At 39.1% G+C, this 135275-nt stretch overlaps 1 protein-coding gene across 1 annotated transcript; it reads right to left on the reverse strand.

Moving 5' to 3' along the window:
• Nucleotides 1-16531: 16531 nt before the first annotated feature.
• On the reverse strand, nt 16532-116080 carry mlphb (melanophilin b). Its single transcript, XM_062067191.1, has 15 exons — nt 115968-116080; nt 96214-96435; nt 67322-67461; nt 52640-52681; nt 50160-50218; nt 42805-42888; nt 41364-42242; nt 34577-34640; nt 34194-34426; nt 31093-31170; nt 30796-31029; nt 28693-28842; nt 28534-28602; nt 27325-27367; nt 16532-17008 (listed from the first exon to the last, which is right to left on the reverse strand). Exons 1-15 carry the CDS (start codon nt 116078-116080, stop codon nt 16959-16961), a joined length of 2460 nt encoding a protein of 819 aa, XP_061923175.1. The 3' UTR covers nt 16532-16958.
• Nucleotides 116081-135275: the final 19195 nt, after the last annotated feature.

Raw genomic sequence — 135275 nt, forward strand, 5'->3', positions numbered from 1 at the left:
TATGTATGTGTATGTATAAAGTATATATTATATATATATACATATATATATATATACATATTTATATATATATATATATATATATATATATATATATATATATATATATATATATATATATATATATATATATATATATATATATATATATATATAAAAACCTGCTTTCTAGGCAACAGTTTGAGACAGTAATCCATGCCTTTATTACATCTCGGCTGGATTACTGTAACGCTTTATATTTTGGAATTAGTCAGTCCTCCCTCTCACGTCTGCAGCTGGTCCAAAATGCAGCTGCCCGACTTTTAACAAACACAAGAAAAAGAGAGCACATTACTCCTGTTTTAGCCTCCCTCCACTGGCTGCCTGTGTCTTTTAGAGTCCATTTTAAAATTATCTTACTTGTTTTTAAATCCTTACATGGTCTTGCCCCACCTTACCTCTCTGAGCTGCTCCACCTCTATGCCCCCACCCGGTCCCTCAGGTCAGCTGATCAGCTGATCCTGGAGGTACCCAAATCCAAGCGTAAGCTCAGGGGGGACAGAGCCTTCTCTGTTGCGGGCCCAAAACTCTGGAATGATCTTCCACTTCATGTGAGACAGGCCCCTTCTTTGGCTATTTTTAAGACCCTTCTTAAAACCCATTTTTATTCACTGGCTTTTAACCCAGCATGAGACTTTAAACTGTTTTTAACTTTTAACTTTTTTAACTGCTTTTTATCTAACAAAATTGTTCTTAGGGTAATTTTGTATTTGCTTTTTTAATGTGTATTTTACTTCTGTTTTAAATTTTATTTTTTAGTCTGTCCTTTGCCTTTATTTCTTTGTGGTGTACAGCCCTTTGTTTTTCAACTGTGGTTGTTTTTAAAGGGCTTTATAAATAAAGTTGGTATGGTATGGTATGGTATATATATATATATATATATATATATATATACATTTATACAAGTGCACTTGCTTACAATTTAGCAATATGATTTTAACATTTACAATACAGCAACAAGACAGGCAATATTTACAATATATTAATACTATACTAATTAAGGTTTTATAATATAGAAATATATTTATAATATATCCATCCATCCATCTTCTTCCGCTTATCCGAGGTCGGGTCGTGGGGGCAGCAGCCTAAGCAGGGACGCCCAGACTTCCCTCTCCCCAGCTACTTCGTCTCTTCCCGGGGGATCCAGAGGCGTTCCCAGGCCAGCCGGGAGACATAGTCTTCCCAACGTGTCCTGGGTCTTCTCCGTGGTCTCCTACCGGTCGGACGTGTCCTAAACACCTCCTTAGGGAGGCGTTCGGGTGGCATGCTGACCAGATGCCCGAACCACCTCATCTGGCTCCTCTCGATGTGGAGGAGCAGCGGCTTTACTTTGAGCTCCTCCCGGATGGCAGAGCTTCTCACCCTATCTCTAGGGGAGAGCCCCGCCACCCAGCGGAGGAAACTAATTTTGACCGCTTGTACCCGTGATCTTGTCCTTTCGGTCATAACCCAAAGCTCATGACCATAAGTGAGGATGGGAACGTAGATCAGCTCCTTCTTTACCACAACGGATCGATACAGCGTCCGCATTACTGAAGACGCCGCACCGATCCGCCTGTCGATCTCACAATCCACTCTTCCCTCACTCGTGAACAAGACTCTGAGGTATTTGAACTCCTCCACTTGGGGCAGGGTCTCCTCCCCAACCTGGAGATGGCACTCCACCCTTTTCCGGGCGAAAATCATGGACTCGGATTTGGAAGTGCTGATCCTCATCCCAGTCGTTTCACACTCGGCTGCGAACCGATCCAGTAAGAGCTGAAGATCCTGGCCAGATGAAACCAACAGGACCACATAATTTGCAAAAAGCAGAGACCTAATCCTGCAGCCACCAAACCGGATCCCCTCAACGCCCTGACTGCGCCTAGAAATTCTGTCCATAAAAGTTATGAACAGAATCGGTGACAAAGGGCAGCACTGGCGGAGTCCAACCCTCACTGGAAACGTGTTGATTGATTGATTGATTGAGACTTTTATTAGTAGGTTGCACAGTGAAGTACATATTCCGTACAATTGACCACTAAATGGTAACACCCGAATAAGTTTTTCAACTTGTTTAAGTCGGGGTCCACTTAAATTGATTCATGATACAGATATATACTATCATATATACTATCATCATAATACAGTCATCACACAAGATAATCACATTGAATTATTTACATTATTTACAATCAGGGGTGTGGAGGGAGGGGGGGGGGGGGATATGGACATCAAGTAGTGGACATAGAGAGAGAGAGAGAGAGAGAGAGAGAGAGAGAGAGAGAGAGAGAGAGAGATCAGAAGGCATAAGAAAAAGAAAAAGTATCTGCATTTGATTGTTTACATTTGATTATTAGCAATCCAGGGAGGGTGTTAGTTTAGGGTTGTAACTGCCTGGAGGTGAACTTTTATTGCGGTTTTGAAGGAGGATAGAGATGCCCTTTCTTTTATACCTGTTGGGAGCGCATTCCACATTGATGTGGCATAGAAAGAAAATGAGTTAAGACCTTTGTTAGTTCGGAATCTGGGTTTAACGTGGTTAGTGGAGCACCCCCTGGTGTTGTGGATATGGCGGTCATTTACGTTAAGGAAGTAGTTTGACATGTACTTCGGTATCAGGGAGGTGTAGCGGATTTTATAGACTAGGCTCAGTGCAAGTTGTTTAACTCTGTCCTCCACCTTGAGCCAGCCCACTTTAGAGAAGTGGGTAGGAGTGAGGTGGGATCTGGGGTGGAGGTCTAGAAGTAACCTGACTAGCTTGTTCTGAGATGTTTGGAGTTTAGATTTGAGGGTTTTGGAGGTGCTAGGGTACCAGGAGGTGCATGCGTAATCGAAAAAGGGTTGAACGAGAGTTCCCGCCAGAATCCTCAAGGTGCTTTTGTTGACCAGAGAGGAAATTCTGTAGAGAAATCTCGTTCGTTGGTTAACCTTTTTGATTACCTTGGTTGCCATTTTATCACAGGAAAGGTTAGCCTCTAGAATGGAACCTAGGTAGGTGACCTCATCTTTCCTGGTGATGACACTGTCACCTACTTTTATGGTGAAGTCATTGACTCTCTTAAGTTTGATGTGGGACCCAAACAGGATGGATTCTGTTTTACCCAAGTGGATGGATAGCTTGTTGTCAGCGAGCCAGGTGCAAGTTTTACAGAGCTCAGCACTGAGGATTTTCTCCACCTGTGACTTGTCCTTGCCGGATACCAGCAAGGCAGAGTCATCCGCAAACAAAAACAATTCACAGTCGCATGCCGATGACATGTCGTTTATGTATATTAGGAACAGTAAAGGTCCCAATATACTGCCTTGGGGGACTCCACAGCTCCCTCCCCTCCAAGTAAGACTGCATCCAGCTCCAAGAGGTTTTGTTAAATCAGATTGCTCTGAGCTTATCCAACAGTATAGCGTGGTTAACGGTGTCAAAGGCCTTCTGAAGGTCCAGCTTGACCATGCCGCAGTATTTGCCCGCGTCCACCTCATGTTTGATGTGGTCGGTCAGATAGAGAAGGCATGTGTCAGTGGAGTGGTTAGTTCTGAAGCCGGATTGGAATTTGTACATGAGTTTATTAGTGGCAAGGTAACTATCGACCTGTTCATAAACTATTTTCTCCATTACTTTCGAAATGGAGCTGAGAATAGAAACAGGTCGGTAGTTGCCAGGTTCCAATTTGCTTCCTTTTTTAAAGAGGGGAGTTACTCTTGCTATCTTAAAATCTTTTGGTACTTGGCCTTGTGTAATTGATAGGTTTATTATGTGCGTGATGATCGGGGCAATGATGGAGGCAGAGTCCCTGAGGAATCTGGAGGGAATATTATCAAGGCCGGTGGCCTTGTTAGGGTGGAGCGCGCTCAATTTTTTAAACACCTCATCAGCTGTGACCATTTCTAATTTGAAATCATCGTTGGATATGTTATGTCTTGGCGTAAATGAGGACTCAGATGCAGAGGAGTGACAATTGACTCAGACCTTTATTTAAATAATTCCTTGCTATCTCTAGGACAGAGTGATTAAAGAAAGTGGCTACAAAATATATCTAAGATATATTCAAGCACCTATAGGGTATTAGCATAGGACATAAGGCAATAAACAGAAAATCACTCCATAAGGAGGAACAGGCAATAGCCAAAAAGTTCTATGAGTCGAATACACAAAAAAACCAACAATCTATAATAATCTACAAAAAGGAAATTCTCTCATGCTAAAAAGTTGAGACGCTATAAACAGAAAGTATGTATAAAGTATTTGAGAAGCCTGAAAACTAAAAGCGCTCCAGAAGGAGGGGGAAAAAAAGGAAGACAAGGCACTATGAAAATTGATACAAAAAGACTTGACCAAAAAACTTAGCAAAAGAAAATCACTCTCTCAAAGGGAACAAAGGAATCAATAAACAAAGCGAGACAATACTTATCAAACTTGGTTGATGGCTGTGAACAAGGCTGTGGACAAGGCTGGAGGTACGTAGCGAGACGATATACTCTGGCAACAAGACAGGGGAAGACGAGGACTATATACACATGAGGGAGGGTGACACAGGTGGGCACAATCAGGAGAGACATCAGACCAGTGACACAGGAGGAAGGGCAAGTGGCCTGAAACGAGAGGAGGATTAGAATTTTCAAAATAAAACAGGAAATGTGCCAGACAACCCCAAAACAGGACTTCCCTCACCACGGTGTGACAGTACCCCCCCCCCCCCTCTATGGCCGACTCCGGACGGCCCAGACTGTTCGGGGTGGTCTCTGTAGAAGTCCCTGATGAGAGTGGGGTCGACAATGTGGCGGGAAGGAACCCACTGTCTCTCTTCAGGTCCGTATCCTTCCCAATCCACCAGGAATTGTCTGCCCCGACCCCGGTTGCGCACTGCCAACAAGCGTTTAACTTTGTATACTGGTCCACCTTCAATTACTTCGGGTGGTGGAGGGGACGTGGTGGCTGAGACCATGTTGCTTTCTTTGGCTGGTTTGACCTGACTGACGTGGAAGGTGGGATGGACGCGGAGGGATCGGGGCAGACGAAGCCGAACTGCTGCAGGTCCGACGAGCTTGGTAATTGGGAATGGACCTACAAAGCGTGGTGCCAGTTTCCTTGATGTGACCTTGAGATGTAAGTTCTTGGCTGAAAGCCAGACTCTCTGACCGGGTTCGTACGCAGGCGCAGGTCGTCTCTTGCGGTCTGCCGCTCTCTTCATCCGATCTTGTTGTCTGGTCAATACTTGACGGGCGGCTGCCCAAATGCGGCGACAACGTCGGACCATGGCATGGGCGGAGGGGACCGACACTTCTGACTCATTCTCTGGAAAGAGAGGGGGCTGGTACCCTAAGGCACAATGAAAGGGAGAGAGGCCGGTGGCTGATGTAGGCAGCGAATTGTGCGCATACTCTACCCAGACCAGGTGTTTGCTCCATGTGGAGGGGTTCTGGCAGACCAAGCACCGGAGGCCGGTTTCCAGCTGCTGGTTAAGTCGTTCGGTCTGGCCGTTGGCTTCTGGATGATATCCTGATGTCAGGCTGGCCTTGGCTCCAATGAGTCGGCAGAACTCCCCCCAGAACCGTGATACAAACTGTGGTCCCCGGTCTGAAACAATGTCTTTGGGAAATCCATGAACTCGGAATACATTAGTCATCATAGTCTCTGCCGTCTCTTTGGCGGATGGTAATTTAGGCATAGCAATGAATCTGACCATTTTGGAGAATATGTCGACCACGGTGAGGACGGTGGTGTTACCTTGTGAGACCGGGAGGCCTGTAACGAAGTCCATCGAGATGTCTGACCACGGTCTGGAGGGAATGGGGAGCGGCTGGAGAAGTCCCATGCGAGACCTGGAAGACATTTTGTTCCTGGCACAGACCGAACAGGCCTCTACGTACTCCCGGACCTCCGTCTCCATGGCTGGCCACCAGAACCGCCGGGAGATCACAAACATGGTTCTTTTAACTCCCGGATGGCACGAAAACCGCGAGGTGTGAGCCCAATGAATCACCCGGGGACGCAGCTCAGTGGGGACAAACAATCGATTAACAGGACATCCCCTAGGTGGCGGGGCCACACCGTTAGCTTGCTTTACCTCTGTTTCTATTGGCCAAGTTACCGCTCCTACCACACAGTTCAGTGGAAGGATAGTCTCAGGTTGCTTGGCCTCAAGCTCGGGGTCGAATAATCGTGACAAGGCGTCTGGCTTGACGTTGCGGGACCCCGGCCTGTAGGAGAGCGAGAAGGAAAAGCGATTAAAAAAAAGCGCCCACCTGGCCTGGCGAGAGTTGAGTCTCTTAGCCTTCTTTATGTATTCCAGGTTCTTGTGATCGGTCCAGACGATGAACGGGTGTTCGGCCCCCTCGAGCCAATGCCTCCATTCCTCCAAGGCGAGCTTCACCGCCAGCAACTCACGATTGCCGACATCATAGTTTTTTTCAGCTTTGGACAGCCGCCGCGACAGAAAGGCACATGGATGCATCTTGCCGTCCTGTTGAGAACGTTGAGACAGGACCGCTCCCACTCCTTCATTAGAAGCGTCCACCTCCACGACGAACTGGCGCTGCGGGTCCGGAATGGTGAGGATGGGCGCTGAGGTGAAGCGGAGTTTGAGTGTCTGGAAGGCCCTCTCTGCTTCCGGAGACCAGTGGAACCGCACCTGGGGAGAGGTAAGAGCATGGAGAGGAGCAGCTATTGCGCTGAAGCTTCTGACAAACCGCCTGTAAAAGTTAGCAAAACCCAAGAATTGCTGAACCTTCTTGCGGTTGTCAGGTGTAGGCCAAACGGCCACAGCACTAACTTTAGCCGGATCCATCTGCACTCTTCCAGGAGCTACAATGAAGCCCAGGAAGGAGACAGTGTCGGCATGAAAAACACTCTTTTCAGCTTTAACATACAAGTCATTGTCCAAAAGTCTCTTTAAAACCTGGGTTACGTGGACTTGGTGAGTGTCACTGTCAGGAGAATAAATCAATATATCGTCAAGGTAGACGTACACAAAATGGTCCAGGAAGTCTCTTAGAACTTCATTGATCATTGCTTGGAACACGGCGGGGGCATTGGTGAGTCCGAAGGGCATGACCCTGTATTCATAGTGGCCGCTGGGTGTGTTGAATCCAGTCTTCCACTCGTCTCCCTCTTTAATTCGGACCAGATGGTAAGCGTTGCGTAGATCCAGTTTGGTGAATATTTTGGCCTGTTGGAGTTGGTCGAAGACAGAGGACATGAGGGGAAGAGGGTAACGGTTCTTAATAGTAATGTCATTGAGTGGGCTGTAATCAATGCAGGGTCTTAACGACCCGTCTTTCTTCTTCACAAAGAAGAACCCTGCTCCTGCTGGCGATGACGACGGGCGGATCAAGCCAGCTTTCAGTGATGCAGAGATGTATTCATTCATGGCTGCCCTTTCTGGACCAGAGACAGAGTACAGGCGCCCCTTGGGAATAGTGGCCCCGGGCAGTAAATCAATGGCACAGTCGTAGGAACGGTGGGGTGGAAGTGACAGAGCCTTAGTCTTGCTGAAAACTTGTCGTAGGTGGTGGTAACAGGAGGGAACAAAATTCAGGTCCGGAAATTCTGAGTCTGTGGCAGGATTGGCAGAAAAAAGATTAATTTCCTTGACATTTTTCTTTTGGACAGTAGAAAAACTACATTTCTGGGTACATTCCCTTCCCCATACACTGATCTTCCCTGTTTTCCAGTCAACACGAGGGTTATGCTGGTACAGCCATGGATACCCCAAAATTAGCGAATGAGAGGGAGAAATAATCAGGTATGGACAAATTTGTTCCTGATGGCCGTCTATGTTCATTTGGAAAGGTTCACTGATGTGTGTGATGGTGAAAAGCTCCTTACCATTTAGAGAACTGGCCCTAATGGGTTTAGCTAGTGGTTCTGACTTGAGTCCTAGTCTCCTAGCTAAACCCCAGTCCATCAGACTCTCATCTGCCCCAGCGCCTCTAGAATTGTGGTCGTGTGATGAGTTATCGTGATCTTGGTAAGAATACGTGGCATCTGAGGAACAGCCGGAACGTGACTCACCGCCTGGGGTCCCTTGGTTGGACACGAAACGACAAGATGGCCACCCTCTCCACAGTAGAAACATCTTCCCTCCATCAGCCGCTTGCGTCGCTCCTCTGGGGTCAGTCGGGCTCTCCCCAGCTGCATGGGTTCCTCCTCCTGATTTGTGCGTAGGTGAGGAAGTAGCTCCGGAGGTGGGCGCCGAGTCGTCGACCAGCTAGGTGCGAAAGGACGGGTGGTTCTCCCTGCAGCTTCCGATCCTCCTCCTCGCTGTCGTTTGAGCTGGGCTAGTCTGTTGTCCGTCCTGATAGCGAGCGCGATGAGGGCATCTAGGTTATCGGGTAGGTCCAGGGGAATGAGGAGGTCCTGTATGGAAGCTCCGAGCCCCTTAAGAAAAACATCATAGAGCGCCATGTCGTCCCACCCACTTTCAGCTGCCAGCGTGCGGAAGCGGAGGGCGTAGTCGCACACGGAGCCGCTGCCCTGCTTTATGCTGCTTAGCTCTTGTGCCTTTTCTCTGCTGGAGGACACCGGGTCAAAAGTTCTTGTTAGAGCAGCTTGAAAGTCTTTAAATGAGTGGCAGAGTGACGAGTTCCGCCCCCATTCGGCAGAAGCCCACGCCTTGGCTCTATCCGTAAGATGGGAAATCATGAAAGCAATCTTGGAGCGGTCAGTGGGAAATGCATGGGGCATCAGTTCATAATGAATAGCACAGTCAATCAAAAAGGTCTTGCACAAACCGGGAGCGCCAGCGCATGGCGCCGGAGGAGCCAGCTTGCATCCGGCTCTGGGAGGAGGTGAAGACAGGGTGGGAGCAGCGGGTGGCGTGGGGGGCTGGGACGCCGGAATCGGTCGAGCAAACTGCTCAAGTAGTCCTTGTAGCTGGGAGGACAGGTGACCCATGTTTGCTGCCATCGCCGTCTGAAACTCCTCCTGTCGGGCGAGTCGTGATTCCTGGGTGTGCAGGATTTCCGTCAGTTGTTTAGCCTCTGCTGAGTCCATACTGGCCAGAGTATACTGTTATGTCTAGGCGTAAATGAGGACTCAGATGCAGAGGAGTGACAATTGACTCAGACCTTTATTTAAATAATTCCTTGCTATCTCTAGGACAGAGTGATTAAAGAAAGTGGCTACAAAATCTATCTAAGATATATTCAAGCACCTATAGGGTATTAGCATAGGACATAAGGCAATAAACAGAAAATCACTCCATAAGGAGGAACAGGCAATAGCCAAAAAGTTCTATGAGTCGAATACACAAAAAAACCAACAATCTATAATAATCTACAAAAAGGAAATTCTCTCATGCTAAAAAGTTGAGACGCTATAAACAGAAAGTATGTATAAAGTATTTGAGAAGCCTGAAAACTAAAAGCGCTCCAGAAGGAGGGGGAAAAAAAGGAAGACAAGGCACTATGAAAATTGATACAAAAAGACTTGACCAAAAAACTTAGCAAAAGAAAATCACTCTCTCAGAGGGAACAAAGGAATCAATAAACAAAGCGAGACAATACTTATCAAACTTGGTTGATGGCTGTGAACAAGGCTGTGGACAAGGCTGGAGGTACGTAGCGAGACGATATACTCTGGCAACAAGACAGGGGAAGACGAGGACTATATACACATGAGGGAGGGTGACACAGGTGGGCACAATCAGGCAATCAGGAGAGACATCAGACCAGTGACACAGGAGGAAGAGCAAGTGGCCTGAAACGAGAGGAGGATTAGAATTTTCAAAATAAAACAGGAAATGTGCCAGATAACCCCAAAACAGGACTTCCCTCACCACGGTGTGACAGGATACTCCTAGCTTTCTGTAGAAGGCTTTAATATGTTCTACACCAAAGCGACCAGAGTGGTGGGACAGCTTGTTGACAAGAGTTGCGGCTATGCTGGTGAAAAAGGCGTTAAGTCTGCTAGCTACCTCCATTTTGTCTGTAATGAGGGAGTCACCCTCCTTGATGCTGATGTTGGTGAGTCTTGTTTTAAGTTTCTGGCTGCAACCAGGAAGCTGGTTGTTGAGAATTTTCCAGAGCTCACGTGGCTTATTCGTGTTTTCCTCTATTTTGTCGTTAATGTAATTTTTTTTTAAGGATTTAGTCAGGTTGGTTGACTTATTTCTTAATTTATTGCATTGCTTTTTGAGAGTTGAAAGGAGTAATTTGAGGTTGATATTATTGGGTTGTTTATCTACTTCTGTTTTGCATTTTTGGTATTCAGAGTATTTCCTGTCTCTGTCTTTTATGGCAGCTAATAGGTCCGGATTCATCCATGGTTCCGAGCGGGCTTTGATCCTGACTGTTTTCACGGGAGCCATGTCATTTAGTGTCTTTATGAACGCCGTTTTGAAGCGATCCCAAGCGACATCGACCAGGTTGCTCGCCAGCACAGGGGACCAGTCCCACTCATCTAATTTTAAATTGAAATTGTCATTGGAGTATTTTTTGAGGGATCTGGATTGGGCTGTTATGTGGCCATTGGCTTTAGGTTTAGCTATTTTACGGGTGCAGAAGGTTAGATAGTGGTCGCTAAGACCACAGATCATGACCCCACTATTTTTTATTTTAGGCCGGTCTGAAGTGAGAATGAGATCTATGGTTGATTGGGTGGAATCACACACCCTTGTGGGTAGCGCTATTAGCTGGGAAAGACCGTGCAGATTACAAAACTTGCTGAAGGATCTGAAGACAGGCGCATCTTTGCGTTGAATATCTGTGTTCAGATCCCCAGTTATAATTTTCTCCATGTTGTCTGTCCCCGCCAAGCATTCTTCCAAAGCCCCATAGAAATCACTCTGATTAGGGGGTCTATAAACAGTCCCTATTAGTACCGGCTTAGCATTTTTAAATTTGATTTCCGCCCACACAGATTCCAGGTCATTGTGGTTAAGATCAGTGCGAGTTATGTATTTAATATCCTGGTGAATATACATACAAACGCCCCCACCGTGTTTATTCCTATCCTTTCTGATAACCGAAAAGTTTTGTATTTCTATCTCTGAGTCAGAAATACTTTGATCAAATTTGGTTTCAGAGAAACACAAGATTTTTACCTTCGTGTTGAGGAACATTTCTCTGATTTGGTCGAGTTTGGTTCCAGAGAGGCTGTTCACATTAAGGTGGATGATGTGTAGTCCACTGGAACCAAAAAGAGCATCAGAGTCCGCTGTGTTGTGGTACTGACCAGAAAAATTGTTGGTTATTATTGCTGTTGCAGTTGAAGAGCAAGGAGAGAGAGGAGAGAGAGGCATATTGATCGTCCTCCAGGTGAAGGGGGAGGGAGAGAAAGGGGGAGGGGAGGGAGAGGGAGGAGGAGGCCAGGTAGGGTTACTGGGGGATGGGTTGGGTTACCTTTTGGCGGGCTTTTTTGAAGACAAAGAGAAAGAGAATAACGAAAATGTTTGTGTAAAGGCGCCTCTAAATCCTGTGTATGCCGCGTCCTCGGCCGTCCGGGACCGGGGAAAGGTCGCGTGGACCCCCGCCATCTCGTGCAGTTCCCCGCAATCACCGATGTCTGGGTCGCCGTCCACCGCAGCCGCCGCGTCGTTCACCGCCGCTGAGTCGCTGCCTTCTCTGATGACCGGGTCGTCCTCCACCGCCGCCGCCGAGCCTCCGACCGTGTCGATGAACGGGGCAAAGTCCTCCGCCGACCGCTGGAGCACAGGTGAGCTTGAGCTGAGACGAGCCGGTAGGCGAGTTAGCTTCGATGGCATTGCTAGTCTTCACCAGTCGGGACAACATTAACCGTGTTGTTGCAGGTCCAGGGTTGAGTTCAGTGTCTCCTGATAGTAGAAGTAATAGTAGTATTATTGACTTTCTGTCTATCCTTCCAGTCAGGGGCATGTTTCTTCTGCCTCGATGTGCAGACAAGCACGATGCTAACACGTTAGCTCCAAAGCCAAGGTGCTTCGCCGATGTATTGTCGTGGAGATAAAAGTCACTGTGTATGTCCATTTCGCGTTCTCGACTCTCATTTTCAAGAGGGTAGAGTATCCAAAGAGGTTTAAAATATAAATCCGTGATCCACAGTAGAAAAAGGAGGAAGTGTGGGATAATCCGAGCAGTTGTTTGGATTCCCGATCGGGAGCGAAAGAGGGTGCGACCGCTCATCTCGGCGTCTCATCAATTTACTGCCGGCAATGCGGACCAAGCTCTGACACTGATCGTACAAGGCGCGGACAGCCACAATCAGGCAGTCCGATACCCCATACTCTCTGAGCACTCCCCACAGGACTTCCAGAGGGACACGGTCGAATGCCTTCTCCAAGTCCACAAAGCACATGTAGACTGGTTGGGCAAACTCCCATGCACCCTCAAGGACCCTGCCGAGAGTATAGAGCTGGTCCACAGTTCCACGACCAGGACGAAAACCGCACTATTCCTCCTGAACCTGAGGTTTGACTATCTGGCATAGCCTCCTCTCCAGTACACCTGAATAGACCTTACCGGGAAGGCTGAGGAGTGTGATCCCACGATAGTTGGAACACACCCTCCGGTTCCCCTTCTTAAAGATAGGAACCACCACCTTGGTCTGCCAATCCAGAGGTACCGCCCCCGATGTCCACGCAATGTTGCAGAGTCTTGTCAACCAAGACAGCCCCACAGCATCCAGAGCCTCCGGGCGGATCTCATCCACCCCCGGAGCCTTGCCACCGAGGAGCTTTTTAACTACCTCAGCAACCTTAGCCCCAGAAATAGGAGAGCCCACCACAGATTCCCCAGGAACTGCTTCCTCATAGGAAGACATATTGGTGGGATTAAGGAGGTCTTCGAAGTATTCCCTCCACCGATCCACAACATCCGCAGTTGAGGTCAGCAGAACACCACCCTCACCATACACGGTGTTGATAGTGCACTGTTTCCCCTTTCTGAGGCGGCGGATGGTGGTCCAGAATCGCTTCGAAGCCGTCCGGAAGTCGTTTTCCATGGCTTCCCCGAACTCCTCCCATGTCCGAGTTTTTGCCTCCGCGACCACTGAAGCCGCACACCGCTTGGCCTCTCGGTACCTGTCCGCTGCCTCCGGAGTCCTATGAGCCAAAAGAACCCGAGAGGACTCTTTCTTCAGCTTGATGTCATCCCTCACCGCTGGTGTCCACCAGCGGATTCTAGGATTACCGCCACGACAGGCACCAACTACCTTGCGGCCACAGCTCCAATCAGTCGCCTCGACAATAGAGGTGCGGAACATGGTCCACTGGGACTCAATGTCCAGCACCTCCCTCGTGACATTTTTAAAGTTCTTCTGGAGGTGGGAATTGAAACTCTCTCTGACAGGAGACTCTGCTAGACGTTCCCAGCAGACCCTTACCACGCGTTTGGGCCTGAATTTTATAATATAGCAATAAAATATTAACAATACAGAAATATAACAATAGATATTTGCAATCTTGCAATATAAGAATTGATATACATTATAAGCATTATACAAATATAGATATGTGATTGCTGACTTTGACTTTCAAGTGAATGATGCAGAGAAACAAACATGTATTATTGATTTATTTTGGAATATATTTACAGTGAAGCACTAGACACACACGTGCGCACACACTCACGTACATTCACACCTACAAAAAAAAAAAATCACATCAAATTTGTTAATGTACTGCAAATGCAAAAGTGACATATTTAGTAGATATGTGTAAATACATAGTATATTCCATAAAAATGTCAAGCTACCTTTTAAATGTAATTTATTAATAAGTTATACACTATATTGCCAAAAGTATTTGGCCACCCATTTAAATGATCAGAATCAGGTGTCTAATCACTTGGCCCGGCCACAGGTGTATAAAATCAAGCACTTAGGCATGGAGACATTTCCTACAAACATTTGTGAAAGAATGGGCCGCTCTCAGGAGCTCAGTGATTTCCAGGGTGGAACTGTCATAGGATACCACATGTGTAACAAATCCAGTCGTGAAATTTCCTCGCTACTAAATATTCCAAAGTCAACTTTCGGCTTTATTATAAGAAAATGGAAGAGTTTGGGAACAACAGCAACCCAGCCACGAAGTGGTAGGGCACGTAAACTGACAGAGAGGGGTCAGCGGATGCTAAAGTGCATAGTGCAAAGAGGTCGCCGACTGTCAGTTGCTCCAGAGCTCCAAACTTCATGTGACCTTCATGTGGGTTTCCATGGCCGAGCAGCTGTATCTAAGCCATACATCACCAAGTCCAATGCGAAGCGTCGGATGCAGTGGTGTAAAGCATGTTGCCACTGGACTCTAGAGCAGTGGAGAAGCGTTCTCTAGAGTGATGAATCACGCTTTTCCATCTGGCAATCTGATGGACGAGTCTGGGTTTGGAGGTTGCCAGGAGAACGGTACATTTCGGACTGCATTGTGCTGGGTGTGACATTTGGTGGAGGAGCAATTATGGTGTGGGGTTGTTTTTCAGGAGTTGAGCTTGGCCCCTTAGTTCCAGTGAAAGGAACATTGAATGCTCCAGGATACCAAAACATTTTAGACAATTCCATGCTCCCAACCTTGTGGGAACAGTTTGGAGCGGGCCCCTTCCTCTTCCAACCTGACTGTGCACTAGTGCACAAAGCAAAGTCCATAAAGACAAGGATGACAGAGTCTGGTGTGGATGAACTTGACTGGCCTGCACAGAGTCCTGACCTGAATCCGATAGAACACCTTTGGGATGAATTAGAACGGAGACTGAGAGCCAGGCCTTCTCGACCAACATCAGTGTGTGACCTCACCAATGCGCTTTAGGAAGAATGGTCGAAAATACCTATAAACACACTGCAACCTTGTGGACAGCCTTCCCAGAAGAGTTAAAACTGTAATAGCTGCAAAAGGTGGACCGACATCATATTGAACACTATGGTTTAGGAATTGGATAGCACTTCAAGTTCATATGTGAGTCAAGGCAGGTGGCCAAATACTTTTGGCAATATAGTGTATCAATTGTAAATGAATAGACTCTTCTCAAGGGACAGTACTTACAGTGAACATGTATTTCATCTGCAAAAGTTCACGTGATATTGTGTTGTCAGCAAGCAACAATAAACAGTACACATTTCAAAGTAAACATGTACATACAATATAATAGTTACACAGACATTAAAATCAGGTCATACTCAGAATATGTTCCCAATAACATATGACAAAGGTATACTCTCTTATATTCTGTTTCTATTCAGTCTTGTGCAGGTCTACGTTCTTTGGCATCTTTTTGGTCTTTCCCACGCTGATTTAGATGTTACAGGTGTATTTTATATTATACACTTGATCATTTGAGTTAAGGCGTACTTTCTTAAAAGGTGCATGACTCATTTGTGTGTTTAATGAACACAAAAACACTGTGGGGCATCAAATACTATCAAATACAAATGTATTAATAAACTTCTTATTTTTATTTTTACATTCAATTACAATAAAAATATGATGTACTGCTCATATTATTGTGAAGGTAAAATCAGAAGGAATCAAATACTTATTTCCCCAATTTTTATACAGTAAATATAAGTATACATATTGTATTTGTACTGTATACACTGTGTATATACACTACCGTTCAAAAGTTTGGGGTCACATTGAAATGTCCTTATTTTCAATGAAGATAACTTTAAACTAGTCTTAACTTTAAAGAAATACACTCTATACATTGCTAATGTGGTAAATGACTATTCTAGCTGCAAATGTCTGGTTTTTGGTGCAATATCTACATAGGTGTATAGAGGCCCATTTCCAGCAACTATCACTCCAGTGTTCTAATGGTACAATGTGTTTGCTCATTGGCTCAGAAGGCTAATTGATGATTAGAAAACCCTTGTGCAATCATGTTCACACATCTGAAAACAGTTTAGCTCGTTACAGAAGCTACAAAACTGACCTTCCTTTGAGCAGATTGAGTTTCTGGAGCATCACATTTGTGGGGTCAATTAAACGCTCAAAATGGCCAGAAAAAGAGAACTTTCATCTGAAACTCGACAGTCTATTCTTGTTCTTAGAAATGAAGGCTATTCCACAAAATTGTTTGGGTGACCCCAAACTTTTGAACGGTAGTGTATATATATATATATATATATATATATATATATATATATATATATATATATATATATATATATATATATATATATATATATATATATGTATGTGTGTAGGTATACACAGTAATAGTATACATGTTGTACTCCTACTGTATACATATTACTCTGTATACATGCTAGTATACATTATATTCATACTGTACACAGCAAACAGAAGCATATATTGTATTCATACTGTTTGCTGTATATGCTCTATACAAGTTGTACACTGACTAATTTAAAGTGTATCCAAGCTAAATTTGCTTTATTGGATTAACTCTCGAGCGCACACTCGCAGTCAATGCCAGCATCTCCCATGAGCGCACCTTCAGCGAACAAAAAAAGTGTTTTCCATTGTAGATGCCATGTTGGACTGCTTCTAAAATGCCTAGAAAAAGTATTACATGTCTGCTGCTTGTTCGAAAACAGAGCAAAACACCACAGGTGTGGTGAAAGCCGCATAGTACAAGCAAAAAACTCCTTTAAATAAGGCAGTCTGCACCACTTTTTAATTGTACACGCAGTCTTCGTAGATCACTGCAACACGCCCTCTAATAGTACACAAATTGTATTGTCTGCAAACGCTGTTTAGCACGTAGTAGATCTTAGTAGATCAAGCCCATACAAATGTGTTAATATTTAGGATATAGAGTTGAATATGTTCATGTACTGATCAAGAAAGTATAGCTTTGTAATATTCATCTGTGAAATAATTTGACGTAAAAGTTGGTTGTTGCAATGAATAACTACTAACAAGCATTGTTTTGTAGTGATTTGATGCAAATCCAACATGTAAAATAATTATGGATGTATGTCATTGATTTAATGTAGATTCAACAAGTAAACAGTAGTTTTAATGTATGTTTTGATTTATGTACAGTAGATAGTTACAGCGTATGGTGTTTCACATCAAGCTGAGTCTCCTCTTTCCGAGTTTTGTGTCATGATTTCTTCCTGCAAGAAGACAAGAAAAAGGAGAAAAATGAACGTGATGTGAAGGTTAATTATTTTACAGGTACACTGAGGTACAGTATATACAGTCAGTATACAATAGTACAATGCTGGAGTATGCTTATATAATAACTTATGTTGCTTCTAGTTAGTTTGTTGCAAAAAACCCCAGAAAAAATGTAAATGTCCAAACTAATGTCACACATTAATCTCCAGCAATACAGTTATTTGTCCATCCATCCATTTTTTACTGTTTATCTTTTTAGGGGTGGGGGTGGGGCGGCTATCCCAGCTGCACTCGAGCAGAAGACACAGTACACCCTGGACAAGTCACCACCTACTCACAGGGCCAACACATCAATCAATCAACCAAACTTGACAGATTGCCCTTAATCACAAATGTCTCAAAGGGCTGCACAAGCCACAATGACGTCCCACATCAGGGCAAGAAAAAACTCAACCCAATGGAAACAACGAGAAACCTTGGAAGGGACCGCAGATGTGGGGATCCCCCCTCGGGTGACCGGTGCAATGGATGATGAGTGGATACGGTTAACAATGTGAGAGTCCAGTGGGGCCAGCAGGGGATCATGTTGCATGTAGACACGTGCATCAGTCACAGACTGATGCATAAGGAGTTGTCACCCCAGGTCCCGACTTCATGTGAAAGTCCAGTCCATTGGGAGGCTAGCAGGGAATCATGATGTGATAGACTGACATTCATTGAGTCAAATTAGTGTTTCCAATCAACCAAGCATGTCTTTGGAGGTGGGAGAAAGCCACACAGTCACATGGGGAACATGCAAACTCCACACAGAAATCAAACCCAGGACAGTCTTATTGCGAGGTGCGAGCACTAACCACTATTCCACCGTGCTGCCCCAATACAGTATATCTATGGGGGAAACCCCCCCCCCCCAAACATTTCTGAATTATTTTATTATTATTGTATGTACATAACTTTACTCTTACATTTAATGAAACCACTTTATACTGCTGTGTATCAATGTAAAGCCCTTTATACTACTTTACATCATGTTTAAACTACTTCACATTGCTTCAGTTTAAACTACTTCACACAACTTCATATCAATTTAAACTATTTTACATCAATTTAAACCACTTTAACTATTTCAATTACTTCACACTATTTTACTTAGATTTTAACTCCTTTTTTTAAAACTTATTTTACAATTTAAATCTCTTTTCGCAACATTGTGCTTCAGATCTTGTGCCTTCAATGCATCACAGATAGTAAAAATCAAAACAAAACCAAAACAACCCAAACATATTTTACATGTGTTTGGCCTAAATTAAGTTATTTTTATTTTTGTATTATACCGTGCAGTATTTGTCTTATTTTCTAATATTACAGGATATAGTGGCAAATTATGAATATACAGTACAGGCCAAAAGTTGGGACACACCTTCTCATTTCAATGCATTTTCTTTACTTTCATGACATTTACATGGTCACTGAAGGCATCAAAACTATGACACCTGTGAAGTGAAAACCCTTTCAGGTGATTACCTCTTGAAGCTCATCGAGAGAATGCCAAGAGTGTGCGATGCAGTAATCAGAGCAAAGGGTGGCTATTTTGAAGAAACTAGAATATAAAACATGTTTTCAGTTATTTCACCTTTTTTTGTTAAGTACATAACTCCACATGTGGTCATTCATAGTTTTGATGCCTTCAGTGACAATCTACAATGTAAATAGTCACGGAAATAAAGAAAACAAATTGAATGAGAAGGTGTGTCCAAACTTTTGGCCTGTACTGTATTCACCACTGTATTTACATTTGTGGGTTTGGATTGAGCTCCACTAAACAAATCAAGCAGCTAAACGTGTCTCTATACAATCTATACTATATCCACCCACAACATTCTAAAGGTGACCCACTTTTGTCAGAACAACCTTTTCAGGGACTTCATTTTCAAGTCTTGCCTTATCAGTAACACATCTCATTGGCGAGACTTTGATGTGAGCCATGTCAAATGACAACTGTGGGAAGTAGCATCATGTGAGCCATGTCAAATGACAACTGTGGGAAGTAGCATCAGCCATTCAGCATGGCACATCAGGATAACAAGGCTGCTTTAAAAATCAGCAATCAATAACTGTCCAGCCAAAGTGGAGATTTAATCATCTGATGCAGTCCTCCTTCGACATCAATAACACAGCTTTGACATTTTACAAGACGGAATGCTAACAAGTAACATAACAGCCAAATGTCGTTGCTTTGATTGTTGACCAAGTTTAGCAGAACAACTTCTAACTTAAAGGAATTTCTCAGTATGTGATGAAGTATTTCCATGTTGTGGCCGTGCGAAAGCCATCGCAATGACGCTTCAAGGATTCTGTACCGTAAGTATAGTACTGTAATCTACAGAACACGCTCAAGGCTACTATATTGGGTGGAACAAGTGTAAACGTGGCTATATGGCAGTTAATGGATGTTTAGAGGTCTCAAAATATGTTAAAAGCGTAATTAAAAAGTCATAAACAGGTTGTCTATGCTCTAACTATGAAAATACTCAAATTATTAATAATAATACAACTTTACGCAAATGTGTTATTCATAGTTAATGTCATGTCTGGTCCCAATTAACCACGATAAACAAGTGATGTCTATCTAAACCTTTACTCTATTTTATAGTGCTTCGCACCCCTTTATATTACTTTACATTTATTAAACGCACTTTGAACTACTTAACACTACTTTACTTTCTTTACCACATCATGTCACTTTGCATCACTCTACACAACTTTACAACCTACTTTGCATACATTTTTAATCTTACACTATACCACTGTGCACTAGTTAACACTACTTTACACTTGACAGCATAACGTTTGTGACAAGACATTTTGATTACACAGCACGATATTTACAATAAAACGTTACAGTTTCAAAGAGTTTGAAAAGTTTTTTTTGACCAAGCTCATTGATTTTACATGTCTTTAAAATTATTGTAAAGTAACAACTTCTGATACATTGAATTAGTTTTGCAGGTTATATCTGACCTAACCAGAACACTGCTGTTCGTATACATATTATGCTTGTATGTTAGATGGAAGGAGACCATGAAATAATACATTTAGAAATGAAAACCAGTCAGAGCACTTGTAAACATACAGAAATAAAAAATGGCAGCAAACTACGTAAAGTACTGAACATAATTTCATCCGCCCTCAGAAGCACAAGGTGTTGCTTGATAGTGTCAAGCCTTTTTTTTAAATATGTTCACAAGTCTTCATAAAAAGATCAGCGTAACCCAGCAAAGGTAAAATAAAATACAATAAAAAAACAGGTAGAAATTAATGTGTTTTTTTGTTTGAGCAGAGAAATCAATTCTATTTGGAACATGACAAAAAACTTCACAAACTTTGCTCAAGTAATCAACCATCCAAAAGAAGTGTTAAGAAGCAGAGCTTGTTTGGTCCCACCACTGTGCCATAAACAGCATTCTAATGAGAGAGAAAAAGAAAGGAAGGAACCAACTGAACCCCACATGAGTAAGAACTTGGTGGCTTGACAACAGAGACAAGGGAAAACTCCCCTGTGGGAAGAAAACCTCAAACAAAACCCAGGCTCTCTTGGATGACCATCTGTCTCGACCAGTTAGGTAGCGAGAGAGAGACAGGATCGAAGGAAAGAGGGTAGCGAGAGATAATAAATAACACGTACTGTAGTTCAAAGGTAGGAGAAGCGCTGGAGGATGTTGATTAGTTCATCTACTTTGGCAGTATTGTCAACAAGGAGGGTGGAGCAGAGGCTGATGTGAGAGTTAGGCTTGGCAAGGCCAGGGTACCTTACCTCCAACTAAAAAAACATATTGAGCTCAAAATACCTGGCCATGACAACAAAGATCAGGATATTTAACAGCAGTGGGAAGGCAGTCCTACTGTATGGTGTTGAGACATACTTAAAACAAAATCCAGTCATTCATCAACAACTACCTGCGACAAGTCCTTCAGATCTGCTGGCCTAACACCATCAGCAACAAGGAACTGAAGCAGCGCACCAACCAAAAACCAGCAGAGGAAGAGATCCTTCAACGATGTTGGAAATGGATAGGCCATACTCACCGTAAACCAGCCTCAGACATCACAAGGCAGTCCCTAAAGTGGAACCCCCCAAGGGAGTAGAAAGGAAGGTCAGCCACGGAAACCTTGGAAGCGCAGGCCAATAAAATGGGCCACACTTGGGAACAGCTAGAGATGTTTGCTCAGGACCAAGATGCTTGGAGAACTCTTGTAGATGGTCTAAGCCCCAGAAGGGGTAATAGGCGTAAGTAAAGTAAGAAAGTAGTTCAAAGGATTAGGATAATTCACCAACTATTTGTTTCAACCCCTGTCCCATCACAAGTATCCAATAGTGATATCACACTTTACTTCAAAAGTTATTTTGTATACTTTGTGAACACCATTTGCTTGTACTGTTTCTTAAAGGGGAACTGCACTTTTTTTCATTTTGCCTGTCCAATCCTTATGTAAGGATACACATACATATGTTTTTGCTTAAAAAACATCCAAACACCTCCATCCAAGTTGTATATAAACAGTGTAAATATATATGTAATGTAGAAACAGGCACATTCATAACTAGTGATATTTACACATTTTGATAATTTTAAGGATACGGTGGCACATTCATTTAAAAAACGCAACAACATTTGCTTTTACCTTCGGCAACATCACTGATTACTACTGACTGCAGACTTCATGAGAGCCAACAAACATAATAAAACATCACTTACTGTACAACGCTGCTGTCACTGGGATGCCGACTGTTGGAATGTTAACATATTCCCATTTAGATGAAGAATGACTCATAATCCTCGCAAAGAAAACGGGAAGCGTCTATTCGGGTCTTTTTCTTTGCCATTTTCGAGTTTCAGTTGGCTGTCAAAGTGTACCAACTTCACAGTTTGTGTACACAAAACTTTAATATGCAGGTGAGAGACATGGTTTACAATCTAGAACAGGGGTCCCCAAACTTTTTGACTCGGGGGCCGCATTGGGTTAAAACAATTTGGCCGGGGGCCGGGCTGTGTATATATATATATATATATATATATATATATATATATATATATATATATATATATATATATATATATATATATATATATATATATACACATACATACATACATACATATATATATATATATATATATATATATATATATATATATATATATATATATATATATATATATATATATATATATGCTGTATATATATATCAATTTTATTTATTTATATATATATATATACACTACCGTTCAAAAGTTTTGGGGTCACATTGAAATGTCCTTATTTTTGAAGGAAAAGCACTGTACTTTTCAATGAAGATAACTTTAACCTAGTCTTAACTTTAAAGAAATACACTCTATACATTGCTAATGTGGTATTTGACTATTCTAGCTGCAAATGTCTGGTTTTTGGTGCAATATCTACATAGGTGTATAGAGGCCCATTTCCAGCAACTATCACTCCAGTGTTCTAATGGTACAATGTGTTTGCTCATTTGCTCAGAAAGCTATTTGATGATTAGAAAACCCTTGTGCAATCATGTTCACACATCTGAAAACAGTTTAGCTCGTTACAGAAGCTACACAACCGACCTTCCTTTTAGCAGATTGAGTTTCTGGAGCATCACATTTGTGGGGTCAATTAAACGCTCAAAATGGCCAGAAAAAGAGAACTTTCATCTGAAACTCTATTCTTGTTCTTAGAAATGAAGGCTATTCCACAAAATTGTTTGGGTGACCCCAAACTTTTGAACGGTAGTGTATATATATATATATATATATATATATATATATATATATATATATATATATATATATATATATATATATATATATATATATAGCACACTTTCCGCGCGCGCGATGATGTCACGTTATCGATGAGAAAAAGGCATTTTTAGACAATATGATTTGCCTGAGCGGCTAGGAGACACCGTGAGTAGCAAGTGGTACCAAAAGGATAAGAAAAGACAGAAAAAATATATATATATACACTACCGTTCAAAAGTTTGGGGTCACCCAAACAATTTTGTGGAATAGCCTTCATTTCTAAGCAAGAATAGACTGTCGAGTTTCAGATGAAAGTTCTCTTTTTCTGGCCATTTTGAGCGTTTAATTGACCCCACAAATGTGATGCTCCAGAAACTCAATCTGCTCAAAGGAAGGTCGGTTTTGTAGCTTCTGTAACGAGCTAAACTGTTTTCAGATGTGTGAACATGATTGCACAAGGGTTTTCTAATCATCAATTAGCCTTCTGAGCCAATGAGCAAACACATTGTACCATTAGAACACTGGAGTGATAGTTGCTGGAAATGGGCCTCTATACACCTATGTAGATATTGCACCAAAAACCAGACATTTGTAGCTAGAATAGTCATTTACCACATTAGCAAGGTATAGAGTGTATTTCTTTAAAGTTAAGACTAGTTTAAAGTTATCTTCATTGAAAAGTACAGTGCTTTTCCTTCAAAAATAAGGACATTTCCATGTGACCCCAAACTTTTGAACGGTAGTGTATATATATATATATTTTTTTTTTTTTTTTTTTTTTATACTTGGGACTTCCTGCGGGCCTGATTTTGGATGCTGGCGGGCCGGATCCGGGGCGTAGTTTGGGGACCCCTGATCTAGAATAAACTTTCACAAGCTCCAAAGCTCCAAAGCAGCTCACGAGCTGATGTCAATACAGCAGTATAAGGAAGTTGCCTCTCCGATCAATGCACCACTATACGTAGGTGACGGTCCTTATTGTTAGCGTGTATAATACCAATATCACTAATACTTGGTTAATATTCAGGTCACAAAATGTAAATGGCAAAATTTGGGGCTTTTTGGATGGGTATTTATGGGGTTGTATAGTCGGAAAAGCCACAATGAACTTCATGGCTGGTTTTTATATATGAAACACTTCTTGGCCTTTTTCCCACGTATTTATGATATTTTATGTGTAGAGACTCCAGTCGCTACATTTTAAGGTCACATGACATCCTTGGCTTGTTGGTTCTTAGAGCCAACAGAAATTTTAGTTAAAAAAAGCCTTCAGATTTGTTGCTCCATGGTCATGGAATGAATGACAAAAGGATCTGAGGCTACCTGAACTGATCACTTTGGGGGAATTTCAATCCATTTTAAAGGATCAGGAAACTGGTTCTATTGGGCACTGTACTTGTTTTTAAATAGTTTTTACTGAAACATTAAATGTTTTACCAACTGCGTGTTTTTATGTTTATGTTGTAAATAATTTGTACTTTCAACCGTAGTGTGTGGCTGCTCCTCTTTATTTGTTATATGTATGAAACCTGTTTTTGCTGCCCTCTTGGCCAGGTCACTCTTGCAAAAGAGATTTTAATCTCAATGTGTTTTACCTGGTTAAATAAAGGAACATGAACAAATGAATAGCCTTCAATGGTTCCATTGTAAGTAGACTTTTATTTTTACCAGTTAGAATGCATTAAATCATGTGTACTTGTCTCTTCAGGATTGTGAATTATAGGCAATATTTTTAAAAAAGTGCAGTTCCCCTCTAAACTGGCTCATATTGGTACATTGTTTGAGTTTTTTCACAACAAAACTGATTTTGTTTTAAAATGAAACTATCAAAATTTGTTGGGGGGTGGCAGGTCCAGGCATCCAGCGAAGTGAGGTTAAAACATGTGTTAGGGGGGTGCAAAACTCCTCAGCCCCCTTGGGTTAAGGAGGGGGGGGGGGGGGGGGGGGGTTCTATACATCCACATAACCACAAGAACGTCAATTAAAAGCTCAACTAAACCAATTTGATGAACAAGACAATTAAATATGGAGGGTGAAAAGGGACAACATTAAGTCAATTCTGTCAAGTGTCATGAGGCAGTAAATCAAGATGCAAGGCAGAAAGTTTGCTAAAAAATAAGAATGTTTCTTTCACAACAGCAGACAAGGCTCACTGGCAAAAATATCAACAGAGAGCAAGGCACACGTTTTTTAAAAGAATACAAAAAACAACTGATGCAAAAAAAAAACCTGTGAAAAACAGTAAATAGCCCCCTCAGGCCCAGCAAGGTCGACAAACAGAAAAATACAGGTGAACAACAGAACAATGGCCAAGCTAAAAGTAACAAATGGAAAAACTACAAAACCCAATAATCACAAACATAACACAATACTGTACATCTTTAAATCAATACTTATGTAAATGTGTCATTAATTAATTTTAATTGGAGTTAATTACAAAATATTAACTGTCATCCAATTATTTAATGTAAAATACTATTTAATAATTTAATTATTTCCATATTTGAAAAGTATTTGACCATTTAATTATTGATTTAATGTTTTCAGGATTTAATTTATTATTTCATAATTTTATTAATTATTTCACGATTGAATTAATTTCATGATTTTAATTAAATAATTTATGATTTAATAATGTATTTAATTATTTCATAAACCCTCCAATCAAGGCCGCCTCAACGCACGCGCTTACCTGGGTTGAAGCCCAGGGGCCCCACCCAATCAGTTTCCCTCCCCCAATTTTGACCGCGGAATGCAATTATATATTTCATGGCTGTCAATCAGCTCACCTACGTCTAGTGATTGAGTACACGCTCTTTCGCGGCTGCGTTGTTTTATCCTACTGCTCCGTGCAGGGCTCAAACCTACACCGCCGGTGTGAGAGACCAGTGTACTACCATTAAAGTAAAACACAGACAGTCTTCTGGATCACCAGCAGTGTACTTGAAATTTACTGGCTTCTGTTACAGTCGTACATTCATGAACAAAATTACTTTTTAAATGGTCAATATTTTTGCATTGCTGCTGTTCTGTTGAGTCATATCATGATTTTTTGTTTTTCCAAGTGTGTTTTTGGGCGCGGTAGTGGGAGGTGTTGAGGTGGGGGTGGGGGCAAAACCCCTTCAGCCCCTTTTTATTTGAAACATAACTTTTACAGACATATTTGTGTTACGAGCATGGTGGTGAAGAGAACCATAAGCGGGTTTTTGAGGTTGTCACTCCAATATCTAACTTGGATATATTGTTGTTTGCAACCTCTAGCGTGAAATAAAACTTACTGTGTCATTTTAACAAAGACATCTGTTTTTTTTGCCTATAATTCACAATCCTTATGAGATACATGAACACTTTTTTTTTTAATGCATTCTATATACAGTAAAAGCCGGCTTGCAATGGAACCAATGGGAGCTATGAGCTATGACATTATTGCATTTATTCCAACTACAAAACCCAATAAATAACCATCCAAAAAGTGTCAACAATACTCCATTTAATTTCCATGACCTGAATATTAACCAAGTGTTGGCGACATTGTTATTATAAACGCTAGCGTTAAGGACCTACATTTAGCGGCGCATTGATCAGCAACTTCCTATGCTGGCTGTATTGACATCTTTTTTTGGTGAGCTGCTTTCTTGCCTCGGAGCTTGTGGAAGTTCATAAATCATGCTTGTCACCTTGTTAGTAAAATTAAGTGGACATAACCAGAGAAGTTGGTCAACTTTGACAGCCAGTTTTGACCCGAGGATGGCGAGAAAGACACGCGAAAGATGCTGGTTTGCATCCACCTTTCTTTTTTTTTTAACCCTTTGCAAGGATTATGAGTCATTCTTCATCTAAACAGGAATATATCAACATTCTGTCAGTCGGCATCCGAGTGAGAAAAGACATTGTACAGTAATTGATGTTTTATTATGTTTGTTGGGTTGTTGGGTCTCATGAAGTCTGCACTGAGTAGTAATCAGTAATGTTGATAAAGGAAAAAGTGGACATTGTAATGCGTCTATGAAATTAATGCGCCACCGTATGCTCAAAATTAGCAACATAGGTAAATATTACATGTTATTATGAATGAGCCTGTTACTACACTGCATATATACTGTACTTACAATGTGTGTATAAAACGATGATGGAAGTGTTTAAATGTTTTAGAGGACTTTATAGGCGGAATCGAGCAACTCCTATTGACTCATCTTAAGCAGACTTTTACTTTTACTAGTTAGAATGTATTTAAAAAAAAACAAAAAAAACATACAGTATGTGTGCTTGTCTTATAGAAGTATTGTGAATGATAGGCAAAATTTTAAAAAAAAGTGCAGTTCCCCTTTAATTAAGTCAAGTATCTCTTGTGGAATAGTGTTTTTAGCAATCTGCTCTGTGTATATACTGGTTGAAGCTGAGCTGCAAAGCACAAATTGTTCATGCAACACACAATAGATGGGAAAGGCTTTAAAAGCTGAAAATAATTTTAGATAATCATTCCAAGTAGCAACTTTGCTTCTTACTTGTGGGCAAGTTGTGGGAAAGTCTTCTGGTTTGGATTCCAGACTAAAGAACATCAAAGAAAATAGACTGTGAGAAAACATGTGGCTTGGTTTTTGTCACAAAACGTCAAATAAATAAATATATATATACACATTGCTCACTTTAGAGACACAATCTTCTCATGTAGATCAGCTTTGTATGGGCCGATAAGTTAAGTTTGTACATGTTTTAATACATGCAAACCTTTAGTAGTTCAGGCCCAATGATGTTAAGTGGCTGTGTAGTTTTGCACAAGCAAAACACGCTGTAGGACTGCTTGTATCGGACATAATATCACACATTTTACATGCAAGCACATTAATCCCATTTTTGTTGTTTTGATAATCTTGGACCAATATCAAAAATCAATATTGGATTGGGACACCCTAGTATTGGTATACGCAAAGTAATGGATTATGTATACACTGTACAGTAGATCCCTGCTATTTTGGGGGAGTTATGTTCCTAGAGTAGCTGCTAATAATGAAAAAATGTGAGTAATTATGTTTTTGATGATATATTTGACAGTTAATAAAGCTCGCTATGGTTCTACGTTGAGGCGGCGCTTTAGACGACACTAGTTTGCTCCTCCCCCTCCAGATCCTCCTGCTGGTTTGCAATGATCTCCTCTGATTTCGGATCAACATGTGCAATACAATTAAGTGTTGCAATCATTAGCTTAGATTCACATCCAATAATCATATTTTTTTTAATTGGCATTGTTCAATGAGGGTTAGTGTTTTATACACGGTATATATATATATATATATATATATATATATATATATATATATATATATATATATATATATATATATATATATATATATATATATATATTTATATATTTTACATATAAGCACATATATTACTATTATTTTATATACAGTATAACATTTTGTCCATATTCAGGGTTACAATTTGAATATGTCTCGTGTACGGTATATTTTTGTACACCATAAAATAAATATATATATAGCTTTTAATCATATTATTTTTAATATTCTTTAAATTGTTTTTTAGTGTATTGTTTGATTGTAATTAATAACAGAGATGGTGTACTTGTTTTTGTAAACAATCAGCAGATTAATACATGTTGAGATCTGCTCTTGGCTGGGTAAACTTTTGTTTTTGTATGTTGAGATGTGGAACACAACCAGAATAAGAACAATGTACTCAATCTTCTCCACCTTTAGTTTGTTGTCCAGCGGCAGTCCAGCAGAATTGAGAGCAGTCATCCTGTTCTCAATGTAAGACACCTTGGAATGATGGAAACATTTTATGTAATAATATATAACATTATTTCACAATATTATATAAGACACATGGGCTGCAAGTGTTGGACTCACCTGAGTCTGAGTATTCTGCACATCAGCAGCAGCTTGGGCTATCTTGTCTTCCAGCTCAAACAGTAAAGCTGTAGAACCTTTGAAGTTGGACTTGGACTCATCATCAGGCAAGTGACTTTTATTTTTAAGGCTTTCAATTGAAGAGTTTCTCTGAAATAAGCAACAAAACATGACAGCAGCTGAGTCAACGTATATTAATTGCACATTTGATTTGCAATTCACGCAGTCACGGGGAGAACATGCAAACTCCACACAGAAAGATCCCGGGACGGCGTGGCACAGTTGGGAGAGTGGCCGTGCCAGCAACTTGAGGGTTCCTGGTTCAATCCCCACCTTCTACCAACCTAGTCACGTCCGTTGTGTCCTTGAGCAAGACACTTCACCCTTGCTCCTGATGGGTCGTGGTTAGGAGATGGCAGCTCCCGCCATCAGTGTGTGAACGGGTGAATGTGGTAATAGTGTCAAAGCGCTTTGAGTACCTTGAAGGTAGAAAAGTGCTATACAAGTATAACCCATTTACTATTTACAAAGATCCTGAGCTCGGGATTGAACTCAGGACCTACCCTCCGGGTACTCCGGCTTCCTCCCACCTCCAAATACATGCACCTGCGGATAGGTTGACTGGCAACACTAAATTGGCCCTGTGAATGTGTGAATGTGAGTGTGAAAGTTGTCCGTCTGTCTGTGTTAGCCGTGCAATGAGGTGGCGACTTATCCTGGGTGTACCCCGCCTTCAACCCGAATGCAGTTGAGATAGGCTCCAGCACCCCCGCGACCCCGAAAAAAACAATGGATGGATGTATGGATTTGCAATTCAAAAATTAAAACAGCATCATTCGACTTATACGGGTCACAGGGCCAAAAGTCTTAGTCGGGAATAGTAAGGAATATGGCTTACCACCTGTTACCAGGCCAGCTGCAAAACATAAACCCTCCAACTTGTCCTAGGCTGGATGGTCTTGCCCCAAACACCTCACTAAGAAGGCTTTGGAACTAGATGCTCTAGCCACCTGGCTCATTTCATTGTGAAAGAATGGTGGTTCTACTCTGAACATTTCCTGGACAACTGATCTCCTTAACCTGTCTCTCAGAGACAGTCCAAATTTGTAGTTCAGGAGCACCGTCTGGTCAGTCCGGTCAGTTCGTTACAAGGCTGTGTACTTTCCCCTCTGCTCTTTTCCCTGTACACAAGCTTCTGCACCTCCAGCCACCAGTCCATAAGAAAGATTTATAGGTGGGTGACACCACCTATAATTGAGCTCATCTCAGTAATAAACAATTACTATGTTTCCATGCACTAAATTAGTCTGATTTCTCAAATAGTTAGTTTTTTGTATTTTCACACTTTTGTGTGAAGTCCAGGTGTCCATGCACACTCTCAAATGTGACTATTGGTCATACGCCAGGTGCCTTCTGTACACTGGGGGACACTTATCTAATTTTAGCACGGATAACTGATTTACCTTGATGTCAGACTAAGATTTGCTGATCCTTACAACTTGTTTTAACTGATGTCCGCTGTAATATTGGCCCCGATTACAAATATTATGTCTACTACTACCAAGAATGTATCGGGTCGGATGCAAAGAAAAGTTGCGGAAGAGTTTTTTCAAAAGAATTTTCAGACGAAAATCATGGAAACAACACTTTTAAATGTCTCAAAGTTCATTCAAAAGATTGATTGATGGAAGGAGTTTTAAATTCGAAGGAAAAGACTGTTCGTGCCCCGACTGATATCCAGAGGAAGTTTGCTATTGTTCTGGACTATCTTGCCCATTGTGCGGAAAGTTAATCAGTTGACTTGCACAAACGCAGCGTGAAGAGGTTTGTGTACGCTTTATTATTTGCCTTTAATTTACCTGCTTCGTTATCTTTCATCTCATTTGTATTTTGTTTGGGAGTCTGAATTAAGCTGGCATTTTACATTTCCTTAAATCTCAGTTTCTTTTATTTGATGCCCTTCAAAATGTTCTGTTCTTTTAATTTGTAAAGTAAATAAACGGTCTCCTCTTCATTACAAGTGTATGTTTTTCAGTCAGACTTCAGTCAGACAAAATGTGCTCCGTATGCTTTATAATATCTTCCAGATGAACAGTACTGTACCTTCTGAGTGTTGCAGACCACAATGCTGCTCCTTGAAGATGTGAGAGTTGTGTCTTCCTGTGCTGCTGCCTCCTCTTGCAGCTTGGCCTCGTCCTCATCACAACTCAGACTACGGTCGCTGATGTCGCCCGTCATCTCATTCAGTTTTTGTCGAAGTTGATGCTCCTCCATTTCCACCTCTTCCCACTCGTGAGGAGAAGAAGCCCGGTCTGGAGCCTGAGAAGCTTCACTGGTCTGAAGTAAATAAAACCAAAAATAAGTTCATTTGGGACCAGAAGAGTAAACTATCTTTATTACCTGATGGAATGTCAAGGTGACCTGCAAGCGATTCAAAAGCATCTCAACAGCTGACATCCGCCTGACCAACTCATTCATCTGCATGGAAGACATGTTTTACTTTCAAAGGGCAATATTAGCAACACTGATATTTTCATACCACTAGAACAAAACGCTGCTTCAGTGAGAACCGTTGTTATTTGGTTACCAGGTGGGAAATAATCATATATAATATTAATCATCCCAAAGGGACAAGCAGTAGAAATTGGATGGATGGATGCTCCTTGTTCCTGCCTACACCACCCTTCAGAAGAGGAGCAAACCTGTTACCAGGACTGTTCAGATCTGGCCAGAGGGGCCACTCTTCCAGCTGTAGGACGTCTTCCAGACCACGGCATGGTCAGTGTTCGACCACCTGGAGCTGCAGGAGAGGACAGGGGCTGTACTGTCTTATATTAGACACTGTACAAACACTGTCACTTTGGATAAGCGGACACCTGGGGCCTCATGTATTAAACGTGCGTACGAATAAAAAACAACTTCATGGCTGGCGTACGCACATTTCTACAGGCTGTGGATACTTTGGCAACACACAGAAGAGGTTGTTCGAGCTTTATCAACATTTAATTTAATTTTAAACAATGTGAAAACACAAAATAATTGTTTTCCCAATGCATTTAATGGGGGACATCTATTCATTTATATAGGCGATCATTTTGCCGTCCTTGCTGTCACAATGTGTTTCTGTGACTCCAGCACATGTCTTGGCCAGTTGGGTGGACAGCAGCCTCCGGGGGTTGCGGCACAAACGGCCCCAGAGACATTGAAAGAATAGACCGACATTGTGTCACATATGGCTGACACCGCAAGTAGCTCTCCTGTGTTCTAATAATGAATTGAGTAATCAAACTAGATACAAAGTATTTTGTATCCATTTGATATGCTGATATGTTCGACCATTTCTTTTATTATTCCAGCCTGTGTGCGGTTCTCGGAGGCAGGCTCACAATCTCAACCCTCTTTCGTTCGCTCGAAACACTCGAGAGACGCACCTCCTACTGACTCTTACTCAATTCTGATTGGGCAGAGTGTGCAGATCTCTGGCACATGGCTAATTTCAATATGAATATCTGTATATTTATAAAAGGGCGTGGTCAACATCTGGGGTCAATTACACGTTGACTGGGATGTAACAAGGAAATGTGCTTTTCTTTTGTACGTTTTCTGGATTTGAACGTATGCCCATTTTTAGTAGAAAATCTACGCAACTCTTAATACATGAGGCCCCAGGTGAGGCAGGCCCTGAAATCTGGGCTGGATGGCATTTTGGGCAAGGTGCTCCTGGACTGTGCAGACCAGCTGGCATTCATCCCATTCTACCGGAAGGTTATCAGAAACAATATTAGTAATATGTTTAATGCTATTATGAATAATCTCAATAATATTTTTGATGTTATTATTACCAATTCACTACAATTAATATCCATCCATCCATCCATTTTCTACCGCTTGTCCCTTTTGGGGTCGCGGGGGGTGCTGGAGCCTATCTCTGCTGCATTCGGCAACTAATATGTTTACTGTTATTATCAATATTGCTAATATATTTGATGTTATTATCAACAATATTACTAATGTGTTTGCTGTTATTATCAATATTACTAATATGTCTGGTGTTATTAACAACATGACTAATGAATATAATAGAATATAATTTAATACATTTTTGTTTGATGTTATTATCAACATTATCAATAATGTGTTAATATATTTGATTATATTGTCGACAATATTACCAACGTGTTAAAATGTCTGAGGTTATCGAAAATGTTACAAACATGTTTAGGGCGGCATGGCGTAGTGGGTAGAGCAACCGTGCCAGAAACCTGAGGGTTGCAAGTTCACTCCCCGCCTCTTACCATCCAAAAATCGCTGCCGTTGTGTCCTTGGGCGAGACACTTCACCCTTTGCCCCCGGTGCCACTCACACCGGTGAATTGAATGATGAATGATAGGTGGTGGTCGGAGGGGCCGTTGGCGCAAATTGCAGCCACGCTTCCGTCAGTCTACCCCAGGGCAGCTGTGGCTATGAAAGTAGCTTACCACCACCAGGTGTGAATGAATGATGGGTTCTACATGTAAAACGACTTTGGGTACTTAGAAAAGCGCTATATAAATCCCAGGTATTAATGTTATTATCATCAATGTTATTATTTTTGATGTTGTTATCAACAATATAAGTAATATGTTGAATGTTATTATTAATATTACTAATATTTTTGATGTTTTTATCAACAATATTATTAATTTATTTAATGTTGTCAACCATATTACAGTATGTTTGAAGTTATTATCAACAATATTACTAATATGATTGATGTTATTATCAACTATTTTACTAACATGTTCATATCAATATTAATATTCTTTATGTTGTTATCAACACTAAAAGTAAGATGTTTGATGTTATTATTAATATTAGTAATATATTTGATGTTTTTATCAACAATATTAGTAATATTTTTAATGTTAACAATATTACAGTATGTTTGATGTTATTATCAACAACATTACTAATATGATTGATGTTATTATCAACAATATTACTAACATGTTAATATGTTTGATGTTATTATCAACAATATTATTATTTTTGATGTTATTATCGACAATATTACCAATATATTTGATGTTATTATCAACAATATTATTAATATATTTAGTGTTATCAACATATTAATAATATGTTAGACGTTATTGTCAATATTACTAATATTTTTGATGTTTTTATCAATAATATTATTTTGTATGTCATTATCAACAATATTACTAATATGGTTGATTGTATTTGATCAATATTTATAATATGTTTGATGTTATTATCAACAATAAGTTTAATATGTTTGATGTTGTTATCAATATTGGTAATATGCTGATGAACATGTAAACAATATTCCTATTGCTTGTGAATGTGTTGAAAACAATATCAACTTTAACCACCATTTTGGATGAATGTAAAATGTGTACTTTGGAAGTAAAGTGAATATATTGGATTCATATGAATTTTGATTAATGTATTTACGATGATGTTTATGACAGGCTCTGCTGTATTTGATGACAGATGACCTGTGGTGGGTGAGGGTTGGGGTCGTTGAGGCTGTCCTGGGAGGTGTGCTTAAATTCTTGAGACGAGTAGACGGCATCGGACTGTCTGAGATCATAGTCGCACTCGTAGTCATCAGGACCCAAAGTGTAGAACGTTCTGTTCTGAAGAACTCCTGCACTTCCAAATGTAGAGCAGCTGAGGCGTGACGTGGAGCGAGATGCAACACTTGGCTGGTCTGAGTACACAGGATCTTCTACAAACACCACAGTTCAATGGCAGAGACAACATCGCAATACTTACTATATTTACAGTATGCACTGTACTCACAGTATTTATTGTATTTAATGTACTAAATACACTTACTTTATTCACTGTACTTCCTGTATTTACTTTATTTACTTACCTTGTTGTGAAGGCAATCCACCATCAGAGCCAACATCCACGTTGAAGTCTTCACTACTTTGATGCTTTAAAACACAAAAAACATGCCAGCAACTATATCAACTCCTAAATGTATCAACATCATCATCATTATCGTCATCATCATTGTCCTTGTCAATCTCATGCTAATCCTCATCTTCATCATCATTGGCATCATCATCACATCCCAAACATCTTTATCATCATCATCACATAGTCATCACCATCATTCTTATCCTTGTCATCATATTGTCATAATCTTCATCATCCTCATCATACAAATCATAATTTTCATCATCCTCACCATCATTTTCCTTCTCATAATCATTATCATTTGTTCATCCTCATTGTCCTCAGCATCATTGTCTTTATGATTCTCATCATTATCATACATCATCCTCATCAGCTTCCCTATCTTTATCAAGTTTATCATTATTATCATCCATATATCTTCATAATCATCATCATCATCATTGTCCTTGTCATCCTCATGCACATCCTCATCATCATCATCATCATCATCCCCACCATCATCGCATCATCGGCATAATCTTCATCATCATCCTCATCATTCAATCAATCAATCAAAGTTTACTTATATAGCCCTTAATCACAAATGTCTTAAAGAGCTGCACAGATCCTACATCAGGGCAAAAAAACCCTCAACCCAATGGGAACAACGAGAAACCCTGGAAGGGGCCGCAGATATGGGTACCCCAGCCCTTAGGTGACCGGTGCAATGGATGCCGAGTAGATATGGTTAATAACGTGAGAGTCCAGTCCGTAGTGGGGCCAGCAGGGGATCCTCTTGTATGTAGACCAGTCGGAGCTCTGAGATGTCACCAACTGATGCATAAGAAGTGGTCCACCCCAGGCCCCAACTTGGAACTAACTAGTTGAAACTAATCCGTGGTCACCTGATGACCTCTCTACACAGGAGAGGGGGTCGGAGCAAAAAAGAAAGACGGCAGATCGACTGGTCTAAACAGGGGTCTATTTAAAGGCTAGAGTATACAAATTAGTTCTAAGATGGGACTTAAATGATTCTGTTCAAACTGTTACAGGTAGGACCCCAAATAGAAAACGCTCTATAGCCCGCAGACTTTTTGGGGGGCTCTCGGAATCACTGATAAGCAGGAATTCTTTAAACGCAGATTTCTGGCCGGACATATGGTACAATACAATCAGCAAGATAGGATGGAGCTAGATCGTTTGTTATTCTATACTAAAGTAGTAAAACCTTAAAGTTGCATTCACACCATCATCATCACATAGTCATAACATCATCGTCATAATCTTCATCATCCTCATTCACACTATCATCATTCCCATCCTTATTTTGCTCATCATCATTGTAATTTTTTCACCCTCATCATCATCTCCATCATCATCCTCACCATCATTTTCCTAATCCTCATTGTCTTCCCCATCTTTATTATCAACATATCATTATCAACATCCTTATATCCTCATCATCATCATCCTTATCATCATCATCATTCTCCTCCTCCTTATCATCATCATCATAGTTATCATCTTCATCATCTTTATTATCATCATCATCATCATCGTTATATCTTCATCCTCATCCTTATAGTAGCATTAAACAGGCCTGAGTGAGCACAATGTGTCCATCATGTCCTCATGTATCATGTTTTTTTATTTTTTCGGACTATAATGTGCAATAATGTTATATGAGTATATGTATATATATATGCATATGTATGGATATATGCATGAGTGTGGATATATACATATATATAGATACATATCTTCTTTTTTATCTTTTTTTTTTTTACTATTTATATTACTAAATTATTGTGTATGCACCTTAGGCCTTAGGGGATATGTTCCAATTTCGTTGTTCTTTGAACCTGTTCACTGTAATAATGACAAATAAAACTCTATTCTATTCTATTATCATCGCCATCATCATTATTGGCGCTTACCAACACTGCAACTTTGTATTGGTGCATTTTAGTCCATCTTGTATGCGTGCTGTTGTATGAATGTGATTGTGTGAATGTTCTCAGCAGGGCCGGTTCTAGGCAGACATGTGAGCAGTCCGAAATGTGAATGGGGCATCATCATGTGCACATGCTGTTCCATCATGCTCCAGCAGTTTTTTTTATGTGCTTATACAGCAGTAACATTGCTGCCTTCTTCATACAACTTAGTTGTTATCTATGTGTCCAACTCCAACCCGGAGAAGTGGATTGCACTTGGTCAAGCCTCTACCTTCAGACCTGTACAACATGGATGTCCCACCTGAAGAGTAAGCTCCTGCTGGTATATATATAGCTCTTAAGGTCACTGAGGTATGCAACCCTTTGACAAGAATAAGGTGGAAATCCCTCAGGGGGGAACTAAAATAATTCCTCATCCTCCTCATTATAATCTTCATAACTATCCTCATCCTCCTCATTATTATCTTCATAATTATCCTCATCCTCCTCATTATTATCTTCATAATTATCTTCATCCTCCTCATTATTATCTTCATAATTATCCTCATCCTCATCATTATCATCATCATCTGCATCACCCTTATCATCATCATTATCATCATCATCTTGTCACTTTTATCATCATAATCCTCATCACCATGCTCATCGTCATCCTTATTACCCTCATCATCATTACCTACCTCATTAGTATCCTCTTCATCACCCTTGTTATCATCGTCTTCATTATCATTGTCATCATTATATTCCTCATCATCATCCTCTTTATCATCATCATCCTCCTCCTCCTCCTCTTTCTCCTTATAAATGATAAATAAATGGGTTGTACTTGTATAGCGCTTTTCTACCTTCAAGGTACTCAAAGCGCTTTGACAGTATTTCCACATTTACCCATTCACACACACATTCACACACTGATGGCGGGAGCTGCCATGCAAGGCGCTAACCAGCAGCCATCAGAGGCAAAGGGTGAAGTGTCTTGCCCAAGGACACAACGGACGTGACTAGGAAGGTAGAAGGTGGGAATTGAACCCCAGTAACCAGCAACACTCCGATTGCTGGCACAGCCACTCTACCAACTTCGCCACGCCGTCCCTTATCATCATCATCATCTTCATCATCGTTCTATTAATCATCATTCGTATTATCTTCATTATCATTCTCATAACTATCCTCATCAGCAGTATCATCCTCTTCATCACCCTCTTTATCAATCATCATTCTCATTATAATTATCATCATCATCATTATCATCCTTCCTTTCACCCGCATCAACATTAATCATGTTCCTCATTATGTTCATCATTATCATAATCATCCTCATTATCATCATCATCATTCTTCTCATCATAATTGCTGATTTGCTGAGAAAGCATTGTGTTTTTAAACAGATAAATGTAGTGTTATATTACGGGCTGCCAAATGTATAAATTCAGTCACACGTTTCTAGCAGATATATGTCTCACATTTACCTCATTTTCATCACATTGAAGTTTAAATTAAATGTTGACTCTAAATGTAAATCTAAATATAAATGGGAAATCTAAAGCTAAATCTTAAATTTAAATGTTATATCTAAACCTGAATCTTAAACCTAAATGCTACATTTAAATGTTGAATCTAAACCTAAATGTTACAACTAAATCTTGAATCTATATCTAAAGCTAAACGTTAAATCTAAACCTAAATGTTAAAACTACATTTAAATGTTAAATATAAGTCTTAAATCTAAAACTAAATGTTGAATCTAAATATAAATTATGAATCTTAAATGTAAATCTTAAATGTAAATCTTAAATCTAAACATAAATGTCCAATCTAAATGTTAAATCTTTAATCAGAATCGTAATCTAAATGTGAGCGCTAAATCTATCGCCAAGTGTAAAGATGAATATTTATAGAATGTCAATATTCCACCAATACCAGGCTTCTCATTCGCAAAGCCGCGCCCACACCTCTGTTTCTCAGTGCACGCCAGTCCTACATCTTTCTGACTGCGGAAGAAAGATACATGACAGATGCTTACTGACGAATAATAACAATAAAGTTGCATATTGTTAAAAATCAGTGGCGGGCCGTGCGTTTCCCACCTAGGCCTTCAGTGATGACCGACTTCAATGATAACCTCTCAAAATACCATAATTGATGTCACCACATCTCCGCTAACTGAATTCTGATTGGATAAAAACTCTTTAAACTGAAAACATCAGCGCTGGAAGGAGCATAATATGACATGAAGAGTATATGAATACTTTTAGATATTTAGGGAAATTAAATTAAAAAAAATACTTTTGGGGCGGTATAGCTCGGTTGGTAGAGCGGCCGTGCCAGCAACTTGAGGGTTGCAGGTTCGATCCCCGCTTCCGCCATCCTAGTCACTGCCGTTGTGTCCTTGGGCAAGACACTTTACCCACCTGCTCCCAGTGCCACCCACACTGGTTTGAATGTAACTTAGATATTGGGTTTCACTATGTAAAGCGCTTTGAGTCACTTGAGAAAAAGCGCTATATAAATGTAATTCACTTCACTTCACTTCTTTAATTACGATCATGATTTCTGGTTATGTTAGGCCAGCAGAGAAGGCCTCGCTGGCCCTGACGGCACACCACTGCCTTAGCTTCAAACTTCCGCGTTTGACAACGAATGGAATGGAATGGATGCTGGAGCAGCCAGTTGACGCGCTCACTTTGGATCTGTTTTTAAGAATATGTCTTAATTGTGAGCTAAAGGTTAAAACATGATCAAAATGGGTGTGAATTAAAGTCATCTTTCCTCCATCTTACTTCCTTCTAAATCATGCTTCTCAGTGAGCCAAGACACAGCCACCACTCAGCCAGCAGTGCTGTGTCATGCTGCGAGGAGCAGGAACAAAGATGTAAAGGTCACATATTAAAAGGCGTACATCGGCATCCGAAATTCTGAGCAAATGATGACTTTACACTCACTATGATCTTGTTTTTACCATTTAGCTCACAATTAAGAACAGGTCCAACGCAAGTGTGTCAACTGGCTGCTGCTGCAACTTACATGACAATGATTGCAGCAAAGTAATGTACATATGTGACACAATCATGAAGTATAAGATATGATAAATGACACATCCAAATACAAATAGGTGTATTCATCATGCACAGTGCCTTGAGGTAAAAAGCAATTCCATTCATTGTCAAACGTCAAAGCGAAGCGATCAAGTATTTAAGCATCTTGTATAAAAATATTTCTTTAGGCAACACATCATGCACACTCACTCGTTTGGAGCTTACATTTTTTTAAATATGCAACTTTATTGGCATTAATTTATCATTAAGCATCTATTACTGTTCCTTCTTCTGCAGTGAGAAAGATGTAAGCAGATATGTGGGCGCGGCTTTGTGGATGAGATGCCTTAGATTAGTGGAGTATTGACATAATATAATATTCACCTTTACACTTGGCGTGAGATTTAGCCTGTGGAAGGGAAGGATGTGAGGAGGTGGAAGTTCCGGAAAGCAAACTGGGTAGGCTTCACACAGCAAGTGAACAAGGCAATTGCTGGTCTCCCACACCCGCGCCCCACCAACTTGGACATCACTTATGACTCATACTGCAAGATGATGCTGGCTGCCGCCAAGAAGAACATCCCCCACGGCATACGCAAAGCCTATGTACCCTGCTGGGATGACGAATGTGAAGATCTACTTCGTACCCACACAGAATCACAAACTAGCGACGACAGGGATATAGCAGCGAACAACTTAATCTGCAGACTAAATGAGAAACGCAGGCAAAGATGGACGGAGACATTGAAATCAATCGACTTCACACACTCTAGTCGTCGGGCGTGGCAGACCATGAACAAGCTGATGGGCAGGTCGACAACCCCAGCACAATGTCCTATCCCTGCAAATTCCATCGCGTCACTATTGCTGGGCAACGGCCGCTACCCCAATGCAGACAAGAACTTCAGCAGAAGAACATCGGCAAAAGTCTGTGAGCTGCACAGGGCACCAGGCTGTGATCTCAACCTATCCTGCGATTTCACAACACAAGAAATCGGGCAGGCCATCCAACGGCTGAAAACGGGTAAGGCACCAGGCATCGACGGCATCCATCCGGAATACATAAAACATCAAGGCAAGAAGGCAACTGTCTGGCTGTGCTCCTTCCTCTCAATGTGTCTCCGATGTCTGAAGCTGCCAAAGATCTGGCGTTGTGCCAAGGTGATCGCTCTGCCGAAGCCAAACAGTGATGAGTGATGACCCTAAGGGATACCGACCCATCTCACTGCTGTGTGTTCCATATAAGGTCTTGGAACGCCTCCTCCATGCACGTCTCAACCCGGTGATCGACCCCCAGCTGCCTAAAGAACAGGCTGCCTTCCAAAGCGGTAGGTCCACGGCGGACAAGGTGACCCTTCTGTGTCAACACATAGAGGACAGCTTCCAGGCAGGGGAGAAGGCTGGCGTTGTCTTCTTGGACCTCACAACTGCATACGATACTGTCTGGATGCGTGGGCTACATATGAAACTTCTGGAAACCATCCCAGACAAACATATGGTGAGCTTCATCATGGAGATGACGAGCAACCGCAGCTTCCGACTACACACCAGCAATGGCCAATGCAGCAGGGTGAGGGAACTTAAGAATGGCGTCCCACAGGGCTCCGTGCTGGCACCAATGCTGTTCAACATTTATATCCATGACCTGCCTGCAACTCAGTCAAAGAAGTATGGCTATGCAGATGATCTGGCCATCCTACTTAGTAAGCCATCCTGGGAAGCAGCAGAACAGGGCCTCTCTGAAGACATGAACACACAGTCCTCATACCTGGCGTCTCAAGCTCAGCATGGATAAGACAACATCTTCAATGTTCCACGTCAACAACATGGAAGCAGCCCGTGAGATGAACATCATGGTGGATAATGCCCTGTTACAGTCCCAGCCCGTTCCCACGTACCTCGGTGTGAAGCTTGACAGAACACTGACATTCAAACAACACCTGCACAGTGCCAAGGCAAAGACAAGTGCCCGTGCCGCCCTAATACGGCGGCTAGCCGGCACCACATGGGGAGCTACGACGAAGACACTGCACATGTCCGCGCTGGCCCTGGTGTTCTCAGCCGCCGAGTACTGTGCCCCGGTTTGGTGCCGTAGCGCCCATGTAAAGAAGTTGGATGTCGCCCTCAACAGCGCCCTGCGGACCGTCTCCGGGTGCCTGCGAGGGACCCCAGTAAACCAACTGCCCATCCTCGCTGGCATCGCCCCGGCAAACATCAGACAAGAAGCAGCCCCACTGGCCCTCTCCCGAAAGGCACAGACCAGCGAATCCCACCTCCTCCATAAGATCGTCACAGAAACACCACGACGCGTGCGCCTAAAGTCAAGGCGCCCCTTTGCCATGCAAGCCCACGAGCTGTTCAGCACAACATCAGCTGATACTTCCAAGGCCACCTGGGTCAAGACGAGTTTGAGAGAACAGTGGAAGTTAGCACCACAGACATCTCCGGCCAGGAACTGCCCCGGAAGCAGTGGACAACCCTCAACCGCATGAGGACCGGCGTCGGACGCTACGGAGCAGCAATGAAGAGGTGGGGACTTGCGGAAGATGCCTCCTGCGAGTGTGGGGACCCAGTCCAGACAGTAGAGCACATAGTAACTAGTTGCCCCAAACACCGGCCACCGAATGGCGAACAAGGTCTGATTGACCTGGTCGATGACACGTTGACCTGGCTCGCCTCAATAAAGCTGAAAATCTAAAGACACACGACAGAAGAAGAAGAAGAAGAAGCACTTTTGTTTATGAATGTGTCTATTTTGATTTAAAACATATACTTAACATTTATATTTAGATTTACCATTTAGTTTTAATCTTGGAGATCACATTTAGATTTAAGATTTAGATTGAATTTTTAGGTTTAGATTCAACATTTGGATTTAAATTTAACATTTAGGTTTAAATTTTAAATTTAGATTCAAAATTTACATTTGGATTTTAAATATAGGTTCAGATTTAAGATTTAAATTTAACATTTAGATTTATGTTTCAACATTTAGATTTATGTTTCAACATTTAGATGTAACATTTTGAATGAACATATCTACACTTAAATGTGATTAAAATGAGTTAAATGTGAGAAAAGTGAGTTACAGTAAATGTGAGAAAAAATCTGCTAGAAAATTGTAGCTGGACTTTTACATTTGGCACAACATATTGTGCAACAACAATATCAAACAACAAATAATGCCATGGTGCTGAGTTAGTTTTTACCTGATTAAATTGTCTTGATCTGACGTCACAAAGGTCAGAGGTATCAATGGGATTAACAGTCAGACGCCGTCTGTTTTTTTTCATCTTTTGGGAGCATAAAGGAAAGAAAAACAAAATGAAAAATTAAGAATCTTTATCAAGACAAGATGATTATTTTTGTTGAAAAACATTAAGTTGTAATGAACTCATAGGTGCAGCATGAAAAATAACACATTTTGGTCTTGAATATATATCAATACCTCCTTAAACAACTATATACTGCTATATATATTAATAGCACATTCATTAAACTAGAGTGTCAGAAAAGTTCCAGGACTGGTGTGATAAAATGTATCTTGATAAAATTCAGATTTAAACTAAAAGTTTTCTGTTTGGAAATAATCCCATGAAGTCAAACACACTTTCCCAACATTCTCTGCTTTGATTCATGCACCCTGTGAAGGATTTTTAAAGAATCTTCTACATGTTGTCCGAGTCTTCAAAGGGTATAATTGATGACCCCTTGAGCTTAGTAGGAAAAAAATCACACAGGGTCAGGTTGGAGGTTTTTCGAGGGACGGCAATGTTCTTCTCGGACGTGTTGTTATAGAGAAGCAGCTATGAGTGGTCCTGCCACAACTCTCGCCTCTTCTCACACAGCCGTCTTTGTAGACGTGCTGCTTGGCAACAACTCACAGTGGATGATGACATCCAGAAATGCAGTTCTGGAACTTTTCTGACACACCTTGTAGTAATGAAGAATAAGTGTAGCTTGTGCATCAGCTAGTATATTTTTATTTATGTTAACAATAAGCTTGTGTTTAGTTTACTACTGTTCTAATCTGTACAAATGAATCCACTTAAAACATTTATATACCTATTTTTTTTTTATTAGAGACTTATTTAAACAGAGAGAAGCAGAATATAGTGGTAGTGGGGCGTGGCTTTTGAGCAAAATGGCTGCAACTGTTTCTCTCTGCTGAAAGGCCTAATGAAATCGACTTAAATCATCTAAATGCACTGACATCCAACAAGACTCAAGATTGCTCGAAGAACAATGACTACCAAAGCAAAGTTAGCAGCTGAAATGGTGGGAATTAAAGATTCCCTAAACTTTATGTCAAGGGAAATCAGTGAAGTGGTGGAACAACAGAGGAAACTGACAGGCCTCATGGAGGAGATCAGGCAGCTAAAGGCTATCATCCAACACAAGAATGAACGGATTGAGCTCCTAGAACAAAGGGTGGATGCTTGGAACAGTATTCCAGAGCTGATGACCTTGTGGTCACCGGCCTGGAGACCAGGCATCGGAGTTATGCCCGGGTTGCTGGCCCACCTGATGACCAGCATGGTGAGGATGCACCATCTGAGGAGCTTGACACCTTGGAGCAACAAGTGGTACGCTTCATGAAGAGTAAACATATTCCTCTGGAGAGTCAGCACATATCAGCATGTCACATTCTTCCAAGTAAGGACAAAAAAAACAACAAGCCTAAAGTCATCATCAAGTTTGCAAATAGAAAGCACAAGGTGGAAATTCTGAAGGCAGCTAAAAAACTTAAAGGCACTGTAGTTTATTTAAATGAGCACCTGACAAAGAAAAATGCTGAAATTGCTTGGACAGGCCGGATCCTCAAAAAGCAAAATATAATCCAATCGACCTGGACCAGGAATGGAAAAGTTTTCATCCGGACAAACGGACCATCAGAACAAGCCAAAGTGATTGTGATGAGAACATTGAAAGACCTGGATCAGTACAAATGAAAATAGTGAATGCATTTTATTTTTTCTTTTTCTTCTTTTTTGCTTGATTATTGGATCTTCTGTAAGGAACTCATGACTCTTTCTTTCAAGACTGAAGCCCTTTCAAGTGTTGATTATACAGAAAGTGGCACATTTAATTTTGAGAATGAAGTGGATCCAGAGACTCATCTAGACTCATCCAGAGACTCCAGAGGCACATTTGATTTTGATAATGAAGTGTATCCAGAGACTCATATATTTAAGCATATCAAGGATTCTTGCCAGTATTATACTGAGGAGCAACTTGATGACGTAGGCATAGAAAATACATTTTCTTTGATTCATTTTAATTGTAGAAGTTTACCAAAACACTTTTCTAAAATCAAAAATGTTTTGGAGTCACTTAAAGGTAGATTTAAGGTAATTGCTTTATCTGAAACATGGATAAAGAAAGGCAAGGAGGTTGATTTGAAATTAAAAGACTATGATCTGTATGTCACTAGCAGAGACAATAGGACTGGAGGAGGGGTGGCCCTCTATATATATAATGAACTAAAATGCAGACCAGTTAAATGTATGACAATGGCCATAAATTATTTAATGGAGTGTGTAGCTGTTGAGATAGAATTAGAACAAAACAGAAACATTGTTGTTGCATGTGTATATAGAAAACCAGGATCAAAAGTGGAAACCTTCATGGATAAATTAGAGGAAATGATTAATGGTCTAAATAAAAATAGGACTATCGTAATTTGTGGAGATTATAATATTGATCTTATAAAGGTAGATTCACATAAACAGACATCAGATTTTTTAGAGATATTATATGAAAAAGGGCTGTACCCATTAGTTACAAAGGCTAGCAGAATAACCACAACTAGTGCAACCTTAATAGAGAATATTTTTACAAATGTTTTAGGGATTCACATCACTACTGGGTTAGTGATAAATGACATAAGTGATCATCTGCCTATATTTGCAATATTTGACTGTCAATTCCCTAAAAGAACATATCATCAAATACTTAAGAGGAAAAGAAGTGTCAATCATATTAACAACTTCAGGAATGACCTATTAAAACAAGAGTGGAAAGAGGTGTACACAGACGATATAAACACTGCCTATGATTATTTTCTTAAACATTATATTACTCTGTATAACAAGCATTGTCCTGAGGTTCCATGCAGATCTAAACAAAGGCAAAATAATGCACCTCGGATGATAAACAGTTTGAAAAATGCATGTAAAAAGAAAAATAGACTGTATAAGGAGTTTATCAAATCAAGAACAGAGAATGCTGAAAAACGCTATTAGAACTACAAAAACAAGTTGACCAATATATTGAGACAAGCAAAAAGGCAATATTACAAAAGAATGTTGCATGAAAATAAAAATAACATAAAGGCTACATGGAATATTTTGAATAAAGCAATAGGGAATAGGACAAGGCGAACAGAACTACCTAGATATTTTAAAAAAGATAATTTGTTAATTGAAAACAAAGATGAAATTGTCAATGAATTAAATCAATTCTTTGTAAATGTAGGACCTAGCTTAGCAAACAAAATACCAAGAGCTAATGATCAATCAGGGGGTGTCTGGAAAAGGGAAAATAGGGTTATGCAGTCAATGTTTCTTAGTGAAGTGACTGAAAATGAAATATTATCTGTGGTTTATAAACTAAAAAACAAGACCTCAACAGATAATGAGGGTATTGACATGAAAATAATAAAAAACACAATTGATTGCATCATTAAACCATTACATTATATCATTAATTGTTCTTTTAAAGTAGGAGTTTTCCCAGACAGTATGAAAACAGCTAAGGTCATACCTTTATTTAAAACTGGAGATAAACATACATTTGGTAATTATAGACCAGTATCTCTCCTATCTCAATTTTCAAAAGTGCTTGAAAAACTGTTTGTTAATTAATTAGACTGCTTTATTGAAAAACATAAATTATTAAATGAAAGTCAGTATGGATTTGGATCAAATAGGTCTACGAGCTTGGCCATCATGAACATTATTGAAGATATTACAACTGCAATTGATCAAAATAAATACACAATAGGAGTGTTCATTGATTTAAAGAAGGCATTCGACACTATAGATAATCCAATTCTCATTTCTAAATTATATACTTATGGAGTTAGAGGAGTTGCACTGGCCTGGTTAACCAGCTATTTACAACAACGACAGCAATATGTTGAGATTGATGATTATAGATCAGAATGTATGAATATTGAATGTCAAATTCCACAAAGTTCGATTTTAGGACCCAAACTTTTTATTTTATATATAAATTATATTTGTGAGGTTTCGAAAATTTTACAGTACGTATTATTCGCAGACGATACAAATTTATACTGTTCAGGAGATGACTTGAAAATCTTAGCCGATAATATTGAAGAGGAAATGGTTAAACTAAAATTGTGGTTTGATATAAATAAATTATCTTTCAACTTGGAAAAGACTAAATTTATGGTATTCAGTAATAAAAGAAAGATAGAAGTTAGTTTATCCATAAACAATGTGAAAATTGAGAAGGTGTCTGAAATCAGATTTCTTGGGGTCATCTTAGATGAAAAGTTGACATGGAAAGCTCATATATTGCATGTGAAAAATAAGCTATCTAAAAGTTTATTTATTTTGAACAAGGTTAAAAACAGTTTCCTGTATAATACAATGAGAATGTTATATTTCTCAATTATTCTACCTTATTTCAATTATTGTGCAGAAATATGGGGAAATACATATCACAGCAACATAAGGCCTCTATTTCTTTCACAGAAAAGAGCAATTCGTATAATTTTTACAGTAGGATATAGAGACCACACAAATCCACTCTTCATTAGGTCAGGATTATTAAAACTAAAAGACATTGTAGAATTGCATACTCTATTAGTGATGTTCAAAGCTAGAAATAAAGTTCTTCCGAAGGACTTACAAAAGTTATTTGTGTTCACGTCTGAAGATGAGAACCACAAAAGGCCGTATGATTTTAAACATCCAAGAGTGCGAACATATTTGAAGAAAGTGTGCTTGTCTGTTGCTGGTGTGAAAGCATGGAATTCTCTAGGCAAAGACTTAAAAAGTTGCAATAATATCTTTGAATTTAAAAAGAGTTACAAAAGAGACAACTGGAATTATATCAAACTGCTTTTTGATTTGGATTGGAACGTGTCATTTTGAAAATGCTTAAACGAAAATTAAAAGTATGTTGGAGTTCGGGTGTTGGTGGAGGGAACAGTGATAAAGTCATCTAAATAATTTGTGTTAAAAAGGGGGCAGATAAATATAAGAATAGTATTCTTCCATCTGCTCCTTTCTGATCATGGAAATGTATAAGAAACAAAAAAACAATGAAAGTGTCAACTGTACGTGACTTGTATATATGCATTTTCATGAAAGGAATAAAAAGAAATGATGATGAATATTAAAGAATCACGAAAATATATTTCTAAATAAAGTCATGAATTAATTTGTATTTGATTGAGGAAAATACTTATTTGATCCCCTGGTGAGCAAGAACGTACTGCTAATTACAACTCATTAAGCTTATTACACGCCAACTGTTAGATTGTAATATGCATCTTAGTTGTAGTAAAATCATTAATGCTAATCAGTAGCATGTATTAGGCATATCCCATATACATTTGCATTAAGCTATTACTTTTAATTTAATGTATTTATTTTACATATACGAACCCCGTTTCCATTTAAGTTGGGAAATTGTGTTAGATGTAAATATAAACGGAATCCAATGATTTGCAAATCATTTTCAACCCATATTTAGTTGAATGCACTACAAAGACAACATATTTGATGTTCAAACTCATAAAATTTATTATTTTTTTGCAAATAATAATTAACTTAGAATTTCATGGCTGCAACACGTGCCAAAGTAGTTGGGAAAGGGCATGTTCACCACTGTGTTACATGGCCTTTCCTTTTAACAACACTCAGTAAACGTTTGGGAACTGAGGAGACACATTTTTTAAGCTTCTCAGGTGGAATTCTTTCCCATTCTTGCTTGATGTACAGCTTAAGTTGTTCAACAGTCCGGGGGTCTCCGTTGTGGTATTTTAGGCTTCATAATGCGCCACACATTTTCAATGGGTTACAGGTCTGGACTACAGGCAGGCCAGTCTAGTACCCGCACTCTTTTACTATGAGGCCACATTGATGTAACACGTGGCTTGGCATTGTCTTGCTGAAATAAGCAGGGGCGTCCATGGTAACGTTGCTTGGATGGCAACATATGTTGCTCCAAAACCTGTATGTACCTTTCAGCATTAATGGCGCCTTCACAGATGTGTAAGTTACCCATGTCTTGGGCACTAATACACCCCCATACCATCACAGATGCTGGCTTTTCAACTTTGCGCCTATAACAATTCGGATGGTTCTCTTCCTCTTTGGTCCAGAGGACACAACATCCACAGTTTCCAAAAACAATTTGAAATGTGGACTCGTCAGACCACAGAACACTTTTTCACTTTGTATCAGTCCATCTTAGATGAGCTCAGGCCCAGCGAAGCCGACAGCGTTTCTGTGTGTTGTTGATAAACGGTTTTCGCCTTGCATACGAGAGTTTTAACTTGCACTTACAGATGTAGCGACCAACTGTAGTTACTGACAGTGGGTTTCTGAAGTGTTCCTGAGCCTATGTGGTGGCATCCTTTACACACTGATGTCGCTTGTTGATGCAGTACAGCCTGAGGGATCGAAGGTCACGGGCTTAGCTGTTTATGTGCAGTGATTTCTCCAGATTCTCTGAACCCTTTGATGATATTACGGACCGTAGATGGTGAAATCCCTAAATTCCTTGCAATAGCTGGTTGAGAAAGGTTTTTTTCAAACTGTTCAACAATTTGCTCACGTATTTGTTCACAAAGTGGTGACCCTCACCCCATCCTTGTTTGTGAATGACTGAGCATTTCATGGAATCTACTTTTATACCCAATCATGGCACCCACCTGTTCCCAATTTGCCTGTTCACCTGTGGGATGTTCCAAATAAGTGTTTTATGAGCATTCCTCAACTTTATCAGTATTTATTGCCACCTTTCCCAACTTCTTTGCCACATGTTGCTGGCATCAAATTCTAAAGGTAATGATTATTTGCGAAAAAAAAAAAAGTTTTTCAATTTAAACATCAAATATGTTGTCTTTGTAGCATATTCAACTGAATATGGGTTGAAAATGATTTGCAAATCATTGTATTCCGTTTATATTTACATCTAACACAATTTCCCAACTCATATGGAAACGGGGTTTGTACATGTCACAGATACGTTTTTGCATGTCATGTAGGTTATAGTGACACATTTTTATTTATGTATGTTCACTTTTAAAGTGTTTTGAAGTAAATACTCCTAAAAGGCTCACAAATGGAGACAATCTGTTGAACTAGTAAGAAGTGATGATAGTCCGAGCACAACAGACTTCTTGTATAGGAATTTTTATATCAGACGTTTAGGATGCAGACCCATATAATCCGATACCTGTTTTCTTTTGTTTTTTTGCTCATATCAGATTGATAACTGATATAAATATTGGATCGAGGCATTCCTTGTCACAATAAAATTTTCCCAGCATGACTTTTAAATAGGGAATGATTTTGCATACCTGATGGTAGTGTTGAGAATCAATGACATCCATGCCAGCATCTTCAAATCCAACTGCTGCTACAAAAGATGATCACGTCAATACTATTCTATTAATTATGATTATTATGTCAATGGTATTTTATGTCCATGTCCATTATTTTTTTTAATTATAATCTACACGTCCATTTCTTTCTAGTATTTATGATTATCAAGTACATTTTATTATAATAATTATGATAATGTATTCAATCAAATATAATTATAATGTCAATGTTATTATATTAATTGTGTTACTATTGCTTAGTGAGGCATCATTTTGTTGCTATGAAACTTTACTCTTGATTTTTAATTATCTTTTATGAAACTTTGGGACATATTTTTTTATTTTAGGTATATGTATGTGTATTCTCATTTACAGTAGAGTAGAGTATTTCAACCGATCAGATTGTGGGCATTTCACAGTGCCCTCCTACTGCAACCAATATCTGGAGAGACTAACATCCTATTTCCAAAATTGAAGACAAACTACAAAAATGTCTTTGCTGGATCAAATTGTGGGAAACTGCATTTTCAACTGAAGGTGAAGAACATCAACATGCACAGAATGCAACAGAATGGAAAATAAAGCTTAAAGAAATCCTAAAGTTACAGAATGATGTCCATTAATACAAAAGATTACACAAGTTACTTTCCTTTAAAAGTTGTTTTGATCGTCGACGACACGTAGGACTTTATGTGTAATCCCAGGCCGACTGAAGAAACATTATGAGCTTGATCTACTAAAGCTTTGCGTGCATTGTGACACGAGCAAACGTGACGGCACACAAAAAGCTGATCTATTAAACTTGTCTGCAGATAATTGCGTTTCTCAAGTAAGCAAAATAAGGAGTACAATGTTTTTAGCGTGTCTGCGTTGATGAATACGCAGAATATATGCTGATCAGCAGAACCCGCACAATAGGGAATCGATGCAAATATACCAAGCACAATGTGATTTACCACGGCTAATCACTGTTCTGTGGGCGTTATTTTGAATCTTTATTTAGTACGTCTAAAAAGTACAGCTTGTGAAAACTGGCACAGTTACACACACAGTTATGTGAAAGGAGGCGATCGCGCAGCAAAGACAGATGATGGACAGATAATACTCTGTCCTATTTTTTTGTGTGTCAAAATATTTAGATTGTCAGAAATAAAGAATATTAAACACATCATATATTCAGCAATATCCTTTTATAATGTTATAGCTGCTGGATGACTTAATGGGCTGATTAAAACAAACAAAATGATTGTGTTTTGTTGTCTGCTGGCGTTTATTTATTTATTTATTTTTTTTTAAATACCGTTTTTTTTCTTTCATTTTTCATATTATTGTGTCATATTTTCTACACATCTGCAACCCTAGTAAGGCTAAGCGGTATAGTAAATGGATTGATGAATGGATATTTCCCATATGAAAAAACATCTTTCATTATTCATTATCTTGCGTTTGGATCATTCTTGATGCATGAATGCGCTGCGGTGCTGTACGCCTCCCTGCAAAGCGCACCGTCAGTGTGCTAAAAAATAGTTTCTATTGTCTAGATTTTGATTGTATACTGTATAAAAATTGTTACAAGTTATAGATCTGTGCTGCTTGTTAAACAACAACATGAATTTGGAGTGTTTTCATAGCCACAGCCAGGAGTGCACGCAAAAACATAATTTAAATGAGACGGTATGCACCAGTTATCATGTGCACATTCAGTCTTAGTAGATCATCTATTTAGCGTGTGGTATTTGAATCTTAATAGATCAGGCCCATTGTTTTTTGGCAAAAAAGAAGTAGCTCATTGTAATAGTTGTATGTTTTGTCGACGACACGTAGGCGTTCGTGTGTACCTACGTGCCTACTGAAGAAACATATTGTTTTTTTAAGAATTTTTTTTTTTTTTTTTTGTCCTGTCCAGCTTCTCAGGCAAATCATATAGTTGGTGTAGATGCCCATATCGGCTGTTCAGATTTACTTTACAAAAGAGAAGTGTAGGATACTTCTCTTGTTGCCTTATTTGTATATGACTTTATTAAATGTATTTATGTTATCATTTGGTGCAGCCGGGCCGGAGCAGGAGGGGATAGAAAGAGAAAAAAAGGAAGACAGAGGGGGGAATTGTGGGGACAAGAGGGGGATTAGACAGAGAGACAAAAACAACAACAGCAAACACAACAACAACAACAATAGAGCAACATCAGCAAATACGACATGTACAAATATGATGGTAAAAGTAATATCAAATAAGCAGTTAGCGAAAATAAAAAATAATACAGAAATGACAACGAGCATTATTTTTTAAGAATTGTAAACAAAAATAATTAGCTTAATGTTGTAGTTGTTAGCTCAGTTAATGACACATACTGTAGGCCTATTTTATATAGCTACAGGCCTACTGAAGAAATGTATTGTTTATCAAGATAAGTGGATTATTTTTTTTCGAAACACTTAAGTCTGATTCTACTTACTGTGAAGTTCAGGGTTTCTCTGTGTGTCGTAGTCACCAAGTTCTAGGAAAGATGCAGAAAGAAGCAATGATTTGTATTCATCAAGTTCTATAAAATAGGTAGAAAAAAGGCAAGGACTCAAATTATCAAGGCTTAGAAAAGATAAAGAAAGAAGCAATGTTTCATAGTCACCACGTTCAAGAAAAGATGAAGAAAGAAGCAATGATTCGTATACATCGAGTTTTAGAAAAGATGCAGAAAGAAGAAAAATTCTGTATTTATAGAGTTTAGAACATATGCAGAAAAAAGCAATGATTTGTATTCAATACATTCTACAAAATATATAGAAAGAAGCAAGGAATTGTATGCATCACATCTTAGAAAATAACCATAAATAAGCAATGATTTGTTTTTATTAAGTTCTACAAAATATATATATAAAAAAAGCAATGTTTCACAGTCATCACGTTCTAGAAAGGATGCAGGAAGAAAAATTATTCATATACACAGAGTTCTAGGGAAAATGCAGATAGAATAAACATTTTGTTTTCATCGAGTTTAGAAAAGATGCAAAAAGAAGCAATGATTTGTATCCATTACATTTAAGGAAGGATGCAGAAAGAAGCAATAGTTTGTATTCATTATGTTTAGAAACGATTCAGAAAGAAGCAATAATTTGTATTCTGCACACTCTCGAAAATATGCATAAAAAAGCAATAATTTTCACCAATTTTGTTTCGTTATTTTACTACCACAAAAACTATGTCAAGATGGACACAAATCTTTTTTGAATTTGCACTGCTCTTTTTACTGCTTTGCACTCTATTGTTTACATCGTACACCGCGGAGGTCTCTTGTAGCAGTGATGCCATTGTTTACACTCGCGATCAGCTGTTAGCCCTCTGTAGCAAAGCAAAGATAACCGGCGAAAGACCTGATATTCACCGCAAGCTGAAGAAGCAGAGACCAGAATGTCGTGCTGGGGATAAAGTGCCGCCACAAGAGGAGACGCTTCAAACCCGTCCTACCCTAGGTCATCACTGGGAATGTAAGATATCTTCCAAATAAGATGGACGACCTAGCTGTACTAACTCGACATTAGAAGGAATTCCGGGAATGTAACCTCATGCCTTTCACGGAGACCTGGCTAAGGGAGCTAACATCAGACTTGGATGTTAAACTTAATGGTTATCAGCTGATGCGGGCTGACAGGACCAGGGAAAGTGGTAAGAGGAAGGCAGGTGGGCTGGCTGTGTTTGTGTATGATAGATAGTGTAATCCAATGTACATAACTAATAAAGAACAACTCTGCTGTAAAGATATCGAAAATGCTGGCTCTGCGTGTGATGTCCTGCACTCAGTAACAAACAGGCTGCAGACACAGCTCCCACGGCCCCTCTTCTTCATTACTGGGGACTTTAATCATGCCTCTCCCTCACAAAATATGTCACAACACAGGACCATTTCCATGCAAACCCAAGGAAACATACACCTCATCTACTCTCTCTCTCCTTGGAAGATCAGATCATAAACTGGTGCACCTCCTGCCTGTGTACAAACCTCTGGTACACAGACAACCAGCTGTCACCCGCACTGTTAAAAGATGGTCAGATGAGACGCAAGAAGCTCTTAAGAACTGTTTTGAAACAACGGCTTGGGAATTGTTCTGTTATGACCATTAGGAGGACAGTCAGTACATGTCCATGCACCAAATAAGTCTGATTTCTCAAATAGTTTGACTCTAAATAAGCCTCATACAACCCATGGAAACACCTTAATCTTATTGAGTTCGGCTTTTGAAATGTCGAACTAACACACCTGGATTATGCAATTGGAAATCTCTCGAGGAGTTGTGTGCGGCCACAGAGGACCCTTAGTATCGCGCAGGTACCAGTCTCAATGCACGGGATACAATCCGGAAGTGGACACCATTTTATAAAAACAGCAGCAATTGTACTGAAGAGGATACTGTTTATTTGCTTCCCAAATTAAAAGAACACAACATTTTGAAGTGCATCGATAGTAGAAAAAAAGAACCAGATTTATTTAAGAAAGTAACTAAGGAAATGTAAAATAATTCGAACTCCCGAACAAAATACGAATCAGATAAAGCGTACACAAGCCTCTTCACGCTGCATTTGTGTAAGCCAACTGATTAACTTTCCGCACAACGTGCAAGATAGTCCAGAACAATAGCAACCCATCCATCCATCCATCCATTTATGACTGCTTGTCCCTTTTGGGGTCGCGGGGGGTGCTGGAGCCAATCTCAGCAACCTTCCTCTAGAAATCAGTCAGGGCACAAACTTTTCCTTTGGATTTAAAACTCCCTCCATCACTTCACAAAGCTTTTTGAATGAACTTTGAGACATTCAAAAGTTTTGTTTCCATGATTTTCGGCTGAAAATTCCTTCGGAAAAAAACGTCTTTCTCTGCATCTGACCCGATACATTCTTGGTAGTAGCATCATGTCTGTAGCTCAATCCAAGATAATTTCTTGATGCTGTCTGCGATTTGATTTTATTTGATTTAACATCAGCATAGCCATTAGAGACATATTTGTAATCGGTGCCAATATTACAGCGGACATCAGTTAAAACAAATTGAAATGATCCGCAAATCCTAGTGTGACATCATAGGTCAACCGGAAAAGTAAATCAGTTATCCTTGCTAAAATGAAATAAGCGCCCCCCAGTGTATGGGAGGCACAAGGCAAATGACCAAAAGTCGCATTTAAGAGTGTGCATAGACACTTAGACTTCACACAAAGGTGTGAAAATACAAAAAATCTAACTATTTGAGAAATCAGACTAATTTAGTGCATGGAAATATAGTGATTGACAGTCTCACACACTGCATTCCAGACTATGGGGCGGTATAGCTCGGTTGGTAGAGCGGCCGTGCCAGCAACTTGAGGGTTGCAGGTTCGATCCCCGCTTCCGCCATCCTAGTCACTGCCGTTGTGTCCTTGGGCAAGACACTTTACCCACCTGCTCCCAGTGCCACCCACACTGGTTTGAATGTAACTTAGATATTGGGTTTCACTATGTAAAGCGCTTTGAGTCACTTGAGAAAAAGCGCTATATAAATTTAATTCACTTCACTTCACTATATTAGTTTCTGAAATAAAGGTCATCCTCATCTGCAGAAGTTCTCTGACAACTCTGCCATTGCTGGCCTCATCACAAAGGGAGATGAGAGAGAGTACAGACAACTCAACATGGACTTTGTGGACCGGGGCCAATGGAACTGCCTCCAGGTCAACGCGGGTAAAACCAAAGAGCTAGTGGTGGACAGACCCACAGGGAAAATACATTGATATTGTGGACTCTTATAAGTGCCTGGGTGTTCACCCTAACAACAAACTGAACTGGACTGATAACACCCAAGCTCTCTATAAGAAAGGCCAGAGCAGATTTCACCTGCTGAGGAGATCCAGGTCCTTTGGTCTACATGTAGCACTCCTCAAGACCTTTTACTACTCTGTAATGGCATCAGCCATCCTTTCCAGGGTGGTCTGCTGGAGCAGAAGCACTACTGCTGCTGACAGAAACAGACTAAATTAACGGGTGAAGAAGGCCAGCTCTGTGCTGGGCTGCCCTTGGACCGTGGTGAAGTGGTGGGAGACAAAAGGATGATAGCAAAGCTTTCATCCCTGATGTAGAATGTTTCCCGCCCCCTGCATGGTACTGTCATGATGTTATATTGATAATATGTTCCAGTTTATGTGCACGGTGTGCATGTCTGTTATGCTGGAAATTCGGATTACAAATGTTTTCTAAAACTAAAGCTCTCAGCTGATCGTTTTTACTAAAAATTCCATAGTGTATAGTTTTAGTTATACATGTTTTTGTATTTAATTTGTGTTCTTATTTCACTTTATGTTAGCAATCGTTGCCCTTTGCTGCTGTAACACTGTGAATTTCCCCTTTGTTGGATAAATAAAGGATTATCTTATCTTTTCTTATCTGATCTCATACTTTATTTTTTAAAGAACAGTTGATTTGTTTTTGTCTGAATTTTGAAACAGATTGCTAAGAAAAACTAAGGTACTACTGTCAATATAAATAGGATGTTCTTTATAACAGATAACATATAAAGGGTGCGACTTGTCCAGGGTATACCCCGCCTACCGCCCAAATGCAGCTGAAATAGGCTCCAGCACCCCCCGTGACCCCAAAAGGGACAAGCGGTAGAAAATGGATGGATGGATAAAAATGGTGCTGAATATGCAGGACAATGGATTAGTATTTGATGTGATGAACGTTCCAAAATTAGATGAATTATTGCTTCTTTCGGTTAGGTTTCTTTTCAAGAACGTGATCACTATGAATCTTTTTTCCGAGAACTTCATGAATATTCATTGCTTCTATCAGACATTTTTGTAGAATCATTGCTTCTTTCTGCATCTTTTCTATCACTCGACAAAAAATAATAATTGCTTCCTTCTGCATCTTTTCTAGAACACGATGAGAACAAATCATTGCTTATTTTGGCATATTTTCTGGAACTTTATGACTATGAATCATTGCTTCGTTCAGCATATGGTTTATAACTTAATAATATAAGTCATTGCTTCTTTCTACATCTTTTCAAGAATGTGATGAATATAATTGATTGTTTCTGTCTGCATCTTTTTAGCTCTTGATGAATATGAATTATTGTTTGTACTGCATCTTTTCTAGAACACGATGAAAACAAATCATGGCTTATTTATTGAGAAAAAGAAGAGCTATAATAATATAAAAATAGGGAAAGGAGCTGCTGTAACATGCCAGTGCGGCGGAATCTTCTAGTCTTTTTTCATATTTAGATAATGTGTTTGGGACAGGCAAAATGTATGAAGAAAAACACATTTTATAGAAAATAATGATAGTTTTACATACAGAAAACATTGTGAAATACATGAACAAATATGAATACAATTTATAAATATACATTTAACAATACTTTTATTTTATTGAATACTCTTAATGGCAAGACGGTAATGAGTGGAAAAGGGAGAACCACCTTTGTCCTTTACGATGCATTATTTCTGGAATCCAATAGTGTTTCTCATCTTCTTTATCAAAGTGCTGCAATTCTCAACTTGTTTTGGTCCTATGGAGGATTATTTTGCAGTCGTATTCAATACGAGAAATATAGGAACTGAACCACAAACGCGGATTATTTGTTTGACACTACATTCCACGGAATGATGAACTCATTTATTAATGCTTTAATAGTAACATTTGTTTGTTAACTGAGACAACATTTTGGCGTAAAATTTTCACCAAAAACAGAGTCATACAAAAAGTTGTCTGACAAAAACCAAGGTAAAATGAATGTGTTTTTTTTTTTACTTGTTTTATTTTGCAGTGCGAAATAATAACGTTTTGGTTTGCAGAGTATATGTGGATCATTGGCTGATTGATTAATTGATTAATTGATTGATTGATTGCGTTTCGAGATAAAAGAATCAGCAAAAGCAGCTTCAGCACATTAAAGTAGGAAAGCAAAATCCCACGTGTGCGTGTGCGTGTGTGTGTGTGCACGCGTGTGCGTGAGTGTGGGCGGGTGTTTGCGTGTGCGTGCGTGTGTGTGTATGTGTGTGTGTTTGCAGTCATGCAGGTCGAATGTAATGTGGTCATATGCATGCACTTTGAAGTAATTGCTGTTGTAAATGCTGAATTGCTGTATTCTGTATTTATTTTCATATTCGGTAATGATATAATAATTTATAATACAATAAGTGAATATTTGGTAACTTATGTTAACTGCACACAAAACATTTGGCATAAACAAACACAACGTTTCAGATCAGATTGTTGAAGTTCAGGCCAAGAACAGATCAGACATGTGACTGGAGAATCACAAGGTCTGTTCCAAGCCGGTGAGTCAGTTTGACCCAGCTGCCGTTCATAATTCACTCAAGCATCAATGATCTCACTTGGGGAGCTGGCAGGATCCTGCTCACCACTGTAGGATCTTTGATGCCTCAGGGTGTTAGCAAACTCACTGGGACCTCCAAGAGTCCTGAGAAGGTTTTGATTGAGATTCTCTCACAACAAAGGCAAACAAATAGTTGAATCCCAAACAAGAAGACTAGACAACATGTCTCAGGACTGAAGGACAAAGGCTGACTTGTTCAGTCTGTTTCAGGATGCGAGCAGCTGTGAGCATTGGAACATGGAAACAGGAAAGATGGAAAAGATTAAATCCCATTAAAGATTTGGCAGGACACTAATGTAGCTTATTATGTGACTCAGTGTCACAGGAATGAGGAGTCTCATGCAAATCATAGACAAACACACATGGAGGTTCTGGACGTGTTAGCCACCACAAGCTTTGAGTAGTTACGCTAGTTACAGTAGTAGTAGTTACAGTAGTAGTAGTTGCCGTCTTCTAAGTAGTTACAGTATTCCAAGTAGTTACAGTTGTTGCAGTAGTCTGATTAGTTGCAGTTGTTACAATAATTACAGTAGTTTCTTAAGCTACAGTAGTTACAGTGTAGTTAGTTGTTACATTAGTGTAGTTAGTTGTTACATTAGTTTGAATATTTACAGTAGTTACAGCATTTACAGTATTCTGAGTAGCTACAAGTTGCAGTCACAGTCACTACAGTAGTCTGAGTATTCACAGTTGTTCCATTAGTTACAGTAGTTATAGTAGTTAAAGTCATTACAGAAGTCATGGTAGTCTAAGTAGTTTCAGTTGTTACAGAAATGATGCTAGTATGGCTAGTTGTTATTGTATTTATAGTAGTTACACACGTTACGGTGGTCTTAGTAGTTACACTTGTTAAAGTTAAGTTAAAGTTAAAGTACCCATAATTGTCACACACACACTAGGGGTGACGAAATTAAGTTACAGTAGTTAGAGTTGTTACAGTAGCTACAGCCGTCTAAGTAGTTACAGTATTCCAAGTAATTACAGTTGTTATGGTTGTCTGATTAGTTGCAGTTGTTACAACAATTACAGTAGTTACAGTGATCCGAGTACCTACAAGTTGTAGTTACAGTCACTACAGTAGTCTGAATATTTACAGTTGTTCCATTAGTTACAGTAGTTATAGTCGTTAAAGTTGTTACAGAAGTCATGGTAGTCTAAGTAGTTTCAGTTGTTACAGAAATTATGCTGGTCTGGTTATTTACAGTTGTTATGGTATTTATAGTATTTATAGTAGTTACAGACGTTACGGTGGTCTTAGTAGTTACAGAAGTTATAGTAGTTATAGTAGTTACAGCCGTCTAAGTAATTACAGTATTCCAAATATTTACAGTTGTCTGATTAGTTGCAGTTGTTACAGTAGTTACATTAGCAACAGTAGATAGAGTGGACTGAGTAGTTACAGTTGTTACATTAGTTTGAGTAGTTTGAGTATATACAGTAGTTTCAGAAGTCATGGTAGTCTTAAGTAGTTTCAGTTGTTACAGAAATAATGCTAGTCTGGTTATTTACAGTTGTTATAGTATTTATAGTAGTTTCAGACATTATGTTGGTCTTAGTAGTTACACTTGTTACAGAAGTTACAGTAGTTAGAGTTGTTACAGTAGTTACAGCCGTCGAAGTAGTTACAGTATTCCAAATAATTACAGTATTCCAAGTAATTAGAGTTGTTAGGATTGTCTGACTATTTGCAGTTGTTACAGTAGTTACATTAGCAACTGTAGTTACAGTAGTCTGAGTAGTTACAGTCATTACATTAAGTTTAGGAGTTTGAGCATTTACAGTTGTTACAGTGATGACATTAGTCTGAGTAACTACTAGTTGTAGTTACAATCACTACAGTAATCTGAGTATATTCAGTCATTACGTTAGTTACAGTAGTTATAGTAGTTGCAGTCGTTAAATAAGTTATGGTAGTCTGAGTAGTTACAGTTGTTACAGTAGTTATAGTAGTTACAGTCGTTGCAGAAGTTATGGTAGTCTGAGTAGTTACAGTAGTTATAGTAGTTACAGTCGTTGCAAAAATTACAATATTTACAGTAGTCTGAGTAGTTACAGTCATTACAGTAGTTTGAGTAGTTAGAGTAGTCTGAGTGGAGTTACAGTAGTTACAGAAGTTACAGTAGTTAAAGAAGTTGTAACTTCTGTATGAACAAGTACTTGATTATTTGTTGTGGCGATGCTGAGCCAACAAGCTATAAAACAAGATAGAAGACATTGCAGGACTGAATCCAGCTGTGGATTCCTGTCACTCTTTAGGGAGATCTTGCCGGACATTTCTGCACATCATGTGACATCAACTGTGGATCGTCCTGAGAAACTCTTTATGATTATGTAAGGCAAAGAATAAGTAATGTTACTCTTCTACTTGGTTTTAGTACAACAACTCCAATCACAATCAATCAATGGGTATAGTTTCTCAATTAAATAAATAGATAAACCGTTGGTTTCACCATCAATTAATCATAGGTTAATCAATCAATCAATCAATATATACTGTAGGTTTCACAATCAATCAATAGGTATGGGTAACACAATCAATCAATAGGTATAGGTTTCATACTAAGGTTTGCAGATCACTTTAAATATCCATTGTGTTGATACCAAGCATAGTATCAGCATCAGATTAATACTAGAATAATAGGATGTTGATTTCTATGTTTATTTTTTAATTCATTAATTAATTAACAACAATTAACAAGATATTGTTGTATTGTTGACATTGTTATATTTATATATTATTACATTCTGTTCATAACTTTTATGGACGGAATTTCTAGGCGCAGTCAGGGTAACGAGGAGATCTTCTTTGGTGGCTGCATGATCAGGTCTCTGCTTTTTGCAGATGATGTGGTTCTGCTGGCTTCATCTGACTCTGATCTTCAGCTTTCACTCGATCGCAGTTGAGTTTAAAGTGAATGGGATGAAAATCAGCACCTCCAAGTCAGAGGCCATAGTTCTTGCCCGGAAAACGGTGGAGTGTCATCTCCGGTTTGAGGAATAGATCCTGTTAAGGACCTTTTAAATATAGTTTTTAACATTATGAGAACCATCTAGACATGAAATAACACACTGTTGTTACCTTTACACTCCTTTGAATCAATTTAGTAATGCTGTCTGAGGCTGAGCCAATCAGTAACCACAACTTACTGAACAGCATGCTCTTATTTAGTGGCCAATAATACTGTAATTCATATTTTTAATTAATTTAGATATTTGTATGCTTCCAAATGCTTAATTTCGGACCAAACAAATTGGAGTCTATGGTTTAAAAAAAAAAAAATCTGTGATCCGCTAAAGCTAAAATATTTTAAGCAGGATGTGGGACGCAAATATATTGTACATACAAACACACATACATAAGCACATACACCCAATTATTCATACATATATACATACATACGTACACTCAAATGGAACAAGGGATTACATTTTCAGGCTGATCCAGATGATTTTCACTACGTTACCTTACGTTTTCGTTGCAAGCTTCAACTTCTGTGTGTGTATAGTAGTAGTTCTGCCTCCACCCACAGAGACACAGATAGTGGATGACTGATAAGAGGCTTTACTCCATTCCGCTATGAATAATTCAAAAACTTCTGGGGTGGATTTTGATTAAACTTTCAATAAATATCCAAAATGGAATAAGGAACGGAAGCTTACATATTAATGTATACCGAGTATTTTTTGGTACCGGTTTCTAATTACTGCATGAGGATTCTGAAGATTCTGGACTAACAATACTGGTATCTGTATTCTTTGTTCCTGCAGCTGACCAATGTAATTATGACACACTGTCAAGTAGACAAACAGCAACACGGCAAGTCACGTAAGACAGAGTCCATCAGCCGCTAGAAAGTATGTGCGGCGCGCTTGAGGCCAAAATGCATCCGTAAAAATTCACACAGGCCAAATGGGGTGATGACCGCTGTCTTTGGGATATCAGAGGGGTGGGCCGGCACCTGATGATAGCCTCGAATGCGATCTACTTTAGAAAAAACAGTTTTGCCAGCCAGGTTGGCGGAAAAATTCTGTATGTGGGGGACTGGATAACGGTCCAGAGTCGTCGCATCGTTGAGCCTGCGCATGGTGGCCAACCCCCTCCAGGCTTCTTCACCATGTGGAGGGGCGGCGGATACGAGCTGTCTGAGCACTTGTACGAGCAGAACGTAATCGCATCCACCAAGCGCCTGTTTTTCACGTCCACAAGAAGCTCGAAAGCACAGAGAAAATCTGCATCACTTTACCAGTCACAAAGTTTTAACTGAAACGCTGTCCACCAAAACACAACACAAAATCATTGAAATATGTCAGGAAAAAAGCAAAAACATATTCATCAGTTGTATATATAGATCACCTAAGTCAAGTATAGAAACATTTGAAGAATGGATCAAGGCAACTTACATGGACAATGGTCAAATAATAATGTTCTTATGTGGTGACTTTAATATTGACTTATTGAACCCCAACAAGCAAAAGTCTATTGATGACTTCATTGATACAATGTACAGCATCAGTCTATATCCTAAAATCACAAAGCCAAGCAGAATCACAGCACACTGTGCCACGCTTATTGATAATATTTTTACCAATGATTTTGATAATAACACTACAAGTGGTCTACTTATAACCGACGTTAGTGATCATCTGCCAGTTTTTACAATATATGATGGAAACTACAAGAAGAACATGGAAGACAAAAGGACATTTCGAAGACTATGCACAGAGAAGAGGATGACTGCCTTCAAAATTGAGCTACAAAAGCAAGATTGGGACAATGTGTATAATGAAAAAGAGGTTGATGGAGCATATGAACATTTCTTAAACAAGTTCATAATACTTTATGACAAACATTGTCCATGGATACAACTCAGTAACAAGCAGAGAAAGAATAATCAACCATGGATGACAAAAGGATTAAAAAATGCTTGTAAGAAGAAGAATACACTATATAGAAAATGTATAGCACAAAGAACTATAGAGGCAGAAATTAAGTACAAAAAGTATAAAAACAAGTTAACAGACATACTACGATCATGTAGAAAAGAATATTACAGTGAATTATTGGACAGGAACAAAAATAATATGAGAGCAACATGGGGCATCCTCAATAGCATTATTAAAAATGGAACTAAGAGGGACTACCCTCAATACTTCTTAGATGAAAATAAAAAAAATGACAACATAAAGGAAGTAGTTGAAAGCTTCAATAATTATTTTGTAAATATTGGACCAAAATTGGAAGAAAGGATTCCAGACCCAGTTCCAATTGAGGACTATAATGATACCATAGAGCGAAATCCCAACTCCATGTTCCTCAGTAATGTGACACAGGAGGAAATAGTTACAATCGCAAAAAAATGTAAATCTAAGACTACAACTGATTGTAACGGAATTGATATGGAAACGATAAAAAAGGTTATTGAAGAGATCTCAGGACCATTAATGTATATTAGTAACCTATCATTTCAAACAGGTACATTTCCAAACAAAATGAAAATAGCTAAAGTTGCACCAATTTATAAGACTGGAGACAAACATCAATTTACAAATTATAGACCTGTTTCTCTACTTCCACAATTTTCTAAAATTATTGAACAACTGTTCAATAACAGATTAGAAAGTTTCATAAATAAAAATAGAATACTCGAAGAGAACCAATATGGATACAGAGCTAATGTTTCAACTTCAATGGCTTTAATTGAAATTACAGAAGAAATTACCAATGCAATAGATAGTAAAAAATGTGCGGCAGCGGTTTTTATGGATCTAACTAAAGCATTTGACACAATTAATCACAATATTTTAATCAAAAAACTAGAACGATATGGCATCAGAGGGTTAGTCTTAAACTGGATAAGAAGTTATCTAACGAACAGGAAACAATACGTGAAGCTAGGCGAACACACGTCTACAACGCTAAATATATCCTGTGGTGTACCTCAGGGATCAATACTAGGACCTAAATTATTCAATCTCTATATAAATGACATTTGTAAAGTTACAAAAGATTTAAAGTTAGTATTATTTGCGGATGATACAACAGCGTTTTGTTCAGGAGAGAACACACAGGAGATAATACAAATAATAACAGAAGAAATTAACAAATTAAAAAGATGGTTTGACAAAAACAGACTATCGTTGAATCTTAGTAAAACTAAAATAATGCTATTTGGTAACAGTAGAAGAGAAAGTCAAACACAAATACAAATAGACGGAATAGAAATTGAAAGAGTAAATGAAACCAAATTTCTAGGTATAATGATTGATGATAAATTGAACTGGAAATCTCACGTAAAAAATATACAACATAAAGTTGCAAGAAACACGTCAATAATGAATAAAGCAAAACATGTTCTAGACCAAAAATCCCTTCATATTCTCTACTGCTCACTAGTGTTACCATATCTGAGTTACTGTGTAGAAATATGGGGAAATAATTACAAAAGTACAGTTCATTCATTAACGGTGTTACAAAAAAGATCAGTTAGAATAATACATAATGTTGGATATAGAGAACATACAAACCCTTTATTTATTGAATCAAAAATACTGAAATTCCACGACATAGTGAATTTGCAAACAGCTGAAATTATGCACAAAGCAAACTATAACCTGCTACCCAAGAATATACAACAATTCTTCTCAAAAAAAGAGGAGAAATATAATCTTAGAGAAAAACGTAATTTAAAACATTTGTTTGCACGTACAACACTTAAGACCTTCAGTATATCAGTATGTGGAATTAAATTATGGAATGGATTAAGCAAAGCAATCAAACAACGTACTAATATGATACACTTCAAGAAACTCTTCAAACTTAAAGTGTTTACAAAGTACAAAGAAGAAGAACCATGACAAACATTCTCAATTTATTTCATCCATCCATTCATTCATTCTTAAAGTAATCTTACTTATCTCATCATATGAAATATGACTTACTTCACCAATTATTATTATTAAATTCTTACTATTATTTATTTATTTATTTTTATTGTGATTACTTATGGAGTTTATTGTGAAAAAATTGTGAACAGGAAGTGAACAAAAAGTTTTGCAACTGTTATGTAAAGAAAAGGGGTAGGATTAAATAAGCTCTGCTTCTTCCTACTCCTTTTCGAACATGTTGAAAAGAGAAACTGGAAATTGTGATGTATCATGTTGTATGCTTGCATGTTCGAAATAAACTCAAACTCAAACTCAAACAACTCCACATACCGTGTGCCATAAGAGCGGATAGGGCTGCTATTGGCCGCTTCCATAGTGGCGCCATGGGACTCAGAAAGCACGTCCAACCTTGATGCTGGCAGGACGCTCCTCTGCTCACCAGTGTCACACACAAACCGTCGTCCGGAGAGGGAGTCCTGCATAAACAGCAGCTTGCCAGCATCGCCGACGCTGGCGTGTCTCGGCGGTGGTCCACTGAAACTGCACGGGGGACGGCACTGAACCTTGCATAGAAAAAACAAAGTCCAGAACCCAGAAGCCGCCTGGGGTGGTGCAGCAGCAGCAACGAGAGTGGAAGTATCTGCCATGGGTCTTTCTGCCCCAGCCGGAAAGAATGCAGCCACATAGGTCGGTTGGGAGGCTAAAAAGAACTTGTCTGCTTCAGCAGCAAGTTCGCGTGTTGGCTAAAGCAGCCCGCACCTGAGAAGGCAGGAGTCTCAGGAAAAGCTGCACGAAGAGGAAACCAGCCCTGTGCTCACCTAAGAGGTCTAGCATTTTGTCCATAAGTTCAGAGAACTTGCAACCGCCAAGAAAAGAGGCAGGTAGCTCTCTCCGTGTCAGAAAGTTTGAATGTCTTTAAGAGGTGAGCCTTCAACGTGAGATACTTGTTGCCCTCCTGGTGGACGCGTAAGGACGCAAACCCCTCAGAGGGAGGAAACGACGTAATAGAATTTCATGTCGTCCTCAGTGAGACCACGCAGCACAAACTGTGCTTCGGCCCAGGCAAACCATGCAGTCGCGGAAGATTCCCAGAACCCAGGCAGCTTCAGTGAAACCGCATTCGCCGTCATGGTCGATAATATTCACTGAATGCATTCAGTGAATCACAAGTGTTGCGCTTGTAACGCGAAAGCAAGAAAACTTAATATAGTTTGACACACAAAAGTGTGCGTCGTTTAATCACAGAAAGAGAAGTGTGTTTGTACATAAAAACGACTCAAAATGGCGATCACAACAAACCCTCAACTGTGGGTAAAACTCTGACGGCCACTTAAAGGGGCTGCACCAAATTACTCACTCTTAACTGCATATATGAATGGTAAACAAGAACAACATTGTTATGTGCACAATAGAACAATGGCAGTGAATAAAGACGACACAGTCAAATAAACAGGTGTGGTGAATTATGTCCCTAAAGCAACCGCTACAATACTACCGATAAGAGTACCGATAAACACCGGTATCGATAAGGAATATTGATAAGAATATGGTACAGATAAAATCGGAACGATATTCATCCCAGTAGGGCCAAGCGACAGTCTGAGTGCTTTTCGTGTTGCACTGTAACTAACAGTACTGATGTGAAGCAGAGCTAGTACTGCATGTTTGTTTTCTGTCAATCCAACATTCTTCTCACTTGCCAACTGAATTTTAAGCTTTTTGTAGTAGTAAAAACAGTTTTTACTGAAGTCTTTGCTGTCCACAAAGACTTTGAGTATGATCAGAGCTCCTGGTTGATGAGCTATCATTCACCGTTTGAACCAAAGTGCTTTTTAAATCATACTGTGTATTTCATGATGAATATACAATATATGAATACATACTTACTTTCATCTTCATCAGAAGAGCATGTGTGTTTTCCACTCAGCCTCTTGAAAAGAGAGCGCATCACGTTAGCGCTGCCGAAGTGCTTAAAGCGTGCCTGCATGTTCTCATGGTACCATTCCAGCGTCCCAATCTTTAGGACCCTTTGGACATAAATGAAAAAAATCAATGACGAGATGGAAGTATCCAAAAATAAGATGGAGGCTGTTATGTTAATTTTTTTTCTGTTGCTCTCCTTTATGTTGTCTATGGATGCTCAGTTCATTGTATTATCAGGGCTTTCAATCAATTGCAATTGGACTGTTCAGTTTGTTTTAGAAGATGTTTCGCCTCTCGCCCAAGTAGGCTTAATGTTGTCTGTAGTTCTTTCACTCGCTGTTCTTTGTGTATCTTCCCCGGATGATAATGATCGTATTAGTTTATTTCAAACAGGCATACTGTACAATTACAATATGGTAGATCACATATTTCCAGTTTTTCATTACTGCATGCACGAAAAGTAGAAGGAAAAAGTGGAGCTTATTTATTCCTGCCCCTTTTCCATTTCATAACAATTTCTAAAACATTTGTTTTTGTTACATATTGAGCAGAGGAAGTGAACAAACAAATAGATAAATAAATAATAATTAAGTAAACAAATAAATAAATTGTTAAAGTTCTCATGAATAAATAGTTCTTTATGTGTGTGAATGGGTGAGTGTGATTTAAAATGTAAAGCGCAATATAAATACAGACCATTTACGATTTACTGTTTCACATTATTAAATAAATAAGACGTCAAGATGCTGATTAGATTTATTCGTTTTATTTTGTAAAAACTTAAAGTTTGAACGTTTTGCCCCCAGTTGGTTAAGTAACTTCTTACCTAGTTCAAATCCAACCCTCTGTTGCTATACTGTTCAAATGTTTTAATTAAGCTATTATGGTTAATCGTGTCAAATGCTCTAGTTAGGTCCATAAACACTGTAGCTGCACACTGTTTATGATTTATTGCATTGGTAATTGGGGGCAGCACGGTGGAACAGCATGTTCTCACGCAGTCACAGGTTTCCTCCGGGTACTCCGGCTTCCTTCCATTTCCAAAGACATGCCTCTGGGGATAGGTTGATTGGCAACACTAAATTGGCCCTAGTGTGTGAATGTGAGTGTGAATGTGAGTGTGAATGTTGTCTGTCCATCTGTGTGGGCCCTGCGATGAGGTGGCAACTTGTCCAGGGTGTACCCCGCCTTCCGCCCGAATGCAGCTGAGATAGGCTCCAGCATCCCCCGCGACCCCGAAAGGGACAAGCAGTAGAAAATGGATTGTCCGGATTAAAATGTTTTCAATGATTTAAGATAATTTTAAAATGTAGGAAACAGGTTTATACTTTGTATAAATGGTATATGTATATAATATGAATATTTTATATGCATAATATATAAATATATTATGTATATAAATATATGTTGTTTGTCTTTAGTCTTTTACATTTCAAAAATGTTTGGTCTTTTTATTTTGTTTTTTGAAGATCCCTGTTTGAAATGATAGGTTGCTGATATACGTTAAGATCACATGACTTAAGGTGTCTGACGGAATAACAAGGCTCAGCTACAGCCACTTGACAGTTCCCTGCAAACTATTCTCAAGCCGCAGGATGACGTGGGGTCAAACGTCTTTTCGTGCCTTTTTCAACATTTCCGGTCCCTAAATGGCTGTCAAGGTGTGCCAACTTGTCGGATTACCTCCTCAGATTTCTTTTGTCCAGGTAAGATGCATGATTTATGATCTACAATAAACTTTCAGGGAGCAAGGAAGCAAGAAAGCAGCAGATCACTCAATGATTTAACCATAGGGACACACGGTAGTGATCACGTTGCTGCTATAAATAGTTTGTCTGCGTTAGCACTTGTAGTAACAATATCACTAATATTTGGTTCATATTCAAATCACAAAATGTAAATTGAGTATTGTTGGTACTTTTTGAATGGTTATTTACTGGATTTTATGGGAGAAATAGAGGACTTCCCATCAGCTCCGCTGTAAGCGGACTTTTATTTAGGTTTATTTTTTATCTCTTCATAATGATTGTGAACTATAGGCAAAATTTAAAAAAAAAAGTATAGTTCACCTTTCACACTCCATTGTGGTTTAGATCAGGGTTTCTTAACCTTTTTGATCTTAGGGCCCAACGTTTTCACTACAGAGGGACCTGTGGCCCATTTGAATATTAACACTCAATTAGTCATCTTACTTTTGATTTGAACCAGATTCAATAATTCTATACATTCTGCCTACAGTTTACAACTTTTTCAATTGATATGTTGTGTGTTAATGTGTTAATCACAAAGATTATTACCTAAATTAACATAAACTGGCGTGTCTCGGTGAGTAGAGCGGCCGTGCCAGCAACCTGAGGGTTCCTGGTTCGATCCCCAGCGTCCGCTATCCTAGTCATGTCCCTTGTGTCCTTGAGCAAGACACTTCCCCCTTGCTCTTAATGGGTTGTGGTTAGGCCCTGCCTTGCATGGCAGCTCCCGCCATTCATGTGTGAATGGGTGAATGTGGAAATAGTGTCAAAGTGCTTTGATTACCTTGAAGGTAGAAAAGCGCTTTACAAGTATAACCCATTTACCATAAACTTAGGCTTAGGTCAGGCTGATTATAAAAATAAGTACTAACCAAATATACTGCATTAGAAGGGACTCATAAATAACTGACAGGAAATACATTTACATACAATTACACTGTGCCGAAATAAATAAATTTAACAATTATGTACCCTGCCTTCTGCCCAAGTGCAGCTCGGATAGGCTCCAGCCTCCCAGCGACTCAGAGAGGGACAAGAGTTAGAAAATGAATGGATGTTTCTAAACTATGATTACGAAACACCAGTCTAGGTAATATGTATTGGAAATGCTTTGGTGTAAATGTTGAAATTTTTGCAAGATGTTTGTGCAGGCGTCCCTGTTAGATTGCAAATGAAACCACGCCCACTCTCTCCAAAAGCATAAATGTATCTTTTCAAAATGTACACAGTTAAAAATATATCCTGAAAACGAACGGCAGCGCTATTTATTTTCCATTGACGGTCGAAAATAAACTTTATATATAGTATATAGATTCTTTGGTCACTACAGGTACATCTGCCCACTCTCAAATCGAAAGAGCTTTATAAAAAAAAATGCATTTATGTCCCTTATTGTTGGTGTTGTTGTACACATGTCAAGATTAGATGGAAATAATACTTTATCTTACCTTTTCTTGTGTTTCCTCAAACCAATCAGTAATGTCGCAATAACGATTTTTTTTGGTCTGAGTTTAGCGGCTAATGCAACCCGTAATTACTTGGCCATGTTGACAAAATAATTCCTGTTTAAAATGTTGTGGACAAATAAACGCAACAGTATTTATTTTGTAGACATCAGAGCAACAATGTGTAACCCATATTTAAACTATCCATTGAAAACATTGCATACAGTGCAAAGACTTTTATTGTGGAGGGTTACTTCCTGCCGCTCACTTCCTTTTAAGGAAGTGCTGCTCCCTTCACCACCCCCTCCCGTATCTGCTGTGGCTGCGGTGCTGTGAGAAGCGCTTGAGAAGAAACTTGCAATATCTTCTCATTCTCCCACTTTGTATACTTCATAATTAGGTGAGTCTTTTGCCAGTCATTTGTAATTGAACTTGTGATTTAATTTGTAATTGAAATTGTGATTTAATTTGTAATTGAACTTGTGATTTAATTTGTAATTTAACTTGTAATTTAATTTGTAATTGGTCCATGATTGAGTTTTATCACTTTAGATAAGAAATCATGATCTGTATTAGAAATGTATTATGAATGTTCATTTTAATTGGACTCATGATTGTATATTAATCAACATGGTTAATTTTGTCATATCAATTGGTTTATTAGTACAAATAATTAGTCATTCTGGACAATGGAATGCTTACATTATGCTTTCAAGTACATATATAATGTACTTTGCTAGTGAAGAGGTAACTAGATTACTCACTTTGTTTTTTGGACTTTTAGGTCAGGTTTTTTTTCCGGGAAGGAATACCCGTTGACCCAAACAACCTGAGCTCCCTATCCACTTTCAAACTCAACTCAACAAATGGCGAGCTAAACAACTACGCGGTAGGACAAGCATTTTTTTTCTCCTCCGCGGCGAACCTTGTGGATTACTTTTGTTTTTGAACTGAACTTTTGGACTGACGCGAAAGCGTTTGCATACCTTTTGAACTGAACTGTGAACTAGTTCCGAGAAAGCAGCAGGACTGCATCTTGTATTTTTGTTTTGGGCATTTTTTTTTTTTTCCTATTGTGTCATTTGTGGCATTTATATTCTTGTTCAATACATTTAATGCAGTCGAAACCAAAATAACTAGTTGTCGTCATCTTTCATACCACAGGCTCCTAGACGAACCATCTTCTGTCACACTGTTTACATTCTTAACCTGCCTAGCCCATGCTGGCGTTACAAATGCATAGCATGAAACACAAATAAATAACAGTAGGGACTGCAGAGGCTAGCACACATAACATTTTGACCCTACTACGCATTACAACATTTTCTACACCTTTTTATTGACGTGAAAAGAGTCAGATTATAATCAATGTTTTTTTTTTCATTAAACTTTTATTCAACACTTAACATAATTTTGTGTTATGTATTATGTGCATATGTTCCAGGAAAATACCCCGCCAGGATTTGATCTTAATATGTCTGCTTACCAGCCCAGCACTGTAAACTACGGGGGACAGTAGTGACTACGATTCCATGCGCTAAATTATTCAGACTTGTCAAATAGTTTGGCTCTAAAGAAGCATTCTACAACCCATGGAAACACCTTAATCTGATCATGTTTGGCTTTTGAGAAAACTGACTAACACACCAAGATTAGGCGATTGGAAACCAGGGGCCGTACTTATCAAGCTTCTTAGAGTGCCATTTTACACTTAAGTCCTGAGAATTTGCGAAATTTAGTCCTACTCTCAAACTTAAGAATAAAAGCTTTTTATCAACGTTCTAGAATCACTCCTACTCTCCACGATATTTAAGAGACCTTCAGAGGTGTCTTAAGTGGTTAGGAGTTGCCAGCAGGGGATGCCACTGAGGCGAGAGAGACGTGCGCGAACGTTCAGGAAACGGAACAATGTTGTTGTTTTTTTTGATGACGAGCAGCTAATCAAACGGTATCGTTTAGACAGAGCGGATATTATTTTTGTCACAGATTTAATACTTTTCGATTCCTTGTTGATTTCTGCATGTGTCTGCAGTGGGCTAGTATATATAGAGCCACCCACACCAGTTTCAAATTAGTTGCCTAATTAATGAATTGGAAAGAAAATGTTATGACAGTAGCGTATGTGTGTGGCCGTGAGGTGAGTGACGTCAGTGAGTGTGTGGGCGATAGAAGAGAGGGAGCGGTAGCGTGAGTGCCGGCGGGGACTAGTTTGTTTTGTATTATTTTGTAGTTTATTGTCAAAATATACACTCCCATTGTCCACTTAAATATTTCCAAGATATTTCTTTATTCTTAGACAACGGATTCCATTCCGTGATTGGTCATTTCTATGGACACAGAAATTACGTCACCTAAAATTCCGTTTACGGCACATAGTAATGTCGTAATTCAGCTCTGAGTGTGACACTTAAGATTCAGTCCTACACTTCGCTGAAAGTGTGAGTAAGACGCTTAATAACTAACTTTTAAGTGCAGCTTTCAGCGAAGAATTCATTTACTCTTAAGTCAACTCTTAGCAGACTTCTTAGGAGTAATTCTAAGAAGCTTGATAAGTACGGCCCCAGATCTCTCGAGTGGGTGTGGGTTGCCGGAGGGCCCCAGTCTCAACGCACGGGATACAACCTGGAGGCAGATACCATTCAATAAAAACAATTGGAATGAAATGGAAACCAAATTAAAAATACGAAGCATTTTGAAGTGCATTGATGGGAGAAAAAAAACCCCTGAGAGGTAGCTAAGGAAATGGAAAATTCCATCTTAATAGAAGAGAATGAAGCAGGAACTGTACTGTATATTATAAGGCAAGGAATAATGCATACACAAACCTCTTCACGCTGTATTTATGCAATCCAAATTGATTAACAATAACTGTATTCTATAAAAGTGGCAAACTTGTCCAGAACAATAACAATTGCCTGGGCAAGAACGGTCTTTTCATTTGGTCTTTCCATCAATCCATACAGCCTTTGAATGAACTCTGAGACATTCGAAAGTTTTGTTTCCATGATTGTCCGTCCGAAAATTGCTCGAAACAACTCTCTCCCGCCAGTCTTTCTTGATGCTTTCTGCTATTTAACATCCGCATGGTCATTAGAGACGTTATATTTGTAATCTGTCTCAATATTACAATGGACATAAGGTATAACAAGAGCTGTGCTGTTGACTTGTAAAGAGCCGCAGATGCCTTGTTATGGTGTGATGCCAAAGTCAACTGGAAAAGCAATACATTAATCCACGCTAAAAGGAAATAAGTGCCACCCCAGTGTACTGGAAGCACATTGCGTATGATCAATTGCTTGAATTTACGTGATGTCACATCCAGCTCACCTCCTGCTCAATAAAAATGGTGCCATTTAGCCTCTCTTGAAGGGAAATGCCCTATGCTTGCGTTGTTTTCAGCTGTACGAACCAATCAAATCGCGAAAAGATAAACATTTCTTCAGTTATTTGAGAAGTAATCATAAAGGGCGGAAGAGTGCAAGATTTTACAAAAGACGACAAGAAAAGTGGCATGCACTGCAGTCAAAGGGAGCAGTCGAAGAACGCGTAAGTTTGCTGTGACTATTTTGTTTAGGGTTTGTTTGATATATTTTTAATGTACTTTATTTGTTAGTATTTTCCATTGAAGTATCATCTTGATATTGTTTGTATTTTAATGTTTAACAAATAGAAACTAGAAAGTCATGGTCACAGATGCTTTGTCAGGAAAGGTATTTCTACGTCTCCCCTCTTGTTTATTTTGTATACAAATGCGTCAGAGTAAATATGACAACAGGACAAAAATCAAATATGGTCATGATTCAATAATTGATAGTTTGTTAAATAGATATGCAGTCACGGGTGTCAGCTGTCGGGTGCTACATAGTTTAGTTTTCAGAATTAGTTTGTTTACAAGAGTTAAATCATGAAATGCAACGTTACCGGATCAAAAACAATGCATATTTATCCGGTAGAGTCTTGATACCAATTTCCATGACCCAGTCACTAACAAACAAGTTGTAACCATCCATGCTTTTCCAAACTGTCATCTGTTTTGTCACGTATAATGATGTATGGAGCACAAGATAGTTTGATATGTCTTGGAACTCCACCGACGTATAATCTTGATATCATTCGACAAATCTTTTTTTGATAAAGTATAGAGATCTATTCCATTGCATAGCTAGATGTTTTGCTTGTATCTGCTTTTTTCAGAAAGATCTAGGCCCCCTACAGAGAACAAAGTATGATGGGCTTTCAAGAATGACCTGAGAGGTCAAATTTGGGACAATATATAGAGCGAAAATTATGTAGATGATGCATATGGTAATTTTATTTTTTTTTCTTTGAGAATGGTTAATGACAAACATTATCCATTGAAACAAATTAGTATGAAGCAAAAGAAAAACAATCAACCATGGATGACAAAAGGAATGAAAAACGCTTGCAACAAGAAGAATACATTACATAGAACATTTATAACACAAAGACAATCTAACTGACATACTATGAACACAAGAATATTACAGTCAATTATTAGACCGGAACAAAAAGAATACGAGAGCAACATGGGGCTAAGAAGGATTACCCTTCATTTAATTTTTCATTTATTCATTTATTTCAGGCAATGACATTAAAAAAAAAAAAAAGTATGGTATAGGGACGGTATAGCTCGGTTGTTAGAGCGGCCGTGCCAGCAACTTGAGGGTTGCAGGTTCGATCCCCGCTTCCGCCATCCTAGTCACTGCCGTTGTGTCCTTGGGCAAGACACTTTACTCACCTGCTCCCAGTGCCACCCACACTGGTTTAAATGTAACTTAGATATTGGGTTTCACAATGTAAAGCGCTTTGAGTCACTTGAGAAAAAGCGCTATATAAATGTAATTCACTTCACTTCACTTCACAAGGTAGACAATACATAATATAAATTAATATGATGCAAAAGGTAATGTACAGTATGTAAGCATGATTGTCCAGTTTTGCCTGAAAGGGAGTGGGAAGAAAATAATATATTTAATCCCACACCCAGTTCACCATTCAGTGATTAATACATTGAGTTTCACTGTTACTTTGTTTAAGGATTATACAAATATTGTATCATAGTGGCATTACCACAGGTAACAATTATTACACTGTATCAACAATTTGTATCAACAATGTAGGAAGAAGGAATATACCAACAATGGTAATAGACAACATAGCAATAATGGTAAGGAAACAATGAGCACATGTTAACACTTTGAGACAGAGTACAACAGGAGGTCAAATTAAAGACCCTCATCTCTATATTTGATCTAGACCCGATGTTTGTATAATAGTTTAAATCGATTAATAGTTTGGCATTGCTTGTGTTGTAAGTCCAGTTTGTTCCATGGTTTTACTCCGCATACAGACACACAAAAACGTTTACGAGTGGTTTGAGCTCTCGGCAATGAGAAATATCGAAAGCCTAGTCTTATAAAAAAATGTTGTAGATTAGGCTGCAATATTTTTTTTTTTTTTAAATTTTTATTTTAAACAACATAAAAAAAGACACAAGATACACTTACCATTAGTGCATCAACCCAAGAAAACCCTCCCTCCCCCATTCACACTCGTCCACACTCATTTAAACAAAAGGGGCCGTCTCTTTCTGTTATAAAAAAAAAAAAAATCTTCTGGTTCCTACAATATAGAATAATACAGTCTGCAAGGGATACAGTCTCTAGAGCACACATGATTGTGTGTGGTGCTGGTCCATTAACATTTTCATTAATTACTATCTTTTATGTAATTGTTTTTATATTGATTTACTTTCAAACAAAACAAACAAAGGACCTTAACTTCACCAGACCGGGTTGTCAATGAAATCAGATTGTTCAAAATGGTTCTTAAAACCAGGTCCAGTTCAGATAACGTCCAGATTGGGCTCAGCAACACACACCTTCACCCTACACCAAAAACCAGGGAACACAACAGGTTGCATACAATCCACATACAAAAATAAATTTTCAAATTAAGCACCCATGTACAGTCCAGATCACATCCAAGTCGAACTCAGCAACACACACCTTCATTTATGTACACTTAAAATAGGGAATGCAACAACAGATTGCATAACATATATAAACAAAATTACATTTTCAAAATAAGCCTTTGAGGACTTCCCATCTTTTTTTATGTTTTTTGGCATCATTATCGTTTAACCATATAATTTTCTAAAGTAAAAAAATACTGAATAAATGTTTTAAAGAAAGAAATACTAAGTGAATATCTGTTTTTGGCCTTAAAAATAAACCTTTTACCGAGTACTATAATTAAATTGACTAAATCATGACTGTCAATGAACTCTCCTAAAATAACAGAAACCACATCAAGCTTCATAAACAAACCAATCTTTAAACACATTTTTTCAACTTCCACCCAAAACGAAGACACAATATGACAATACCAAAACAAATGTAGGGTGGATTCAGGCTCCTGACAACAAAATCGGCAATCATCTGACTCTGTCATATTCCATATTTTTAACATTTTTCCCGTGGGTAGGAAGTTATGATTTTAATTTGAAAATAACGATTTTGCACATCGATAGTGGTTTTGTAGATTAATTTGAATATTGCATCCCACGGCAACGGGCAGTCAAAGAAGTCCTCCCATTTTCCATATGTGTTGTATGGGGCAGCCCTCAAAGATTTCTTTATTAAATAAAACTTATATATTTTTCTATTTATTTTAGTTCCTTTTTGCCAACTAGAATTTCTTATTAAGGGTTTACAAACTAATAATTTAGTAGTTCCATAATTAATTTGTTTCCATCTTTTCCCAATGACTCCAGTTAGTTGATTAAATGAAAAGCTTGAACAAGCATCACCATACAAAGTTGTACATTCATCATATTTCATAATTTTACCATTCTCATTGATAATGTCATTGACAAAAATGATTCCTCTTTCAAGCATATTTTTCCAAAAGAAAGGCTTTCCATCTATTACAATATTAGAGTTCATCCATATAGGCGGCAATAATTTGTTAAGTGCTTTATATACGATTATTAATGTATTATATTTAACAAGGTCATCATATTTGAGCAACTTTGATTGCATAAACAGAGTATGAGTATGTTCTAAAAACCAACATTGTGAAAGATCCGCACTGCTCTTTTCTGTAATATGATCAGAGGATTAATTGTGTTGTGGTAAGACCCTTGGGGGACACCACAAGCAATGCCAAGAGTATCAGATACATATTGACCAATTTTTACAAACTGTACCCTCCCTGTTAAATAACTTTTTAACCAGTCTCCAGCCAGCCCCCTAATTCCATATCTTTCCATTTTATCTAGTTGAATTGAATGATTAATGGTTGTTAAGTTCCACTCTTTTCCTCCAAAAAGGACCCACGGACAACTCACGATTTCCAATTGATCAACTTTTATTTTTTCCAACTTGAAGAATTGTTGGTTTCTTTACAGTTTATCTTCAAAATCGTCAGTAGGTTGTAAACCTTTAAACCACATAAACAAAGATGTTAATGTCATTACACAGGTATTTTCAAACAACTTTTTACAAATGCTTTTAAACTTCTGAATAATGTTTTAAACTTTCTATATAATGTTTTAACTTTTAGCAAAACATGACTTTATCCTTTACTTTGCATTAATATTTTGTACTTTTAATCTTTAAACATTTGCCATTTTAGCTTAAGCTTCAAACTTTTACATGTGCTTTAAACAATTTGCTTTTAACTGGTCAAACACAGTATGAAATCAAAGCTGAAAAGGTAAATGCAGTGGTACAATTTGAAGCCAGCAGTTCAAACAAACAAATGAAGAAAGTTCAGTAAGCTAATTAACAAACTTGCAGGTATAATTGAAGCTTAACAAACAAAGCATTTCGATAATCATTAAATGAAAAAGCATATTCACTGACCATTGGTGTGTTTGAAAACTTGAGTGGATCTTGCGGTTGTGGCTGCTTGCTGCTATTCTTTCCATGGAGGTTGCTTGGTGCATGAGTGACTGAACCTAATTGGCGGCCATTTTACCTTGGCATTCTGGGAATTGTAGTTTGAACTGATGTTGACCATGTTTACTGACACTTCTGAGTTTTTAACTCAACACCTCCCACTTGGCCTCATGGTTTCTAAACCCAATGAGGTCACAGGTCCTTCACTCCTTTGTTCTTCAGTGGGAATTAGAATGACAAGGCACCTGACATCTCTAAGAAGGGTAGTGACTGGGATTTTGTGCTTGAGCTTCTTGGTTCTTGTTGTTGGTTTGTCTTTGTCAGTTTCCTTCCTGATGGGGACAGGATAGCTGGGAAAGGTCCTCACAAGCACATCTTCGAGCTCTTTGCCAGTCAACCCAGCCTGCTTGGGTGTTGTCGCCTCCCACTTTGGCTGTTTTGGGTTTGACTTCCTCTTCAGCCACTGCTCGGCAGCTTGATGTGTCCAGACAATAACTCTGACCAGTCTGGTCAGGCTACTGTAGTAGAATTTCTGACCTTTGACCTATATTTCATGTCTGTCAAGAATGTACGCTCATTTAATTTCTCTTCTATTCTGTGCCATTGAATGAACCGGGTGTGGGACAAAAGTGAATATTAAGTCGTGCCAACCTGTCTACAGAATGTTTTGATTGTTTAAGTATGATTAAGGAATCCAAGGATGTTGCAAAAACAAACATGACGCACGAGAAAAAAACAGTGACGCACAAGAGACAGATAAAAATGGCAGGAGACCGGGACTCGAGAGAGATTGCTTTTTGTGAGTCCTCCGGAGGACGTTTGTGTGTCTGCATGGGTCACTGTTTTTTTCTCGTGCGTCATGTTTGTTTTTGCAACATCCTTGGATTCCTTAATCATACTTAAACAATCAAAACATTCTGTAGACAGGTTGGCACGACTTAATATTCACTTTTGTCCCACACCCGGTTCATTCAATGGCACAGAATAGAAGAGAAATAAAATGAGCGTACATTCTTGACAGACATGAAATATAGGTCAAAGGTCAGAAATTCTACTACACTACTGAATCTTTTTTCGTCCACAACATGTTTAACCCAGCCAGTGGACTTCCTTCTTGGCACAGTGGGTTTTGCCTCTTGAGTGGGACTTTTGTTTTCCTGAGTGGCCAGTGGGTCTTCTTCCTGCTGACTCATATTAGTTTGAGCTCTGGTGAGTGCAGCTGAGAATGCCCCTTGAAGAAGATCTTTGCCAACTCGCATCTTCTTTCTCTTGGAAAAGTTCACTGCGGTCAGCATGCACATCTTGTCTTTGTCCACTTGGTAGCCGATGTCCAGGGCTTTGTTCTCTCCTTCCCTCATTTGGTTTGGAAGAATGAGGGTTTTCTCTGGCTCCGGCTCTAGGACATCTGCTTCAGTTAACTTCCTCCCACTTTGCCCTGACCGGACCCCTGGTTTGAGGAAAAAACCTCCAGCTTTTAAGACCTCTTCATCTCCTGCTGTGATTTGGTCAAGTCTGTTCAGGTCATTGTGGGAGGTCAAGAGGTCATCCGCATAACTGTCCTCTTCAATGACTCTGCGTTCATCCTGCAGGTGAGCAAAGTTGGGCAGGCTTGCTGTCCTCACAAGCACATCTTCTTGGGGTAGCCAGGCTGGCTCAGTTGCTGGAAGTGTGATTTCCTGATATCGGACAGCAGCAGTTCTCATGGAGCGAGCAAAGTGGGTTCTTGACCCATATGCTGCAACTTCTACTTCTTCGAGCAAGTCAGGGTGTGCTCTACCAACTGTCTTTCCAAGTGGGCTTTCCCACAAAACAAGGTCACCGATGACTTTTAGTCTTTGGGGTGCGAGTCTTCCCTCGCGATGGCTTATGAGAAATTCAACTTCTTCTGGTCTTTTTAACTCTTTGAGCTGGACATCTGGGAAGAAGCTTTTTAACTTTTCAGGTTGAATTGCTTGATGGACTTTAGCAATTTCCTCCAGGCCGTAGCAGACAAGTTGATGTGCTCGTTCAGTTCCTTTGAGAGTCTTTACTCTGACCTTCAGGAGGTACCGTTTTGTGTTGACTTTCATGGTCATTCCTCAAACTCCATGTACAACCAGAGTTACGTCTTCACTTCTCAGGCCCAGTCTTTTGGCAGCTTTGTGAAATATATATATTTGTGTCGGATCCTAGGTCTATTAGTGTGCCGATCTTCTAACCGGCATTTGCTGTTACCAACATCAGCATCATGATCACAGGCAATTCAGTCAGCCCAGTCTCCTCCAGCAGTTCAGACTGGCCTGCTGATTTGAGTGTCACTGAGGCTCTGTTTGTGAATGCCTTTCTGCACTGCTCTGCCAGTTCTGGGGTAAGTTGTGAAAAGAAGGCCTCCTGTTCCTCTGTGAATTTTCTTTTTCCATCTTGTGCACCTTTGCCTTTTTCTCTTCTGGCCTCTGCTGTCGGGCATAGGAAGTAGTGGTGGCCAGGTGCACTGCCTGTCTTTTTGCAGTATGAATTTCTGCATAAGAAATCGTCTCTGCAGTAACCATCTGTGTCATGATGCCCCAAACATTTCTTGCATGCTCCTAGCTTCTTCAAGGCTATTTTTTTCTCTGGTAGCTTCAAGCTTTTAAACTTCTTGCAGAAGTATATCTTGTCGGTGTGTCCACTATCACCACAGATACCACAAACTTCATCAACATCTTTATTTGTGGCTCTGGTAGATGCAAACTTTCTTTCTTGCCTCCTGTCTGCTTTGTCCACAATCTTCAGTTGTTCATGTCGTTCCAGTATTTCCTCTTGATTCTTCAGAAACTTCAGGATCATATCAAAATGGTTGTCTGGGGTTACATTGTTGGTGGGCTTAATCATAAACATCAGCCAGTCTCTCTGTATGAAATCTGGTAGCTTGCTTTCAATGGACTTGATGACCATGGGGTTCCTTATGGCTCCTGAGTTTCCTAACTCCGTCAGGTCAGCCAGGGCCTTCTCCACAGCTTGTATTAGGTCAATGACCCTCCTTGGCTGGTTCCCCTTGACTTGTGGCATTTCATCGAACTCTTCCAGGATTTCGACTGTGATTGTTGGTTTGTTCCCGTATCGGTTTTCCAGGACTCTGAAAACATCTGTTGCTGTGGAGTAGGTGGACAGTCTTAGTTCCTTGGCAATGGATTCACTGACACTCTCCAACAGCTGGATTTTCTGGACTTCTGGTGATCCAGTGGGCTCCCCTTGCTTCTGCAGGTTCTCCCAATCCTTCCTCCACCTGTGGTAGTCCCTTTTACTTCCGTGAAAGATGGGTAGGGAAGTAGGTTTTATTCTCACAATGGGTGGTGTTGGTTGGACAGGTCTGCCGCTTGCACCTTGATCAGCCAGCCTTCTAGAAATGGCAAATTCAGCCTTTCTTAACTTGAGCTTGCGGTGTGCTGCTTTCAGTTGTTTAAGTCTGTCGTCCATTTCGTCTTTCGACAGCTGAGGGATCCATTTCTCCCAAACAGACATGGCATGGATGGTCGCACTCATCGTCTCATTTAGTAAGGTGAGGTGAACGTCATAGCCTTCCATGTTGTTTCTTTCAACTGGAACATTAGCAGCCTTTTGAATGGTGTCTTCTGACTCAGAAATTGCAGCTTTCAGCTCAGTTCTTCCATATCTTCCTTTCTGAGGTCAGCCTCCAGGCCAATCTTGTAGTCCTCTTTTGCATCCAACACTGACCTGAATCGGTCGGCAAATTTTGCGAATTCCTCTTGAGATTAAGTTGGCAAGTTTGGTGAAGCTGCTCTTGGCAATCGTCCTCTCCTGTTTCAGGATCTTGACTGGCTTCCCCAATACCTCTCCGGCCATCTTTATTTCCTTTATTCCGGCGTCCACAGATTATCTGGATCTTGAAGTCCTTAATCTTCAGTCCAGGGCTGCTCCGCTGGTTTACAACTGTTAAGTTGTAAACCAGGACTTGTGATCTCGCCAGAAAGATGTCCAGGCATCGAGTAATTGTCTCTGGCCCCCTGCCTGCGAGAGGCAATGATGAGAGATATAGCAGATTAGTCTCGCTTAACAAGTGGCTGGCTATCTACTGTAGGCAGCAGGGACTAACATTTATTGATAACTGGCCCTCTTTCTGGGGCAAACCAGGCTTGCTGATGAGAGACGGCCTTCACCCTAACCAGGAAGGCGCCATCATCCTGTCTAGAAACATAGACTACTATTTAAGTCTCACTTGACTGACTACACTAGAGCAAGCCCGGTCACAGGCAATTACAATGTCTGTTAGTCCGGGTGAGGAGTCAGTTAAACTAGAACTAGCCAGCGCTAGGCTGGATAATCCATGTACGCATAGCAATTTTCTTAGAATAATACACAATTCACATAATGTTTTTTCTGTTGTGTCTGTGTCAGAGGTGGACATGCATTCTACTGATGTGGCAAATTATGATATGTCCAGTCTATTGCAGCACCAAGCAAACAATCGGAAAATTCCCGTCATATCAATTCCTAGATATGGTCGAAACTATTTAAAGTGCACTACGCATAATAAACGCAACATTGTTAATATTGCCACTACGGATAATCTTAACAAAAACTCGTCAAAACAGCCCAATACCTATAATATGGGCTTTTTAAACATAAGATCATTGTCTCCCAAGGCGTTATTGGTTAATGAGGTCATTAGAGACAACAATCTTAACGTCATTGGTCTTAGCGAAACCTGGCTCAAACCGGACGAATTTTTTGCGCTCAATGAGGCATCTCCTCCTAACTATACGAATGCGCATGTTGCCCGCCCTCTTAAAAGGGGAGGGGGTGTCGCACTAATATTCAATGAAAATTTCAACCTTACCCCTAACCTAAATAATAAATATAAATCGTTTGAGGTGCTTACTATGAGGTCTGTCACACCGCTACCTCTCGACCTGGCTGTTATCTACCGCCCCCCTGGGCCCTATTCGGACTTTATCAGTGAATTCTCAGAGTTCGTTGCTGATCTAGTGACGCACGCCAACAATATAATCATAATGGGGGACTTTAATATCCATATGAATACCCCATCGGACCCTCAGTGCGTGGCGCTCCAAACCATAATTGATAGCTGTGGTCTTACACAAATAATACATGAACCCACGCATCGCAACGGTAATACAATAGATCTAGTGCTTGTCAGGGGTGTCACCACCTCCAAAGTTATGATACTTCCATATACTAAAGTAATGTCCGATCATTACCTTATAAAATTTGAAGTTTTGACTCTTTGTCAACAAGCTAATAATAATAATAACTGCTATAGCGGCCGCAACATTAATGCTGCCACAACGATGACTGTTGCTGACCTACTGCCTTCGGTAATGGCACCATTCCCAAATTATGTCGGCTCTATTGATAACCTCACTAACAACTTTGACGATGCCTTGCGCGAAATTATTGATAGTATAGCACCGCTAAAGCAAAAAAGGGCCCCTAAAAAGGCGCACCCCATGGTTTACAGAAGAAATTAGAGCTCATAAATTATCATGTAGAAAACTGGAACGCAAATGGCGCGCGACTAAACTTGAGGTTTTCCATCAAGCATGGAGTGATAGTTTAATAACTTATAAACGCATGCTTACCTTAGCTAAAGCTAAATACTACTCAAATCTCATCCGCCTCAACAAAAACGATCCTAAATTTCTGTTTAGTACAGTAGCATCGCTAACCCAACAAGGGACTCCTCCCAGTAGCTCCACCCACTCGGCAGATGATTTTATGAATTTCTTTAATAAGAAAATTGAACTCATTAGAAAGGAGATTAAAGACAAAGCATCCCAGCTACAACTGGGTTCTATTAACACAAATACGACTGTATATACGACGGACACTGCCCTCCAAAATAGTCTCTCTATTTTTGATTAAATAACATTAGAGGAATTATTACAGCGTGTAAGTGGGATAAAACAAACAACATGTTTACTTGACCCACTTCCTGGGAAACTTATCAAGGAACTGTTTGTATTATTAGGTCCATCAGTGTTAAATATTATAAACTTATCACTTTCCTCCGGCACTGTTCCCCTAGCATTCAAAAAAGCGGTTATTCATCCTCTGCTCAAAAGACCTAACCTCGATCCTGACCTCATGGTAAACTACCGACCGGTCTCCCACCTTCCGTTTATTTCCAAAATTCTCGAAAAAATTGTTGCACAGCAGCTAAATGAACACTTAGTGACTAACAATCTCTGTGAACCTTTTCAATCCGGTTTCAGGGCAAATCACTCTACGGAGACAGCCCTCGCAAAAATGACTAATGATCTATTGCTAACGATGGATTCTGATGCGTCATCTATGTTGCTGCTTCTTGATCTTAGCGCCGCTTTCGATACCGTCGATCATAATATTTTATTAGAGCGTATCAAAACACGTATTGGTATGTCAGACTTAGCCTTGTCTTGGTTTAACTCTTATCTTACTGACAGGATGCAGTGCGTCTCCCATAACAATGTGACCTCGGACTATGTCAAGGTAACGTGCGGAGTTCCCCAGGGTTCGGTTCTTGGCCCTGCACTCTTTAGTATTTACATGCTGCCGCTGGGTGACATCATACGCAAGTACGGTGTTAGCCTTCACTGTTATGCTGATGACACCCAACTCTACATGCCCCTAAAGCTGACCAACACGCCGGACTGTAGTCAGCTGGAGGCGTGTCTTAATGAAATTAAACAATGGATGTCCGCTAACTTTTTGCAACTCAACGCTAAGAAAACGGAAATGCTGATTATCGGTCCTGCTAGACACCAACATCTATTTAATAATACCACCTTAACATTTGACAACCAAACAATTACACAAGGCGACTCGGTAAAGAATCTGGGTATTATCTTCGACCCAACTCTCTCGTTTGAGTCACACATTAAGAGTGTTACTAAAACGGCCTTCTTTCATCTCCGTAATATCGCTAAAATTCGTTCCATCTTGTCCACTAGCGACGCTGAGATCATTATTCATGCGTTCGTTACGTCTCGTCTCGATTACTGTAACGTATTATTTTCGGGCCTCCCTATGTCTAGCATTAAAAGATTACAGTTGGTACAAAATGCGGCTGCAAGGCTTTTGACAAAAACAAGAAAGTTTGATCATATTACGCCTATACTGGCTCACTTGCACTGGCTTCCTGTGCACTTAAGATGCGACTTTAAGGTTTTACTACTTACGTATAAAATACTACACGGTTTAGCTCCAGCCTATCTCGCCGATTGTATTGTACCATATGTCCCGACAAGAAATCTGCGTTCAAAGAACTCCGGCTTATTAGTGATTCCCAGAGCCAAAAAAAAGTCTGCGGGCTATAGAGCGTTTTCTATTCGGGCTCCAGTACTCTGGAATGCCCTCCCGGTAACAGTTAGAGATGCTACCTCAGTAGAAGCATTTAAGTCCCATCTTAAAACTCATTTGTATAATCTAGCCTTTAAATAGACCCCCCCTTTTTTAGACCAGTTGATCTGCCGTTTCTTTTCTTCTCTCCTCTTCTCCCCTGTCCCTTGCGAGGGGGAGTTGCATAGGTCCGGTGGCCATGGATGAAGTGCTGGCTGTCCAGAGCCGGGACCCCGGGTGGACCACTAGCCTGTGCATCGGTTGGGGACATCTCTGCGCTGCTGACCTGTCTCCGCTCGGGATGGTTTCCTGTTGGCCCCGCTGTGGACTGGACTCCCGCTGATGTGTTGGATCCACTGTGGACTGGACTTTCACAATGTTATGTCAGACCCACTCGACATCCGTTGCTTTCGGTCTCCCCTAGAGGGGGGGGGGGGGGGGGGGGGGGGTTACCCACATATGCGGTCCTCTCCAAGGTTTCTCATAGTCATTCACCGACGTCCCACTGGGGTGAGTTTTTCCTTGCCCGTATGTGGGCTCTGTACCGAGGATGTCGTTGTGGCTTGTACAGCCCTTTGAGACACTTGTGATTTAGGGCTATATAAATAAACATTGATTGATTAAGTTCCACTCTTTTCCTCCAAAAAGGACCCACGGACAACTCACGATTTCCAATTGATCAACTTTTATTTTTTCCAACTTGAAGAATTGTTGGTTTCTTTTCAGTTGATCTTCAAAATCGTCAGTAGGTTGTAAACCTTTAAACCACATAAACAAAGATGTTAACAATGTGATTACACAGGTATTTTCAAACAACTTTTTACAAATGCTTTTAAACTTCTGAATAATGTTTTAAACTTCTGAATAATGTTTTAAACTTTCTATATAATGTTTTAACTTTTAGCAAAACATGACTTCATCCTTTACTTTGCATTAATATTTTGTACTTTTAATCTTTAAACACTTGCCATTTTAGCTTAAGCTTTAAACTTTTACATGTGCTTTAAACAATTTGCTTTTAACTGGTCAAACACAGTATGAAATCAAAGCTGAAAAGGTAAATGCAGTGGTACAATTTGAAGCCAGCAGTTCAAACAAACAAATGAAGAAAGTTCAGTAAGCTAATTAACAAACAAAGCATTTAGATAATCATTAAATGAAAAAGCATATTCACCGACCATTGGTGTGTTTGGAAACTTGAGTGAATCTTGCGGTTGTGGCTGCTTGCTGCTGTTCTTTCCATGGAGGTTGCTTGGTGCATGAGTGACTGAACCTCCTTCCTTTTCAGGTGCCTTCAATTAGTAATTTGGCGGCCATTTTACCTTGGCATTCTGGGAATTGTAGTTTGAACTGATGTTGACCATGATTACTGACACTTCTGAGTTTTTAACTCAACAATGGTATCAAAGGCTTTTTTTAGATCAATAAAGATACCAACTGCATATCTTTTATGCTCCAGTGCATTAGTAATTTCTTCAACAGCTTCAGTTATCGGCATTGACGTTGTTCGTTTGGACCTAAAGCCATACTGATATATGATGCTTCTCAAGAAAAGATCAAAGTCGACAGTTAAATAGTTTCTTTAAGATTTTTGAGAACTGAGGCAAAAGAGAAATTGGTCTGTAAAGGGTGAAAGCGTGTTTGCTGTCACTTTTGAAGAGCTGAGTTACCTTAGCGATTTTCATTTTACTTGGAAAGCAGCCAGTCTGGAATGATAGGTTACATGTATAAGTTAAGGGTTTTACAATATTCAGTATAACTTTTTGAACCAATATCATGTTGATATCATGGCAGTCAGTGGAGCACTTACTTTTACACTTCCGCACAATGTTTGTCACTTCCTGCTCATTTGTAGCTGAGAGGAAGAATGACAAAGAATTCTGTTCAATAGTTGATTTTGTAACTCCATTGTCTGGGATATCCACAGCCAACTTAGGACCAACATTTACAAGAAAACTATTGAACTTATTCACTACATTACTCATATTATAATCTTCACCGTTTTCATCAATAAAGTAATCAGGATATGTCAATTTTGAATATCCTTGTTTGATTACACTATTCAAAACATCCCAAGTTCCTTTTATATTGTTTTTGTTTTCATACAGTTTTTTTTTGATAATATAACCGTTTGCTTGTTCTTATAATATCAGTTAATATATTTTTGTACTTTTTGTATCGTTGTTTGACTTCTTTTGTTTTTATTTTGATGAACAGTATGTAGAGATTGTTTTTCTTTTTACAGGCATTAATTATCCCTTTTGTGATATAAGGGCTATTTTAATGTTTTCCTTTTATAAAATATTCGTTCACAGGGCAGTGTTTATTATGCAGGGAAGTGAAGATGTCTAAAAAATTACAATAAGCACTGTCAACATTTGGTTCTCTACAAACTGAAGTCTAATCCTGAACTGCTAAACTATTATTTAGGGCACAGATTGTTTCCTCAGTTGTTATTTGTTTGGAGATTTTTGCCATAGTGTCTTTGGTTTTCTTGAGATGACAGTCATACAAAGTAAAAACAGGTAAATGGTCAGTGATATCACATATAAATAGGCCACGGGTGATTTGATTTCCCATAATGTTAGTAAAAATGTTGTCAAAGATTGTGGCACTATGTGTTGTTATTCTGCTTGGTTTGGTTATGGTTGGATATAGAGACAAGCTGTCATCAACATGTTTTTGCTTGGTTGAATTTAACAAATCAATGTTAAAGGTCTACTGAAACCCACTACTACCGACCACGCAGTCTGATAAATTATATATCAATGATGAAATCTTAACATTGCAACACATGCCAATACGGCCGGATTAACTTATAAAGTGCAATTTTAAATTTCCCGGCAAACTTCCGGCTGAAAACGTCTTTGGATGATGACGTATGCACGTGACGTAACCAGTGAAACAGAAGTATCGGTACCCCATTGAATCCAATACAAAATAGCTCTGTTTTCATCTCATAATTCCACAGTATTATGGACATCTGTGTTGGTGAATCTTTTGCAATTTGTTTAATGAACAATGAAGACTGCAAAGAAGAAAGTTGTAGGTGGGATTGGTGTATTAGCGACTGACTACAGCAACACAATCAGGAAGACTTTGACTCGGATAGCAGACGCGCTAGCGGATGCTAGCCACCGACCGCACGGATGATCGTGGTGAAGTCCTTCGTCCTTCCGTCGATCGCTGGAACGCAGGTGAGCACGGGTGTTGATGAGCAGATGAGGGCTGGCTGGCGTTGGTGGAACGCTAATGTTTTTATCATAGCTCTGTGAGGTCCCGTTATACTAAGTTAGCTTCAATGGCGTCGTTAGCAACATCATTTTTAAGCTTCGCCAAGCTGGAAAGCATTAACCGTGTATTTACATGTCCCTGGTTTAATAGTATTGTTGATCTTCTGTCTATCCTTCCAGTCAGGGATTTTTTATTTTTTTTCTATATGCAGTTAAGCACGATGCTATCACGTTAGCTCTGTAGCTAAGTTAGCTTCAATGGCGTCGTTAGCAACAGCATTTTTAAGCTTCGTCAGGCTGGAAAGCATTAACTGTGTATTTACATGTCCCTGGTTTAATAGTATTGTTGATCTTCTGTCTATCCTTCCAGTCAGGGATTTATTTATTTTGTTTCTATATGCAGTTAAGCACGATGCTATCACGTTAGCTCCGTAGCTAAAGTGTTTCGTCGATGTATTGTCGTGGAGATAAAAGTCGCTGTGAATGTCCATTTCCGTTCTCGACTCTCATTTTCAAGAGGATATAGTATCCGAGGTGGTTTAAAATACAAATCCGTGATCCACAATAGAAAAAGGAGAGAGTGTGGAATCCAATGAGCCAGCTTGTACCTAAGTTACGGTCAGAGCGAAAAAAGATATGTCTTGCACTGCATTCTAGTCCTTAACTCTAACATACCTCATCCACAAATCTTTCATCCTCACTCAAATTAATGGGGTAATCGTCGCTTTCTCGGTCCGAATCGCTCTAGCTGCATTGAAAACAATAGGAAAATATGAGGAGGCTATCAACTGACTACGTCACGCTACTTCCGGTAGGGGCAAGGCTTTTTTTAATCAGATACCAAAAGTTGCGATCTTTATCGTCGTTGTTCTCTACTAAATCCTTTTAGCAAAAATATGGCAATATTGCGAAATGATCAAGTATGACACATAGAATGGATCTACTAAAACCATTTAAATAAAAAAAAATCATTTCAGTAGGCCTTTAAAATCACCACAGATAAATATGGTTTTATGGTTCACAGAGGAAAATAGTTTACCCATCCACTCATTGAAAGTGTCTATGCTTGAACCAGGTGCCCGGTATACACAACTCATGAAGATATTTGTCTTTTTATCATTTAGAATTTCCACTGTTAAACATTCAAATAATCCATCAACTGCTATGGTCATGTTAGTTAAAACTTTAAATGTAACAGATTCATCAATGCGACCCCTCCTCCTATTTTATTTATTCTGTTTGTGTATCTTAATTCATAGTCATTCAGACTAAAATCAATACCTTTATCATTGTTGAACCAGGTTTCAGTAATTGCAATAATGGTAGATGGATGAGTAAATTATTTCAAGTAATCCTTGATAGCCTTGAGTTAGTGTACTTGCTTCGACTATTGAAATGTATTATTGACAGACTATCTTCTGATTTTACACTGTTTTCATATTGTTTATGGGTAAAATAATTACAGTTTTCAACGATCGCAGAGAAAAAATTATTATCAGGGTCTATCTCCATACCAGTCTCTGTTGTGGCGTGCTCTTGATACTCACACATTTCCAGTTCTTTTTGTTGATGTTGTAGGATCTTCTGTAACATGTCCATATCAATGCTTGGTGTGGTCTGTGTTCTTGGTGTGGGTAGCATTGAGATGATGTAAAAGTCACACAGCTACATTGATACCAAGTACTGCATCAATGTCAATACTTATCAAGATCTTGTATTTTCTTCACCACCACTAAATACTTCTCAAACGGAAATGTCAAAAATGACAATACGAACAAAGTAGTTGAAAGCTTCAATAAGTACTTTGTGAACATTAAGACCAAATCTGGAGGTAAAAATTCCAGATCCCATGTCAATTGAGGACTTGAATGACACATCAGTAACCTATCATTTCAAACAGGCAAATTCCCAGACAAAATAAAAATAGCAAAAGTCGTACCAATTTACTTTTGTATAAGACTGGTGAAAACACCAGTTTACAAACTATAGACCTGTTTCTCTAATTCCACAATTTTCTAAAATTATTGAAAAACTGTTTAACAGATTGGAAAAAAAAAAAGAAAACACTCATTGGACCAAAATATCACTCCATATTCTCTACTGCTCGCTAGTGTTACCATATCTGAGTTATTGTGCAGAAATACGGGAAAACAACTACAAAAGTACACTTAATTCACCAACAGTGTTACAAAAAAGATCCATTAGAATAATACATTATGTTGGATATAGAGAACATACAAACCCTTGATTCGTTGAATAACAAATATTGGAATTCAATTATTTGGTACATTTGCAAACAGCTAAATTTATGTACAAAGCAAACTATAACCTGCTTCCCAAGAATGTACAAAACATCTTCTCAACAAAAGAGGAGAAATATAACCTTAAAGGAAAATCTAATATAAAACATTTGTATGCACGTACAACACTTAAGACCTTAAGCATATCCGTATGTGGAATTAAAATTATGGCATGGATTAAGCGAGAAAATCAATTAAAGCACTAATATGATTCAGTTTCAGAGACTCTTTAAACTACAAGTGTTCACAAAGTACAAAGAAATACAATTATGATAACTATCTTGAACCTTTTTTTTATATAAATAACTATTATTTATGCATTTAACATTTGTTTATTTACTTATGGTGTATGTTATTTATTATTTATCTATTCACTGTTCTGTTACAAACAGGGGACAAAGAAATGGGATAAAACTGCTGTGATATGATATAGAAGTATGTGATGCATTACATTGTAACTGTATTGCATGCATGCTCGAGTGATGTGGAATTACAACGCAGACACAAAATGCTAACAACATCAAAGTTTACTATCATAGCTGCTACTGTCGAGTTGACTATGTTTTTGCGGAACAATTTAGGCCTGTGGTGTCAGCAGATGGAATCTCAGTTCTAACTTAGACGATTTACCCAGAATGTGATGCAGTATTTCCACATAGTGTTCATGTTGTCGTGGCCGGATGACGGCCACAGCAGTGACTTTTGTAAGATCCTGCGGGCTACCAGTGGGTGCTATAATTTACAGTACAACAGACTATATTGTAGACTGACCATACGTCCTCTTTTCCTCGGACATGTCCTCTTTTGCGGGGCTGTCCGGGCGGAGTTTCTTAAATGCCTCAAATGTCTGGCATTTTGAGTTAAGGTTGCGTGTATTTTCAATGTACGTTCAGGGTTAAGAAGGGATTAAAAACAAAACAAATTGTGAAGGTGTGTGCAAGCAGCAGCATTCGTGAGGGAGGGGCAGAGACAGAGACAGCGAGAGAGCGAGGGGGTAAGGGAGAGGAGAGACAGACAAGACACCCGGTTTGCTTTTTTTTTTAAATTGTGTCGATTATTGCTTTCCGCCAGTGTTTTGTTTTGTTTATATTTGCCGGGTCAAATTTCTGTCCCCGTTTATTGCGTTTTTATTTTGATTCGCCAAAAGACTACTACAACACACTACTACAAAAACTACTGCCTCAGTTTGCACTCGGACAAGTTTACCACGAGGGGCTGTCAAAATAAAGACTTCATGGTAAACACTAAGGTGAGTGTAAAGTCAACATTTTTAACACCAGTAAATTATTATTATTATTTTTGTTTTTGTCCTGTCCAGCTTCTCAGGCAAATCATATAGTTGATGTAGATGCCCTGTTCAGATTTACTTTACAAAAGAGAAGTGTAGGATACTTCTCTTGTTGCCTTATTTGTATTTTACTTTATTAAATGTATTTATATTATCATTTGGTGCAGCCGGGCCGGAGCAGGAGGGGATAGAAAGAGAAAAAAGGAAGACAGAGGGGGGAATTGTGGGGACAAGAGGGGGATTAGACAGAGAGACAAAAACAACAACAGCAAACACAACAACAACAACAATAGAGCAACATCAGCAAATACGACATGTACAAATATGATGGTAAAAGTAATAGCAAATAAGCAGTTAGCGAAAATAAAAAATAATACAGAAATGACAATGAGCATTATTACACTAAAAATGGAGCAATACAAATACCAATAGAAATAGCGCTATTGATAATGAACAATACCAATACTTTACCTTTATTATCAACAATACAGTTGTTCAAATGCAACAATACATATACGTAATGATAACTTCAGATACGAAAGAATGCAGAAAAATGGAGGGAAAAAAGAGAAGCAACCTACATTAACTTTGTAGATTGTTATAGTAACAATAGGTTAAGCTTTGTCAGAGTGCCATGTGTTATACCCAGTTTACCCTGGGGCAACAACATTAATATATGTTTGATGAAACGTGATTATGTGCATGAGTGTATGTGTGCATATGTACTTGTATATGTACAGTATGTGTATATCTGTGTTTGTACAGTGAATGTATATGTACAGTATGTGTATATGTGTGTTTGTACCGTGAATGTATATGTATAGTATGTGTATGTGTGTGTTTGTACAGTGAATGTATATGTATATGTATGTGTATACAGTATGTGTGTTTGTACAGTGAATGTATATCTACAGTATGTGTATATGTGTTTGTACAGTGAGTGTATATGTACAATATGTGTATATGTATGTTTGTACAGTGAATGTATATGTACAGTATGTGTATGTGTATGTTTGTATAATGAATGTGCGTGTGGATGTACGAACTTTGAGTGTGTAAATATGTACTGTATTTGTATATGTATGTAGGTACCTATGTATGTGTGTATGTATGTATGTGAGTATATGTGAATTTGTGTGTACAATACATTTGACTCCCAGTGTGTGTGGGAGCCAGAGTACGGCCCCAGCCTCCCCGAGAGCCCAACCCACAAACAGTAGGTGTGGTGCCCAGGGAACCAGGGACTACCGCCCCCACGCAGCCAAGCCGGACAGTGACAGGAACCCCAGAGCCCGGCCCACCGCGCCGCCCACAAGGGCCAGCAGCAGGCCGCAGACAGACGCACCCGGCAGAGGACAAGGCACGAGAAAACCACCCACCCCACCCGCAGGGACCCCAACGATGGAGATGGAACAACCAGCAACCGCCCCACCGAATCCCCCCCCTGAGGTAGGGGGAAAATAAAAAATAAAATTAATAAAATATATATTTTTTAAAATAAAATAAATACATAATTAAATATATTTAAAAAAAAAGAATTAAAAGATCACAGACATGCTGACACACAAGTTCACTACCCCCACAACTGAAATGTGTTATTTTAGTCTTTGTGAGTCCAGGGAAACTTCACTTTTATCTCCCGCTGGATCCACATCGTTCGAGGATGGAGACAGGTTAGCTGTTAGCTTCAAGCTAACCAGCACCTGAGCAGACTCCTCCACCCCAAAAACATACTTTGCAGGTCAAAAAACGGGACAATTGTTTGCCTTTTGAAGTGTTAATGTGCAAGGAGTGTTCAAAAGGAGTCTCTTGGAGAAGAGGATGACAAGTTAGCATCGCTGACAGTGACATCATCACCGTCATAGTTTACTGAAGCAGAGATGGTGACTGTGCGTTATGATAAACGTGCATGCGTCGCCAGGCTCTGCTTTTTATCGATAGATTCATCCGATTTAATTTTTTATTATCTACAGTATAGCAGGGGTGTCAAAAGTGTGGGCCGGATTTGCGGCCCACAGCTAATGTTTTAAAGGCCCATTCTAAAAATACTATCAAAAACAAAAACATAACAAAAGTGAAAAAAAAAAAGCTTATAGGTGAAATGTAATTTAGAAAAAGTTGCAATGTTGACTAATAAAACAAAGCTGTTTTTTTTCTTTCAAATTGTCATTGCTCAAAACATAATATTGAATCAAAATCAATGTTATTATGAATTATTGACCTATCCAAGGATCCGATTACTTCACATCAAATATTCCACTTTGAAAAATATTTTTGGTGGAAGATTTTGCATATTTTGAGCGTTTGCCATTGAAAACATAGTTTTGTTTGACAAAAAAGGGCGGAAAACAAACAACATACAAACTAAAACATTTTGAAATAAGGGATAGATCTGAAGTGGATTTAAGCGTTAAATAAATAATGCATGTATGCCCTGGCACATCATTATCATCATTTCATGACCGAAGCAAAACACTTTTTACACTTTTATACTGAAATAAATACACGTACAACTTATTAAATAAAAACATAGAAAAAACTACCATCAGCGGTAAAGTTCAGATCCATGAAGGAAAGCAGAAAGTGAATGAATGTTTATAACTGAATACATTTACATATGTATACAAATTAGTTTTCTTTTTTTTTTTTTTTTTTTTTAATGAATTAAGTAACGTTTATGACAACCTTTTTCCAAAACACATTATAGAATGTGAGATATAACAGGATAATGCATACGTTTATTTATTTTTTTCAAAACGCTTACAAAAAAGTGGGACCCCAAAAATTTACTGTGGCACCTCATTTTTATGACTTGATGGGGCCCCTGGAACCCCATTTTGAAAATTCTTAGCGCCAACACTGCTGTCAACAGAGGAGAAAAAATGCTTTATTTAAATAAATATATTATTTATAAAGCAAGTTCGAGTATCATTGGCAAATTTTCACCTAGTCTTGGCGTGCTGCCCGCCTTGGCACGCATTTATGTGTCCTCTTTTTGGGATTTCAGAATATGGTCAGCCTACTATATTGGGTGAGACGAATGTAAAAGTAAGTATATGGTTGTTGTTTTGTGTTTAGATGGTTGTTAAAGAACATATATTTAGAAGGTCATAAACCGTTTTTTTATGCTATAGCCATAAAAATATTAAGAATCCTAATTTGCGCAAATCCATTTATGATGCTTATGTTCGGGCTAGGATTACGTTTGTGGTAAATTTTCATATTGAGTGCCCTGTCATTGATTATTTTAGATTTTACATGCGCTTATTCACTCAAAAAGGGGTACCCATGAATTGTAGGGCCCTATGCACTGCTCATGATCTATGTTTAGAGAGGGGCGGCGCAGCATCTGCACAGAAGAACAGAGCACAGAGGAGCGTTCAGAGCCATCCAAACCTGTGTGCAAGCTCAGGTTCAAATATATGAACTTTATTATTTAATTATTTGGTATTTTTTAACTCCAACTTGTAGCAACATCAGAAAAGATTACATTTATCCTAGGAGGTTCCCCTTTAAACTGAGGCATCGACTGTGCTGACACTTGTCGTAAAATGACAAAGAAGAAGAAAGTTCTGATTATTTTCACTGAACTTTTCCTACCTGGTCATGTGACAGGGATCACATACAAAGCCACGCTGTCGTTTATTCCAGCGACTGCAGGCTTTGCAGACGAACAGCTGACAGTCCAGACAGCGACGCTTGCTGTTAATGAGGAACTTGAAGGATTTGACGCAGCGGATGCAGTAAGACTCGCTCAAGCACGTCTGACGACACAACAACTCTCGCTTCGAGTCCTCTTTCCAAATCTTGGACTTAAGATCCCTGCAAAGAAGAAAATAACAAAATAAACAACGTTTTTCGTGTTGAAGGGACTTCAGGATGTGTCGATACCATAGAATGATGACAAAAACCGAAAATAATAATAATGATAATTATGATATGAATGGGCAGCACGGTAGCACACGGGTTAGTGCGTGTGCCTCACAATAAGGTCCTGGGTTTGATCCATGGGCTCGGGGTCTTTCTGTGTGGAGTGTGCATGTTCTCCCCATGATTGCGTGGGTTCCCTCGGGTACTCCGGCTTCCTCCCACCTCCAAAGACATACACCTGGGGATAGGTTGATTGGCAACACTAAATTGGCCCTAGTGTGTGAATGTGAGTGTGAATGTTGTCCGTCTATCTGTGTTGGCCCTGCAATGAGCTGCTGACTTGTCCAGGGTGTACCCCGCCTACCTCCCGAATGCAGCTGAGATAGGCTCCAGCACCCCCGCGACCCCGAGAGGGACATGCGGTACAAAATGGATGGATATGTATATTTATATATAATTCAGAATCAAATTTATTGGCCTAGTACATTCAATAAACAAGGAGTTTGATGAGGTAGACTGTGCTCTCTTTGTTCAATACAAGAAACAAAGAAAAATGTAACAACTACAAGAAAGCACAGTACCGAGGTGACCATCCCCAGCGCTGTCTTGTTATGAAACAAGAGAGAAACATTCAAATTAAATACATTAAAGGAGCACAGAGCTGATGCAACCAGCTGTAACTTCTACGGAGCAAATTCTACATACAGCAACAAAAGTGAAACACAATGAAAAACAAAACAAAAATAAGGGCAATAAATAGTACATGTTGCACACAAACGACTGCACCGTGTATAATCAAACAACAAAACAAAACAAAAACACCATTTCAACATCCACATACACTGCAGTGGCCTCTGCGGCGCTCCACGCTATCGTCTGCTGGGGGTGCAGCACGGCCAGAGACAGGAACCGAACAGACAAAGCAACCAACAGCGCCTACTCCATCCCAGAATGCCCACTAGCTTTCGGCCAATGTCCAGTCAATGTCCATTACGTGCGGATGAACAAGAGGGAAACGCCAAGAACACAAGGGAGAAACACAAGAGCGCAGTGCTCCTGCGAGAAAGAAACAGCCACTACTGCGGCACCCTCTTGAAAACAAAAAAAAAGGTTGGTACTTGTATAGCTCCTGACCTCATTCTATCAGTACTACCGGATACTTTGCATTAAATCAAACGGTACCATATTGTACCATGTTTCAATACTTTTGTTGAACGTGATGTCACTTCCAGTTGCAGTTAATGGTAATGTTGCAATTATCCATGCCAAGCTATGGAAAGTCAAATGGGACAACATTCTATAAATAAATACATATTTAAATAATATTTGAAATTTGTCATCAAATAATTAAAATTGGAATTGAATACATACCTGTAAATGTGTCAATAATTTATTCAATGTAAAATTACATTTGATTATTAAATAATGCATTTATTATTGATTTAATTGTTTCATGATTTAATTATTTATTTAACTATTTCATGAAAATATGTCAGCACTTTATTCATTCATTTTATCAATCTCAGTCGTCAAAGTCAGTGGGCTGATCTTAACACCTGATTGGTTACCTGCCATTTCCACTTGTCCACCAGAGAAGTGGAGGATCACTGGTCGATATCTTGGTCTGACAGTGTGGCAATAACTCAGACAACGTAAATACATTCCTCGAGTCTACTTTAACTGCTATATGCTCTGGGTCAACAGGTCTTGCTTTCACATACTCTGCAAGGTCTAAAATATTGACTACCAACTCCCAAAAAGTACAAGTATATCCTCCTTATTCGCCATGTTTTATAAGACTTCTAAATTACCAAAGCAATCAATGGACTAGATTCCTGACTTTGATGGCTAAATTTTACAGAACAAAATTAATTCACTTCACTAATTCATGAAGTGCTGACAGATATTTTCATTAAATAGTTAAATAAATCATTAAATCGTGAAATAATTGAATCAATAATTAATTAATCAATTCACTTCACAATTAAATATTTCAATAATTGGGAATGTTGTCTGTCTATTTGTGTTGGCCCTGCAATGAGGCGGCGACTTGTCCAGGGTGTACACCGCCTTCTGCTGAGTTCAGCTGAGATATGCCTTTTGTCAAACATTAATTTTATCAAAGCAAACATGCCTGATAGAATTTGCTCAAAAGTAAGGCTTTGCAAAATGCGCTAGCGTAATGATAATGGATATCCCATATACAAGCAACTGATTAACATTAGTGTTTTTACATTGTGATTTGAAATCCTCCAAATTTAGTAATCAAAACTACAACTAAGAGACATGTTACAACCAAACAGCTGGTGTGTAATAAGTACAATAAGACTCCATAAAAGACAAGACTGGCACATTCAACTTAATGGCAAATACTACTTAGTGACTACGGCAACATACCTAGAACAAACTGATAATAATTCACACTTGCTAATGATACTCAGAAGTGTAAGAAAACAAAATATAATAATAACTGGACAGCACAATTATCATCATCAGCTCACTGTTAAATGTTGACTAAATAAAAGCAAATTGATCACATGAACACACACAGAAGTACTGAATTAATACTGTTGAGTATCAGTATTGATTCCTACCATATTGGTTCAAGTACTTTCAAAAGTGCTTTTAAAAAGTAATTAATTGTAGTTACTCGTTACTTTACCAAAAAAGTAATTGAATTACTAACGGAATTACTCTTAAATAAATGTAATTAATTACTAAGGAAAGTAATTAATATGTTACTTTAAAAAAAACATCTGGCATTTAAAATTGATAGACTTTTTATATAGAACACAGTGTGCGTGTTTGTGTTTTTAAAAGGCGGGGCGTGTTGCCAAGTGACGTATGACGTCATCGAGGGTTTCAAAGTCGTAGCTGTGTTTGTTAACTTTAGCTGTTAGCAGCTGCAGTGTGGCTCTGACGCCAGCTCTTTGGAATCTTTTCACGGGATTGTGTTACCTCTAGTTGACAAATAGATTTAATGTGCTTTGATGGCTGTCATATCTTCTTGTCTACAAACGGTGTATTGTATGGATGGCAAATTTGTCACTTCAATCATTGATTTGTTGGTCATTATTCCCATCGTGTACGTGTGCCTATGTAGTCTGCTTTTCACAGTGTGATCAACTTAATTTTAGTGCAGTGCTGCTTGTTGCTTTCACAAGTAAAAGTATATTTCCTGCATTGAAGTTGCTGCACTCATGACACTGTCTTGTTGCTGTCTTGTCATGACAGTGTCTTGCCTTGTTGTCTTGTTGTAACGGACCTAAAAGTAATTCGATACTTGTTACTGGTAAAAGTAGAACACTGTTCACGGCACATTTTAATCAGGTAGGAAAGATACTGCAAATGTGTGTATCGAACTGATATTAACTAAATACAAGGCCAGTTTTGCAGATGTTGCTTTTACTTGAAATTATTCAAGAACATTGAATGATGATGTGATTTCAATATTTTGTATAGAAAATAAATTATACTGATACACTTGAATGATTCTGAGATGTCTTTCATAACTTTTTTGGGTTTTCAAGAAAAATGGAATTACAAATAGTTGATATTAATATATATCTTATATTCAAATTTGTTCACAATAACAACGATATCATAACACCAACCTATCAAGGGTGTTATTTATTTGTAAGTGGTGAAATTCACCATGAGGACAGCTGTGTTGTAAAATGCACATCTCAATGTCGTTGACGTTCACTTCTTGTGGTTGTGGTTAGTACTAGTAGTAGTAGAAAGTTAAACACCTCATCTTAAACATTTCATCTTCTGTTCTCTACCTGACATAAGACCTGAGCTTATCCTAGAGCCCAGTCACGATCACATTATATGTTTGCTCCAACTCATTCATTTGTTTTATGATCAGTTCCTTCTCACTATTCTTCTCCTTTAGAACTGATCTTATTTTCTATCACACTCTTTTTCTTTTCCAGATTCCTTCAGTCTGAATTGTGGTATGTCATCACTCAGAACCTTGAACCTGAACTCAGAAGTTTTTGGTCTTTTTGAAGTCGGTTTCTTGCTTGTCCATAACATCTTGGAGTTTATTTTTATTGTTTGCAATTTACAAGAGCTTATCTTCTCCATAGATCTCTTTCTTGATCTAAAATCGAATCTAATCAAATCTAAGAATCAGTTTATTAAAACGATGTAGAGATGTGTATGTGACAAAGTTACTCCTTGGAACTGTAAAATACCTCAGCAAAGTACATGCAAGTACTGCTGTTTGAACAACAGTATAGACTTTGTACTGAAAAGTGGTGAGAATTTAAGCCAAAGTCTTGTTCAAACAAACACATCCTTCCTCCTTCGTGTGACTGCAAACACAAACAACTTCAGTGCTTCAATTTAGAGCAGCGAGACTTGAAAAAAAATGATGTTTGGTATTTTAAATTTACTCCATTCATGCAGTATCTCTAAAGGAAGAGGAAATAAAAGAAGAAAAGAAAGATGGAAATAAATAATCAAATTAAAGAGAGAAAAAAAGGCAAATAATGCAAAAACCATTGCTATCTAGATCCATCTCAGCGTTTCTACAAAGTTACACAACACACATCACAATCAGATACGCTTAGATGCACTGCCATCTAGGGCTGCAGAATTAATCAACCTAGAGGCTTTAAGTGCTGCAATTATCAATCTCATGAGGCTGAGTTTGGTTTTTTATTCTCTCTCCCCCAACTTCAAATTGAATCAGAATTGTGGAGCTTTGCATCCTTGGCCTGCTGGCCTGCTGACCAATCAAAAGTGGCTAGAGAAAACAGCGCTGTGTGCACTACAGACGATGCAGTCAGTGTGCTAATAACAAACACCACCACCACTTGTGCACAGTGTCTGAAAAAGGTTTTAATGGCGACAGTGTAAAGTGGCTGAAGGAACTTCTCCAGTGTAAGCAATACAAGGCCAGTCAACTTAGTTCAAAACAGGTGCACGACAATCAGGCTGTGACAAGGAGTCAAGGACGATGTTAGCAAACATATATGTAAACCGAAATATTTTTGAAATAGGATTATTGGATAAGGTACTAGTGTGTGGCAACTTGAGACAATAATATTTTGATTGACAGTCTAAATGTAACATGACTTCCTTCACTCACTGACTGGCTGTCAATGAGTGAACCATCAAGTGCAGGACTTATAAACTAAAAAACTCCTTTGTCCCACACGCCATTAGACTGTACAACTCCTCTCTGGGAGGGAGGGGGGGTACTAGGATGACAGGGGATGCAAAACAATAACAGTGCAATACTTTTTCATAACATGGTCACTACTGTCTAGTTTCTCTTGTTGTATTCTTATTTTACTGTTATATTTGTATTCTCATTGATGCTTTTTGTTTTTATTCTATTGTAATATTTTTCTATTTTGTTTCCATTTATACCCCCATTATTTACTTTTTACTTTTTAAATTCGATCTCAATTATGTACACTGCTGCTGGAATTTTAATTTTCCTGAGGGAACTCTCCTGAAGGAATCAAAGTACTATCTATTTATCTATCTATTATATTATCTAGCAATTTTAAGCATTTAAATTAATACAATTGAAATGTCGCAAATAGAATTACTTTGCAAGTTTTGGAGAAAAAATACAATTAGTATTTTTCTTTACATCGTGCAGCCGCACTGGCAACTGCCTCACAACTGCTCCTCTGGCCCTTTTACTGCTGCCCCTCTTCTTGCTCTATACGCCAGTGACGTAAGCAATTATATGCTTATGTCACGCTAAAGCTGATGATATCTTAATCAGGAGCTTCTGCCTTGGTGAATGTCCTCAACAAAACAAGCAAAGACCATACATTAGCATTTTTTATATATCAAGTCTCCAATCGGTACACAAAACCATTTCTAATCGCAACAGAACATAATGGATGAGCTAGGGGTGTAATGATTTGTTTTAACAACAATGCGATGCGATACGATATTTGTGGTAGCCACAAACACTCAACACACAGACACCCAAACTCTTGCGGGACTTAGTTCTCTTACACACGTCACACACAACAGCACCATTTTTTAAAGGCACACAGACACACTTCCCAGATATTATACTATTGTCTCGTGGCGTTTGCGCTTCTTATGACCTTTCTTGACCAACGTAGATATCCGCCATTTTTGTTTTGATGACGCCACAGACAGGAAAATAGACTTACCGTTTTAAATCTTTAAAGGCCTACTGAAATGAATTTTTTTATTTAAACGGGGATAGCAGATCCATTCTATGTGTCATACTTGATCATTTCGCGATATTGCCATATTTTTGCTGAAAAGATTTAGTATAGAAAAACGACGATAAAGTTTGCAACTTTTGGTCTCTGATAAAAAAAAGCCTTGCCCCTACCGGAAGTAGCGTGACGTCACAGGAGGAAGGGCTGCTCACATTTTCCCATTGTTTTCAAGGCAACGAGAGAGATTCGGACCGAGAAAGCGACGATTACCCCAATAATTTGAGCGAGGATGAAAGATTCGTGGATGAGGAACGTTAGAGTGAAGGACTAGCGTGCAGTGCAGGACGTATCTTTTTTCGCTCTGACCGTAACTTAGGTACAAGGGTTCATTGGATTCCACACTCTCTCCTTTTTCTATTGTGGATCACGGATTTGTATTTTAAACCACCTCGGATACTATATCCTCTTGAAAATGAGAGTCGAGAACGCGAAATGGACATTCACAGTGGCTTTTATCTCCACGACAATACATCGGTGAAGCTCTTTAGCTACTGAGCTAACATGATAGCATCGGGCTTAAATGCAGATAGAAACAAAATAAAAAAAACCCTGACTGGAAGGATAGACAGAAAATCAACAATACTATTAAACCATGGACATGTAAATACATGGTTAATGCTTTCCAGGCTGGCAAAGCTTAACAATGCTGTTGCTAACGACGCCATTGAAGCTAACTTAGCAACGGGACCTCACAGAGCTATGCCAAAAACATTAGCTATCCACCTACGCCAGCCAGCCCTCATCTGCTCATCAACACCCGTGCTCACCTGCGTTCCAGCGATCGACGGAGCGACGAAGGACTTCACCCGATCATAGATGCGGTCGGCGGCCCGGAGACAGAGGAAGTCAAGGTGAGGTCGGCGGCTAGCGCGTCTGCTATCCATCTCAAAGTCCTCCTGGTTATGTTGCTGTAGTCCGCCACTAATACACCGATCTCACCTACAACTTTCTTCTTTGCAGTCTTAATTGTTCATTAAGCAAATTGCAAAAGATTCACCAACACAGATGTACAGAATACTGTGGAATTTTGAGATGAAAACAGAGCTTTTTGTATTGGATTCAATGGGGCCGATTACTTCCGTTTCAACGATTGACGTCACAAGCATACGTCATCATACATAGACGTTTTCAACCGGAAGTTTAGCGGGAAATTTAAAATTGCACTTTATAAGTTAACCCGGCCGTATTGGCATGTGTTGCAATGTTAAGAGTTCATCATTGATATATAAACTACCAGACTGCGTGGTCGGTAGTAGTGGGTTTCAATAGGCCTTTAATATTACAAGTGCTAAACTTCAAATAAAGTCTGCCGTTCTTAAATCCAATGTTTTTCTTTTTTTGTATCAAAAAAATCGATTGGAATTGGAAGGCAAACTTGCCGAGCACAGATCCAGGAATAAAAATCAGTCTATTAATGTATTGATCAATCGTTACACCCCTAATGAGAAAGTGCAATAATGCATCTAATCAGCATACTCTGATTTGATGCACTGTTATGATGATCGCATACCAGTGAGAAGAGGGCATTACTGTCAATACGTTCATTCTGCTGTGACGTTTTAGCAACACTTCTTACTGTTATAATTTGGTGGCATGCATTGATGTTACTTTTTCACAAGATTGTATGTCATATTGAATGTTATAAAAATGCAAAAAAAAATATTTTGCTTATGGTTTAATGTTGTCAGGCGTTGCAGTGACGGTGGAAATCAATCCTCTACCACAGTGATTCTCAAACTGTGGTACACGTACCACTAATGGTATGCGGGCTCCATCTAGGGTACGTCAAAGAATCACTTGATTAAAATACAGTGTTTTCCATCCATCCATCCATTTTCTACCGCTTGTCCCGTTCGGGATCGCGGGGGGTGCTGGAGCCTATCTCAACTATGTGTAATGTTAATGTGGTCCAAAATATGAAATACACCTTTGCCTTTTCCATGAATACTTAGGCCTTCTATGCTACTGTATTTCAATCTTGGTCAATATGATGATACTTGGAGAATCAAATGTTTTCTTAGGTGGTAATTGGTGAGAACCAATGCTCTACCACATCTGTGGGATCTATTGCTGGGAGGAAAATGTCCGTCTACAAATTCTACCTCAGCAAAATGTCAATGGACGAGCAAAGGAAGACAAGGTGGCTGTCAGATGACTCGCCAGCCTATGAAGCCCTTTGTGACGTAGCGATGGATGAACGCCTCCGACAAGATCTTGAACACATGACATGATGCTGTTCAAGTAAAACCAGCAAGGATACCATTGGCTACAGGACTAGGAAACACCAGGACTGGTTCGATGAAAACGACATCGAAATACAACAGCTGATTGATGCCAAAAGGAAAGCTTTTTGTTCTTGGCAGAGCGACATCAACTGCAGGGACAAAAGGCAGGCCCACGCCAAGGCAAAAGCACTTGTCCAGAGCAGGGTGAGAGAGCTGAAAAACAAATGGTGGATGGAGAAGGCTCTGGAAATCCAGACGCTTGCTGACTCTGGGGACACCAGGGGTTTCTTCAATGCTACCAAGGCTGTTTATGGGCCCAGCTATCGAGGCCTAAACCCCCTACACTCTAAAGATGGACAAACCCTGCTCAAGGACGATGTAGGTATCAGTTCCAGATGGCGTGAACACTTCCAAGAGCTCCTGGAAACCATCAACCAGATTCCTCAGCGACCCATCATGGAGCATTTGGGTGATCCTCCCAGCGAAAATGAGGTCCAGGATACCATCAGAAAACTGGGTAACAACAAGGCTTCCGGACCAGATGGGATACCAGCAGAAATATTAAAGCAAGGCGGACCAAAACTCCTTTGCCACATCCATAGCCTCATTGGTAAAATCTGGGATAAGGAGGAAATCCCAGCCGAACTCAGGGACGCCCTGATTGTCACCATCTTCAAGAAGGGAGATAAGGCGGACTGTGGCAACTACAGAGGCATCTCTCTCCTGTCCACAACAGGAAAAATACTGGCCCGTATTTTGGCAAACCGGTTATTGCCGCTGTCAGAAGAGATCCTCCCAGAGTCCCAGTGTGGCTTTCGTAGAGCTAGGGGAACATCGGACATGATTTTTGCAGTTCGTCAACTACAAGAGAAATGTCGGGAACAACACCTGCCACTATACATGGCATTCATTGACCTTACAAAGGCCTTTGATTCTGTGAACAGAACTGTTCAAGATCGGATGCCCAGACAAGAATTTGAAGATCTTGCGTCTGTTGCACGACGACATGACCGCAGTGGTAGTTGGAAATTGCGGCTCTGAAACGGCTCCCTTCAAAGTTGACACTGGTGTCAAGCAGGGCTGCATTATCGCACCAACCCTGTTTGCTATCTTCATCTCAGCCATACTTCACCTCACCAGTCAAAACCTGCCTGAGGGAGTCCAGTTCATATACAGGACAGACATCGGGCTCTTCAACCTGAGTAGGTTCAGGGCAAAAAGCAAGGTGCTTATATCCTTCATTACAGAGCTTCAGTACGCAGATGACAATGCTCTAGTTGCTCATTCTGAGTTGGACCTTCAGAACATCATGGATGCTTTTGCCAGAGCGTACCGACTCCTGGGACTTGACATCAACATAAAGAAGACTCAGATCCTGTACCAACCAGCCCCTGACACACCCTCCCAACCCCCCGCAATTTACGTGGACAACAACATCTTGGAAAACGTGGAGCATTTCGCTTATCTTGGCAGTCTTCTTTCAACGAGGGCTGTCATCGATGCCGAGATCCACCACCGCATAGGTTGTGCCAGCGCAGCTTTTGCTAAGCTCAAGAAAATAGTTTTTGAGAATCGGGTCATCCAGACCAACATCAAGCTTCTTGTATATCAAGCTGTAGTTCTGCCCACTCTGCTCTACGGGGCTGATAGTTGGACCACCTACAGCAGACACCTGAAGGCTCTGGAGCAGTACCACCAGCGATGTCTGCGCAAGATCCTCAGGATCAGCTGGGAAGATAGGCGTACCAACATTAGGGTTCTGAAGGAAGCTAACATGCCCAGTATCACTACAACTGTCATTCGGCACCAGCTGCGATGGACAGGCCATGTAATTCGCATGCCAGACAGTCGTCTTCCAAAACAGATGTTGTACGGACAACTGACTGAAGGACAATGAACCCAAGGGGGCAGAAGAAGCGGTATAAAGATAACCTCAAAATCCACCTGAGGAAATGCTGCTTCAACCTCAACACCTGGGAGGAGGCTGCCCACCAGAGGGTTTTGTGGAGCAGGATGGTCCATGAAAGCACAGCACAATTAGAAAAGGACCTCCACCATGCCGCGGAAACCAAGAGGCAACAAAGAAAGGAGAGATCCACTACCAAAACAGCTCCTCAGACCACCACCACAACCACCACTACTACCACGACAATCACTAGAGTCTGTGGATCACGGATTGGCCTATCATACTTGCTTCGAGTGATCGCCAATGATGATGAATGGGGCTACTACGCCCATGTGAAATGTGGAAAGCTTTTAGATCGCTTTCCCAACAACTGGAAAGAAGACAAGTGTGGGAAATTAAGGTTTGCTGTCAACACTGAAGAGCCACCAGTGTCTTGTGCTAGGTAAACACATGACACAATGTCTGCGTTATGTTCAGGACAGAACACACAGAAGCTAATAAGAATAATTACTGAATAAATTAATTGATTTAGGAGTTGGTTTGGCAAAACAGACTATCCTTGAATCTCAGTAAATCTCAAATAATGTTTTTCAGTAACAGCAGAAGAGAAAGTTAAACACAAAAACAAATAAACAGAGTAGACATTGAAATAATGAAATAAACCACATTTTGAGTGTAATAATAACTGATAACATGAACTGGACATGTTATATGAAATATATATAACATAAAATAGCTAGAAATATGTCAATAATGAATGAAGAAACATTTGTTCTGGACTAAAATAACTCCAAATTCTCTACTCATCACCAGTGTTAGCATATCTGAGATATTGTGCAGAAATATGGGGAAATATTTACAAAAGTATACTTACTCACTTACCATTCTAGAAAAAGATGAATTAGAATAATACATAATGTTGGCTATCGAGAACATTCAGTGTTTATGCTTCTCAGCTGTGGTCCATATGGGCCGCAGCGGTATTCAGTTGCAATACACTTTTCCACCACTTGTGGCAGTAATGACAATATCAAAGAAACAGAAAAAGTCTGGAGCAAAAGTCATAAAGAAGTTTTTTAAGTGGAAAAAAATATGAATAAAGTGCTGGAGCTGTATTTTCATTTGCACAATAATCTTATTGGCAGCTCATTTAGGAACTATATATTTCCTATTATTTGTTTTGAATTTTGATTATTTATTTGAGCATTTTACATATGTGTATGTTATTGTATTTATTATCAGTTATTAACAAATTGCTTCTTATGCAGTATATTTAGTTAGTACTTTTTTTTGTCTAATCAGCCTGACCTAAGCTTAAGGTTTATGTGTCAAATAAATAATAATATTTCCGATTAACATATGGTTTCATATCATTTGACAAGGTTGTTAACCTATTAAAGTGTAAATAGTTTAGATATAATTAATGAATACCATTAAGATTAAGAGTGAGATTGCTAAATCAGTGTTAATATTCTAATAGGCCCTGGGCCCCTATGTATTGGAAAAGTTGGGCCTTGACGTCAAAAAGGTTAAGAACCCTTGATATATTCCACATATCATGCACATACAGTAACAGAACTGTTTGCTATCTCTCTGTCATGCCTGTGAATCATTTCAGGCCTCCCAAAACACAAACTTGTCAGTAAGAAGCAGGCCAATAAATGGATCGCCACGCTAGTTTATCACAAAATGACTAAAAGAGTCGAAGCAGAACTGATATAGCAAGTGAAACTCAGACGTTTGGACCCCACAGTCAAACACAAAGACCATTCATCTCGTGTGAAAGTCCCTCTTCTTCCTGGCAACATCTCTCCAATGCCAAAACCAAGCAAAGAGGATACAGTATGAGCACACATGTCAAGGTCCAAAGCCTCATCAGAGGGACAATTGAGTCCCATATGTAAACATTGTCAACCAATGCTGCCCTTAATAACCAACTCCAAATGTGGACCCCCTTTCATATATACTATTACAACAACTGTGTGACCTATTTTGGCATACACACTCCCTTATAAGTGGTTATAGTGATGTGTATCCTATGTGTATGTCTATGTGCATAATTCTCAAGTCAAATATTTTTGAGTGTGTGAAATTTGCTCGAGTTTGTTGTCACCAGGTGCATTAATATAAATTCTGCAGTGATGTAGCAGAGCAAGTATTACTATTGCAACAACACATAATCAGTAGGGTAAAAACTGACCTGTCTCACGTTCCCTATTAGTGGGTGAACAATCCAACAGATGGTGAATCACTCTCCTACTTGGAGTACGTTCACAAACATATTCAATAATATATTTTAATGCTACTAGTGTACTTATTTCCCAGAGTTATTTTTTCTGCAAGTTTTGTCATCAATTGTGTTCTTACAACCAAGCATCGTGCAATAACACACATTTATAAAAATCAAACCTTTGTTGGGCTGATGAAACAGACATTTCTTGAATGAATACAAATATTAGCCAGGATACATTATGCAATTGTTCTTTGGCTGAAAGTTGTGCAGCTTGTCCTTGATTACTAGATTTGAAGTTTTTCTTGTACCTCCCACACTCAAAGCACTTGAGTGTGGGAGGTACTGGGGGCTAGGCGGGTGAATTGTCTTGCCCAAAGACACAGCAGCAGTGACTCAGATGGCGGAAACAGGATTCAAACTAAGAACCCTCAAGTTTCTGGATGGCTGCGCTACCATCTGAGCCACGCCGCCCTGCAACTTCAGGCTTCAGTCGTGTGGGAAGCATGTGCAGCTACAAGAGATCCTTCGTGTCTTCCCAACCCTTCTCCCATTAGCGTCATGACTCTCTTGACACTGGTCTGTTCCAACGTTGCACCCTCTCTTCGTGTCTGCACTGCTTCTATAACCAGTAGTTGACCCTCCATGTATTTAGCTTCAGAACTATATGGTTGTGGATTGTCATTTGGCCCAAAGAAGTGTTTTTTTTTCGTATATTGTGAAGTCTGCCATGATTATTGTTAGCAAGCACTCAGGTTTCAGAATAGTTGTATTGCCATTGTTTGAGAACGGGTTCACAAACTAGGAATTTTTCTTGGTGCAATCGTGCAACATAAAACACATATAACACAGATTTGGTAATAACAAGAGCTGTAACTGAGCTATCAGATCTTGTTATAGACTTAGAAGGAATTCAAAGGAGCTACTGTTAGGAGTTATTGTTCATGTGCCTGATGGCCGAGGGGAAAAAACTGTTCAGGTGGCGGGAGGTGTGGGTCTGGATGGACCGTAGTCTCCTGCCTGAGGGGAGAGGGGAGAATAGTTTGTGTCCAGGGTGAGAAGAGTCAGCTGTGATCGATTGTTGACGGAATTAGGGACGGAATTAGGGATTACGTTGCTTTGTGCTCTGTAAAATCAATGCAACCAGGAAAGAGATATGCTTAAAATGACCAAAATACCGTAACTATTACATGTTATAATAAATGTTCATGTTACAACATTACATGCATACTTAGAGGAATGTATAAAACAGTGATGGAAGAGTTTGAAGTTTGTTTTTATAGTGCGGGAGTTGGGGGTTAAATCACCAAAATGATTCCCGGGCGCGGCGCCGCTGCTGCCCACTGCTCCCCAAGGGGATGGGACAAATGCAGAGGACAAATTTCACCACATCTAGTGTGTGTGTGACAATCATTGGTACTTTAATCTTTAAAATATGACATGTGTGTTCTTGTCCCACAAAATAAGTATATGTGTAAATAAAAAAATAAACAAGATTTACATGAAACCAGTAATATCAGACAGGTCTTGTTAAGAGGGAACTGCAAGTTTTTGGAATTTTGCCTATCATTCACAATCATTATGAAAGACATGACGACAGATGTATTTTTTAAAATGCATTCTAAAAATTAAATACATGTGATCAAAAGTCTGATTACAAAGGAGCCTATGGGAGCCGCTCTTCTGCTTATAAACCCCTAAAAAACATAAAAACACCTCCATTAAGGTTTTATATACACAATGTAAGTATATATGTAATGTAGTAACAGGCACATTTATAATAACATTTAATATTTACTTATTGTGTCCATTTTAAGCATACGCGGCACATACATTTTCAAAAACGCCTTATGATGTTCGCTTTTTTTTTTTAAACAACATTACTGATTACTACTCCCTGGAGACTTTATGAGAGCTAACACACATAATAAAACCTCACTTGCTGTAGAAGGCAGGCTGTCATTATAATTCAGACTGCTGGGATGTTCATATATTCCCGTTTAGATGAAGAATGACTCATAATTCAAAAAGGGGGGTGGAACCAAGCGTCTTTTCGTGTCGTTCTCGCCATTTCAAGGTCCAAATTGGCTGTCAAAGTGTACCAACTTGTCGGAATACGTCATTGGCCTTCTACTATCCAGGTGAGAGGCATCGTTTATGACCTACAATAACGTTTGACGAGCAAGACAACGAGGAAGCAGCTGATCAGTTGATCATGTCAACTTTGACGCACAATCTCGTGATCACGGCACCACTATAAAGTTTGTCTGTGTTAGCGCTTATCATAATAGTATCACTGATACTAGGTCAATATTCAAGTCACGAAATTTAAATGGAGTATTGTTGCCGCTTTTTAGATGTTTTTTGTTTTTTTATGGGTGGTATAGATGCCCTCCCATTGGTTCTGCTGTAAGCAGGACTTTTAATTTATGTTTATTTATTAGTTAAAATGCATTAAATAAAATACATCTGTTGTCATGTCTTTCATAATGATTGTGAATGATAGGCAAAATTCCTGCCAAAAAGTGCAGTTCCACTTTAAGACGATTCCAGTGATGTAAGTATAATTTTCCTGTGATAAATATTAAGAAAGTTATCAATTTTTAAATCCGATGAAAATGCACCAATTTATGGTCAACCTTTTCAATACTAAATCAAGGGGGCTTAAGATTTTAGGTGTGACTGTTTTTGTTAAATCCGACTTTCAAATGTCATAACTTTCTTCATATTGTACGATTTTAAAAAGGTAGGTGTCATTGGAAAGTTTGATAAATAAAGAAGCAGAATTATGTAATAATGACTAAATATTTTTTAAGAAAATAATTTCTTCATGATATTAGCGTAAGAAGTGACCAAAATGTGTGTAAATATGATGATTGGTCCGACTCGGGTCACATTATAGCGAGCAGGAAGAGACATTCTGCGAGTCCTAAAAGTCCACGTGCAAATCTATCAATTTAAAAGATATTTGGCAGATTCACAGAGAAATATTTAACTTATATTTGAAGAGGGATTCCAGTGAACCATGTACTCACCGCAGATTTTTTTAAAGTTAAATTTGTCAAGTTTACACTTGACACATTTTGTCACAGCTTTGTGGAGCGAGGACTTATCCAATCTGAAAATGTCGATATTCTGGATAAACAAGGATATGTGTACCACATCACCAGTATTCGTGTATAGTGGTGATGAAAACAATGCAAATGCAGATCAAGCGTAAAACATTCTGAGTGACCACTGCGGAGAGTCAGCCAGTGGCAAACACACACATACCTACACATTAGCATTATGAATGATAGGCAAAATTCCCCAAAAAGTGCAGTTCCCCTTTAATCATCTCATTTTCTCTCACACATCTTGTTACAAAGATTGTCAGGCTATGATAAGATATAGAATTTATATTAATCATGATTTAATTACAGTTTGTCAAGTGGACACTTATAGTCAAAATAATAACTAATGTGTCCTAACCTGACATTATAAAGTATCCCAAGTACTGTAGTAGTATCCACAGTGAGGCGGTGATTATAGTTTTAAAGTATTTGATATGTTAGAACGAGAGTAAAGCAACTGCTTTAACCGTAATGCCATATGTGAAAGTACTTTCTGCCTCACTGGCAAGCCCCAGGAATGTGAGCACAAACCCACACATAAACGCACAGACAAAAGCACACAGCTGGAACGTCTTAACAACATGTTGTTGCCAGACTTTGTCTCTCACATTTGCACACAATCTTTATTCTCATATGCAGTGATAATTGATGCTTTGTTGTCCAAATAAGAACATTGCTATTAGAAATAACCAGAAAATATGTGCTCAAATTCTATTCGATTAATTAAAATCACACACATGAGATTTGACTGACATGATTGATGTACTAGTAATTCATGTCAAAATACACATGTACTTACATTTCTTTCACTTACAGTACAACAATGAAACAATAGCCAGTGATGTATATTTAAAAAAAAAAGGATCATCAAAAAAAATTGTGCGCAGAGGATCGTGTCGCTTAAATTATTAAAATTTCTCACAAAATCAATTTACCGTGTTTGCCCTGATCCCCTTAAGCCAATAAAAGCAGCAATGGGAAGATTTGTTGTAATTGGGAGCTAAAGGCCTAATTCACATTTACTGCGCCTCTGCTGTCAGAACTTTACGTAAAGTACAAACTTTTCCTGAACAAATCACAGTTGTATTATATATATATATATATATATATATATATATATATATATATATATATATATATATATATATATATATATATATATATATATATATATATATATATATATATATATTTTGGCGAATCAAACTATATCAATATATCAATCAATATATAAATCGTTATCTATATTAAAACTGCAGCTGTCAGCTGATCTTTTTTTTTTGCTGAGAAAATTCCATACGGTGTTTTGTTTTTTATTGTATAAATTTTTTCAAAATTTTCAGCTTCATTTTAATTTAATTTGTATACATAGTTTACTTTGTTTGAAATCTATGCCATTTGCTGCTGTATTGCTGTAAATCGTATATATATATATATAAACAGTATATATATATAAGGCAGCACGGTTTTATTTATTTTTTTATTTAGCCTTTATTTTACCAGGTAAAATCCCATTGAGATCACAGATCTCTTTTCCAAGGGAGACTTGGCCAAGAGGGCAGCAGCAAGGTTACATTAAAAAACAGTAAACAACACATACAACATCACATTTACAACATTAAAACTTGCTCACATAACACATGTGCATACAGACAAGGTAGACTGCAATCCTTTCACAGAAGCTTTAAACTCATTCAATGTAACAAGGGTTTGAAGTTGAATATTCGATTGTAGGTTATTCCAAGCCTTCGGTGCTGAAAAAACCTAAATGCTACTAAGAAGTAGCTCTTGGTTTCAAAAAGGTTGGTGACCCCTGATATAGATAGATGCTGTTTTTTTTACTGTTAGTAGAGAAAATGAATAACATTATAGGGGTGGGCAAAAGAGAAGGCAAACTAAATAAATACATACAGTGTGGTGTAGGGACCCCTAGATGTAATTGTAGGGTGTCACCAGCTAAATGACAGATAGTTAATAGCAATGGACATTTATTAGATTATTAGATTGATACATTGAAATGCTACGGTTTTGGTTCCTTGGCTGTCTCTTGGTTTGAGAGTTATTTATTTGACAGAACGCAACGTGTATATTTAATTAGTTCGCTATCGAACAGCTATGGTTTTAGCTGTGGTGTGCCGCAAGGCAGTTGTTTGGGACTACTTCTATTTTCAATTTTTACAAATGATCTTCCTCTTGTGACTCAAAAATCCAGTTTGTACTGTATGCTGATGACACCACATTATATCATTCTGCATCTTCAATAGGAGTACTTCAGTTTGTCTTCTCAAATGACTTAGATGCTGTTACTGAGTGGAATATAAGTAATAGACTGGTTTTAAACATTTTAAAAACAAAAAGTATTGTCTTTGGTTCACGACATAGTCTGGCAAAAAATCATATACTTAATTTACAGATTTCAGGACAATCAATCAAACAAGAGGATAAAGTAAGACTTTTGGGCGTTACACTTAGTAATACACTTTTGTGGTCCGAATATATCAATCAAATTGTCGCTAAGATGGGTAGAAGTATTGCTGCTGTAAGGAAATGTGCTACGTATGTAACACCTGCAATTCGCAGACATGTAGTACAAACATTGGTGTTGTGTCATCTGGATTATTGTTCAGTTATTTGGGCTTCTGCACCCAAGGTTGACCTTACAAAATTACAAACAGCTCAAAATAGGGCAGCTAGACTTACTCGTGATTGTTCTTATAAATCGAGTGTGGACCGTATGCATTTTTGTCTTGGATGGCTGAAAGTTATTCTAAGATTATCCAGCAGTTTATTGTTATTTTTTCGAAACATTATTTATAACAAGTACCCTACAGCTCTTTTTAAGCAGATTGGTTATAATACTGATGTTCACCACTACTGTACCAGAGCTTCAACTCAAGGTCTACTTGCATTACCACGACCAAGAACTAATTCAATGAAAAGCACTGTTGTATACAGAGGCATTTCATTATGAATACTCTTCATTTAAATATTATGACTATTCCTAGTAAAAAAAAAGCATTTAAGAAACATGTAAAGTCACTTTTTAGATTTAAGAGTTAATCTTTCATGTTATCAGTTTGACAACTTTTTTTTTTCTCTTTCCCTTTTTCCTTTCTTTTATTGTAACTGGATCTGCGTACGTTCTATAACTGTATCTGTGTACTGTTATTTTATTTTATTATTTTGAGAATGTTCTTTTTCTTTTCCTTTTTTCTTTTATTTGTAACTGGATTTGTGTATGTTTTGTAACTGTATCTGTGTATTGTTATTTTACTTTGAACTTTTGAAAAGGACCCCAGGAAAACAATCCTGGCATTTGTGTGTCGGCAAATGTGGATCCTCAATAAACAATAAACAATTAGGTCCATTTGAACACTGTCAGTCACATTAAGATTGATATTATACATGTGAGCCCACAGATAGAAATGCTGTTAAATGTAGCTTTGATGTAGAAAGCTACTTTTGCCATGTAGATTATAACTTTTCCTGTAGTTTAGCTACATTTAATCAAGAGTAATTTGTAGCTTAGCTCACTACATTTTCCAAGTAGCTTGCCCATCACTGTAAATCTGATTGTACAATGATGGTGATGATGGAACAGTTATGATTACACTACTTTTACACTCCCAGTTAAGTTTCCAGCCTACAGAAACTCTTGTTTTGAAAGTTGGAAGTTTAAAAGTTTAATTTTTTCATGGAAACAATGTAACAATGTAGAATTTATTGTAACATTTGGTTTTTAGTTTGAACAGACGTGTTGTAAAATGTAGTATGTCTTACCCCAGCCTGTCTTCCTCTTTCTTCCTCAGGTGGAAGTCACGCTGAACGACATTCCACACATGATTGACCTCCTCGTCAGTCAGCTTAGATAGATCCAACTTCTTAGCGGCCATGACACCCAGCATCACCTGACAGATTTTGGAAGACAATACCTGTATTAGTATCACTTGTATTACAGTATTTGTTAGGGCAATTACTCAACCACCAAAAACCTGTCACATTGTAAAACTAGAATTATTCTATTAAATATTTTTTGTCTTCATATTTATGGCTGTCTGAAATAGTTTTTTCTGGGAAAATGTGTACGATTCTTCATTGGACGTTTTGGAGCGGATTACTTACAAGAGGTGAGGTATTCCTGTGCTGTACGAGCATCGCCCGTCTGTGTTATGAGTCTACCCTTGTGTTTTCATAATGTGTGTTATCAGAAAAACATAAATTTGCATGTTGGATATTAGACACACAACTCTTGCACAAACCTCGGAGTTCATACTGTGTACCAGCAACAAATCACATTTAACAGTTTCAAATTGATTTTGTTAAGCCTTTAGATACAGTAGTCTAAAGCTCTGAGAAAACAAGTTTTCAGGTGTCTCCTGAGTGATTATTTGAAGGAGTCATACATTCTGCGGCTGAAGTTTTAACTAGTCATTTAATTGCAACTTAAGTATTTACGACTACCTTTTACTGCGTTTTATAGCAATACACAATGAAACTATACACTTATACTCAGCGTACATGCACTCATCATGTCCTCAATAATGATTTGAAGCATTCTTTTTACAGGTGGATTGATTATAAAACATTAATTGGACATGTTCCAGCGTTGAACAAGTTTTTTACTAAATCGGGCCTCAAGGGTACTTGTCTCCATTAACTCGTTGACTTACGTTCCCCTTCTACCACTAGCTAAATTACAAAAAAAACATGTCAGTAATTGTGCAACTATTTAACGGTCTACTGCATTTCTAGAAATGTTTTTCTTTACATGCGCTTTGTGATGACTGACTCAAGTGAATCGATTCAGTAAATGAATCGATTCATTCAGTAAAAGGAACAACTTTTTCTGTCATTAACATACAGTTTGGTGGCAGTTTGGGTCTTTTAGACCTTTGGTAAAATAGTAGCTGGCCTTCAGCATGGGATGAGTACAGATTTCTGTACTTTTATAGGTACAAACTGAATCCTATCAGTACTACAGGATACCGATTTATGAAAAATCAAACGGTAGCATATTTAAATACCTTTGTTGAACGTGATGTCATGTATTATTGTGTTTGACTGTCTCTATTGTTGTCATGTCTTTTGATCATGTTTTGTTTGGCCATGTGCTGTTTGGTTTTTGGACTCTTTTTTGGTTCCTCCTTTTTCACTCCCTTGTTTTGTCACAATAGCAACCATTAGTTTCACCTGTTCCACGTTTGGACTCACACACCTGACACTAATCATGACACAGTATTTAAGCTTGTAGTTGCCAGGCAATCGGCCTGGCGACATTACCTCTGCTCACTTCATGCCAAGATTACCCTCTACTATCCATGCTACCTTTGATATCCATGCCATAGTTCCATGCTTTCCAAGTAAGTTTCAGTTTATGTGTTGACGTTCTTTTGTTTCATAGCCAAGTTTGTTCTCCGCCTTGTGCGCGCCTTTTATTTGTACCCTTTTTGTAGTTTATAGTTATAATAAAACATGTATTTACCTTCACCCCATGTCCACTCCAACTTTTCTTGCATCTCGGGAAAACAAACCCTTCAAAGTCCATGTCGTGACAGAATGTCGCCAGCATCAACACGTTTTCCCGCAAGGAACATGGAGGCGTTAGGAGCCATGGCGGAGCTAGACCTGATGTGGGGTCCAAATGGAAAACTAATTCCGATAACGTCCGAAGACGTTGGCACGTCGCCCCAGCCGCGGAAGCGACGCCCAAGACGAAGGACGTTTGGGAGGACTTCCGCGAGCGGACAGGTCACGTCATTCCCGCAAGCTCCTCCCCCTCCAGGCGGAAACAGGCTGCTTCCTGCCCGGTTTCTCCAGGAAGCGTCGCCGGAAAATGAAGTCACAGACCAGGATTTTTTTTCTCTAAATTATTTTTCTGTTGATCACCCACCTCCAACAAAAGACTCAAAGTCCAAGATAGAACATTATCAAGACATGTTTCTGAAAATCAGAGCAAGTCAATCACAGTCATCTAGTTTTCATGCCCCGCCCACATCACAGGACTTTTCCTTTTTTCCGCCCACTCAATCCCAGGCATGAAAAATAGAAAGACTTTTTGGACAATTTAGAGGGGAAATTCTGCCCCCCTCCACCCATCCCAAAAAACGATTCCAGACCTGGTATCCGCCCCTTGAAGGGGGGGCTAGGGCCGGGAGCTGTGCTGGTGGGGTCGCTCAGCTGCGCCCAGCCAGGCAGCAGCCTCCAGCCCGGCCGCCACCACCAGTTCTTCGCCATGCCAAGCCACAACCTCCATCCCGGTCACCACACCAGTTAATCACCATGCCAAGCCACAGCCTCCAGCCCGGCAGCCACCACCAGTCTTTCGGTCTGCCAAGCCGCAACCTTCGGTCCGGTCACCACAACCGGTCTTTCGGCGTGCCAAGCCGCAACCCCCAGCTAGGCCACCTCCACCTGCACCACGGCTAGCACCAGTAGCAGCACCACGGCTAGCTCCATGCCCAGCTCCAAAGCTGGCACCATGCCAAGTTCCACCACGCCAAGCTCCACGGCAGGTTCCAGTTCCTGCACCACGGCGGGTTCCAGTTCCTGCACCACGGCGGGTTCCAGTTCCTGCACCACGACAAGCACCAGTAGCAGCACCACGGCTAGCACCTGTCGCTGCACCACGGCTAGCACCTGTCGCTGCACCACGGCTAGCACCTGTTGCTGCACCACGGCTAGCACCAGTAGCAGCACCACGGCTAGCGCCACGCCTAGCTCCACAGCTGACGTTCTTTTGTTTCATAGCCAAGTTTGTTCTCCGCCTTGTGCACGCCTTTTGTTTGTACCCTTTTTGTAGTTTATAGTAATAATAAAACATGTATTTACCTTCACGCCATGTCCACTCCAACTTTTCTTGTATCTCGTGACAATTGTATATAATAATAATGATAAGAAAGCTAAGTATTTAATTTATAAATAAGGGGTAGGAGTAAATAATATTCACTTCTTCCCACACGTTTTTGGATGTGAAAAACCTAACCATTATGTATTGTTTTAATTATTTTGTGTTTTCATTGTGAATTTGTTTCTGTTGTTGTACTTTACTATAACATTATTCAGATTATTTCCTTTATATTATTATGAATATTGCTTTGGTTTTAGCATGTACAAAATAAACTACTACTACTATTACTAATACTACTAATACTATGTAATGTTATAATTTTGTATGCCAACAAAGCAAGCATGTGTGATAGAAAATGCTCAAAGTAAAGCTCGACCTTTCAATATGTGCTAGGTCGGTGCTATTTTACATTAAATATGCCATATGCATGCTACTGATTAACATTAGCAATTTTACATAGCGATTTCAACACATACACATTTGTTAATGAAAACTACATGTTACAATCAAACAGCTGGTGTGTAGTAAGTACAATACTTACTGTATAAACACTTTTTAAGACTCAACAAAAGACAGGACTGGCACATTCAACTTAATGGTAAAGACTACTTCCTGACTAAGACAACACACTTAGGACAACCTGAAATAAATGAATACTTGCAAATGACAGTCAGATGTGTACAAAAACAAAAAAAATAACTGGTGGACATGCATATTACACACTGCACCACGTCCTACAGAACAACATTTGGACAACTTTCTGCACACAAAGACAATATCAATGCAATATTAATGCATTCATCCCAGTGACTCGGAGGAGTATCTACACGTCTGTCATCATCATTAAATTCACCAACTATAATGCAAGGTGGCATTCTTGAGGCAAGAGAGTCAAAAGCTGAAAGGAACAAGTGTAACATCAAAACACAACACTGACTTAAGGAAGCAGGAAAACTGTGTAATGTACATGAAGTCAAATATAGGGCAGGTGCACCTCCATTGGTTGTCTGAGAACAGCCACCCGGACAATTGCAACAATTGGTTTGCATAACCAAATAATTTCTGCACAAACTGTGAGAAACCATCTCAGGGAAGCTCATCTGCATGCTTATCGTCCTCATTGGGGTCTCGACCTGAACACATTCTATGGCGTCTGGCACATTGGAGTGGTGTTCTCTTCACAGATGAATCAGGGTTTTCACTGTTCAGATGGCAGACAGCGTGTGTGGCATCGTGTGGGAAAGTGGTTTGCTGATGTCAACGTTGTGAATCGAGTCGCCCATGGTGGGGGTGGGGTTATGGTATAGGCAGGTGTATGTTATGAACAACGAACACAAGTGCATTTTATTGATGGTTCCTGGTACAAACCCTTTTGGGCTGAAGGAAAACCAGCATTGGTGCTGTAGAGACACCTTAAGAGAATGTGTCCATTATTATTACTATTATTATTTTTATCAGTCAATGTTGTATACAACCATCACAGTGTGAATGTAGATTGCATGAATAATGGGTTCTATAGCTCTATATAAATTAAAAAAATGTTCATTTAGATTTTTTTGTCTTTATTAGGCCTCCAATCATTTGAAGTTACACATTTTCTATTAATCATCAAAAATGTTACCGTTACTACATTTTCATTATTTTTTATTCTTATTTTTATGTTTTTATTTGTACTTGTCCTGAGCACTGAATAAGCTATTATCTATTAAATATTTATTTGTTTTTTTAAACTCATAATAGCTTATTAATGTTTTATTTAACACATTTCAAAATGTAAAGCACAAATCTGCTTAAATACGAGACAATCGTGAATCAGCTCAAAATTGTGCACTTAATTGGTGCTGAATTTCCCCCAGGAATCAATAAAGTACTTTCTATGCTATTCTATTCTATTTTATTATTGTTTTTAAAAATATTAAATGACATATTTCACCGCAGTATAAGAATGCCTCATCTATATCAAAGTGTGATATTAATATGATATTCGTAAGTGCAAGTATTGGACTCCAACACGAAGAAGTATTGATTATTTATAATAATACTACAATGTGACTGAGTATTCCTTTTACAACATGCAAACTGGCATAGTAGCTGCTAAGGTGCTTACAATAGGAAATTATACATAATTTAAAATATACTTCACTAAATCTAGCTGTTAAAGTCTAACTAATAGTCTACTAATCTAATACTACTAGCCTGCAGATGCTACTCTAGTCAAATTTCATTGCATCTACTGCAGACAAATGTGCTAAAATGTGAATGTATTTGTCACATTTTTGTCAAGCTTCTTTCAAACTTCTTCCAAGAGAAACACTTTGACTCTCAGAAAAAAAAACTGATCTAAATATTGAAAGCATTACATTATCATGTTTGAAACTTGTTAGTAGACAGTATATTACCCTATTTACTATTTGTAGCAAAATGTTTGTTTCTCAACAAATGTCTTCTTTGTTTTCTGCTTCGGTCTCAATCTTCTGCAGTTAATAAGCAATAATAATTGCAATCATGTAAGTAATGTAAACAATTACACGGACTGATACAACACAAGTGGTAACTATCAAAGTAATATTGTAGGATGCAGTATTAAATGCATGTAAACGGGAATTTATCAATTTGTCTATTTTTAAAATAAGTAACATGTAAATAGCTTCCGCAACAGTTCTGTCATCCTGGGAATTTGTTTTAATGAAAATAATATTTAGTACTAACATTAAATACTGTATTGTGCTTTCAACTGCAGGGAAATATGTATAGAACTTGATAAGACATATTTACTATTACTTTAAGATAAAAAAATAAACTGTATATGTTGCTTGCAGTATTATTAATGATCAACTTTTTCTGATAAAAAGTACCTCAGGAATGAGCTTAGTCCATTAAAATAAACAGATAGTAGAAGTAGAAAGACCCTTGTTTAAAAGTAGAAAAGAATGATGAACAGTAATAAACATAACTCACCTTGTTGCTTGAGCAGATTTGCTAGGAAGAAACGACAGAAAACTGCAGCAAATCAAGCAGTCGACAGCAACTTGAATCACATGACCTCATCTGAAACTTAATAACAAGCTTAGACTGTGAAGTCCTTTACGGCCCGGTTATTCCTACTACCGTGTATTACTACAGTACGCTCATGTATTACTGTAGTACCCTTTATACAGTATTAGTACTGAAACTTCAATCACATGGCCTCATTTGAACCATCAAGGAAACTTAATCACAAGCTTACATTGTGGCATCCTTTATACTAAGCTGTTATTCTTACTATCATGCACTACTACCGTATTCTCATATATTACTAGTAATAACTTGAATTCTAACTATCGTGCACTACTACAGTACTCTCTTATATTACAAGCAACATCTCTTATTCTTACTATCATGTACTACTGCAGTACTGACATGTAATATTACAGTACCGTGTAATACTACACTACTTCTTACTATGATGTATTAGTCCAGTAATATCATGTATTACTGCAGTACTAGCATGTATAAGTACAGTACTATAATGTATTAGTACAGTAATATCATGTATTACATTTATTACTGCAATACTAGCATGTATAAGTACAGTATTATAATGTATTACTACAGTACTATCATGTTTTACTACAGTACTACCATGTATTACTACAGTACCTGTCATTCTTACAATAATGTATTAGGACAATATGATGACATTTTACTGCAGTACTATCATGTACAGTAGGTACCACTGTATTTTTGCCTCATCCTTCACTTGAAACGTGAGTGAAGAATGCGTGAAGAATGCACTACCGACCTAAGAAGTCCAAAAGAGAAACAGATAATACATTATCTCCTCACAGGTAGTACCTGGTGGTTGTTTGAGCACACTGCAGCTAGTCCTGGATAGCGCCACTCCTTAATGCTTCAGGTACACACAAGATTCTCACAGGAATGAGGAAAAAATACAATGGTGCCTACTGTAGTAGTATAGTGCTATCGTGTATTACTGCAGTACTACCATGTATTAGTCCAGTACTTTCTTGTCTTACTACAGTACTATCACGTACTGTATTAGCAGACTACCATCATGTATTACGAGAGTACTATCATGTACTACTGCAGTATCTGATTTACGGCAAACAAAGCTAGATATTTGCAGTATTTGTCACTCAGCATTAGTGTGCAGTGACTGTGAGCTGTGATGTCCAGTTTAGACTTAAATCTCAAGTCACGTGACATGGTGGTAATGTACCATTCTTCACATGACATTGTTGTAATGTACCACGAGTCACATGACATGGTTGTACAGTACCATTTCGGTAAACTTCAGCATATTAATAAAAATAAAAGGACTGTTCTAAATGCTGATTGTCAAAGATGTTAGACAACATAACACATGATAGTTTTACCTCAACGAAAGCTTTTGTCATTCTGGAAATTCATTGTCTTGCTCAAGGTCATATTATTTATATGGTGCTGAGATACACATGATTTTAGCCTTTCAAAGCTCCTCTTGGAACATAATGTTTTAGCCTCAGTATTGTCAAATCAGAGTTACGGCCCTGGTTGTATTGTATAACTTTAATAACATCTGAGGAAAAATACAATCATTTTATTTATTTTTTGCATGACCTTTCTTCTGCCGTGACCTTTGCTCTGCTTTTTCTTGGAGTCTCCTGGAAGTGCCAGGGGTGGAGCCACAGTACCACACCTGTGGCTAGTTGCAATTAGGCCCTTTATCAGTATCAATCAGTACGCTGGTCGCCAGACTGTCATATAGGCCGTAAGGTGAACCCGTTTTTCGTTTCATCTCGTTCCTATGTCTGGGCACTAAATAATTTTTGGTTCTTAAAAAAGATATTTTGGTTTTCAATTAGAAAAAAAAAGTTCTCCACTGGACATCCAGGCAATTTTTTTAAATTAGTGTTTAAAGTTGGGACTATTTCTTGCTTGGCGTAACAATATATTCGTCCCAAGAGGTGACGTTTTTGTCACATGCTTCACATTCGACCAATCAGGTAGCCGCGCAGATCCAAAATGGCGATGTCAACAATGTCTAGCGATGAAGAGGAAAATACTCTAAAACACCTTAAAAAAGTTCTAAAAAAGAACAACAAAATATGCTACATGCATGTTACGTCTGTTAGGAATGAAGAGGTGAATGATTTCACTATCATAAGGTGGAATACTTACAGGAATTGTTTAAAACGGTGGCTTTGCTGTGATGGTGAGTCTCATAAAGTAGCCGAGACATTCACATCCTGTATCGATGTTGAATTTAAAGATATTCCTGATGACGCTGGGCTTCACCCGACTTGTTACCGGTGGTTCATTGATAAGAAGCGTTTGGATTCTGCCGAATAAGTGGCCAAACGGCTGGATGTGGGTTTTGATTGATTGATTGATTGAGACTTTTATTAGTAGGTTGCACAGTGAAGTACATATTCCGTACAATTGACCACTAAATGGTAACACCCGAATAAGTTTTTCAACTTGTTTAAGTCGGGGTCCACTTAAATTGATTCATGATACAGATATATACTATCATATATACTATCATCATAATACAGTCATCACACAAGATAATCACATTGAATTATTTACATTATTTACAATCAGGGGTGTGGAGGGGGGAATGGGGGGGGGATATGGACATCAAGTAGTGGGCATAGAGAGAGAGAGAGAGAGAGAGAGAGAGAGAGAGAGAGAGAGAGAGAGAGAGAGAGAGAGAGAGAGAGAGAGAGAGAGAGAGAGAGAGAGATCAGAAGGCATAAGAAAAAGAAAAAGTATCTGCATTTGATTGTTTACATTTGATTATTAGCAATCCGGGGAGGGTGTTAGTTTAGGGTTGTAGCTGCCTGGAGGTGAACTTTTATTGCGGTTTTGAAGGAGGATAGAGATGCCCTTTCTTTTATACCTGTTGGGAGCGCATTCCACATTGATGTGGCATAGAAAGAGAATGAGTTAAGACCTTTGTTAGTTCGGAATCTGGGTTTAACGTGGTTAGTGGAGCACCCCCTGGTGTTGTGGTAATGGCGGTCATTTACGTTAAGGAAGTAGTTTGACAAGTACTTCGGTATCAGGGCATGCACCTGGGGATAGGTTGATTGTTGCCCTAGTGTGTGAATGTGAGTGTGAATGTTGTCTGTGTTGGCCCTGTGATGAGGTGGCGACTTGTCCAGGGTGTACCCCGCCTTCGGCCCGAATGCAGCTGAGATAGGCTCCAGCGACCCCAAAAAGGGACAAGCGGTAGAAAATGGATAGATGGATTATAGATGCATGACAGATACAGTGTCAATAATTATGAAATTAATATACAAAAACACTTTTTTAATTGCCTTTTCCTGTTTGTATGTAGCTACAATCTTGACTGCATACCTTTTGGCACATATTAAGTGTGTGTGTGTGTGTGTGTGTGTGTGTGTGTGTGTGTGTGTGTGTGTGTGTGTGTGTGTGTGTGTGTGTGTGTGTGTGTGTTGTGTGTGCGTGTGTGTGTGTGTGTGTGTGTGTGTGTGTGTGTTTCTTTTCAGAAGTGAACCAACGTTTGATTCCAGCTACAACATATTCTGCAAGAGGATCCTCCGCCAAAGGATAATTGTTAATCCGAAGGTGCTGAGAATGAACCAGCTATGACCAATGTTTTTAAATACGGTGCAAAAACATGAAGATTGTGATTCTTCAAACTACAGGTAACAACAGAAGCTTATTTTGGCAGCGATGTAAAACACTTTTATGCTGGAAAAGATCAAAAGAATAATATATAATTTAAAAAAAGGCTTTGATAGTATATTTAAACTACTAATACTTATGAATATATCTTTATTTACACCCCTGTGCTCCTCTTTCCCTGTGTTCTTATGTTGCAGGCAGGATAGATTAAAGACAAGGCTGACTCTAGACCAGGGGTGCTCACACTTTTTCTGCAGGCGAGCTACTTTTCAATTGATCAAGCCGTGGGGATCTACCTCATTCATATATATAATTTATATTTACTTATTTATTAAATATATGTTTTTGTTAACAAGTTAAAGGTGTTTAATGATAATGCAAGCATGTTTAACACATATAGTTAATATTGTTAATAAATTAAAGGTGTTTAATGATAATACAAGAATGTTTAATACATATAGTTAATATTGTTAACATGTTAAAGGTGTTTAAAGATAATGCAAGCATGTTTAACACATATAGTGTCACACCTGGGTGAAGTTTTGTCTGGTTTCATGTGGTCTTGTCATTTCCCGTTTTATTTTGAAATGTTAACTCTCCCTCTCATTTCAGATCACTTGCCCTTCCTCCTGTTTCACTGGTCTGATGTCTCTCCTGATTGCCTGATTGTGCCCACCTGTGTCACCCTCCCTCATGTGTATAAATGTCTCGTCCTCCTCCTGTCCTGTGCCAGAGTGTTTCGTCTCGTCATGTACCTCCAGCAGTCTTCCACAGTCTCGTCCAAGTCGTTGAGTATTGCCTTGATTTATTCTTTGATTTCTCTGTTCCCTCTGAAGAGTGATTTTGATTTGTTAAAGTTTTTGGTCAGTTTTGTTCGAGCTAATTTCATAGTGCTCTGCCTTTTTTTCCCCTCCTCTTGGAGCGCTTTAATTTGTAGATATTTCTTAACTCTTTATAGAGTAGTTTCTGTTTATAGCGTTTTGTCTCTTCCTCTTTGTGAGCGCTTTTCCTTTTGTGTAGCTTATCATAGGTTGTTGGTTTTGTTATTAGATCAGTGTAAATTTTTATATTGTCCTTTTTCCTCCCTTTGGAGTGATTTTCTGTTTATTGTTTTATGCCCTGTGCTACGTTTCCTTTTTACTCTAGTATATCAAGTATAGAGTTTGTAGCCAATTGTTTATTCACTCTGTCTGAAGAGAGATCATAGAAAACAGCAGAATAAAAGCCTGCGTCAAACGTTTCCCGTCTGCAACTGAGTCCTCATTCTTGCCAAGTCCTAACATATAGTTAATATTGTTAACAAGTTAAAGGTGTTTAATGATAATACAAGCATATTTAACACATATAGTTAATATTGTTAACAAGTTAAAGGTGTTTAAAGATAATACAATCATGTTTAACACATATAGTTAATATAGTTAACAAGTTAAAGGTGTTTAATAATAATACATGTATGTTTAACACATAGATTCCTTTCTTTCATGAAGACAAAAATATAAGTTGGTGTATTACCTGAATCTGATGACTTGCATTGATTGGAATCAGACAGTGGTGCTGATAACATCCGCATTTTCCAATGGAGGAGAAAAAAAGTCCTCCTTTCTGTCCTATACCACATGAAAGTGGTTGGTTTTTGGCATCTTATTTGTCCAGATTCCATACTCCTTTGTATACACTTTACAAGAAATACATTGGCGGCAAACTCCGTAGCTTGCTAGCTTGTGCACGCCAGCTTTCTGAGACTCTTAGCGCAGGCAGGATGAAGCAGAGCTTTTATTGTGAAGGCAGGAACTGCGCAGTCGGTCTTTGGAGTTTTGACGGCAGGTACGGCGCCAGAGTCTGTTGAAATAAAAAGTGTTTCTCGCCTTCCTGTCGGTATTTTTTTCTTAATAATGAGCTGACAGCAGCCAGTGTCATCTCACAAGACCCTCGGGTGCCGTGAATGTCAATCAAGTGACGAAAGTGACGTCATAGTGAAGATTTATGATCGCTCATTTTTAGGACTATTTTTTTTATTGCCTGGCTGGCGAACGACTGACACACCCTCCGCGATCAACCGGTAGCTCGCGATCGACATAATGAGCACCCCTGCTCTAGACTTTCCCCAACTGGTGTTATAAGGGCAACATCTACGAACTGTTTTTTTGTTGAGACATTGTCTGCACATAAGCTGATCGACAGGCTACCTCAATCCATCAGGTACAGACACAACTAAGTCAACTGAAGTAAGCCAAGGTGAAAGTGACACTGAACACATGGCAAGAACAACAGCTGGTCCGCAAACTACTGAGAACACGAGGACACTTTATAGTGCAGCGCTAATATTGAAGCAGCTACTGTGTGACTCTCCCGGTATGACGTGCCCCTGGTCACCCACATCAGATGATTTAAATGTGTCCCATGCAAAATTTGTTGTGCCACTTGAACTGTACAATGTTATTGCTTGGATTGTAGGTGCAACAGAGGAACCAACATTAGTCTGTTATGTTGATATTCCAAAAGATGTGAACCTAAAAGTGATATCTGTTTGTCAAGACATTATGTATCTTGCGTGACCCCGAAGGGAATAAGCGGTAGGAAATGGATGGATGGGCATCTAAAGGTCGGAGGCAGACACCCAAATCATTATGTCTTGGTCTAAGTATTGGGCATTTAACAGGTTCCTCACAAGTTGTGTCATTGCAGAGTGGACTAGGACATTGTGCTTCATGAGACATTCTCTCAAAGGTATAATGTCTGCCCCTTCACCCAATGACAATGGATGGCACATTGCGGACGTGGAGTTAAAAGTTACATGGATGACTACAAATCCTGCCCCTGATAGTGTGTTAAAGGTAGTCCACTGCAGCTGCAAGCAGAGCAAATGTGAGACAGGAAGATGTTCCTGTATGTCTGCAAGACTGTCCTGTTCTGATTTGTGTCGGTGCCAAAATTGTGCCAATATTTCCATGGAAACAGAGGAAAGAAGCACATGGGAAGATGGCTCTGATGATAGTGATAGCTATGAGATGAACAACGTGTCCCTCGTTCAAAGTCACACTTAATCAGTTAGTTGTCTAATAAAAATGTGAGTTTTTGCCCCATTTGAGAAAAATCTCTCAGAGTATTTTACTATTCCTTTTTTTTTAGTTACTTAAGTTAAATATTTTAAAAATAGAATGTGAAAATTATAATAATCATAGTTTGAGTTTGTGCCAAATTTGAGGAAAATATATCAAAGAATTCTTGAGATATGGCTTTAACAATGTGCAAAGTTAAGACAAAATAATGAAAAAAATGTATTTAAAAAATACTCAAGACCTGCTGTGACATCAACACATTGTTTTGTTCATGTAAATGTTGTTTGTGTACAGATTCTAAACCAGGGGTCCCCAAACTATGGCCCGGATCAGGCCCACCAGCATCCAAAATCAGGCCCGCGGGAAGTCCAAGTATTAAAAAAAAAAAGTAAAAAAAATAAATAAAAAGTTCTGTCTTTTCTTATCCACTTTGTACTGCTTGCTACTCACAGTGTCTCCTAGCAGCTAAGGCAAATCATATTGTCTAAAAATGCATTTTCTCATCGATAACGTGACATCATCGAGCGCGCGGAAAGTGCGCTATATATATCTAATATATATATATATATATATATATATATATATATATATATATATATATATATATATATATATAAATAATATATAATATATATAAATAATATATAATATATATCAATAATATATATACTGTATATATATATATATATATATATATATATATATATATATATATATATATATATATATATATATATATATATAGCCCGGCCCCCGGCCAAATTGTTTTAACCCAATGCGGCCCCCGAGTCAAAAAGTTTGGGGACCCCTGTTCTAAACTGAAATGCAGTTTTTGTGTATTTGCATTTTTCCGCATTATTCGATATTTTGATTGATGTCAGCCATTTTGGCTGTTCTTTATTTTATTTTTTACTTCCTCTTATAACACAGTATCTACTGAAAGTTTTAATGTATAAAACATCATTGTTTAGCTAAATGTACCATGTGTATGTTCAATTGTACAGGTTGCTATTCACTTATTTTGAAGCGTTTTTTTCATTTTTTTTTTATATGTTTCATGGTTTAAATTCAAATTAAAGTATACCAATGCTAAAATACTTGTCTCAAATGTTAGGTATATGTATTAATGTCAATTTGTGAGAGAGATTCTGTTTCCAGAATGAATGTAAATACATTTACAAGAAAAAACAGCTGCATAAGATTTTAGTTTTTTTGTAATTCCTATTTTTATACATCTTTGGCTCTAAAAAAAAAAACGCCAGGATATTTTGCAGATAACTTTTAACCTAATGTCCACAATGACATTGTCTATGCAAAAATACAAAACAAGAGTAGTGCCCAGACGTGGGAACGAAAATCACTTTCTAGCCACATTTTCCTGGTTCACCTTTTGGCCAATACTCCCATGAGCTTCTCAGCCGCCGTCCTGATTTTTCAGTTCCTTCACTGATCTTACATCTGCTGCAGTGTCACCTGCCCATGTCAAGGAGCCTGACGTACCTCATTCAAATCGTTATGCTGTGGTTCCTGCGCACTGATCTTCTACCAGCGCTATGTGGTATTTGATCAGCAGCCACTAACTTATAGCCAGGACAGATGCAAGATAGCGTTCATAATGAGCTTTCTTACCGGCGAGGCGGCCGCCTGGGCTACAGCTATTAGCTCCGGCAAGCCCATGGTTCGCTTCTCTCTCTTTGACAGTTTCTGGACGAGATGATAAGTGTTTTTACCATCCACTGCAGGATAAAGAAGTAGGCACCCGGTTGCTGGATCTCACCAAGGGGAATCACTCCGTAGTCGATTACGCCATCCGCTTTCGGATCCTGGCAGCTGAAAGCTAACTTGACTCTTGCCAGATCCTTGTAGTTCGTTGAGCTCCACACAAGGACCTGGGCTTGAGGGCATTGCAAACTCCTTCAAGATAGCAAAAAATAATGAACCAATCAGGATCGCCAGCGGGATTTCATAGAGGTGACATAGCACCGAAGCGACTGTTTGATTCAAACAACAATGGCGGCACGCAGCGAGGAGTCGTGTGCTGACATTGATTCTGCTTTTGCAACTGTTTAGCGACATCGATCGTCTACTGACATTGCTGCGTTGTTTCTGTAAAAGTTCTCTAACTTTTCGCTCTGTCGTTATCCAATATGTCGGCTGTTCTGTTTTTGGATTTCCCAGCGTCACTCTCATTAGCGTTACGGGTTGATTTCGATTGGAGTGGTTGAAGTATCACGTCATTCAAGATAACGGACAAGTGGTTTATCCAATCACATACACTTATTTTTTTACAAGGCCCCGCCTTCTGAAATACATCTTCTGTTGAGAAGTCCCAGATCCTTGTTTGGAGCTAGCTCAGCAAACTAAAAGGATCTGGCGAGAGTCAGGTTAGCTCAAACCGGCTTCGAGGCTACTGCATTATGTGGGATATTCCGCAATGTACTACGTTCGCAAGTAAAGGACAAACTAGCCACTAAATATGAGACTTACACTTTTGAGGAACTTGTTGGACTGCCATAAGACTGGATAATTGTCTAACAGAGCGAAAGAGGGAAGAGCTACATGAGCGTAGCATTCCAAAGCGGCTCGAGTCTACCAGCTTACCTCCCATTGTTCTGATTTAACAACCCTCTCTGCATACTGCCATTTCTGTGTGTCCAATCACCGTGGAGGAACCCTTGCAGCTTGGAGGGGTTTTTTTCACAGCTGGAGCTGTGGAGGAAGCTTCAGCTTTGCCTGTACTGCGGAAATACTGTCAACCATCTTTGTGACTGCACCGTTCGACCTCTTTGGCGCAAGAGTGCTCCCCTTGGTTGTCAAATGAATTCTTCTGATGGTTTTCCAAATTCTGGACAGCGTGTTTCCACACTACACTCAAGTGAGTCCAATGCTTCACCTCACACTACACAATCCATCCAGAACCAGGGTGTTTATGATAGACTTCAAATGCAAGTGTCTCTGACTAGTTATTGATGTTATTGCCCTTATTGAGTATGGTGAAGACAATTGTTTTTTTTGGGACTCTACCTTTGCTGATTTGCACAACATTAGTAGATTACCTCTCACTTGTTCCAAGGAAATACACTCCTTGGATGGACGCCTCCTGGCGATAATTACACATAACACTAAAGACTTAACCCATTGGGTTTCTGCTAATCATTACAAGACAAATTGTTTCCTCATTATGTCCTCACGATCTGCCCCGGTAGTTTTAGGTTTAATGTGGTTTAAGATACACAACCCCAGCATTGATTGGATTAAGCCTGCCATAACAAATTGGAGTTATTTTTGTCATTCACATTGCCTTCGTTCAACAGTTTTTAATTTCCCTTCCATGGTGAAAATTAAACCAGAAGAAATAGACCTCCCTTCAGTGTCACCTAAATGCCTTGATCTTCGTTTAGTATTTAAGTAAGGACTCAGCTCAATCGTTACCTTCTCACTGACCTTACGATTGTGCAATTAATTTTCTGCCCAGTTTCTCTCTACACACTGCAAAGTTAAAGTTCAATCAATCAATGTTTATTTATATAGCCCTAAATCACAAGTGTCTCAAAGGGCTGCACAAGCCACAACGACATCCTCGGTACAGAGCCCACATAAGGGCAAGGAAAAACTCACCCCAGTGGGACGTCGATGTGAATGACTATGAGAAACCTTGGAGAGGACCGCATATGTGAATAACCTCCCCTCTAGGGGAGACCGAATGCAATGGATGTCGAGTGGGTCTGACATAATATTGTGAGAGTCCAGTCCTCAGTGGATCCAACATAATAGTGAAAGTCCAGTCCATAGTGGGGCCAGCAGGAAACCATCCCAAGCGGAGACGGGTCAGCAACCGATACACAGGCGAGCGGTCCACCCCAGGTCCCGACTCTGGACAGCCAGCACTTCATCCATGGCCACCGTACCTGTGTGTCTCCCCCTCCACAAGAGAAAGGGGGGAGCAGAGGACAAAAGAAAAGAAACGGCAGATCAACTGGTCTAAAAAAGGGGGGCTATTTAAAGGCTAGAGTATACAAATGAGTTTTAAGATGGGACTTAAATGCTTCTACTGAGGTAGCATCTCTAACTGTTACCGGGAGGGCATTCCATAGTACTGGAGCCCGAATTGAAAACGCTTTATAGCCCGCATATTTTTTTGGGGCTCTGGGAATCACTAATAAGCCGGAGTTCTTTGAACGCAGATTTCTTGCCGGGACATATGGTACAATACAATCGGCAAGATAGGCTGGAGCTAGACCGTGCAGTATTTTATACGTAAGTAGTAAAACCTTAAAGTCACATCTTAAGTGCACAGGAAGCCAGTGCAGGTGAGCCAGTATAGGCGCAATATGATCAAACTTTCTTGTTCTTGTCAAAAGTCTAGCAGCCGCATTTTGTACCAACTGTAATCTTTTAATGCTAGACATAGGGAGACCCGAAAATAATACGTTACAGTAATCGAGATGAGACGTAACAAACGCATGAATAATGATCTCAGCGTCGCTAGTGGATAAAATAGAACGAATTTTAGCGATATTACGGAGATGAAAGAAGGCCGTTTTAGTAACACTCTTAATGTGTGACTCAAACGAGAGAGTTGGGTCGAAGATAATACCCAGATTCTTTACAGAGTCGCCTTGTATAATTGTTTGGTTGTCAAATGTTAAGGTGGTATTATTAAATAAATGTCGGTGTCTAGCAGAACCGATAATCAGCATTTCCGTTTTCTTGGCGTTGAGTTGCAAGAAGTTAGCGGACATCCATTGTTTAATTTCATTAAGACACGCCTCCAGCTGACTACAATTCGGTGTGTTGGTCAGCTTTAGGGGCATGTAGAGTTGGGTGTGATCAGCATAACAGTGAAAGCTAACACCGTATGTGCGTATGATGTCGCCTAGCGGCAGCATGTACATTGTTCAAAGTGCAGGGTCGAGAACCGAACCCTGAGGAACTCCGCACGTTACCTTAACATAGTCCGAGTTCACATTGTTATGGGAGACGCACTGCATCCTGTCAGTAAGATAAGAGTTAAACCACGACAAGGCTAAGTCTGACATACCAACACGTGTTTTGATACACTCTAATAAAATATTATGATCGACGGTATCGAAAGCGGCGCTAAGATTAAGAAGCAGCAACATAGATGACGCATCAGAATCCATCGTTAGCAATAGATCATTAGTCATTTTTGCGAGGGCTGTCTCCGTAGAGTGATTTGCCCTGAAACCGGATTGAAAAGGTTCACAGAGATTGTTAGACACTATGTGTTCATTTAGCTGCTGTGCGACAATTTTTTGGAGGATTTTCGAAATAAACGGAAGGTGGGACACCGGTCGGTAGTTTACCATGAGGTCAGGATCGAGGTTAGGTCTTTTGAGCAGAGGATGAATAACCGCTTTTTTGAATGCTAGGGGAACAGTGCCAGAGGAAAGTGATAAGTTTATAATATTTAGCACTGATAGACCTAATAATACAAAAAGCTCCTTGATAAGTTTCCCAGAAGTGGGTCAAGTAAACATGTTGTTTGTTTTATCCCACTTACACTTCGTAATAATTCCTCTAATGTTATTTCATCAAAAAGAAAGAGACTATTTTGGAGGGCGGTATCCGTCGTATATACAGTCGTATCTGTGTTAATATAACCCAGTTGCAGCTGGGATGCTTTGTCTTTAATCTCCTTTCTAATGAGTTCAATTTTCTTATTAAAGAAATTCATAAAGTCATCTGCCGAGTGGGTGAAGCTATTGGGAGGAGTCCCTTGTTAAAGTTAAAGTACCAATGATTGTCACACACACACTAGGTGTGGTGAAATGTGTCGTCTGCATTTGACCCATCCCCTTGATCACCACTGAGGGGAGCAGTGGGCAGCAGCGGTGCCGCGCCCGGGAATAATTTTTGGTGATTTAACCCCCAATTCCAACCCTTGATGCTGAGTGCCAAGCAGGGAGGTAATGAGTCCCATTTTTATAGTCTTTGGTATGACTCGGCAGGGGTTTGAACTCACAACCTACCGATCTCAGATGTACAATGTGTCCAAACCTGAGCAAGATGCTTTTCACAATAACATTTCCTCTTCACTTGTCGCAGGGCTCACTCGTCATTCGTATTTTGCTTCCCTGCACTCCACCATTATATTCTCCAAGTTAGACCGACATAATGCCTATCACCTGGTTCACGTCTGATAGGGTGACGAGTGAAAACCGCATTCACTACTCGTCTGTCATTTTGAATAGTTGGTCATGCCCTTCGGTCTTACCATCACACCCACTGTATTCCAGAATCTTATCAACGATGTCCTGAATGACATGATTGGTAGCTTCTGTTTCATGTGCCTAGATGATATTCTAATATTTTCAAGATCTTTCCGCGGACATGTCCAGCATGTTCGCTTGGTACAACAAAGACTGTTAGAAAAACATCTGTAGGTTAAGGCAGAAAAAAGTCAGTCCCAATGCAGTTCCATATTTTTCTTAGGTTTTGTTGTGGAGAAGTGTCAACTTAGAGCAGATTTAGCCAAGATCTAGGCTGTGGACTAGGAAGCGACTACAAAAGTTCCATGGATTT

Source organism: Entelurus aequoreus, linkage group LG13 (genome assembly GCF_033978785.1).
Source record: "Entelurus aequoreus isolate RoL-2023_Sb linkage group LG13, RoL_Eaeq_v1.1, whole genome shotgun sequence".
Taxonomy (NCBI): domain Eukaryota; kingdom Metazoa; phylum Chordata; class Actinopteri; order Syngnathiformes; family Syngnathidae; genus Entelurus; species Entelurus aequoreus.

What these genes read in the sequence shown, in the direction of transcription:
- mlphb (XM_062067191.1), bottom strand. Translation starts at nt 116,080, where the DNA reads ATGGCCGCTAAGAAGTTGGATCTATCTAAGCTGACTGACGAGGAGGTC. An exon ending in CGCTGGACAACAAACTAAAG is followed by an intron (nt 27,368 to 28,533) that starts GTGGAGAAGATT and finishes GATGTTCTTTAG; the next exon opens with TCTGGAATCCAAACCAGAAG. An exon ending in TTCCCACAACTTGCCCACAA is followed by an intron (nt 17,009 to 27,324) that starts GTAAGAAGCAAA and finishes GTCTTCTTGCAG; the next exon opens with GAAGAAATCATGACACAAAA.